The sequence below is a fragment of the Seriola aureovittata genome, chromosome 9 (assembly GCF_021018895.1).
Source record: "Seriola aureovittata isolate HTS-2021-v1 ecotype China chromosome 9, ASM2101889v1, whole genome shotgun sequence".
NCBI lineage: Eukaryota > Metazoa > Chordata > Actinopteri > Carangiformes > Carangidae > Seriola > Seriola aureovittata.
This window is the reverse complement of record NC_079372.1, coordinates 8,016,306-8,159,496: the sequence shown is the minus strand read 5'-3', so window position 1 is coordinate 8,159,496 and position 143,191 is coordinate 8,016,306. Positions and strand designations below refer to the sequence as shown.

The 143,191-nt window shown below is 40.4% G+C and overlaps 9 protein-coding genes and 1 long non-coding RNA gene across 15 annotated transcripts; 3 read left to right on the top strand and 7 right to left on the bottom strand.

Moving 5' to 3' along the window:
• The first annotated feature begins 8,452 nt into the window (after positions 1-8,452).
• On the top strand, positions 8,453-21,713 carry LOC130174885 (NACHT, LRR and PYD domains-containing protein 12-like). The gene is made up of 12 exons (XM_056385121.1): positions 8,453-8,669; positions 10,059-10,187; positions 10,869-10,997; positions 11,400-11,635; positions 12,159-13,959; positions 14,099-14,275; positions 18,039-18,215; positions 18,528-18,701; positions 19,860-20,033; positions 20,267-20,440; positions 20,693-20,866; positions 21,019-21,713. Exons 1-12 carry the CDS (start codon positions 8,656-8,658, stop codon positions 21,035-21,037), a joined length of 3,378 nt encoding a protein of 1,125 aa, XP_056241096.1. The 5' UTR covers positions 8,453-8,655; the 3' UTR covers positions 21,038-21,713.
• Positions 21,714-22,081: 368 nt separating this feature from the next.
• samhd1 (SAM domain and HD domain 1) lies at positions 22,082-32,766 on the bottom strand. The gene is made up of 16 exons (XM_056385122.1): positions 32,425-32,766; positions 32,197-32,263; positions 31,973-32,045; positions 31,224-31,384; positions 30,562-30,677; positions 30,265-30,335; positions 29,056-29,214; positions 28,189-28,289; positions 27,955-28,063; positions 27,766-27,857; positions 27,539-27,654; positions 26,783-26,922; positions 25,898-25,993; positions 25,643-25,747; positions 25,325-25,462; positions 22,082-23,167 (listed from the first exon to the last, which is right to left on the bottom strand). The coding sequence occupies exons 1-16, from the start codon at positions 32,600-32,602 to the stop codon at positions 23,012-23,014; spliced, it is 1,878 nt and encodes a 625-aa protein (XP_056241097.1). The 5' UTR covers positions 32,603-32,766; the 3' UTR covers positions 22,082-23,011.
• A 3,100-nt stretch (positions 32,767-35,866) lies between these two features.
• LOC130175457 (deoxynucleoside triphosphate triphosphohydrolase SAMHD1-like) lies at positions 35,867-60,131 on the bottom strand. 5 transcript variants are annotated; one of them, XM_056385957.1, is made up of 16 exons: positions 59,902-60,131; positions 59,625-59,691; positions 59,366-59,399; positions 58,606-58,766; positions 41,824-41,939; positions 41,630-41,700; positions 41,259-41,411; positions 41,055-41,155; positions 40,747-40,858; positions 40,541-40,632; positions 40,260-40,375; positions 39,207-39,403; positions 38,023-38,103; positions 37,804-37,908; positions 37,572-37,709; positions 35,867-37,113 (listed from the first exon to the last, which is right to left on the bottom strand). In XM_056385957.1, the coding sequence occupies exons 1-16, from the start codon at positions 60,059-60,061 to the stop codon at positions 37,072-37,074; spliced, it is 1,746 nt and encodes a 581-aa protein (XP_056241932.1). In that variant the 5' UTR covers positions 60,062-60,131; the 3' UTR covers positions 35,867-37,071. The 5 variants fall into 5 exon arrangements, with proteins under 5 accessions (XP_056241932.1, XP_056241933.1, XP_056241935.1 ...); XM_056385958.1 differs by having other exon boundaries at positions 35,867-37,107; XM_056385960.1 differs by lacking the exons at positions 58,606-58,766; positions 59,366-59,399; positions 59,625-59,691; positions 59,902-60,131 and adding exons at positions 42,255-42,415; positions 43,028-43,061; positions 43,299-43,365; positions 48,703-48,834.
• A 12,255-nt stretch (positions 60,132-72,386) lies between these two features.
• Positions 72,387-88,039, bottom strand: LOC130175127 (NUAK family SNF1-like kinase 1). The gene is made up of 7 exons (XM_056385423.1): positions 86,658-88,039; positions 81,657-81,777; positions 80,446-80,597; positions 78,803-78,868; positions 75,813-75,932; positions 74,863-74,995; positions 72,387-74,717 (listed from the first exon to the last, which is right to left on the bottom strand). The coding sequence occupies exons 1-7, from the start codon at positions 86,991-86,993 to the stop codon at positions 73,510-73,512; spliced, it is 2,136 nt and encodes a 711-aa protein (XP_056241398.1). The 5' UTR covers positions 86,994-88,039; the 3' UTR covers positions 72,387-73,509.
• Positions 88,040-88,175: 136 nt separating this feature from the next.
• LOC130175128 (kelch repeat and BTB domain-containing protein 12-like) lies at positions 88,176-97,519 on the bottom strand. The gene is made up of 10 exons (XM_056385424.1): positions 97,375-97,519; positions 96,279-96,485; positions 95,946-96,127; positions 95,608-95,740; positions 92,024-92,257; positions 91,551-91,909; positions 91,197-91,470; positions 90,282-90,429; positions 89,997-90,194; positions 88,176-89,345 (listed from the first exon to the last, which is right to left on the bottom strand). Exons 2-10 carry the CDS (start codon positions 96,447-96,449, stop codon positions 89,197-89,199), a joined length of 1,848 nt encoding a protein of 615 aa, XP_056241399.1. The 5' UTR covers positions 96,450-96,485; positions 97,375-97,519; the 3' UTR covers positions 88,176-89,196.
• A 1,654-nt stretch (positions 97,520-99,173) lies between these two features.
• On the top strand, positions 99,174-114,915 carry si:ch211-117c9.2 (solute carrier family 26 member 6). Of its 2 annotated transcripts, none has more exons than XM_056384426.1 (19): positions 99,174-102,786; positions 104,087-104,226; positions 105,457-105,567; positions 105,727-105,899; positions 106,034-106,198; positions 107,279-107,431; positions 107,671-107,753; positions 108,335-108,482; positions 110,162-110,275; positions 110,418-110,495; positions 110,656-110,751; positions 110,857-110,963; positions 111,092-111,161; positions 112,006-112,098; positions 112,248-112,358; positions 112,468-112,830; positions 112,955-113,009; positions 113,234-113,364; positions 113,489-114,915. In XM_056384426.1, the coding sequence occupies exons 1-19, from the start codon at positions 102,647-102,649 to the stop codon at positions 113,513-113,515; spliced, it is 2,358 nt and encodes a 785-aa protein (XP_056240401.1). In that variant the 5' UTR covers positions 99,174-102,646; the 3' UTR covers positions 113,516-114,915. The 2 variants fall into 2 exon arrangements, with proteins under 2 accessions (XP_056240401.1, XP_056240402.1); XM_056384427.1 differs by having other exon boundaries at positions 113,234-113,402.
• On the bottom strand, positions 104,236-110,753 carry LOC130174531 (uncharacterized). The gene is made up of 5 exons (XR_008828602.1): positions 110,720-110,753; positions 106,373-106,461; positions 106,076-106,147; positions 105,454-105,589; positions 104,236-104,796 (listed from the first exon to the last, which is right to left on the bottom strand). It is a non-coding gene; the product is annotated as an uncharacterized LOC130174531 (long non-coding RNA).
• Positions 114,916-129,433, bottom strand: si:ch211-117c9.5 (sodium- and chloride-dependent creatine transporter 1). The gene is made up of 14 exons (XM_056384428.1): positions 128,512-129,433; positions 126,669-126,971; positions 123,516-123,647; positions 123,016-123,352; positions 122,651-122,783; positions 121,183-121,317; positions 120,968-121,071; positions 118,525-118,649; positions 118,288-118,400; positions 117,181-117,321; positions 116,736-116,838; positions 116,529-116,629; positions 116,285-116,455; positions 114,916-116,063 (listed from the first exon to the last, which is right to left on the bottom strand). The coding sequence occupies exons 1-14, from the start codon at positions 128,540-128,542 to the stop codon at positions 115,935-115,937; spliced, it is 2,058 nt and encodes a 685-aa protein (XP_056240403.1). The 5' UTR covers positions 128,543-129,433; the 3' UTR covers positions 114,916-115,934.
• A 1,231-nt stretch (positions 129,434-130,664) lies between these two features.
• LOC130174506 (transmembrane prolyl 4-hydroxylase-like) lies at positions 130,665-142,984 on the bottom strand. Its single transcript, XM_056384357.1, has 9 exons — positions 140,825-142,984; positions 140,351-140,432; positions 135,258-135,454; positions 135,004-135,094; positions 133,666-133,828; positions 133,395-133,580; positions 133,019-133,109; positions 132,696-132,819; positions 130,665-131,862 (listed from the first exon to the last, which is right to left on the bottom strand). The coding sequence occupies exons 1-9, from the start codon at positions 141,194-141,196 to the stop codon at positions 131,648-131,650; spliced, it is 1,521 nt and encodes a 506-aa protein (XP_056240332.1). The 5' UTR covers positions 141,197-142,984; the 3' UTR covers positions 130,665-131,647.
• Positions 138,085-140,313, top strand: LOC130174507 (secreted frizzled-related protein 5). Its single transcript, XM_056384358.1, has 4 exons — positions 138,085-138,677; positions 139,128-139,303; positions 139,386-139,472; positions 139,640-140,313. Exons 1-4 carry the CDS (start codon positions 138,103-138,105, stop codon positions 139,957-139,959), a joined length of 1,158 nt encoding a protein of 385 aa, XP_056240333.1. The 5' UTR covers positions 138,085-138,102; the 3' UTR covers positions 139,960-140,313.
• Positions 142,985-143,191: the final 207 nt, after the last annotated feature.

The following is a 143,191-nucleotide window of genomic DNA, read 5'->3' as shown; positions in this document are numbered from 1 at the left end:
GTCGTGTCACTGTAATATGTCTCATTTGTTTTTAAAACGATGTGTAATTCCCCCACCTTCATGCTGCGTTCACATCATACAGGATGGAAGGTAAAGATAGCAAAAATCCTATGTTAATGACTCTTATCATTTATTGTTCCTTGACGATACAAATGAAAATATAAATGAAACTTGGCTCTAATGACGATGAATGAATGGACTGAATGATGGTTGATGGATGTGAGGCACCCATATTTGTTTGGCTGTCATGGACTTCTTCATTAGTAAGCGCCAAAATTCATTTCCAAATAAATCATCTCAACTGTTGCTCGGTGTGTTTGACTCCTTTCTAATGATGTCACCATGTCTTCAGATCTTCACTGAAGTTGGGTGAGTAGCATGTTAATATTACTGATAAAAATGATGGTATGGCCAGAACTATGACATAAGACCCAGGTTGTAAAGAAAATAATTTTCCTTTAGGTATTTCTGTGTGTGTGTGTGTGTGTGTGTGTGTGTGTGTGTGTATGTGTGAGAGAGAGAGAGAGAGAGAGAGTGGGAGAGAGAAAGGGAGGGAGAGGTCAAAGCAGCCTGAAGGCCATTGTAAATTCCTCGCTGGCTCAACCAAAGACATTCTTCTCTGTTGTTTTTCTTTCTAATCTCTATGCTCAGATTACCAGCTAGAGGGCCCGACCAGATGAGAGGGAGAACAGGGTGGCATGCGTGCACGCACATGTGCCCAAACACGCACAAACACACAAACACCAGGTCTACAGACACGCACCGTGTAGCGAACACACAAACACTTACAGTATGCTGCTGTGTCACTGGACGCTGCAGCACATTCATGGAAGATATCGGTTCCACCTGGTGAATCTGCAGCAACTCAAGCCGAATTTAGTGTCACACAAATGTAACAAAAACACACCAACACACTGAAGTCATTACCTGAGTGCTTGTTTTTTTTTTTTAACCTAAAGAAAACAACCCCCCCTGTGGAGAATACTGAGAGGATTCCCACATGACAGCCACCCAAGCAAACACACACACACACACACACACACACACACACACACACACACACACACACACACACACACACACAATTTGAAAGTAAAATCTTCCCATAAAGCCTTTCCAGATGTGCCTAAATAAGTTTCACCGCAATGACACTGCTCCACTGAGATTCACTGTTAGATTTGATCGCAGTCGGTTAATAAAACAAAACAAAAAATAGCTGATGGTGTTTATTTTCTTTTTTGCAGAGTTAGCAAAGTGGAGTTGCCATGGTGTAAAATGTGAGCACACAGAGGTCAACAGAAAGCCAACTTCATAATAAATAATTTAAAATTATAACACGGCATTGTGAATATACAGTAAATTAATTCATTTGATAAAATAAAGCTTGTTATAATGCATTCATTTTTCCAAACAGGTCACAGCGTAGTATATTTGATATTCAAATTGTTCCTTAATTGTTCCCAAATTGATCAGTGGATGTTTGGTACAAACTTTAATTGTCTCATGAAAATAAGTTTAGAATTAAACCTTATGTGAAGAGAACGTCAAAGATTTCTCTGTGCTCAGTTATGTACACGTACACCATCAGAGGGAATGTTTGAAAAATGAGAACCGTGGCTGTATGCCATTGCAACAGCAGCAAATGTTGGCTTTGTCATCAAATAATAGGTGGCTGTAATTAAGTTACACATCCTGACAACAGACAATGTTTACAACAAAGAGACACATTGGTAGGAAATGCATGCCGTGCCATGAGATAATATATGCCGGGTGGCGAAACAGCTATTTGTTATGAAATTGCAAGATGATATCACGTGTTACTGGGAAATCATAGATAATAAAATCATCCTTATGCATGCATATGGTTTGACGATATGTTAATATGTCAGTCAAATTCCTGTCTGTGGTTTGGAATCAATAAAAAATGTTTATTTCAGAGAGTACAGCCTTTATACAGTTTTTATTCTCACTTTGTTGGTTTGGACTTTCTCACTCACGCTAATACAAAGCCTCACTTTTTGTAGTTCAGGCTCAGGGGACAGTGTTGGCAGATGGAAGGGATGTAAAAAGACAAAAAAAAAAGGTACAGATAATAAAACAACTTTTCGGTGCTAATTGCTTCATCTGGCAAAATTTCTTATTTTATACTTAACGTGTGTGTTGAGGCTGCAGGGGAAACTTTGGTCTGCATTCGTGTGATCGCACCCCTAACTCTTTTCAACATACCACCTCACACATCTTGTGATTCATTATTTATAGATTTCATGCAGTTTACCTTTCAAAAACTGAGTGAAGACAGTAGAAAATGAATCTAAGTAAACTTTATACTTAGTCTGTCACCTTACTTATCTTAATTATCTGGTTATATTGAAGTTTTCTCCTTAAACATCGTGGGTTACCTCAGCCCATCATCTCTCTCTTGTGAAAGCCTTGAATTTGCATTTTACTAAATGCACAATTTTTGGGCAGAATGTTTTCAGCCCATAAAGGAAGATGTAATCAAAAATTAAAAATCACCAAATCTGGAGACACACGATTTGCAATGGACAGTGACGCTCTTCTGTTGGGTCAAAACTGTAGAGTAAACTTTCTCTAGTGACACATGCACCCACACCCACACCCACAGATCCCAAACAGCTGGGTAAATCTTGGTCCCTGACATGGTGACAACAGACATGGGGCTGGGGCTCATTGTGGGCCCAGTAAGGTGCTGCACCGGGGGGCAGAGACCATTTAGTTTTATCTGCCTGTTACTTTTTCTTTCTTGCATAAAAGTAATAATTACTAGGTTTCTTATTTGCACAATGTCTCTCCGTCCCTCCTCCCTTTTGGCCCAACCTGCAGTGCTAAAAGACACACGACTAATCATCCCAGAAGTAACACCTGATATTGAAAGCGGGAACTCACTAGAGGAGGGAGGGCAAAGCAGATAAAAAAAATAGCAGTTAAGTAATCACCTCAGACCCCCGCTGTCTTGGCATAGCTCAGGCTTGGCTTGCTGAACCAGCATGAGTCCTCACACTTCAACAGGTGTGGGAAGAAGAAAGAGGGAAAGGAAGTGAATGATGAAAAGAAAGGAGAAAAAAGGAGTCTGAGCACCTGTTTTGGACTCCCATGCCTTCCCTTTGCGGGCCAGGGCTTGCACTGCCCTGCCCAGAACAACACATTCACGTCTCGCTGCCTGCTCAGCTATGTGAAGGAGTGCTGGGGTCAGTTTTCAGGGGTTAGAGATAAACAGAAATGGGGAAAAGCAAAGTCAAGAAGGTCTTGTAATTATGGTAAGTTATTACCGATGGTTGCAGTAGTAAATCAAAATCAACTTAAGGTCTACAGAAATTTTCATTCAGCCTCATACAATCATATAAATGGATAAGTGATGCGAGCAGGAAGTAGGAAAACTTTATCATGGATTTTTTTTTTGTTGCAAAATTTGTGGATTTTCATTCATGATATGAAACACTTTTTGATTTAAAAGAAATAAATAGAAAGAAGAACAAAACACTGATGATCCTTTTAAACTAAATTACATTTTTATTTAACACAGGAAAAAAATCTAATTCAAAGTTTTAATTTAGTTTGAACTTTATCACTAGGCAAATTCTCATGTATAATTCATTTACCACTTGTTTTTTTTATGCCAAATTAATTTCAAATAAATAATGCCTTAGATATAAAGAAAATATTTACAGTGACAGTAACAATCAGGATAAAATTTTAATACATTTTCAAAAACCAAATTAAAACTGAAAATTATGAGCAAATTATAAAAAAGTTTACAAATTGCATTTACTGCTTAAAATCAGGGAGATGGCAAGGTTGTAATTCCACACATTTTTCCACCATTTTAACAATCATGTTGATTAATGAGCCGGACCTGACACACAGTTCACTTGCGGATGACGAATTCTACTAAATCACCTAATGTGATGCATCTTTAAAACTGTGTTTTCAAGGCTGATTCCGTTACTTTAAAGGTTAAGTCCTTTTCAATTGATGTTTTGTGTTATTTTGTTGATCTAATGTGCAGGAATGGGAGAAGCCACCATGAATATCAGGTGCTGGTTTAACTATTTCAGAGTTATTCTAACATTATTCTCCACACCCACAACAAACACAGCCTGGTCATCTGATCTGACCAGTTAAGCATATCAGAGGTCTGGATGTGCTTCTCCCTCTTCTTAATGCCCCCACCTCAAATCTAACAACACACACACACACACACACACACACACACACACACACACACACACACACACACACACACACACACAGTAACAGCATGCCTACAGAGCTCACTGAGGCTCATTAACCTCCTGGTGGTGGGGGTGGGGGTCAGGGGCATCAAAGTGGCAGGATCACTGCAGACTCACCCAGCAATCCTACCATGGGGGTCTGGAGCCGCAGCGTCTCACCCCCTAATGAGAGGCCATGACATGCACACATCCACACACACTTTGACCCCTCAGGACCAGCTGGAAAAGAGAGTCTGACATGCTTGTCGCAACCCCCCCCCCCCCCCCCCCCCCCCCACCCCTCCATTCCTCGCCCCAAACTCCACACATTCCAGCTACTACAGTGGCTCGCAGTCACCACCGGCTCGCTTACGTCTCACCTACCAAACGTAATGCAGAGAGAGAACCTGAGGGAGGGAGGGGAAGATGGAGCCGAAGAAAGTCAGGAGCACAGTGTATGACTTGATGTGGGGCTGCAAATAGAAATTATATCCACTGTCACTCCATTGGCCAATTATTGTCTCAATTAACTTTTTAATGGTGTGGTCTGTAAAATATCAGAACAAAATGAAAATGTCTGTTTCCATTCTTAAAAGCCTTTCAGGCCTGTCTTCAAGTGACTTGTTTGCTTGTCCAGCAACAGCCAACCCAAAGATTATCATTTAACTGTCACATAAGACAAGGAGAAGCAGAATATTAAAACATTTCGTCCAACAATTCATTCAAAACAGCTATTAATTGATTTTCAATCTTTTTAATTGCCTCTGTTAACCTCAATTTGGCTTTGACAATTGAGGTTAACAGTGGAGAGCGCCCCACTTTTCCTTACAGATTAGTCTCGGACCAGTTTGAAGTGTGCCAGTTGATACCAAATTTTGATGTTTACTTGACAAATCTGAAAGGGATCCTGTAGATTAAACTATTAACGACAGAAACGTGAATGCAACATGCCTGTCGAATCAGTCACTGAATGTGTCGTTAAAAGTCTTTTTTATAGCTGATTCTTTTAATGTGTTTGAGGCCTGAGATATGGACAGTGACAGTGAGCAGGAAGCTAATAGTCACGTGACTTCTTGCATCAAGATTAATTTTAGTTCCTGTGAGGTATCATAGACGAGAGACGGATGAAGAGAGAAAGAAAAAAAACAAACAAAACACACCTTTCTGTCAATCAGCACCACTGATGGGAAGTGGCATATACACTCAGAAGGCATGTGGGAAGGGGGAGGGTGTGAGTCAGGATAGAGAAGGGGGGGTGGGGGGGGGGGGGGGGTGGAATGGTTTTCTGCCAGAAAGGCAAGTGCAGCAGCAGCAGCGGGGTGAAGGAGGGGTGCAGGGTCGAGGGAAGAGGCACCTTGCAACAGCTGGTCTCAATTATCCGTGGAGGGGCTGCTGAGCGTACAGGAGCATGTATGTATGTGTGTGTGTGTGTGTGCGTGTGTGTGTGTGTGTGTGTCAGGTTGAGGCATCGCAGGGGGAGGGCTGAGACCACTGGCGCCAGGAGGGGAGCAACAGGTCAGGGAGGATGAAGATTATAAAAATACTAGCAGGCAGTTGGCCTTGGTCCTGTGCAGTGTGAGTGTGTGTGGTGGATATTCCTTGCCTGCCAGTGCCACAGGATGTGGAAGAGTGTGTGTGTGTGTGTGTGTGTGTGTGTGTGTGTGTGTGCCCACAGTGCATCAGGGCGGTGTGTTTCTGCATACATCCTGTGAGATAACCTTCCTGGTTGAATAACAACAGCTCATCCCATGTTTTTACTAATCAACTTGTCTCAGTTGTTTAGATTATTTAGATATGTAAAACCTAACTTAATTAAATCCCAGAAATTATGTTTTTAAAGAATAAAAGTGATTCATTTGAGTGTTTAACAGTAAAATAATGTTTCAGATTAAATCCTTACTTTCCCAATAGAACAAGTTCACTTTCTGCCACAGACCCACTGAGCAAATGTTTGCTTTATTCCCATGATAAGTACTTTATGTTATGGTAAATACATGTCCTATATTCTTATTGTAAGGGATATATTGTATCATAAACTAATCAGTCTATGATATAATATGTAGTATTGGTCTGTATAAATAAAATCTGGCTTGATCTTGAAAGTGTTTCAGCAGCTGTCTCAGCACCTGGACCACAGCAATGGGACAAACATTAAGTAGCTCGGGACAAATGGGTGTATGATGCCCTCTGGTGTTCAACAAGTCTCATTACATGAGGAGACAAATGAGAGAAACATTTTTCTAAATCCATGGGCATTAATATGGAGTTGGTCCCCTCTTTGCAGCTATAACAGCTTCCACTCTTCTGGGATGGATGGATGGGAAGGCTTTGTACAAGATTTTGGAGTGTCTGTGGGAATTTTTGCCCATTCATCCAGAAGAGCATTTGTGAGGTTAGACACTGATGTTGGATGAGAGGGCCTGGCTCGCAATCTCTGTTCTAGTTCAACCCAAAGGTGTTTGATGGGGTTGAGGTTAGGGCTCTGTGCGAGCCAGTCAAGTTCCTCCACACCAAACTCACCCAGCCATGCCTTTATGGACCTTGCTTTGTGCACTGGGGCACAGTCATGCTGGAACAGAAAAGGGCCGTGCCCAAACTGTTCCCACAAAGTTGGAAGCATAGAATTGTCCAAAATGTCTTGGTAAGCTGAAGCATTAAGATTTCCCTAAACTGGAACTAAGGGGCCTAGGCCGACCCCTGAAAAACAAGCCCATAGCATTATCCCTCCTTCAGTGAGCTCTTTAGAACGACCCATTCTTTCACAAATGTTTGTAAAGTCAGACTGCATGGCTAGGTGGTTGATTTCATACACCTGTGGCAATGACACTGAATGAAAGGATTAAGAGGTGTGGCCCAATACTTTTGTCTATATAGTGTACATCTACTCAAGCACTCTACTTATATTTACTTGTGCTTTCGAGTGTTCATTTGTCATGCTAACACTGAAATATGTAGCTGTAGTTACTTTGATTTTACACACAAAACATCTGATCATCTTTTAAAAAACATTATGATATTGTTACAGTAAAAGTTAAAATAAGGATATTATTTAAATTATTACTTTTGATACATCAATTATATTTTTCATTAACACTTTTGTAATTAAGTATGTGTAAGTATATGAATGGAGGAGATTTTCATTTGTTGCCTACATTTTACAGTGCACACTATGAGACTATAAAGTCCCTGAAGGGAACTAAGTCATGATAGTGAAAGAGTGACTTGACATTTTCTTGCAGCGGTCACATTTCCGCACTCAGCGGCCTCTAAAATTAGAGCGCGCCCGTACTCTCGCCTTTATGGTAAGTCTGAGTCCGTCACCTGCCAAATACAGTAGCAGTGGCAAATATCACGTGGGCATAATTTATCGAAGTTGGGCTACTGAAAACAGGCCTTTCAGCTGCTTTATTTCACCAGAATAATGCGGTCAGTATCAGCACTGCTTCCCAGGCACTGTAGGTATATGGGCTATAATACCCTGCCTTATCTGAACTCACCTCACATCTTATTAACGACACCCAGGAAGAACCCTTCTGGTCTGCAAAGCTCTTTCCTTCCAAACCATTAAGAACAAAGAGAACTTTTCAAACCTTGTGTTATTTTATTTGGTTGACATTATAGCAATAACCAGTGATGTGTTAGAAGACTATTTATAAATTGTTTGTCTTGTCTGACCTTGAATATAGTCTAGTATCCTGACATCTACTACCATTTTAGATACATGTTTTTTTATAAATAACTTCAAATATGGAACAGTCATTCTTCTAATAACCATTTCCTGTCCTGTCCCACCAGTTATAAACTGTTCTTGATACATTCTATGTTTTCACAGCACCTCAATATAGACCTTAGACTGTATATGAGCTAGACTAGTACAGGGGGCGGTTTCTTTACTTAATCCAAGAGGTTAGATGGTGTAAAAATGCTGTATAGCTATTTGTTTTAAATTACAATATCTTTTTCTGGGGGAGGACTCCCAGAGCCCCCACCAATTATGTATCTTTTCATGTTTGTTCCCCCATTTTAGTTGACAAATTCTGAAAATTTGCATTATGTTGACCCTGTTGATCCATTTATGTAGTGAACCTGGGACTTTTGGTGGCCTTGCGGGCGAGATCTCATAAATCACTTTAACCTTACCGTAAATAACAGGATACGGGTGCACTCGAAGGGGTTGTAACCGCGGAAATGCGACTTTTAAGCAACATTAAGACGTCAAGTTAAAGGAAACCTGGAAGTCAGACAGCTCGCTTTCTTTTGGAACCTAAGTTTGTTTTCCTGTAAATTTCTCTTGAACCAGGTGTCACAGGGTGGACTGTAAGAGCTGGAATTAACTCAGCAGGTTTAACTTGTGAAGTCTTAAAGCTGTTAAACTGGATTATGAATGGATGGATAAAAGCGTGTGGATAGGCCTATAAAGTCCATGGCCAGTGACAGGTAGGTAAATGGGCGACGCAGAGTTGGTTGTGTGTATGATAAGCCGTGTTGTAGAATATAGACAATTATCCAGGGATGTATGTTATTATCATTTTCTTGGAATGAAGGGTTAAATCAGCTAGTAAGATGTTATGTAGTGAATGTAACGCGAAATAAAGTACTTGGCAACTAAAACCATTTGGAGAAGTCTGAAGTAGACTCATTTTTTTTTAAAGAAGTCTTTCAGAGTTGCACTCTTGTCAGTACAAAATTCCCTCTTCCTGCTTCTGTCGCTCCATTGCACACTCAGCATGGAAACTCTATGGAAGCACAAAGAGGGAATTTTAGGTCTAATAGCCTACATTTATATTGATACAGCCACATGTAATCTATGGCTTTAGTAATTGGACTGGTCATCATCTTTATTTCATTAATTAAGCTTCCTGAAGACTCAGGCCCCCACATGCAGTGTATCTGCCAGCAGTTCACAGAGTCGTGCCAGAGTTTACTGTTGTCCGTTGACTTTTCATAGGAAATGAACTAGTACAACAAATAAATACATTTGAAAATAAACAATAAAAACATTAGAATAATGTTTAAGCCCTGATTTCAATGAGCTGGCCGTTTGAGCAGACCACAGGTATTCAGGAAGCTTGTTCCACAGGTGGGGAGCATAGAAACTAAAAGCTGCTCCATTGTGCTTGGTTTTGGTTCTGGGAACACTGAATAAACCCGTAGCTGGTGACCTGAGCGGTCTAGATGCTTCATAATGTACAAGTAAATCAGACATGTATTTAGGCCCGAGACCAATTAGTGCTTTAAAGACAAGTAATAGGAATTTAAAATATATCCTTTGACACACAGGGAGTCAATGCAGTGATTCGAGGACTGGTGTGATGTGCTCTACTATAGCTATTATTTCTATGAATTGTTTCGTCTATAAAATGTAAGCAAACTGTGAAGCTGTGTCCATCAGAGTTCCTTCTTCAAATATATTATTTGGTCCAACAGTCCAAAACACCAAACTAGTCAGTTTTCATTTGTAGAAGACTACCAGCAAATAATAACATTGGTGAAGTTGGAATCAAACAGTTCTGCCCTTTTAAAAAAAAAAAAAAAACTCAAAACAATGAATTGAATATCAAAACCGTTGTTGAATAATGTATCAAAACAAAAGAACAGATGAATATTTGAATTAACATAACATTACCTGATTTTATGCAATCTTGATATGACTTATTTAAATGTTTTTATATTTATATTCAATATATGTTTTTATTGTTTTTAAATGCCATTTTAATGTTATCTTAATGCTCTATTTTTAATGTATTTCCATGCCTATGTAAGGCACTTTGAATTGCCTTGCCTTCAGTGTATGATGTGTGCTCTTGTTACTGACTTGCCTGTTAGACCAAAGATGAGCGTCCATGGGAAGGATGAAGAGGGCAGAGCGAAGTCTCCAGCATCCGTCTGTCTGAGTGACCAGTCCAAAGACACTCCTCTGGCCTTCAGGGATGAACCTGAAATATCAAACAAAAAGTAAGAGTTCTCCTTATTGTAACCAGTCAGAGAAGTGGGCTGGAGTGTGGTTATGTAGATAGCAAATAGTAGCCAGACCTTCTAATGAACAAAAACAGATTAACAAAACAAAAACACACTTTGAATCCTCCAGCACCAAGAGCGCGATCATAAAAACCTCTTCCTCCTCCGCTGCTCTCAGCTGATTAATGATCAGAAACAGCTAACAGGTTAACACATTGTTGAAGTTGAAACCAGACAATTTGGTCTTTTTTTCCCCCCTAAAAATAACTCAAAACAATGACTTGATCAAAATCGTTGCTGAATAATGTATGAAAACAATAAAAACAGACAAATATGTGAATTAAAATAAGCTTTTGATTCAATCTTTTTCCAATTACTGGGCTTATCTACCAATAATTTTCCCAGCAGTTTTCCCTGTTTGTAATTATTAACAGTATGTCCCACTGACCTAGCTTCAGCTAACCATAAATATCATCCCATTACAACAGCATTGGGCAACATTATTATGAACACCAGAATTTTTCTTGTTTTAAGACAGCAAATCAGGTTTAATTAAAAAGCAAATGTATACAGCTAATTATTACAAAATTTTGCCAACAGGCATCTGCAGAAGCATGCCATGGTGAGTCAATGTTGTCAGTGTATGATGTGTGCTCTTGTTACTGACTTGCCTGTTAGACCAAAGATGAGTGTCCATGGGAAGGATGAAGAGGGCAGAGCGAAGTCTCCAGCATCCGTCTGTCTTAGTGACCAGTCCAAAGACACTCCTCTGGCCTTCAGGGATGAACCTGGAATATCAAACACAAAGTAAGAGTTGTCCTTATTCATTCAGTATATCAAGTAATTACTTGTATAAGTGCCCTGTTTCACACCATACCACCACAACAAAATGATAACGCACATTGAATCCTCCAGTGGATGCCCAGTTGGCGTCCCAGGATATTAACTGTTTAATTGGTAGTATTAATCTAAATAAGCAGTTTTGACAGCATTTTGTACTATTGTCTATTACCATTGTGGTTCAGACAAAAAAGAAAAGGTGGGGAACAAGGGAACAAGCCTCTTTAAACCCTCCACAGACATAACTGACTTCAAATATCCATGATAGGTGACATGGTGAAGTGTTGATTATTTAAACAAGTTCTGTGCTATTTGACACTCTACCCAGTATTGCCAAACATATTTTGATGTTCACCTTCATGTTCACAGAGAAAGGAAAAGGACTAGTGTAGTTATCGAGGAGCAGCCGTCATGTTGTGCTTTGTGCAACGAGGTCCTGAGGGATCCAGTCTCCACCAGCTGTGGACATTACGTCTGCGAGCAATGCACTGAATCATGCTGGGAGCAGTGTAATTCAACAGGAGATTTCTCTTGTCCCTGCTGTGGTAAACGATCCAGAAAAAGCCCTGAAGTGCAGACACCCACTCAAACCAGCACTGCACTCTGTAAGTTTCTACTTTTTATTAAACAGAACTTTTCTGTTGCTTTAAATACATTTTCATTATTTCTTTTGCATAACATACACCGTGTTTAGTACATTTAAAATGTTTCAGCATTTTAAGAAATAAAAAACTTATTATCAAATGTAAAAATGTTGAGTTTGTAATGACAACCATCATTTTTTTGCACTAGCTAGAAATTCAAATTCAACTGCAGCATAGTTTGAGCATAGTATGGGATTTTGCTTTGTAAATTTAGTTAAAATGTAATGATCAGAAAAATCCAAGCTCCAATGTCCAGAGCGTTCAGCATCTCAGGGCGAATCTCATCCACTCCTGGCACCTCGCTGCTGAGGAGCTTCTTGACTACCACTACCATAATAACTACACAAAATGACTAGTTGTGTGTGAAACTATCCAGTTACAATTAGTAAATACTTTACACTTGAGGTTAGAGCCAATGTGCATATTGTTTTTAGGACATACAGTATATTTCTGTAACTTTAGTTTTTTCCTGCTTGTGTTTCAGTGACTGACAGTCTGCCAGAGGTTTTAGAGAATCACAAAATCAGTCTTCGAAAGAGATGTGAATTTGCAGTAGAAGGAACCGCTGAAGTAGGATCTGGAACCCACCTGAATAGGATCTACACTGAGCTCTACATCACTGAGGGAAATTGTGAAGGAGTTAATATCCAGCATGAGGTGTGGCAACTTGAGACAGTATCCAAAATGGAGGCCGTGCATGACACTCCAATCAAATGCCATGAAATCTTTAAGGTTTTACCTGGCCAGAGGAGATTCATAAGAGTAGTTCTGACGAATGGCATTGCTGGCATTGGAAAAACTTTCTCAGTTCAGAAGTTTACTCTGGACTGGGCAGAGGGCTTGGAAAATCAAGATGTCAGCCTTGTGATTCTTCTTTCGTTTCGGGAGCTGAACTTGATCAGAGAGAAGCAGTACAGTCTTCTCAGGCTGCTTCGTGATTTTGACCCAACACTTCACCTGATGGCAGCAGAGAACCTAGCTGTGTGTAAGGTTTTGTTAATCTTCGACGGCCTGGATGAAAGCAGGCTTGTGTTGGATTTCCAGAACAATGAGGTCGTGTCAGACGTCACACAGACATCATCAATCAACATGCTGTTGATAAACCTCATCAAGGGGAATCTACTTCCCTCAGCTCTCCTTTGGATAACTTCAAGACCTGCAGCAGCCAATCAGATCCCACCTTCTTATGTTGATCGTGTAACAGAGGTACGAGGATTCACTGACACTCAGAAGGAGGAGTATTTCAGGAGGAGATTCACAGAGGAGTCGGTGTCAAGCAGAATCATCTCACACATCAAGGCATCAAGGAGCCTCCACATTATGTGTCACATCCCAGTTTTTTGTTGGATCACTGCTACGGTTCTTGAGCATATGTTGACTACAGACCAAAAACAGCTTCCCAAGACACTGACTGACATGTACTCACACTTTCTGCTGGTTCAGACCAAGAGGAAGAGACAGAAGTATAAAAACGGGCATGAAATGATCCAACAGGAGCCAAGGCAGATTAACAGGGAAGTCCTTCTGAAGTTGGGGAGACTTGCGTTTGAACATCTGGAAAAAGGGAACATCATGTTTTACCAAGAGGACTTGGAGCGATGTGGTCTTGATGTCACAGAGGCCTTAGTTTTCTCAGGACTGTGCACAGAGATCTTCAAAAGAGAGCGTGCGCTCTTTCAGAAAATGATTTACTGTTTTGTTCATTTAAGTGTTCAGGAGTTTCTTGCAGCTGTCTACATGGTCCACTGTTACTTGAACAAGGACATAGATGTATTGGCAACATTCCTGGGAGAAGACTGGGATACAAACAGCAGTGAGCCAGGGATGGATAGCTTCCTCAGCAGAGTTGTGGACAAATCTGTGAACAGTGGAAATGGCCACCTGGACCTCTTTGTTCGCTTCCTTCATGGCCTGTTATTGGAGTCCAACCATCATCTCTTAGGAGGTCTGCTGGGCTGGACAGCTAGCAGTCCAGAAAGCATCCAGACAGCAATAAACAACCTGAAGAAGATGAACGCTTACGACATCTCTCCTGACAGAAGCATCAACATCTTTCACTGTTTGATGGAGATGAATGACCACTCAGTACATCAGGAGATCCAAGAGTACCTTCAGTCAGAGAACAGAGCAGAGAAGAAACTCACGAAGACCCATTGCTCAGCTCTTGCCTACATGCTGCAGATGTCAGAGGAGGTTCTACATGTGTTGGATCCAAAGAAGTACAACACATCAGTTGATGGTAGACGGAGATTGCTCCCAGCTGCCAGAAACTGCAGAATTGCTCGGTTAGTTCAGATGTGAATATCAATACTCTAGAGTTAATGTTTTGACTATTGCCATTTTTGTTACATTGAAGATATTTAGTTTCTCATATATGTTCATTATAAAAATGTTGCTCAGTAACACTGTACATTGTATTGGCAGGCTCTCTGCTTGTGGACTCTCTGAGAAGCACTGTGAAGTTCTGTCCTCAGCTCTGATGGCCAACCCCTCCCATCTGCGAGAGATGGATCTGAGTGAAAATGACTATATTCTGGATTCAGGAGTGAAGTTGCTGTCTGTTGGACTGGAGAGTCCAAACTGCAAACTGGAGATACTAAGGTTAGACAACATTTACATAGCTGTTCATTGTTTTACTACTGTTCTCCCCCTCCTCCTCCCCTTTGTTCTGCCCATTCCTCTTCTTCTTCTATGAAAGGGAAACTCAAGTTTCTTTAGATTTTAGATTTTCATTTTAAAATTGTCACAGCGTGACTGATCTGTATGAGTTGCAGATGGAGGGTGTGTCTTTTTTTGGGTGGTTGATGTAAACGAAAAGCACCTCACTGAAGTCTGTGGTCATTAGGGGCAGGTTTTCACTGATGAAGCAAAGTATAAATTCAATCAGGAAGACTATCTTTAAGCCTCAGTCATTCACAATTTTCACTTGCTCGCTCCCTCTCTCACTGCACTTATGTAGTCAGTTGACTTCGGGTGTTTAGGGTAACCAGTCTGACTTCACCACGATCGCAACCAGCTAACTTTGTTGACAGTTTAAAACTTTAAAATCTCTTCCCCTCTCTTCTGCTGTCAGCCGCCATTTCACTCACCCTGCGTCATATTGCGTTATCGTTTAAACTGATGTTTGACACCGATCATGATCCTCTCCCAGAGGTTTTGGATCCCAGCTCAACATGCTGCAGGAGATCACATCGAATTCCACAGGTGGCTTCCTAGGAGCACTCGACTTGCTCTATGCAGCGGCTCTCCAACAGATGAGCAGATCTCCTGCAGCTCAACTCTAAGACTGTGGCATTACTCCAGCACCAGGCCTCTTTCTCAGCCCCGCAAGCTGGCGGTTCAAATTATAGCTCCTATCTGTGTGAGTTTATGCTTCTGCCTGGGAAAGACTCAGCTACTCCAGCTGGTTCCCCCACCGGGCTTCAGTTGTAAAGTAAAAGTAACAGATCACTTCACTGCAGACAACCTTTGATCACCTATAGTCTGTGGCTGACTCCATGAAAACCGTGGGGATTGCTTCAGCTTCTGCCTGATCATCAGCGACCATTGCCACCACCCAAGCATTCATGTTGCAGCCAGCCTTCCCACCCAATGACACTCGCTCTATGAAAGCTACTCAGCATTCTTGGGCCTCATCTGTCCCAGCCCCTCTAGGTAGGCATACATTGCTCACGCAGCAAAATCATCTTCAGTGTTGGGTAATCTACTTTGAAAGAATAACTTTGCAAGCTACAATTAATTTACACTGGAATAAGCTGAGTTACAACAAAGCTACCCCAGGGAGAAATCTAGTTAGGTTAACCAAAGCTACTTGAAAAAAAAAAAACTACCCCGCTATTCATGAGAAAGTTCTGGAGGTTCAGCTTTAGTTATGTAAACTGTAACTGCCTAATTATGGCCATGGTGATTCTTCCGCAGGTGAGTTTCAGGAGGTCAAGACTTTGTTGAAGCATTCAGCAATGCCCCCTTTTATTTTATTTGTTTTTTTTCCCACATGCGTGTGTGGTTTTGGACTGGCTGACAGATGTATTGCCCAAAATTGTCTCTGGTATTTATTTAACCTATCTGCTGCTACCTGTTCATTTGCACTGTTGTATGTTGTACATAGTGTATGTTTTTAATGGTGTGTTGTGTTATGCGGATTGTATGTATTTTATTGTACTTTCTTGCCAGAGATAGATTTCCACTGAGGTGGACAAGAAAGTCAATAATCAATCAATCAATCAATCAATCAATCAGTTGTTTGTGGTTAACTACACTAAAAATGGTTTAATAATAATGGCTAAGGGATAAATTCCTGCACGGTGAATATGTTAAATAGTAAGCCTCATCCCACATCTCCTAAGTTAGATAAAGATACAGCAACCAGATAAAACCATAGACAATAAATTAAAATGTGTCGCATCTGTGACATCACCAAAAGGTTTCTGGAGGGCGGTTTTGAAGCTCAGAGTGGGCTGCTATTCCGTTGTAATCTTGGCAGTGCGTGACCCAGCCGAAATCGCAACTAATCCAAAAATGGGCAAAGAGGAGTAGCGCGTGTGGAGCTGAGACTTTGCATACACTTACCCACCTGTCACTCAAAGCAGCACGCCTTTAATTATGTGTTGAACTATGTATCTGTATGTAACTTTAAGCCTTAATAAAATTTAGATGGATTAGTTATATAAAAATTCACCCCCCGTACAGATGTTATGAAGGAGGAAATTAGCTGTACAGACCAAAACCTTTATTTGTACCAGGCTGTAAACATGTTTATTTCTGCTGTAAAGTTGGGCATTTTAACTCGAGAGTCTTTGGGGACTGACTTGCTTTTGGAGCCAGCCTCTGTAGTTTTTGGTACTTCCGTGTCTGCTTCATTTCACAAATGTATCTATTAGTCAGTATCTGGTTGCCTTTGGTGTCTACATGATGTAATCTGCTCTATCCACCTGGAAGACCACAAGAACTCTTATCCTATGATTATCCTAAGCCTTCTCCAAAAAGCCGTGCTCTACATTGCCCAATTAAATTTCACCTTGACTGTTCCATGTTCAATTCTTGATCTTGTTTGCCTTCTCTGCCTCGTACAGCCTCCCACTGATACATAAAGTTGTCAGGTGCATCTTTCAATAACGTGCCAATATTACTTGACTGTATGATGTATGGCATTTAAACCTCAATGCATTCTGGAGTGGTTGCTGGATTAATTTCAACATTAGATGTTATTAGCCCTCTTGTCCTAGTTTATTTTGAATCTAGCGGTTAAATTACTGTTACGGCATCTCTAAACTTCTCATAACACTATTCTCATGACTATTGGTCAGCCCGGCACATTCAGATTAGGCTCTTTACGACCTCAATTCTTCATCATGGTCATCACAACCTCAACATGGTCTTCTAACCTCATGCAACACTTATTTTTAGTTAAGCTGCCGGGCCTTAATTTTTGATCGTCATTGCTGACTTTAATTTCTATGGGGTTGTCAGACCTTATATTTCTTTTACCATTTTATTTAAGTTGTCATACTTATCTTAATTTACATTTTGCTTTCAGTTTCGTGTTTTTCGACCTTCTATTATGTTGTACATTCTGATCTTGAATTTGTTCTGGCATTAAGCTCACATCTTTTATTTTTCACATTTATCTAGAATTGCTTCCTCCCCATTAGTTTATTTCAGGCCTATAGCAATCTTGTCTTCAACTTCATAATGAATGCAACCTCATTCATGGCATTATTTAATATACTAAAGGTAACCATAATTATACTCTTTCCAGCATGCGTTTCTCTGTATATCCTTCTCATTACCTATTTCACTAGAAGTCCTCTGCTGCAGTAAGGTAAGTTTTGATATATGTACTGTATGTAACGAGTTTGTTTGTTGTTCTTCCTTACATACTCCTTACTTCCTTCTTTTCTTTAAGGGGGGGTTTCCTATACTTCGCTTCACAACACTTTTCAAATATGATGACATCACGATGGGTTCTAACTGCCAAAGACTCTCACATCTCTCACTTTACTTCTCTTGTTTTGCACAGAAAATAAATAAAAGTTTATTCACCGACTCAAACTGAAGTCTCTCCTGATTGAACTGATGAAACAGGGGGAGGATACTCAGTTTTGATGCCTAGACAAAAGTGTGAGAGGATGCTGAACTGAACATTCCTCACATTGGCAGGCAGGTGGTGTGGAGGTGGGGGGTGGGGTGGGGGGATTGGTTATTATCTGATAACATCTTTGCAGCCCGGTAGCCCACACTGCGCTGACCAGTACTGATTGCGGCCCAATCATTGAGAGTCACTGGATTACAGCATTTCAATGTGGAGCGAAAGATTTAGATCCAAAGAGATCTGATTTAACAATTTGTTCATTGTATTTTTTAGATTGAAGAACTGCAGTTTGTCTGAAAGTTGTTGCAATTCTCTGGCATCAGCCCTGAAGTCCACCTCGTCCCATCTGAGAGAGCTGGACCTGAGTAACAACAACTATCTGAAGGATTCAGGTGTGAAAGTTCTGTCTGCTGGACTGGAGAGTCCACACTGTGGACTGGAGACTCTGAGGTCAGACAGCGTTTTGCTAACTTTGTGCAGAGATTGATTTTGAATGAATTATTACCATGGTTGTATTCAATGGGGTAGCACAGTATAAGTGCAATACATGCTACATTTTAATTTTTTTTTAAAATTAATATAGTAAAATAAGTTATCGTTTGTTTTGTATTTTGTATGAATTTTCTTCTTATTGAACCTGGCATCCTGCTGGGTTCAGTTGAGCATGCAAGTTTATACAGTTCCATGAAATATCTACAGTTCTAATTAGATAATGAAATGTTGCCTTCAATAGCTGCAGTGCATTGTTTATACTTTATGTAGATTAAGTTGCTGCAGGCTGTCAGAGAGCTGCTGTGCACATCTGGCCTCAGCTATCAAGTCCAACCCCTTCCGTATGAGAGAGTTAGACCTGAGTAAAAACAAAGTGAAGGACTTAGGCGTGAATCTTCTGTCTGCTGCACTGGGGAGTCCTGAATGTAGACTAAAGACTTTGAGGTGAGTTCACTCCTGTCGATCATCTATCTTCAATAAGGAAAATATTTGTTCTTTGATGCCAATCATTACTACAAGGTAATGTAAATAATAAAAGGAAAGCACAAGCTCTACTTTGCATAGACTTGGATTTCAAACAGGCTGTTATGTGGAGCAGTGCAATAGAATCTATAGTAGTACAACAGAGTAGTAGTAACAAACCTCTAGCTCAGTTCAGCCCATTGGAATTCCAGCAAGATATGTTTCTTCCTTCAACACCATAAACTTCCACATGTATTAGCTCTGTCATTTTGGAGCACTGTGGCATTGTTCCTCACTCTGTAAGTGGATACAATGGAGCTAAACTGCTAAATTACAAGTTTTGCTTGTCTGAAAGCATCTCTCATCATCACATAATTGCTTAATTTTAAGCACACGTGAGTTGTTCTCTCTGCCTCAAAGAGTTTTTTAGAATGTTTCAGAAATATGCATCAGGATGGCAATCAGAGTACATCCTCATTGTCTTAGGTTTCTCAATATTTCCCTTACTTGGGTTAGGGTTATTGAAATGAAAGGAAAATATGTAACCAAAGAGGATTTGATGTAACATGCAATTTGTGAAATATGAAATTCTTTTCAGTGAAGTACCATCTGAAGTGGCAACCTAGAAGGCATTTACAGCCTTGTTTACGTTTGTACAGGACTGACATGCATGTGTAGTGGGGTATATTTTCTGACTTGTCAGTGGTGGGTTGTTGAGGGGGGGCTGCTGATAGTACTGTGAGGTTAAACAGTCTCTCTGTGGTTTTGTCTGTCCCCTGCTACTTGTGATAGATTACTCAAGTGGCTGTCTACATTCCTTGTTGTCATCATGGCAGGGAGTAGAAGTATCTGTCTTTGCCCATTTATCTCGAGAGCCTGTATAAAAGGGCTTGCTCTGTGTGAGGTAGAACAAAGGATACCTTTTGCAAGCTAAGTTCTGTAGGCACAGGTGAAGCCATGTAATCTTTCACATGTCAAGTCGCAGTCTTCAAGAATGCCAGGGTATGGTGAGACAGCCATTTAAACGTGCACTGCTCCACAAGAACGGGCGTATAGAGGCTGTTAGATGATCTGAGCTCATTGAACTAGCGTTGTTATTAATACAGCATATCAGAGTTAATGTTAATTTTACAATTACAGGCTTGATAGATGTGGGCTGACGGAGAACTGCTGTGCCTCTTTGGCCTCAGCTCTCAAGTGCGACCCCTCCAGCCTGAGAGAGTTGGAACTGAGTAACAACGACCTGCAGGATTCGGGAGTGAAGCTGCTGTGTGAAGGACTGGAGAGTCCACATTGTAGACTGGAAGCTCTGAGGTCAGTCAACATGTTACCAGTTTTATAATAAACATGGATATCAAACTCACATTGCACTGACAATGATTTTGAGACAAGGTTAATAGTATTGTGATTCATGCTTTTATAATGATGAACCTGTGGTTATTTAGTGCTGTTGGATGTTTTGAACTCCCGTTACATTCTGAAGTTCGATTCTTTTTTGTTTGATTTCAATCAGCATTTCAACTACATGCTTGCTTCCTTTACTAAAGGTTGAGTTCCTGCTGGTTGTCAGAAAGCTGCTGTGCTCCTCTGGCTTCTGCTTTAATGTCAAACACCTCCAGTCTGAGAGAGCTTGACCTCGGTGAAAATGATCTACTGGATTCAGGAGTGAAGATGCTGTCTGGTGGACTGGAGAGTCCACACTGTAGACTGGAGACTTTGAGGTAAGGAATCTCTGTTTTTGTGTGTGGGGCTCTGCTTGCGCACTAACAATAGTTTAAATTTCTGTAGAACAACAGGGTTCTACTTTTGTGATAGATCAGTTGGGGCATGAAGCTGGTACCCCTTCACATCTCTGTTGTCTTACATGAACATATTTGTTAATTTGGCTACAGACAAGACAAGAAAAGAGAAGAAAGCTGGCTATGTCACAAAAATTGGGAAGCACCTCCATAATATTATTATAATCTCTGTAGGTTGATACACTGTCGGGTCACAGATGAAGGCTGTGCTTTTCTGGCATCAGCTCTGAAGTCAAACCCATCCTGTCTGAGAGAGCTGGACCTGAGTAAAAACAACCTGCAGGAATCTGGAGTGAAGCTGCTGTCTGAGGTCCTGGAGAGTCCACACTGTAGACTGGAGACTCTCAGGTCAGGTGCATGTTTGAGTAGTGTTTTGTAAAACAGAGTTAGTGGCAAACCAAATACTCTGCATGTACTCCAACTTTATAAATAGCTGCTTTCACTAATGAACATCTGAGAAACTAATGATATGTTTGATGATTTTTTGTTCATCCCTACAGAACGGAAGACGTGGTGTAAACCTAGAGTGTAGCTCATCACTGACTCTGGGGCTGCCACCATCACCACATCAAAGTTGTGCCTTAACCGCAGTCAGAGATTTGTTCAGAAGTATTTCTTCAGAAGCCACAAGACTATTTTGATTTTACACTGACTGCCCATATGTTAAGAGGAATTCTTTGTCATGCTTGCAGGAGGTATGGTTATTTCTATGCTGTGGCAAAGGGATGTAATGGCAGTGTTCCTTAAAGCAAGTTGTAACTAAATTTCAGCACTAAATGTATAATCGCTGACAAACCTGTGATAAATTGTATTTAAAATGTCTGTATATATTCAGGGTATAGAACAGTTTTTTTCAGTTAACATGTGTGGACTTGTGTGTATAGAATGTTCAACAAACATCATTTTACATTGCTAGATTTGCTAAGAGAGAGTTTGTTAAGGGAATTTGACATTTTAGGAAACATGCTTGTTCGCTCTGGTGGAGTGTTAGCTTTCTACATAAGAATATCAATACTACTCGCCAATGGTCGGTTAGCTTGGCTTTGCAAAAATGCTGGAAACAAAGGAAAACAGCTAGCCTGGCTAGCAGTAACTTCAGGCAACCATCAACGACTCAAGGAAGTTACTAGCCCCAACCAAGAAGTAGTCCTGCACATGACCCCAATAAAACAGTGAATGATTGTTGTTAACCTTCTCTTTTTGTACAGATTATTATTATTATTATTATTATTATTAGATAATTAGTGTATGAATCCTTGAATCATGGCCAGGTCACAGTGACCTTTGACCACAAGTCCAAGTGAACGCTTGTGCCAAATTTGAAGGGAGTCCGTTGCGTCCACAACAATGGGATATACGGAAGGTCAGACTGACAACCTGAAAACATAACGCCTCCAGCCACGGCTGTTCTCGGTGCAGAGGCATAAAAATGCTATAAGGAGACAAGATCCGACTTCTCATATAGCAAAGTATTTTTTGAAACAATAATATTTAGGCTAAGCTGTGTTCTCGATGCCCTCTGTTGTTCAAGTTTGCCTATATGAAGACAAAACTGACAAAGAGTTTTATTTTCAAACTTTTATCAACCCCTTTAAAAAGGAATAACCTTGACAGGATCTCCCAAACACTTGGTAGGTTTCCCTTTACATTCTTTAACAAATATTTTTAGACAATCAACACAAGTAGACCACCAGCTATGAGGCAAGTTTGATGAGGATGTGTCACATCTTGGTAAGAGGAAAACATCTTAAATGGTATCCAAAGTACCATTTAAAATGTTGCACATATCTCAAAAGGTGAAGACAACAATGGTTAAGTTGTGCTACTTCCTGTAAGTACCATAAATTAAGGGCCGCGTAACACACTCCAAAGGAAAATAAATATATTCAAGGTAAAATCAAATCAAATTTCTAAATAATTCAAATAAAAACAAATGCTCACTTCAAATGTCAGAAACTGTTTCAACCTTTGACTGCAGATTTGATATAGTGCTTAACCATTAACCACCAAAAAAAAAAAAAAAAGCCTGAGTGTATCTGAATAAAACGATATATGCTGTAAAAACAAACTGCCCTGAAATACAGTGTGCATATTCTGTTTCAGAGCAAAACATTTAATGAACCATGATTTACTGTTTATAATTCAAATACATGATAGGCTATTGCTTAGTGGATGGCATAAAACAATTCAACTTAAAAGTGAGACCTATGGCTGTAAATGAGTCTAAAATAAAAATAGCAACCAAATGTGATAAAAAATTATTAAAAAATAGCAACCAAAAAGAAACGTGTAAAAAATAGTTTTTGTAAAAGCCCTGAGTACAGACCCTCAACATGCAGTGTATCCTCTTTTGAGAACTGCTTTTTTTGTGTAAATGCTGCTTAATTTTTAGCTCTGTTCATCAACACACTCACCTTGTACAAAAATACAATTTTCACTCAACACTAGCTTGTCTACCACATGTGTAACAGAGGGGTATTAGCTCTCTTCCTTTTACTTAAAAGTAAGCTGTGTTTTGGCTTTTTTCTGCCCGTTTGCTCTAACGCAGTTTACTTCTCTGGAGCTGCCATCTTCACCGTCCTCGCCTTCATTGTTGTTCGACCAGCTGGCTTTCAGAGGGGTCAGCTCAGGTGCTATTATGTCTCCATCCTGTATATGAATAAAAATAGAAGACACTGGTATCAGCAAGGGCAATGTAGAGCGTACACAGTGTCCTTACTGATACAGGGCACAACATCGCAGTAACTCCTAATCCTAACTCCTAAGCAAGCGATTCTAGGGCTCTATAGAATAATTCTTCCTTCCCAGCCCAATAATGTATGTGGACTGGAGGGGGTATCTAACCACTATATGCAAAATTGAAATTAAAAATATATTTCTTGCCTTACAATTTTCCCTTTTTTTTTTTTTAAAAATAAAACTTCTTCTTACTGTTCTCTATCGCACACTGTCAATTTTATTTAAAAGTTTCCTGAATTTCTTAATTATTGGTTGTGTAAACTTTTTATCATTTGTGCTTCTTGGGCAGCAGCTACAACAATAAGCTCGTTCCAGAAGCTGTTTGCAAAAAATCAGATTCTGAGATTGGACAATAAAACTGCTTCCATCTCGTTCTGCCGCTTTCTTCTTTCAACTCCACACAGCGTCATTAAGATATTTTTTGCTCTTCGCTGTCATTTGGTATAAATGCTGTCAAACTGTAGTTGTTGCGGTAGTTAAATGTCTTTCCCTCTCTCTAATATGAGGAGGAGCAATCATATTACAATACTGAAATCCATACTAATGTTTGGATGTAAAACATTCTGGTACAACTTATTTCCCAACACTACTTATAACTGGATAGGTATCTTACATGTAATTTATGCTTTTACATTCTGTTCACATAAAACATCTTCAAAAGCAAATTTTTACACTTTTGAAAACCATTTGGCCCCTTGGGGGCAGTGGGAACAAGCCCAATCCTGTATTCCTGCCAGCCCGTTCCCAACCTTCAGACTGCTTTCTGGTTTTTGGATTCCCTTCATCTGCCCCTTATCAGATTTGTTTGCCTCACAGACGGAATTCCTGGTTCGACCCCTTTGCTTGTCGTTTTTTTGTCTGAGCTCCAAGTAAACTGTTACCTGAGCTCAATTGTGTTTGTTATTGTGCTTGTGGGTTCAAGCCTGTCTCCAGGCGTTACACTTGTTTCTGTCAACCTGGTGAATATACCCTGAAAAATGGTCAGGTCTTGTGGCGTGTTCCTTGTATGCAGTGGTCCATACCTACCAAAAGTGGCCCAAGTGGGTCTCCTGGTAGAGCGTGTACCACATGGGTTTAGTCCTAACCACAGGGGCCATGGGTTCAAGCCCGACCTGTGGCCCTTTGCTGCATGTCATTCTCTCTTTCCCTGACTTTCATGTCTCTCTCGCTGCACCAATCAAAAGGCTGACCCATGTGGCTCGCTTCCACAGGGGAGCTACTGTAGCACTGGAAGAGCTTACAATGGGCATGGTGGCGTCCGCCTACCTAAACATTGTGGCAGGCAAAGTATATATATATATATATATATATATATATATCTTTTGACAGGATATTGTGTGCTGCCACACTGCAAAAATTGTTCAATAATGTTTTGCAGAACATGACAAATAGTTCAAGGTGTTGACTTGGCCTCCAAATTCCCCAGCTCTCAATCTAATTGTACTGGAAAATCAAGTCCAATCCATGGAGCCCCACCTCACAACTTACTGGACTTAAAGGGTCTGACTCTCTGTGTCCGATACCACTGGACACCTTCAGAGGTCTTGACTCTATGCCTCGACAGGTCAGAGCCGTTTTGGCAGTAGCTACACAATATTAGTAGTGTATCATAGTGGCTTAATGTTGAGGGTGATTGGTGTAAGTCTAATATTCACTCTCTTATCTCTGAGGGAAATATGCCTCTTTAGCTGCTAAATTCTTCACTTGCTGCACTGTGGGTCACTTTCACTACAGTTAGTAAAATAACATAATTTATGCTTTAAATCAGTGTATGGCCACCAACTATTACTGGGCTCTTTTGTCTGTTGAAGTTTGTATCATGTGTTGTGTTCTTGGTCTACATGTGAACTTTTAAGTGTCTGATTGGACACAGGATATAAGCAACACAGTGATCTGCTCATTACATTGCTCCACAGTGCTACTTGTGCTCCACATTTACTATTCACTTTGTTTTCCAAAAGCTTTCCAGTCTGAGGTATGGGTAACATATCTATCCCATGTTTAACAACCAACATTGCCATTGCATATAATTGTACAATTCTTTACGCTGTAGCGGATAAATATTACCTGAGGCTTTGAGAAGTTCATGTCCATGCACCACTGGACAAAATGCTTCTTGGCAGCTTCCAGACTCTTATCATCCGTCTTCTTGCAGTAGACCCTGATCAGCTGCTCAACAAATTGCTCCGGAAGTAGTTTTGACACCTGACAAGAAGCAGCATGGAGTTTATTTTAACCCATAAATATAAAGTAGACGTAGTGCCAAACAGATTCTACGCATTTAGAAAAGACACATGAGAAAGATGTGAGTAACATCTGGCCATTAAAACATGTAAGCAACTCATGCAAATAAAGATTAAAGTTTGAATTCCTTGGTGTTCTGACCTGGTTCTTGCGTATCTGGATGGCTGTTGTTAGGTCATCTTTGCAATAGAAGCGCACATTGTTGATTGGGTTTTTTTCCTTCATCCCATAGTCCATAACAATGACCTATAGGAGAAGGGGAAGTTTTTATATCTACAAGTACAGTAGGCCAAAAGGGGGACAGCATTAACTTTCAAATCAACAAAACTAAAATTCACAATAAAAAGGTAATTCCCTCTTTTGGAGCTATGAGATTGAGAGTAATTAGATACTCACATTAACTATAAAGTCTTCTGGCTGCAGACTGATATCTTGGGTGCCACTCTGAGGGATGGACTCTGCCAAATCTTCTACCCAGTTGTTAATCATATCCTTATAGAGGTGAGTGAGAGAGAAGTGGAGGAGTCAAGATATGTTATTTCATCTAAAACAGTGAGATTACATGAGTTTTGACTGTTTGGTTTTTATCACAGTGGTATCATAGAATCCAAAAAAATTACAATTTTTGTTAAAGAAAAGTATAGTGTGTGTTATTGATCTTACAAAACAAGAAACTGGGAAAGCTCTAGGAAAATGTTTAATTTTCCTAGAGCTTTTAATTTTTCCCCAACTAAATGATTTTGACTGATTACAAGGTCAACTCAGTCCCCTTAACATACACTACAAGACCAGTTCGCAAAAAAACATTAACTACCTCCCGGAGAAGGCACTTAACATACATGACACAACAACACAACACAACATGACACTGCTAAATGTCTCATATCACAGCAGATAAGACCTGCATTAAATGCAGCCATCTGAACCCTTCTTTCAACAGTTAAACATTTCAGGGAGCTATCATAGTTACTTCAAATTTAAAAATCATATTCCATCCATCCATCCATCCATTATCTGTACCGCTTATCCTTGTAGGCTCGCGGGGGGCTGGGAGCTAACATTGGGCGAGGGCAGGGTACACCCTGGACAGGTCACCAGTCTCACAGGGCTGACACATAGAGACAAACAACCACTTGCACCCACATTGATGCCTATGGGCAGTTTAGAGTCGCCAATGGACCTATTGTGCATGTCTTTGGACCCACAAGTCATATTCAATAGGCAAAATAATTATTCACCAAGTTGATGTGAATACAGCCGTATAAAGACACAAGCACACACCTGGGTGACACTCAAGGGTTTGTCAGGTTGGGTTTGGCCCAGACACTTGTAGAGGCGTCGACAGACGATGTTGCGTAGAATCTGCTTCGCTTCAGCCAGCTCCACAGACGACGAATGGAGTATCTGTTCAAACACGTGATCTACAGGACAAACACAAAGGGAAGTAAATCATATTCAATGGAGACAAATGTCCCAATAAACAAGGTTTAAAAGGTAAAAAGAGTTCAATAAAAGTGGTTATTAATGTAAAATATACAGTAGTCTTGAAATAGTTTGTTCATTAAATTACTATAATTTATATAGAGTGATATAAGCCACTGGCTGATGAGTACAACACTGACACAAAATGATGTGTTTTAACATATAAGTGAATATATTTGATTAGTTTGGATGAGATATTTTGATTGAAGTTTGTGTAATTTAATAAAAGCACGGGCATTCCTTGATACAGGAACTAGTTTGTTCAGTTAGTTTAGGGTGTTAGCATTTGGCGCTACAAGCGTGAAACATTTGAAAACCACACTTTGATTGTTGTAACTGCCAGCTTATTGAAGTCCCATCCCAGCTGGGCACAAGTCACCACAGTTTCAAAACAGCAAACAGTGGGAGGGAGAATAATCAATATGTAATGCAGTGATGACAAGACACAATTCAGCATGTTTTTAGAGACGGCACAGGTGGTGCTCTGTGTATTTTCTTCCTGTTTCTTAATGCTCTTCAATCACGAGCTGACGGCACACAGTGGTATCTCGTGACCTGTGAGCTTGGTGTAGGCCTCCATGTCATCTATGGCTGTGGACAGAGTGAAGATCTTCCCCTTTGAGCCTTCAATCTTGATGTGTTTATCTGCTTTTAAAAATGCCTCTGTGATCCTGGATAAACACACCCAACATATGATCAATTTTGAGAATATCGTGCTACATACCATACAAGAGATATGACCACAAAGCAAAGCAAACAAGCTACGTCTATTATCTACTCACATGGTCTCTATGATGCTGCCCACTTTGTGCTGGTAGGCTCTTCTGTGGAGACAGTTCCTGGTGTGGAACATGTCGTACAGATTGCCCACTTCCTGTTAAAAGAATTACCTGTACTTAAATCACAATAATCGTCTTAATGGATTGCTGTTTTAAAAGGTGTTCCAAAAGGAGAAGTAACAAAGTCATCACCTTGTCTCTAGTGCAGATGTGCTTCTGCCCATCCACCTTACACACCCTGGCAAACTTTAGGAAACGGTGATAGTCAAAGTTGTTCTGGATGCCAAGGTGGTAGCAATCCCTTGGAGGAGACAGAGTGAAGAAACATATGAAGAAATTGGTCAATAAACTAAAAAGAAAAACAGGAATTTTCAATATATGATTTGGTAAATTGTTATAAAACAAACTAGCAAATCTAAGCCCCACCTGGCAAAGTAGTCCCACTTATCCACATCAATGCCATTTCTTTTGTTGGCCACGATTTCATAGAGGAAGGACTTGTCTTCTGGACGACCTTTGTATCGCCACTATGAAGATGACAGACAATAGTGACATCAGAATCTCCTTTTTTTTTTTTTTTTAGCCAAGTATGTTTAAGCACACAAGGAATTTGAATTTGTTTCCAATAGCACTTAATGTTCTTATACAGAGCCAACAACAAATGTGGAATACACACACATACATACATACATAAGTGTACAAAACTGCCAGTGCTATGGTGGCAGCTTGCAACCCTGCTCATAACACTGATTTATATAAAAAGATTTCACTTTAACAACATTTTTTGGAGAACACATAAAGTCACAAGCCTCTGCGCCAAGAAATCAATTTTACTCCATTAAAAGTCATGTTTTCAATGCAGCTGATGGAAGGATCATCCCAAAACAGCTAAATACCAAGCTTACTGCCGACACAGGCCTGATGTTGAGACACCACCCCACATATCTCTTGCTTGGTACTCTGACTCACCAGTTTCTGACATTCCACTTGTTCAATATTTTGTTTTTCTTATATTTTACTAAATTATTCATTTTTCTGATTCAAATCCAAGAAATCAAAGACTGAAAGTGATTCCTGAATCTGCCCCTTTAACTGGATCCAAACAAAATAATCCTGCTGACAAACACAAACAAGCAGACACAGGTGAAGAGTCGTACAGGAACTAAATTTAGTCTAAAATGCAGATTTAGTTCACGAGATCCTAAAAAAGGTTTTTGGTTCTGTTGTGAAGTTCCTCCAGTGGAAATCTAAATAATACCACTGACTGATTTCATAGGCAGAACTAGAAGTTACCTCCTGGCCTTGAGCTGCATTAGCGTCCAATGGTCCAGCAATCTGCTCCTTAATAAAGTCCAGGTCCTCAGGCAGCACCAGGCCATGCTGCTCCATCACTGGCTTCAAGCCATTGTCATTAATCAGGTAGTCAAACATGGCTGAAGAGGCAGTCTCATGCTGCAATATGCACAGACTCATTTATTAACATGGGAATGTGCAAAGTCACAATTTGAAAATGAAAGCAAAATGACTCATTACTCCAACAGAAAGAGTTTGTCCCAGCTAAAACATGACAGGGTATCAATGTGAATGCTTATATTATCAGTCTTTGGTCATAACTTGCATAATGACATACATAATGTGTGCTTAGTAGTTTGGTGATGCTCATCATTCTGAACCCTGCAACTGCTACCTTAAACTGCTTACAAGTCAAGCGACATGAATTGTTTTGAGCAGCAGCCTTGTTTTACAGTCAATTTTAAATGTCAATACAGAAGCTTTGATGCTTCTGTATATACAGATGCTGTTTATACTAGCTTCATGTCATCTGGTAGAACAGGTTTTATAGAACTAGTATTAATTAAGAAACCAATTCAAAGGAAATATGAAAGGAGGGCAAACTGTGTGTGTCCTTATCATTAGTGCTGAGGAGGGAGTTTAGCTGACAGATAATTTAAAGACCCGATATGTGGTGAGAGGATTTAGCTTAATCTTTCTGGCAAACTAACAGGATCTATTGGACTCACAGATTAGTTAGCATTGAGATTTATGGAAAAAAGAAACTGAACTGGTATGCATGTCTGAGCTGGGATGTTGTACTTGTGGATCAAAGCCAGTCAGTGATCAGTGCATGCTTGGTTGCCAAATAGTTTTCTGCAGAATCATCAATAGAGGTTTGAAGCCCCAGCAAAACAAGACATGTTCACAGCACATGGATTTTATTACTGAAGAAATCACACAGCCAGAAGACTAGAGGAGACTGCCTTTTCCATACAGAGAAAAAGTGGTTTTAGATCATTTGCCTCTGCAACTACTCAGAGCAAATTAACTAATTTCAGTACAATGTATAATTCATATACGTATATTTATTGACACTGGCTCTCTCTGTAGCTTTTGCCTAATGTGTTGTCTTGACAGAGCGTTATGCTGAACTGATACTGTGCTATAGGTGACCTTGTATATCTCACATGGCAAAAGACAAGAGAAGTATAAATCACAGTTTCTTACCTTCCAGGTAATTCCCGGACGTGCCTTGGGTATGAATATCCCATCAAACATATGGGAAAATGGCCCATGTCCTGACAGGAGGGAATACATAAAAAAACAAAAACAAACAAACAAACAAACAAACAAACAAAAAAAAACAGCTGATTACATTATGTGTAGTGTAGTGTATGTGAGTGACTTGTGTTCTATTCCCATCTGGATAACAAAAATGCTTTCACTTTCATTCTCACCTCATTCTCACACAAAGTAACTAAAAGGTTACAACCTGAAGCGTGTTAGGGTCTGTATACCACTCACCCAAGTCATGGCAGAGCCCAGCGATCTGCACACAAAGGATGTCTCTGCGAGAGATGAGGAGCTCTGGCTGCCTCTCGTTCAAAGCTTGTACAAGTCGTCCTGCCAAGTAGCCCACCCTGTTCCAGCCCGCAACAAATCATTTCATACAAAAATACAATGAAAATACCACAAAACATGACAAAGAGATAACTGGATATATTTGTTTATAATTCAATACTCCATGTGTTTCAGACGTGTTTTAATGGTTACTGCTTTCAATGAATTATGAATCAAAAATCTGGGAAAAATTAAAAAAAAAAAAAAAAAAAAAAAATTGTATGTGGACTTTGCCTTATAATATATATATACCCAAACGAATCGTGAGATGCTCCTACGACAGTTGCTCTTGTGGGGCCTGGCCTGCTGGATGTTAAAATAAAGTTGTGCACCTAAAGCCTTATAAATTGCAGTGTAGGCAACTTCTGAATATAATTCCAATCAAATGAATACTGAATGAAAACACTGCAGTTTTTTTTATTAGTGAGACACCTTTGGTCAGTTGGTGACTTTGTGCCCTCTGTGGTTTAACTGCTGTATATGTGTATTTAACAGCAACGTGATGTTAGCTCATGATGCCTTGTGATAAACCTTGATCACTGTATCCACAGTAACTGAGGACATACCCAATCGAGTGTTCAAACCGGTTGTGGGACGCTCCAGGGAAAACGAAGTAGGTTGCCCCAAGCTGTTTGAGATTTCGTAGTCTCTGGAACTGGGGTGTGTCTATGATTTTAATGAGAAGTGGATGTAACTCTACATGGCCGTGGATGGGATCATTAAACACCTGGCAGAAGACAGAGGCAAACAAATGGTGATGAAACACAATAGAGACTTACTTTACCATTAAAGATGATAGCATCTTTGCAGCTTAAAAATAAAATTCAGAATAAAAACAAGACAGGCTTAAAACAAGGGAGTTGCAAATGAGTGTTTGAAAGTGATTTAAAAGAGGACTTGTCTCTGAGCACTGACATAAAAGCCTCAGTCACCCCTGGTCTTCAGCATTGATTCTTGGACTGCCATGAGGCCACTGCTTGAGATTAAACTGGTAACACTGATTGTAAAGCTTCCTCGCTAAGGCACGTCTAGAAGCCTGATTAAATTCATGTGCAGGGATCTAGAAACAAGTCTTTTTTTTTCCATTTCACACAACTCAATCCTCCTTTGTAACAATGTTTTTCAGCTTTTATCCATTACTTGTCCTTTTTTGAGCCGTGGACTAAGTACAAAATAAAAAGGAGAGTGGAGAAAGAAATGCTCTTCTGTGATGCACACTTCCTTGCCGTTTATCCTACAAGTTCCTCTTCTTTGTTCTGGTACATCTTTCTTTCTCTATAGCCTGGGAAGTGCAGCCTTGTGATGCAGTTGTTACCTTGCTTGTCTCAGCTTCTATCTGCCACAGCTTACTGAGGCTGTGTAGGATCTGCAGACGGTCACCAAGGCACCTAGACAGGGTGAAACAGGAGTTTCAAATGAGTGAAAGAGCTGAAGAGACATTGAGGTGAGGTGTGAAACATCAAAGTAGTGCTCTTTAGGGGGTTATGTGGTCTTGCCATTAAATGCCACAACTTGGTTTGACAAAAAAGACGCACTTACTCTACACCAATCTTCTCCAGATCAGCATCCTTGAGATACCTCAGCCCGACGCCTGTTATCTTTTGTGCTGGATATCAGAGCAAACAACAGTTTCGATGTTAGCACGTCACAACTCACAAATAGACACATCGGATTAGCATTAATAACAGAAAACTCTCAACTAACTGCATTTTGATTAACAATGAGATGTAAGCACGTATATTTGAGCTATCAAACCCCAAAACTCACCTCTAAACTTATCCACCCATTCCCCGAGACCTTCTCTTCGTAGGTACTGACACGTTTCCCCTACTCCCCATCGTATGTAGTCCGAGTCCGGCAGCCGGACCACTGACACTCTCTTCTCCGGGGTTTTGCAGCCGTCACTGCTCGAAACTGCCTCTAACGGTCGTTTTCGATTCTCCATGTTGATCAGACTAATAGGCGGCTGTTCGGGTTGGGCAGAGAAGCAGAGATCCGGAAAACTGAAGCCGATAATGTTTCCCCAGGCCGACTGCAACAGCTGATCGGGTAGCTCTGCAGAGAAAATACTCTGCCGGGCGGTGAAAAATACCGGGGTTTTGTTTCTCCACTGGATGCGTCAAGTTACATCGAAACACAAACATATCTTTCCTGTCACTGTTTTCAAAATAAAAGTCTATTGAAACCTGATTGAAACCGTGTTCGAAACTTAGTGCCAAAACCAAGACCCATGTCTTTTCAAACGGTAAAGTACAAGCTTGGACAAAAATTCATCTTCTATTACTCTGACTCACAAACTTAAGAATAAAAACTATCACAATTTTAAATTTAAGAGAGCTTTAGGATCTCTAGTTGGTTGATGGTTAAGAATAGATCCAAGATGACTGCAGTAAAGAAACAGAGCCAAGCCTGATAATAATAATAATAATAAAAAAATTAAAAAAAGTTATAAACAATAGTAATAACAACAACAACAATAATAATAGTACTACTACTAATACCTGTTATTATTATTATTATTATTATTATTATTATTATTATATATTTTTAATAGGCTCTTAAATGAAAATGGTACCACTTTCAACGGCATAGTTTTGGTTGAGAAACGTTTTCACTGCAGTACAAATACTGTACATGAGTACAATTTTGAGGTATTTGAGATACTTACACGTCATTACATTTCAGAAAGAAATATTCTACTTTTAAGCTGCATTTATTACTATTTTATTATATATATATATATATATATATATATATATATATATAACACAATACAAATTATTATCAACACATAAATTATGGTGTATTATTATAGTTAAGACAAAATTGTATTAATGCTTGTGGGAAATTCACTATCCAGCAGTAAACTATAAGTAGTTTTAAATAAGTTTAAGCTTTTCCAGCGGTAACACTTAAGTCACACACACACACACACACACACACACACACACACACACACACACACACACACACAAATGATCATAATACAATAATATATCATAGACCTACATTATTCTGAAGTGATTCTGCATAATGAATACTTTTACTTTCAATATATTTTGATGCTAATACTTTGTACATTTATTTAAATTACATTTTGAATACATGCCTTTCACTTGGAATGCAACATTTTTATACTGTTGTGCTACTAATTTTTCTTAAGTAGAAGACCCGAGAAATTCTTCCATCATCGCTGAATAAATGAACCCATTTAATGATTTTATTTCACAAGTAAAACACACTTGTTTCCGGTGTATTATTTGATAGTCGTCGGTAGCTTGATACAGGTTGTTACCGTCAGGGTGACAGGCAGAGGGCGGAGCCTGGCTGAGCCGAGTGGAGGAAGCCTTAACGGTGACACCGGATTATGTTCAGTGAAAACGATGTGGGACGTTCAATGGCGGCGTCTTTGAAACAGTTTATTCCAATTCGCTTACTGTAATTAAAGTATGGTTAGGTAATTTAAAACCGCGCATGGTTGGGAAGACACCAGCTCTAACAATTGGCGGGAGGTCTTTTTTGCAGTGCCGGTAAATCAAACGGTAACAATAAACTTCACAACTTCAACCCGCCTACATGAAATTTCAATATTGAAGAAGTATGACATGAAAGGGAGTGATGTGACTACCTCGAGTGTGATATTGGTTTTATACAACAATTCTACGAGCGCCATATTGTTAAATAAACAACAGCAGATTATCATTTGTTTGTTTATCATTTATTTGGCTACGCCAACACAAATAGTTCAGCAACTGGACTGTTGTTGAGCAACACAAACATTTTCGTGACGCACTAGTGTGAGAAATATTAAAATGTATGTTGCATTATTAAGAGAGTGTTGTTTATTATTTGTTCTTTAGTATTATGATGATTACTGTTGCTATGCGTTGGGGGGCGCTAGGGTGAAACTCAAGGCAGTCACGCACACATAGGGAGACACCAGAAGAACAGGATGACAGGTGACCGCCTCAGATGCTTAAAGTAAGAAACAACTCCTAACATGGTGAAGAGGCGGTTACAGGAAAAGGGAGAGTAGGTTTTTTTCTCTAGGTGAGGACAGCTCAGATGAAGGAGGCACTGTGCCAAGAAGCTGGGACCAGCCTGTGCACCAACGAAGGGAGAGCTGAGTCTAAACCATGGTTTCTCCCCAACCTTTTCACCAATCAGATAGTTACAAAAATACATACAAAACTCTGTGTAACTGCTAAGATAGACACTCTTCTCTGGGACGTTGGCCACAGCTAACTGCTTGCAGACTGTGGTTTTCAGATCAGAGGAGATCCATGTACATGCTGATTTTGATTCTTTAATAGCAAATAAATATTCTTTTAAATGGATAACTTTGAGTGGAGAACTCTTATTGCAAATAAACGAATGCGCTGACACTAGCTCGCTACTTCGTCTACACCCATCACACAGTATTGAGCAAGTTCACTTTGCATTTTTCCTGTTCACTTCACAATGATAGCACTATCCTACAATTCGTAGACATCTCTACAATCCAGGTTGAATTAATGTTTTTATAAAACAGACAAAACAGGCAGCAGAAATTTGCTGTTAGGTAACCGTCATGGCCACAGCAAAGAAGCATGAGTCGACGAGGGTAGCCGCTTTCAGGCGTGATGGAAAGTTGAATACTTTTTCACTGAAAGCCAAAACTGTTGGGTTTGTCTCGTTTGCCAAGAGACAATCGCTGTTATGAAAGAGTTCAATGTGATAACACACTATGACGCTAAGCATAATTCATACCAGCGACAGTTCAGACAGACAGCACCTTGAAGCTAGCCGAGCCCCCCCGCAGCTTTCACATGGTGTGGCTCCCAGGTATTTTCACATTATCAGATCTGGCCCCAATTCAAAAAAGTTTGGACACCCCTGGTCTACATTACCTCAGGGGTGCGCTGAAGTATCCAGGCTTCTTCCATTCATCCTCTTCTGACGACCACACGTAATTTAATACAAATTTTATTTCTGGAAATATATACATCTTTGCGGAGCAAAGTTTGTTACAAGCTAAGATAGATAACGAGAGTTAATTAACTCAGAACACCTGTGAAGCGGAGTGATACATGTAGTTAAAAGTCCCATTGCTGTTATACTCTATATCCGCACTCAATGAATGCCTCTTGTCCAATCAAATTACTTGGTCAGAACTAACTGTTGTATAAAAATGCTTTAAATTGTGTGAATTATGTCTGTTAACATAAAAATCATTAACTCCCTTCTTTATATCCATACATATTTTTACATCAATGTTGCAGATGATACAAATGAATCAAGGTAAGAAAGAAAATATGGAAGTTAAGTGTTATATATACCTAAACAATTGGTGTTGGATGAGTTTAATTACACGACAAAGAGAAAACGACCTTTGTTTCAAATAGCACAGGTACAATTTGTTATCAAATCATTTCAACAGGATTACAGTTAACACTACTGACTAGCCTTTGGTATCCCTCCACAGTCCCATTACATATTACAACTATAATACATTTTCACACAATGAGCAGAACACAATACCTAACCTTCGTCTTAACCACAGATGGTTACGTAAAAGAAAACAACAAGCCAGTTCACCTATATAATAGGACTAATAAAAATGTGATATATAATATAATCATAATAGTAATAAATGACCTATCACAAATTATTCAATTATTGTTAATTACTTATTTCAGATTGATTGAGATGATTTCAAAAGGTATACTCATTCAAATGAAAAAACAAGATACAATAAAAGATGCCACCAATAAAATAGATTCAAAAACAATTTAAAAACAGTGACAATAAATGTTGGGAGGAAAGATGCAGTTAAATAAACTAAACCACCAAAACAACCTCTGATCAAAAATGATTTAAAGTCAAAATAACATCTAATCAGATTTCCACGTTAACTCACACAACTAATATAAAATACAAATATTACTAAATATTCAAAATCCTCAAACCACAAATTAAATGCTTATTAATTAAATGTCACTTTAAATAACAGACTCCATTACATGTGTTGGTAGTGCTTTACAGCTTGTCACCATCATAAAGAATACACAGTTGTACTTTTGTTTGTAGATTTGAATTTCCTCCTTTAAAAGCTCTGTAGTTATGCAAGGATAAAAAAGATTTACAGAAGGGCATGTTTTGGTAGAAACATGGTATGAAATTGTGCTTCAGTTTAAATGTGACATACAGCTGCAGATGGAGAAGGCCTAAAACAGCTGATGAAGATGATCAAAGGCAAACAAAAATATGTGTTTAATATTGAACAGGGCAGAAAACCCGACTATAGGGTTTTAGTGTAATAATTCATTCTCATTTATAGGGTCATTTTTGATTATTTTCAATTATAAAGAACCAGTGAGTATCAGAAAGTGTTTGTTTTTTTCAGGTTTGAACTTCATCTTCCACATCTTCATATTAATTGTTTTGGCTGTCTTCCTCTGGGTTTCCATCCTGTACGTAAATAAAGACAGCACAGACCACATCAGTATTAACAAGAGCAGTGCAGAGTGTACCTGGTGAGAGATGGTGGTCATGGTTACTGAAGCAGGGCACTAGACTGCACTGGAGCTGAACACTGTTTTCTTTGTGTTGTGAGATAGAAAATTGACAAGACTTTAAGAAGTCGTTAGAGACATTTTCCCTATTTTCTTACATCTATAGATCAACTGATTAGTTGATTAAACAGTATTCAGAAGAACAGATCAATGCAGCTATAGACTGCATTCACTCCAAATCCAACATCAGAGAGTAATAAAACAGTAATCGGCTCCTGGAGCTCGTAATGTTCCTACCCTGCTCATGTTCCCATCCTAATGCTCATAACTTAAAGCCTATCACTGCAATTTAACAGGAACTGCACCCGACCCTCCGTACAGTACCTATGTTATATTTAATAGACCAGGTCTAAGTATTACCTCAAGTATTGGAAAGTTCTTGTCTCTACACCACTGGACGAAGTGTTTCTTGGCAGCATCCAGACTCTTTTTATCCCTCCTCTTGCAATAAAACCGGATGAACGGCTCAGAAAAGCGCTCTGAGAGAAGCTTGTCCATCTGACAAGAAGAACAGCAGCATAAATTTGAGAATAAAAATATAGCAGCAGCTTCCTTATGAAAAAATACATAGAGTCATTGCTCAAGTTCTGACCTGGTCTTGGTCAATCTTTGAAGCTTTGTCAGGGGCAAACTTGCTGTAGAAGTACACATTACTGATGGGGTCCTTCCCCTTTATCCTGTAATCGAGAGAAGTGACCTAAAAGAAAAGGGTGAGAGATAAGATTGTTTATATAAATAGATTATCTTCCAAATCAGTGATAATCAACAAAAGCCAAAATTTTATGAAAAGTGAAGAGACTAAAAAACTTACCACAATTTCAAAGTCCTCTGCTGTCAGCCCGACATCAGGGATGGTTTGAGCTAATTCCTCTTTCCACTGCTCTATCACCTCCTGAGGGAGGGAGGAGAAAGGGTGAGAGGTGAGAGGGGTAAGAGATTAGAGATTTATTACCACTTGACAACATAGCAACATATAGCAAGAATACATCCTACACACACACATCACATACATTAAGATTTATAATTTAAAATAATTTAAAACTGCATCCTGTTTCCCCAGTTTTTGATGGAGCTTTTACAAAATGTTGACATTGGCCTGCCTAGTTATTGTTTGTGGCAGTAAAGTTAAAAAGAAACTTTCTGTCACCACTAAGTTTCTCTGTGATCTCTCAACCTGTATCTAAGGTGGTTTTGTCAGATGACATCACAAGCATTCATTAATGATTTTACTGGCACAGCAGCCTGGGAATGACATGTACATGTTTTCTATCATAATGGACAACGTGCTTTTCTGTTCACCCATTCACACAGACACATATCTATGGCAACAGAGCTGCCAAACATGCAAAGCACTGGCCTGCAAATCAGAAAAAATTTGGCATTCAGTGCTCAAGGACACGTGGACAGAAGGAGCTGGGGATCAAACTACAAACCTACAGCCAGAGCCATTTCATACTCGTTCCATTGTCTGAACATCAACAGAAAAATATGTTAATGTGATCAACTATACTTTTAAGTATTAAAACAGGTCGTCATAGGGCTGACAACGGCTGTAATTAACCGATATTTATATTTTATAAAATAAGGATTTGTCAGCCGGACTGTTTCTCACAGTCTTACCAGATGCTACTATGATGACAGAGTTTGTGACAGTTTTGACACACACACACACACACACACACACACACACACACACACACACACACACACACACACACACACATACACAAAACTGTTTTAAAAATGAGATAGCTGTGATCTTTGAATTTTGCTCAAACTGACATCACATCCTCAATACGCACACAAGCAAAGTAAAATGATAGAGACAACTGAAATAGAAACAAACACACAATTAAACAACCACACACTATAATACCAACAACAGAATGAGCATAACATTCAGGAATATTCAGTATTGTGGTACACACTCCACAGTCACATGTCACCATGTCAAGCACACAAGTAATACAGACACAAAAAGACATTAGTGCACACCTTGGTGGGTTTCTGAGTCTTAATTTTCCCCAGACACTTGTAGAAGTCTCGATCTATGATCCTTTGGAGAATCTCCCTCGCAGCTTTCACCTCTGGGCAATTTCCAGCTGTGATGAGACATTTCCTTATTTCTTCCTCCTCTGGGCAGGAAACGTAGATGTGGGAAGGAGGAGTGAGTATTATTTCAAACACCCGATCTACAGGAAAAACAGAAAAAGAGTGGAGGACAGGTGAGTTGGAACAAACCAAAGACAATTTCAAATGCATTCAAATGCATTACAGTAATAAAAACAGACACCTTTGAAACTTTAGGACATTTCTTCTATTCATAATTGACAATTTGCCAAATCCCTCCACTAAATAGTGGATGTCCTCTAGACACAGAAAGTGTGTCATGCCTTGAATTTCTCTGCATGTTGAAGTGAAGCAATACCCAGCATCTAGTTTGGAGGTTGGACGATGGTGAGTTTTATGCAAAAGCAAAAGTTAAAGAAATGTATTCAAGCAATATTATGCAACTATGTGACCTTAAAATTATTCTAAATTATTCAAAATTATTTTGATGATACCGTGACTTGTAAGAATGGTGGCTCTTTCATTCCCACAACCTGAACACCTGTTCTTGCATTATGTAACCTTGTTGAGCTGTACGATCGCCCACGAGGAGTGAGTAAGGTTTTACGGCACTACGTCACACACCATCAAGTATGGGTGTTCATAGTGAGTGGGGTTTACAGGCATCATGGCAGAGGCACAGAGACCAGCTCAGTGTGTACTGGCGTCATGCTGGGACAAATCCTGGCGGGCCGCAGCATCCACTGGACTGTCAAAAATGCTATAAAGTTTGCTGTGCTGTGTGTGTTTAGAGACTTGGCTCCCTGTGTTTACTGCCATAGTACAATGATAGAGTCTAACAGGTTCTCTTTATGTGCAGTTAAGTAAAATTAAAAGTTAAACATGGCACAGATAGTGCTTTGTGTATCCTGCCCACTCCTCCGTGTGTCTTAATGTTCCTTAGTTGTAAATTGACAGCACACTGTGGCATCTGCTGACCTGTCAGCTTGGTGTAGGCCTCTATGTCTTCTATAGCTTTAGAGAGAGTGAACGTCTTCCCTCCTGAGCCTTCAATCTGGATGCATGGATCCGCTTTTACGAAGGCATCTGTGATCCTGGATAAACACACCCAACATATTGTCTCTTATCACAATTTTATCACTGATTATATTTTGGTGCATACCATACAAAAGAGTAAAACATGAAGTAATGGAAAAACACTGCATCAGACAGAGGACCAGCTAAATGTTGTAGAGTACCAACATGGGAAGGATACTTACATAGTCTCTATGAGCTTGTTCACTTTGTGCTGATAGGCTTTCCTGTGGAGAGAACTTCTATTTTCAAACATGTCACGCAGATTGTCCTTCTCCTGTTGACAGCATTGTCTATAGGTTAGTCACAACTACTCAGATAAATGGACTGTTGTTTAAAATCTGATTTTAAACAAACAATCAAACAAAAGCAGCAGTTACATTGTCACCACCTTGTCTCGAGAGCAGATGTGCTTCCCCCCGCCCTCCACCTCACACACTCTGGCAAACTTGAAGAAGCGGTGATGGTCAAAGTGGTTCTGGATGCCCAGGTGGTGGCAGTCCCTGAGAAGAGACAGAGTGAGGAAATATGTGGAGAAACAAAAGCTTATCAAATTTAGTTAATGAAATCACCCAAGTGAATGTTGCATAATGTAAAAATAATCAGGAGAACATTGTAATGGTTCTGGGGAAATAATACAGTAGTTCATCACTCTACATCAACAAGTGAATTAAACAGTAGCTGTTCAACAAGCCCCACCTGGCAAAGTAATCAAACTTGTCCACATCAATGCCATTTGTTTTATTGGCCACGATTTCATAGAGGAAGGACTTGTCCTCGCCTCGACCTTCATATGGCCACTGTAGAGAAGACAACATAATAATGGCATTAAACACTGACTGCTGATGCAATGATGACACCGAGTCATTTCACACAATTCACACATGGAGGAGTGACAGGTACCTTCTTTTGTTTATTAGAGTCCAGAGGTCCCCCAATCATCTCCTTGATGAATTTCATGTCCTGCTCTTTCTCCAGGCCGTACTGCTCCATCACCGGCTTCAGGTCATTTTTATCAACCAGGTGATCAAGCATCTTTAGAGAAATCTCCTCATGCTGCAACATACAAAGACTCATTACAGTTAATTATTTGTATGATAATGTGCATTGTCACATTTTCAAAGTGAAAATTAAATGGCTTTTTATCTTTTCCAAAACATGGCAAGTTAACATTTGTATCCAACTGATTAACTTTATCAGTGTAGCTCCTGGCTGCTAGGTTGGTTATTAGGTCAGATTTAAAAGACAACAGAAATTATTTAACAGTTTCTTACCTTCGACTTTTTACCTGGACGTGCTTTGGGGAGGAACATTCCATCAAACAGATGGGAAAATGGCCCATGTCCTAAATATGGAGAAATCAATATGTATAAATATATATAAATGGAGACGTTTGTGATTATATATTGTCAGATGTGGACAAGCTAGTGGAAAAGAAAGAACCTTTACTTAGGTGTGTGTCACTCACCCAGGTCATGGCAAAGACCTGCAATTTGCACACAAAGGATGTCTCTGTCAGTGATGTCCAGTTCAGGCTGCTTTGTTTTTAGAGCTTGTGCAAACTCTCCTGCCAAGTACGCCACTCTGTAACACCATGTACAACACACACACACACACATACACACACACACACACACACACACACACACACACACACACACACACACACACACACACACACACACACACACACACACACACACACAAAGACTTCTTGAGTATCTTGCAGCAAAGATGAAAATATGAACTGTTATTTTATCTCTGCTAAACTTTGCAATGCGTTTACTTTGATTTTATTCTTTTATTAGGTGCTTTGCTGTAAATCGGTCTTCCCTTTAATATGAATTGTGGTTACAGTTAGACACATAGCTGTGTCTATCTAAAAACATGCAGACATACCCAATGGAGTGTTCAAAGCGGTTGTGGGACGCTCCAGGGAAAACATAGTAGGTCCCTCCAAGCTGCTTGATGTTTCGCAGTCTCTGGAACTGAGGTGTGTCTATGATTTTGATGAGTAGTGGGTGTAACTCCACATGCCCGTGGATGGGATCATTGAACACCTGGCAGAAAACAATAGAATAAAAAATTAAACATACCCAGTTCAATTATCATCCAAAAGAGAGCCAGTTGAACAGCTCCACTGTTTATCCTCTTGAGAGTTCAGTGAACTAGTCTGTCATCGCTTCATACTGCAGTCGTTCTCATTTTCATTTTTTCATGCTCCCCATGTCTCCTTTGCTGTAGACTGACAGTTGACTCAGCAACAGAGAGGAAACATGAACCATCAGGATTATGTGGTTGTGAAGTTCATTCATTGACTCTACCACCTTACACACTGTTGCTGTTCTTTATACAACTGTTGTTTATTCTTCATCTTTCCTCTGTTTAGTAAAGAGAGGCCGACGCACTAATTAGACAAAACAGAAACATATTAAGAAAACACCTTCATTGATTTGACAACACATACGCTGCAAATACACAAAACACAACCACATAGAGAAATGCAGACATGGTTCAGGGGATACAAAAAGTGATGAATGTGCATTTGCTGCTTGTTTGTCTTGTCAAATTGACGACTATTTTTTCTTAATTTGCTCGTGTTTGTCTATTTCTACGAGCTCTCTTGGCCACAGCGCTGAATATGCAGTGTGATGTTTGATCGGGTACATTACCTTGCCCTGTTCTTTGCTCTGTTCTTCAGTGATACTGTGCAGGATTTTCAGTTGGTCACCAAGTTACAAAATGATTTAAAAAAAAGAGAAAATCAGTGAGTTGAAGAGAGAGAAAAGTGATGTTAGTTAAACTTGGAAAGAAATACAGGCAGCAATTGTTTCACAGAATTAATACTACTATGTCATAAGAATTTGCTTTTTACATACTTCCTCATATCCATAATTGTTATACTGTAATTTTGTAGACATTGCAACCTGAGGAGCCACTCACCTCATGCCTAGTTCTCTCTGCTCAGCACATGTGAGATTTTTCAATGTGGCAACATTGATGTTTTCTTCTGTATAAAAGAGGAAACAGTTAATAACAGTCCTGTAATACATGGTATTTATTATGACAAGTATCCTTGATATTAGCTTTAATGCTTCACAACACAGATGCATAAGGAATGACCCGAGTTAAAGCAGCTCTCAACTGGCTAACTCTTAGGACAGCCAGGAGTAACACCAACACTAACTATTGATGTAATTTACCAAACCAGAAAACCAATCTTTAACTATTTTATTTTACTTATTGAACAACAAAAACATTTCAGAAAATCAACCAAAAAAACTTTAAATACATTAGCATTTCAATGGACAGGAAATTATATCACACAAAGAACTGAAGAACACAAACACTGTCAAGCTACTGTGTCATTTGCTTTGTCTCAATTTGTGTGGCTTCATAGCGGAAGATGAGGGACTACCAACGTATTTCCAAACGTAGGAAAACAGCCACCAAGGAAGGAGGAAGTAACAATGTTCATTTTTAAGTGAGAAAAGCATTTGACAGACGTTTGACAACCATGATCACATGTTGCATTCTTTATTTTCGGTGAGTGTACAACAGCAGTGATTGATTTGGAACAACGCCACACTGACGGAGCTTGGATGTGAAATGGTATGACAGCTCAGCAAAAGTAGCAGGCAAAGGTGTCTTAGTTACTGCCTGTAAAATTTGATTTTATATTGAAATGTCAGGTGTTGTTGCATGAACTTACTCTTTTTGAATGGCTGACCTAAATTTACATTTTCCTTTCATAGATTACCTGTAAAAATACAATGATTTGACTTCATTATCATTATTTATCCAATATTTAAAAATCAATTTCGCTGAAACATAATTTGTTCAAATTAGTAGATTGGCCACAGACTTGGTCTACACACTGAGTATAGTATACAGTTTAGCTATAGAGAGCAGAGTAGAGTAGAGTATTAAAGTTATTCAAAGTGAAGTAATCACAGGTCAACAAAGTACACCGCTCCTTGAGTCAAAGTACAGATACTCCTGGTCAAACATTACTCCAATACAAGTGAAAGTTGTTCATTCAAACTTTTGCGTGAGTTAAAGTACTGGAGTACTTGCTTTTAAAGACACTTAAGTATTCAAAAGTACATTTGTTTTTGTTGTATTGTTCCACAGAGCATTTACTGAACCTAATGACACTGAAACAACCCACTGGATACACTAACTTACTTGTAGAACTTGTAGAATGAAAAGCTTGTAGAATACGTTACAAAGCCTATAGAAATGGCCATAAGTCATTTGACCAACCATAGCACAAAAACAGCAACTACTACAAGTTTAAAAGTTTATTTGGAGTTTAACAAATGTTACATATCTGGACATGCTTTCTAAAGTTGGATGGCAAATTTTTGTCGGCAGTGATGAAGTTCAGTCGTGGTAAACACAGCAAACATTTAAAACAAAAGGAATCTGTCTTTATTTCTAAAATTTCAAACATGGACTTCAAATAAGACCATGGTGGCCTGATGAAGAATCATCAGTGTCATCTTTATCTGATGTAGCCATCGTTAGGTCACTGCCAGGTTCAAACTGAGCTGGTCAAAAATGCAGCAGCACAACATGACTGACAGCTTAGGAGTTGGCCATGATTGTTTTTTTCTCCTGTGACAAACAGAGTATGGCCTATCACATTTTTGAAAATGAAATAAGATTCATTCAGCTGACTAAAAGCTCTGCTTCACAGTAACAACTACTTCATAGAAATGTAGTGGAGTCAAAAGCACAATATTTGTCTTTTAAGGGTGGTGGAGTAAAAGTGAAAGTTTCCAAAAAAGGAATACTCAAGTGAAATTCAGATACTTGAAAAAATATATTTAAAAACAGTGCTCAAGTAAATGTACTTTGCTACTGTCCACCCCTGGAAATGGTAAAGATAACCCTGGATTGTGGTTACTACAGGGTTTGGTTGATCAATCTGCATGTATAAACCAATCAGCCACAACAGTAAAACATATAATTGGTTTGCCATGAAGCCATGAAGCCACAGAAAATAAATGAAACTATAAAATAAGTTTTAAATCACATTGCCGATGGTTCAGAATGAACTCTTCCAAAACAGGCCACAGATATATAGTGATCTACCATAACATTAAAACAGGTTAAATTTTCTTAATTGCATTTTACACACAGGAAAATATTTGGTTTCACAAATATTTGGCTGAAAGCCACTTGATCTGTTGCACTAATATTAAACAGAAACATCTGGGAAATGTACATCTCTGTCAGCAATGTTATCTGATGTCCTTATTTTTATTGTGGGTACTTACTCTTAGGTCCAGCACTGGTCTCAACCCCTGATCTCTGGTACCTGTATATTGGCTGGCCTTTAAAAACCCTCTCAAGCCCCACCCACATTAAATTGTGGGCAGGATCAGCAGCATTGTTATTAGTCACCATTGTCTGTTTACTTGTTTCATTTTTGTTTGATTTTATTGCATTGAGTTTTGTTTTGCCATTTATTAAACTCCTGTTGCTTTCCTTGAACCAGTGTCGTAACATATCAGTGCTCATCAGGGATCAATTAGATTCTGAGTAGTTTTGTTTTTTCCCCCTTGGTTGTACAGATTATAATCCTATGTTTGTTTGTTTTAGTGGTGTGCTGTTTTAAAACTGTGGCTATGGGCAGCTCTTTTTCTTTAGGCCATACTGTGTGGGGTCCTTGGAAGCTGTTGAAAGAGAAATGGCTGTCAGACAAGACTCTGTCTACTAACCTCTTAGAGTCTGTGTGTAATTTTGGGTCACTACTGGGTATGTGAACTGGCAGGAGTGGAGACTATGACAGAATGACGGACTGGGGTTGATGACTGAATACTCGGTCAACACCTCACACTGGAAACGTAAAGCGTGTGAATCTATACAAACCCTACAGTGAAAGGAACCACTCTTGGATGTGAAACTTGTTGCTGTGCTGAACAGTCCAACCTCAGTAGCTGAGAAGGACTGACATTGTAATTAGGGCATTTCTCTGGGCAGATTACCTGATTCTAAAATGCTGGCCAACTTTGATGTCCACCATTCCTATCTGGACTCCCCAGAGCGTTTTGACAGCATTGAGGTGGTTCACAAACATACTGCCACCTTGTGTGATGTGTGCACATGCAGCAATATCCTTGAGCATGACAATGTTGTGTTGTAGGTGATGCTTCTGTTAAACAACATCCTTACAGACTGAATCCTTTGCAGCCCGTGAATTAGACTAAATGGCACAACATGGCATTACTGAACCTAGTTCTACACATGGAGCTTCCCATGAATGAATGCTTGTTGACAAGTCTATCACCAAAGTAGAGGCCTTTAATTATGAACTTAGGTGTTCCCATTATTTGCTGTGGGCTCCAGCATTTTTTTAGTATGGCATATTCTCCTCCATGTCGGTTAGGTTAACCAGCGACTCTAAATAGCTGGTAGGTGTGAATGTGAGAGTGAATGGTTGCTTGTCTCTATATGTCGACCCTGTGATCGACTGCCGACCTGTCCTGGGTGTACCCTGTTGTTGCCCAGTGTTAGCTGGGAAATGGGATTGGCTCCAGCCCCTCTGCAACCGTAAAAGGGAATGGAGTATGTAAGCATATTGCTACTATCATTGCCTCCATAGCTAACCTGCTTGGCCAAAGGTCCCTTTTGTTTGGACAAATACATGTCAACATCTGAAAACGTGAAAGCACTGTCATCAGGTGTTGAGCATCATTTGTGTTATTTTTCTAAATGGTTTGACCTGAAAAATGTTTTTCCACCATAGAGAAAGAGGTTTTGGCAAATTTAAACTTTTTGCTCTGTATCTTTTTGATTTTATGTCTCTGCCAGCCAGCCTCTAGTTGACTACACAGACTATATTGTCTTGTTTCTCTCAGTGGGATAAAGAAAAAATCCAACCACTGTCTAATGCAATGGAGTTTGTTCTTGCGAGGTCTTAACATGTACTGGCATATCCATGTGAAGGGCAATGTGTTTAGAGCAGTGATTCTCACCAAGTGGGTCACGACCCACTACCAGTCTGCAGTGTTTGGGTGTTTAATAAAGTCTAAGGACTTTCTGATGACTCTAAAGGACTTATGAACCTCTTTCATCCTCATTTCATGTTTCCATGCTGTGTACTGTACAAGATGTTGATGTGCCTTTGTTATGTTCACTCGGGAACATAGTTCTTACGGCATCAGTGAGGCATAACGAAGGTGTGGAGACTTCAGAAAAACAGGACATGCCATAGTTATAAACGCCCATTTCAAAGAACCAACCCTGATGCTTATTAAAACAAAATTTGAACACACCTAGTCTATTTATCAACTACAAGAATTTCAAGAAAAATCACTCCCAATTCTCTTGAGTGATCAGTGAGCTAGTTTTTCGACATTCCATACTGAAATCTTCCTCATTGTCATTAGGGTTGGGCGATGTTTATCAAGTTAGCATATGACCATGATTACAGTAAAACATTGTGATGGACAATGACATTGTGATGACTTTTTTTTCACATTTCAAAGCCCACCAATGAGTCATAGGTTGTAATAATGGCATTGACAATCTGGTTGCCAAAAAAGATACCACTTTGCCTGTGTGCTAGTAGTTTGGATTTTGTCCTGATGAGAGAGGAGAGCCAAGAGACATTAATGAAGTGGTATTTAGGATTTGTGGTAATGTAATCTGTGCAAGAGATTGAGAGAAGACAAATTTTTCACGACCATTTGCGTATACCCCATCCCGTGGAATAGCGTGGACAGCCATCACAAGCAACTGGCCCAATAAAACAGCTAGCTACCACCAACCAACGAACAAGCATCATAATGAAAGATTGAAGCAGTGTTCTGGTGCTGTGACTTGTTACCAAGCAAAAGAAATGATTTCTGTTAATACAGTAGAAAAGAATACTCTTTAGGTCATGCTACAGACATTTGACAAACAGTATTAGCTGCCAGGTCAGAAATTTTTCTTGAAGACTGTTTTCAGAAAATTATACAATGACAATAGAGCAAACGTTTCAGGAGTGCCAGATGATGTGGAATATTTGGCCCTGTCATGTGGTCCAGCTGCAGCATGATGCCTCACTTGACTTCTAGCTTAGTGCTACTACTTCAGGGAACAGACCAGTGGAGATTCATTAACTTCAGATGAACTGTAGAAGGCATTTTTACAAAGAAAGAGGAATATGAATTTAAATCCCCACAAATTACATTGTAATCATTCTGGGAAGAGATGTTTTCAAGAGTCATGAAGGTCTCTTTCAAGGAATATATCCTTTAAATATATCCTTACGCTGATGATGTAATATTATTTATTTAGAACACGTTTACTTAATCAAGTCATTAAAGTCCATACTTTTCTGCAACCTTACCAGTGGATAGGGATGTCAGGTCTGCTGTCTCTCTGAAATCAAACAAGTTTGACAATGAGTACTGTGAGGGAATTTTCTCTTGCCCATCTAATGAATAACTGACTCAGGTCAGTGTGAAGCCCTAGGTCTCTGTGCCACAGCTACTGCATTAAATCTTACAGGCCTTGAGACACTCAGGCGTCTCCTCCAGACGCAGCTATGTTTCCTGCTGATAATACTGGTGCCAGGGCTGATAACAGCAGACCTTGGATGGTCGGTAACAAGTGGCTGGGTTTTCTGAGAATCAGCATTTGGGCGTATATAGTCATGTTCCTTGTTTATAGTTAATGAACCAATAGTGTATTCATACATCCCTTTTCTCCCTCTTCTTTTAGATATTTGACCAATTATGTAATGTAAGCTATCTATAAGTATCTCTAAGTGTATAGAAACTATCCTCAGGGGTTCCTGCTTCAGAATTGAGGTGACTTCATGCACAGAAGCCTGTATTGATGAATCCTTCTTTCTCCTTGGGCTCAAGTTTAAATAAACATCCTCAGCATAAGACATCCTGGACTCCATCCTGGACTCCAGGAGCTCTTTCCTCACCAACAATAAGAATTTCCCTAACAGGTATTAGAGTTTTCATTCTGTGCTATAGTTGCCAAAAAGGACAAACAAAATTAAATATTTAAATATTTTGTAGATATGTTCAACATGACTAGGTAGTTTTTATGCAGATACATTTAATATAAACAGTTATTTTGTTCATAAAAAATGTCAGGTAGTTTTAAGTTTCCAATAAATCCTATTAGCCAAAGCAGATCATGTGACGGTATCTTTTAGGAGGCAGGGTTGTATTTGCATTTTGCTGACATCACTCTAAGATAGGAAGTAGTTGGATGTGCTCTTTTGCCTTCTGTACAGGTGTCCATTTGACTATTATATACCATCGTGCCATTTGGGGAGCAAAGTTGTGGTCTTCGCACCTCATCGGTGTGTAAAGTGGAAGAAAAACATACACCACAGAGTTAAACATTAGGAGCCCCAACCTTGTTAGAAGTCAGTGAGTGAGATATCATACATAATTAATTGTTTTGAATTTATTTTTGGTACTTGGTTGACTTTAACATTCTTCCAATAGAGCTTATTTGTTTCTGAGAGAGCGCACAAGAGAGAGTAGGTGAGCACACAAACAAAACTACAAAGAATCCTAAAGTTAAAAATTTACTGTGGCTACTTATTACTACTACTAATACTAATTCAACAAAACACAGATGAAAGTGAAAGCAGCAGTCGGGTAGTAAACAACAATGTACCAGTGAATGTTGAAGACAGGGCTGGGCAACAGTAACAGAGAACTGGTGCCAGTCCTGTTAACTTCCTGCTTCATCATGTTTAACTACTACTGCAGGTGGGACCAACCAGTCAGACAAGAGTCAACAAATCTGTTTTGCCTCTTTTTGTGGTCATTTTTGTGTGTCTTTGTGATAGTTTTGTTTTTTGTAGTCATTTTTTGGCGGTTAAAACGAACTGCAGTATAAATACACCTTCATCTGGAAGGTTCAACTTTTGGTGACCTAGTCTGGTGGCAAAACCTACACAATAAAGATGAAGTTAAAAAACAGATTTAGGATTTGAATACAAAAAAGGTTTTATCATGAGGACCAGTGAGTCCAAGCATACATTGATGTAAATCTTGTGGAAATTTTCACCCATGAGAGCATACATTCAAAGCTACACAAGAGTGGCTTAGAAACACAGCCATAGGATTATCAAGCACCTGTTGCTTATTACAACTTTACACACTTAGTCAATTTATGAACCAACAGACTTTCAATAAAAATCACTCCCAGTTCTCTTGAGTGATCAGTGAGCTGGTTTTTCTACATTCCATACTGAAATCTTCCTCATTGTCATTAGGGTTGGGCAATGTTTATCAAATTGGCATATGACCATGTTTACAGTAAAACATTGTGATGGACAATGACATTGTGATGACTTTTTTTTCACATTTCAAAGCCCACCAATGAAATGGTGTTCAGTAGTCATATGTTGTAATAATGGCATTGACGATCTTGGTTGCTAAAAAAGATACCACTTTGCCCGTCTGGCAGTGGTTTGGATTTTGTCCTGATGAGAGAGGAGAGCCAAGAGACACTAATGAAGTGGTGTGCAGGATTTGTGGTAATGTAATCTGTGCAAGAGATGGACAGACGACGAATCTTCACAACCATTTGTGTATTTCCCATCCTGTGGAATATGCTAGACAGCCATCACGTGCAACTGGCCCTATAAAACATCTAGCTACCACCAACCAACGAACAAGCATCATAACGACAGTGTACTGGTGCTCTAACTTGTTACATAGGAAAAGAAATGATTTGTTTTAACACAGAAGAAAAGAATACTTTTAGGCCATGCTACAGACATTTGACAAACAGTATGAGCTGCCAAGTCAGATATTTATCTTGAAGACCGCTGTCCCAAAGTTATACAACGACAACAGAGCAAATGTTTCAGGAGTGCCAGATGATGTGGAATATTTGGCCCTGTCATGTGGTCCAGCTGCAGCATGATGCCTCACATGTCAGTGACCACACATCATTGTCAGCAAAGAATGGACACTGGAATTGAAATGCTTACAAACAAGCTTCATGCCAGAAAGTCACACAGCTGAGAACCTGGAAGACTGTGGGAGACCGAATATGACTGGAAAGTAAAAGACTGACCGAGTCATGAGGTTACACCACCGGAGTGTTGTAGGTTAAATGGCCATGAGATGACACGTCACTCAATTCTTTATGATTCAGGTTACTTTACAGTAAGTGATCCACTAAAACAGGTTCTCTGCTGCACGATGTGCGGCCAGAACTTTTGTGCTAAACCTGTCTGGAAATGTCATAATCAGGGAACACCAACAGAAGGAAACAAAGGACTGTACAATCATGTCAAAAACATCAATAAACAAGACAGACAATGAAATACAATCAATTGAAGACAATGTAACAACATACAAATATATTTATATGTACAATATATTTATTTTAATGTCTTTTTAATTTATTATTTCCCTGAAGATCTATTTCAATAATTTGTGTGCACAAATTAAAACTACATAAAAGTGACTGTGGCTCAAGTAAAAAAAAAAAAAAAAATTAAATTTCTGTTATTTTTATATTTGAGCGGTGTCTCCATTCATGAGCCACAGCAGAAAAATATAGTGTATTATTCCCTCTGGTGTTGGACAAGTTTAACTGCACGAGGACACACGACAAACAGTAAAAGACCTTTATTTCAAATAGAGCAGGTACAATCTGTTATTAAATCAGATCAATAGGATTATATTTAAAACGACTGACTAACCTTTGGTAGGTTTCCCTCAACAGTCCCATTACATATTAAATATATAGTATATTTTCACACAATGAGCAAAACTCAATACCCTTACCCATGCCTTAGCCATATTCATACAGATGGTTACATTGACTAAAGCAACAAGCCAGTTGACCTATGCAATGTGACTACAGAGAAAAAATTTGATAATGTAATCCATCTAATATCTATATATCTATATCTAATCTATCACAAATGATTAAATTCTCATTTCATATTGATTGAGATGATTTCAAAAGGTATAATCATTCAAATGAAAAAACAAGATGAAATAAAAGATGCCACCAATAAAATAGATTCAAAAACAATTTAAAAACAGTGACAATAAATGTTGGGAGGAAAGATGCAGTTAAATAAACTAAACCACCAAAACAACCTCTGATCAAACATAAAATCTAGTCAGATTTCCAGGTTAACTCACACCATTAATATTAAATACAAATATTACTAAATATTAAAAATCCCCAAACCACAAATTAAATGCTTATTAATTAAATATCACTTTAAATAACTGACTCTATTACATGAGTTGGTAGTGCTTTACACCTTGTCATCATCATAAAGAATACACAGTTGTACTTTTGTTTATAGATTATAATTTCCTCCTTTAAAACCTCTGTAGTTATGCAAGGATAAAAAAGATTTACAGAAGGGCATGTTTTGATAGAAACATGATACTAAACTGTGCTGTATAGGGTTTCAGTGTAATAATTAATTCTCATTTACACGGTCATTTTTAATTATATTCAATTATATAGAACCAGTGAGTATCAGAGAGTGTTTGTTTTTTTCAGGTTTGAACTTCATCTTCCGCATCTTCTTCTTCATTGTCTTGGCTGTTTACCCTAACAATCATTTCTGCTTCTGCGTCCTGTACGTAAATAAAGACAGCACAGACCACATCAGTATTAACAAGAGCAGTGCAGAGTGTACCTGGTGAGAGATGGTGGTCATGGTTACTGAAGCAGGGCACTAGACTGCACTGGAGCTGAACACTGTTTTCTTTGTGTTGTGAGATAGAGAATTGACAAGACTGTCAGGCTCTTTAGCTAATTCGTCTTCCCACTTCTGAATCACCTCCTGAGGGAGGGAGGAGAAAGGGTGTGAAGTGAGAGGAATGTGAGATTTATTACCACTTGACAACATATAGCAAGAATATGTCCACATTAAATTGTTAAATTTTTCCCAGTTTTGGCTCTCTGTCCACGCTAAAACATTTTTTCTCACCCAAAAAAGCAGCTTTTTCAAAACTTTATAAATGTGTATGTGAAAATGGAGCTTTTGCAAAATGATGACGTGGGTCTGCCCAGTTATTGTTTGGGGGCTTTGGGGCAGTGAAGTTAAAAATCAATCAAATCATAAAATAATTATTTTATTGGCACAGCAGCCTGGGAATGACATGTACATTTCATGTTTTCTACCTTAACAGACAAAGTGCTTTACTGTTCCCACAGTCACATATCTATGGCAACAGGGCTGCCGTGCAAGGCACTGGCCTGGCTGAAAGGAGCTGGGGATCAAACTGCCAACATACAGCCTGAGCCACAGCCATTTCATACTCGTTCTACTGACTGTACAGTAACAGAAAAATATGTAAATGAGAAGAACTGTACTATTAAATATTAAAACAGGTCGTTATAGGGCCAACGACAGCTATCATTAATGTGATGCACAGCTAAGAAGAAGAAGAATAACAACAACATCAACAACAACAACAACAACAACAACAACAACAGTGTTTTAAAAATGAGACAGCTGTGACATTTGACTGGTAGGAATTTGTTATATTTTATGTGAAATCCAGGTCCAATCACACACAAGCAAAGTAAAATGAGAGAGATAACTGAAGTAATAATATACATGCCATTTTTCAGTCACAGAATGAGCATAACGTTCAGCTTTGTAATAACAAAGTCAACTTTCAAAAATGTGATTGTAATGTTCAGTGTTGTCGAACACACACCAAAGTCAAATGTCACCATGTCAAGCAGAAACATAATGCAACACAGGCACACAAAGACATCAGTGCACACCTTTGTGATTTCCGCAGTCCCAGTCTCAACTTTGGCCACACACTTGTAGAGATCACGAGTGATGATCCTGTTGAGAATCTTCCTCGCATCTTCCAGCTCAGGGGAGGAGGAGTGGAGTATGTCTTCAAACACTCGATCTACAACAAAAACAGTGAAACAGAGCGGAGGACAGGTCAGTTGGAACTAACCAAAGACAATTTCATTCAGTGTTTCACCAATAAATAATTGACATTGTAATATAACTTTGTGGAAGTTATCTAAAGACATTAGAAGTCGAAATTCTTTTTTTTTTCAAAGCACCTGCATTTGGATGTGCAAGTATGTTCATTGAGAAAATATAACATTGATAAAATGACCTATACCGTATTTATTCGTAAATATAAAACAATGGTTTTTATGACTGCAACATACATTTTATTTAAACATGCCCAATTAATCACTCATCACAACTTTGTAATGTATAAGATCTTGTGTCATTTATTTATATTATATATTTATATACATTTACTGTATGTGCTAGCAGGACTGAAAATAATGTGTTTTCTGTTGCAGTACAATGATAGAGGCTGTCTGGCTCTCTTTGTGCGCACATGGTGCTTTGTGTATCCTGCGCACTCCTCTCTGTGTTCTTCAGCTGACAGCACACTGTGGTATCTGCTGACCTGTCAGCTTGGTGTAGGCCTCCATGTCATCTATGGCTGTGGAGAGAGTGAAGATCTTCCTCCCTGAGCCTTTAATCTTGATGTGTTTATCTGCTTTAACAAAGGCCTCTGAGATCCTGAGTAAACACACCCAACATATGATCGATTTTGAGAATATTTTGCTGCATGTCATTCAAAAGAGTAAACCATGAAGCGAGGAAGAGTAGCTACTTACATAGTCTCTATGAGCTTGTTCACCTTGTGCTGGTAGGCTTTTCTGTGGAAACTACACCTTGCATAGAACATGGCGTACAGATTGTGCATCTCCTGTTGAGAGATTAGCCACAACTAATCAGATAAATGGATTATTATTTAAAAAATTTAAAAACAACAACAGCAACAAACAAACAAATTAAAGCAGCAGTAACATTGTCACCACCTTGTCTCGAGAGCAGATGTGCTTCCCCCCGCCCTCCACCTCACACACTCTGGCAAACTTGAAGAAGCGGTGATGGTCAAAGTGGTTCTGGATGCCCAGGTGGTGGCAGTCCCTGACAAGAGACAGAGTGAGGAAATATGTGGAGAAACAAAAGCTTATCAAATTTAGTTAATGAAATCACCCAAGTGAATGTTGCATGATGTAAAAATAATCAGGAGAACATTGTAATTGTTCTGGGGAAATAATACAGTAGTTCATCACTCTACATCAACAAGTGAATTAAACAGTAGCTGTTCAACAAGCCCCACCTGGCAAAGTAGTCAAACTTGTCCACATCAATGCCATTTGTTTTATTGGCCACGATTTCATAGAGGAAGGACTTGTCCTTGTCTCGACCTTCATATGGCCACTGTAGAGAAGACAACATGATAATGGCATTAAACACTGACTGCTGTAGCAATGATGACACCGACTCATTTCACACAATTCACACATACAGAAGTGACAGGTACCTCCTTTTGTTTATTAGAGTCCAGACGTCCCCCAATCATCTCCTTGATGAAGAGCATGTCCTGCTCTGGCTCCAGGCCGTACTTCTTCATCTTTTCCTCCAGAGCATTACATTTAACCATGTGATCAAACATGTCTTGAGAAGCTTTTTCATGCTGCAAAATAGACAGACTCATTACATTAATATATTAGTATATTAGTAAGTGAAAATAAAATGGCTCCAGTAGAAAGAGTTTATCTTTTCCAAAACATCAAAAGATACACAGAACATGAATTTTTGTCTAATCTCTTATATTTGTTTCTCTCTGGTCATAAATTACATAATGACCATGTGAGGTAAGTCAGATTTCACAGACAACAGAAATAATTGAACAGTTTCTTACCTTCCACTTTTTACCTGCTTTGGGGATGAACATTCCATCAAACAGATGGGAAAATGGTCCATGTCCTAAATGTGGAGAAATCAATATAAAATTACCTAATCATGACTGCGTGTGAACTGTAAAGTAAGACATTTGTGATTATATGTTATTGAACAGGCTAGCAGAAGGGACGGGCCTTTACTCCTAACCTCCATTGTTTAATAATCACATTTGATCATATTTCTACAAAATGACTTTTGTAATCTGCTCCCATTTGCTTTTATTATTTTGCTTTTGAAGCAAATTCAACATTTCTTCCATCTGTTGTTTTGATATATTCAGGATGAATTAAGTTTTCTGAGAGCAACAGCATAGTGGTTGTCATGTCATTCTCACAGCTCGGCCCTGTGAGTGTTAAGAAAGAAAATAACCAACTTTCCATCCAAATGTTTCAAATTTCAACCAAATTTCCTAAAAATTTTGACTTTACACCTGTTTGTGATGATTCAAAGTGACTATGATTAATAAGTGTCCCAAATCTCAAATTACTCCACACTATAGAAGAAACTTAAGGTATGAATGGATGAGGGAGTCACTTGTTTTTCGTGTACAGACAAGTACAACACTTTAAAAGCATTCAGGGAGAAGCTGTCTGAAAATGTATACGTGCCATTATTGTATATTTAAATATTTATTGTGTCTTGATCTTCTCTCTGAAGACTGGCTTTGCACTCTGCCTTCAGGTGTGGCCGTTTGGAGCACGTGTTATATGAACAACAACAGTAGCTAAAAATATTGGCCTTTCAGAAAATACACCACTCACAGAAAATTGTTACAATAACAAATGCTTCTGTATTCACGGTTATTTTTTTGTTTGCATTGGAACAATATAAAAATCTGAAATCATTCCAAAGGGAACTCCAGAAATGGACTGGACAAAATGAATGACACTCTCAACTTAATATTTGGCTACAGACCCTTTAGAAGCAATAACTGAAATCAGTCGCTTCCTGTAACCAAGAATGAGTTTCTTTCACATCTCTCAGATTTGAAGGTGCCTTTTCACAACTGCTGTTTTGAGATCTCTCCTCTGGTGTTCTAGAGAATGAACCCGGATCTATAGGGTTTAGAACTGGACTCATTCAGATCTCTCCAGCGCTTCGCCTTAAACCATTTCTAGGTGTGTATTGAAGTATGTTTTGGGTCATTGTCCTGCTGGAAGACCCCTGACCTCTGATGAAGACCCAGCTTTTTGACACTGGGCCTTACATAGAGCAATTCTTTGGTAGTCTTCAGATTTCATGATGCCATGCACACAGTCAAGGCATCCAGTGCCAGAAGCAGCAAAGCAACCCCAAAATATATGTGAACCTCTATCATGTTTGACCGGATAAACTGTGTTCTTTTCTTTGGCCTCATTTGTCCACAGGACATTCTCCAAGAGGGATTTTGTATTGCGAACAATACATAACAAAATTTAGTTTTTATTCCTCCGCGCCGGCGACAGCGTTAGCCATAGGCATATTGATTTGAAGTAGTCTGAGGTAGACTTTGGTGGTCAGAGGTGAAGGTCCCAGTGACCTCACAAAACAGGCTTTTGGCCTTGTGAATGCAATATCTCTGTAATGCCTTGAGGGACTTCTTCAAATTTGGCACAAATTACCACTACCCACCACCACTTACGTACTCAAGGATGAACTGAACAGATTTTGGTGGTTAAAGGTCAAAGGCTAAGGTCACAGTGACCTCACAAAACATGATTTTGGCCTTGTGAATGCAACATCTCTATATACATCTATATTTAAAAAATGTTTGCCTTTAATGTGATAGAAACAGTGAGAGAGTGACCAGAGAGAGAGAGGGGATGACAGGCTGGACTGCGGCAAGGACTGAGCCTTAATGGTACACGCTCCACAAGGTGAGCCACCGGGGCACCCTGGGTGCCTATATCTTTTAGCCATGACTGTATTTCATATGGCATGTTGTCTGACCATATCAAAAGGAAAAACTGTTTAAAGGTTCTCCAAACGGCCACATGTGAAAGGTGGGTGCGAGTCCAGTCTTCAGGTAGCAGGGCAAGACACAGTAATTTTACATTTAAATGTACAATCATAATATAATAATATGGAAAGCCGATTATTCGTTAGATTTTCTCTACTGTTTGATGTTTATATATAGTGGATCAGATGTGTGTCACTCACCCAGGTCATGGCAAAGACCTGCAATTTGCACACAAAGGATGTCTCTGTCAGTGATTTTGAGTTCCGGCTGCTTTTTTTTCAGAGCTTGTGCAAGCTCTCCTGCTAAGTACGCCACTCTGTAACACCACGTACAACACACACGCATGCACGCAAACACACACACACACACACACACACACACACACACACACAACACACACACACACACACACACACACACACACACACACACACAAAATCAAAACTCAGTCCACAATTACTGCTTGAGTATTCTGCAGCAAAGTTTAAAGCATGAAGTGTTATTAGACAGAGCTGTGTCTATCTAAAAACATGCAGACACACCCAATGGAGTGTTCAAAGCGGTTGTGGGACGCTCCAGGGAAAACAAAGTAGGCCCCTCCAAGCTGCTTGATGTTTCGTAGCCTGTTGAACTGAGGTGTGTTTATAATTTTGACGAGAAGTGGGTGTAACTCCACATGCCCGTGGATGGGATCATTGAACACCTGGCAGAAAACAATAGAATAAAAAATTAAACACACCCAGTTCAATTATTATCCAAAAGAGAGCCAGTTAAACAGCTCCACTGTTCAGTGAACTAGTCTCTCATCACTTCATACTGCAGTCGTTCTCATTTTCATTTTTTCATGCTCCCCATGTCTCCTTTGCTGTAGACTGACAGTTGACTCAGCAACAGAGAGGAAACATGAACCATCAGGATTATGTGGTTGTGAGGTTCATTCATTGACCCTTCCACCTTACACACACTGTTGCTGTTCTTTATACAACTGTTGTTTATTCTTCATCTTTCCTCTGTTTAGTTAAGAGAGGCCGACGCACTAATTAGACAAAACAGAAACATATTAAGAAAACACCTTAATTGATTTGACAACACATACGCTGCAAATACACAAAACACAACCACATAGAGAAATGCAGACATGGTTCAGGGGATACAAAAAAGTGATGAATGTGCATTTGCTGCTTGTTTGTCTTGTCAAATTGACGACTATTTTTTCTTAATTTGCTTGTGTTTGTCTATTTCTACGAGCTCTCTTGGCCACAGTGCTGAATATGTAGTGTGATGTTTGATCAGGTACATTACCTTGCCCTGTTCTTTGCTCAGTTCTTCAGTGATACTGTGCAGGATTTTCAGTTGGTCACCAAGTTACAAAATGATTTTTTTTAAAAAGAAGAGAAAATCAGTGAGTTGAAGAGAGAGAAAAGTGAGGTTAGTTAAACTTGGAAAGAAATACAGGCAGCAATTGTTTCACAGAATTAATACGACTATGTCATAAGAATTTGCTTTTTAATTATTGTTATACTGTAATTTTCTAGACATTGCAACCTGAGGAGCCACTCACCTCATGCATAGTTCTCTCTGCTCAGCATATGTGAGATTTTTCAACATGGCAACAGTGATCTTTTTGTCTGTATAAAAGAGGAAACAGTTAATAACAGTCCTGTAATGCATGGTATTTATTATGACAAGTATCCTTGATATTAATTTTCATGCTTCACAACACAGATGCATAAGGAATGACCCGAGTTAAAGCAGCTCTCAACTGGCTAACTCTTAGGACAGCCAGGAGTAACACCAACACTAACTATTGATGTAATTTACCAAACCAGAAAACCAACCTTTAACTGTGTTTTGACAGTTTTGCAGGTGCTGACACAAGTGCTTTGCTTCCCATTTCTTATTGTCAGGGGGCAACTCCAGTGACAATGTTGTCTTTGGCATTTTGATGCTGTCAGAGGTCGTCTCTGCCCGCTGACGTTTTCGACTTTGTTCTGCCATGTGGTTGATAATGCAGGATCGTCACACGAATAATAGTGTTATATGATGTTGTTTAATACAGCTGATCAGGGCAGACCTGCAAAAAAGTTTGAACAATACCAAGCTTTGGTGCCTCGACCGTATACTGTATATGGCTTTTCAATGAACTCATTGTGAAGGTCTATGAGTGGACAGCAGAAATATTTCAGCCTAATTTGTTCAGAAGGAAACATAATTGTCACCTGAATTAAGTCCACTGGCATTTTTTGGTCTGACATAGAAAATGTAACATTCTTAAACTTTATGAAAAGTAGTGTAAAACAGTTAGGGGTGGATCAATGGTGTAATTACCCTTGGTGTTGCAAGTGTACCACACCAGGGCCCAGTAGCTGTCAGGGGCCCATCACACTTACTTTTGAGTCATGGTCTTTTATGTTTTTGTTGTCCTTTTGTAATTTTCCAAAACTGCATGTTTTATTAAAAATAAATATTATGTCCACCCACCACTTACTTAATCTGGTTACTTTCTTCCCCAAAGTTACCAGGTGGCTTTCTGGGAAATCCTAATCGGACCAATGAGTTCATTCCCTTTCATTTGTGATAACCTGCAAGAGTTATCACTAAGTTTTTGGCACAACCTTATAGCAAGAAGCGAGTTCTTCAGAAAATGGATGATCCACTTAGCAGCATAATGTTTAGAAAGTCAAACCAAAAAAGTGGCGCTCAAAAGAGGAAGGACAGAAGAGAAACGTTCGAGTTTATTGCTGAACTGAATAAATTAGATACGTTTTTACTCAGCATGCTTCAAGTTCTTTGAATGCTAGCAATGTTGACGTGCAGCTGGAGGCTAACGTGAGCTGGATTGGCTATACTCTCAATAGAGAACAGCAAAGCCAGGATCTGGAGGTTAATGACATTGCAGAGAAAAACTATAAAAAACTATAACAATTTTGCAACAGTGACAAACAGCGGAACATGACCTGCTGAAAGCCTTCAATAAGAAGCTGGATTCAATGGCTAACACCACTTCAACTGGCTGCATCAAGCCAAAGACTTCAGCATCCTCAAGGAGAGTTATGAATGTTAAAATTTCTTCTCGGAGAACAAACTCAGCAATGAAATCCAAGCCTTACATTTTGGTGACAGCCACAAGCAAGCTACGATATACTGTAGACATGCAGTGTATGCAGCAATTTCATCAATGATCATCTTTGATGAAAACTAAATAACAAGCAACCTTTGAAAAAGAGAACTATGATGAAACATATTACATTTTTCGTCAATGAATAACAACGACAAGAAACAATGTGAAAGACAGCCAAGTGTACATGTTTTAATGCTAAATCTTATTCAACAACCTGCATGTATCTGTGGAATCACACACTGAAGCTCCTGATTATTAACAGTTCCTTCCACCATCCAAAATATTTCTTGTTCAGAAAATGACTTAGAGACTTGACCTGTTGCATTGTGTTAATAAGAAACACTTTGCGAAGTTATGTCTCAAAGTAAAGTTATGTCAGTAATATTATCTGATGTTGTAATTTCATTGTTGGTACTTACGGTTTTGTCCAGCGCTGCTCTCATCCCCTGATCCCTGGCACCTGTATGTTGGCTCTTTAAAACCCTCTCAAGCTCCACCCACTTTCACATAACAGGCAGCATCAGCAGCATCATTGTCAGTCAACATTTTCTCTTTCCTTGTTAAGTTGCCATACTTTGTCTTGCAAATTTTCACTTTGAAATTTTTACATCTCATAAGAGTCCAAGGTCAAAAATGCAAAGGTTTTTGCCTAACAAATTGCTATTCATCAGCTCCAACTCTTCCTCATTCACTCCATATTCAGGATCCTCTTGTAGTATATTATCCACTTCATTTCTTTTTACTTAAACATTCTAAACTGTTGTATGTTCTTCTTTTATGTAAGTTTTATTGATAAGTTCAAGAAGGGTGTCAACTAAGACTTTTAGTTTTAGGTTTAGTCAAGGTTTCCTTGAACTATCCATTATAAGTTGAAGTTAAGGAATGTGCATTAAGGGGCAAAACTGTTCACACATCAGTTTTCTGTTAACCATGATACGGGAGACTCAGGATGTGGGGGTCTTTGCTGGCCCGAAAGGTTAAAGGTCAAAGACCAGAGGCCTGAGACCAGATGTGGTCAACCTCTGGGTAAAGGCTCCTCTATTGAAAGAAGGGCAAACCCCAAAGGAGGGTTGAGACGGATAAATAGAGGGGTTTGTGAGACAGTAAGGAGGAGATCTCACATTGGCAGAGATGCTCCAGGATTCTGCATTTTTGACACTGTTTCTTTCTTGTAAATAAACTTCTTTTTGATTGCAAGTAAAGACGTGTCGGCGGTGATCACTTCTTCACATCAGCACCTCAAGATACCACACTCTGTGGATGGCTCGACAGCTTAGCCTGCATGGTACTTGGGTCAAGGTAGGCAAAATCAGAGCAAAGTTTTCCACTGGAAGCAAACCGCTGGTGAATGCCATCTATAACAGTGTTTATTGACCTCAAAGTCTGTCTCAGCTGCTGCTAATGATTCCTCTTCTACCAGCTCATTTGGGATGGTCTTCTATTTTTCTCACCTGTTTTTCAGGTAGGGCAACCCATCCCTCCATCTCACAGTCCTTCGGTACCTTCTCATTAAAGTCCCTCACACGTTCAAGTCGTTCCCACAACCAGACGTCGTGCTATGAGGACATCCATGCCACTTGTCTGCGAATACTTTGACAAGGGTGATGTGTGCTCAAAACAAGGGGCCTCTGTGTATCCTTTACCCCTTGATCCTAACAGTTGGCTTCATGGTTCTGTCGTTTCCTCAGCACACAAACACCTTAGTCAGGGCTCCATCCTTTGCCCACCACCGTGTTTGCACTATTGGACAAAGTTTTCTGTGACGCTTGTCTGACCTGTCCGACTGTGCTTATATGATTCATGTACCAAAACGGCAAAGTGGTTCAGCAATCCAAAAAGTGATGCACTCTGTAGAACACTGCCTGTTGTGTCGGCCAACATCTGATTCAGAATATATGTATAGCGCCAGACTTGAATTTGGTTGGGAGACTGTTGTGATAGGAAAAGTAGAAAACCCTTTATCTTGTCCCTGCATGTTAGCTGCACCATCTGTCATGCTGCTTACAGAGGATGCAGCATCTAGGTTGACATTTTGTAGAATGTCTTTTAGGAGTTCCAGAAAATACTGACCTGTAGATGCCTCACATGATGCCTTTACACCGGCTCGTGCATGCCCAGTGTATGCGATTGCCAATGTATGTATGCATTTTTGGGTGTGATAGTCTGGATGGAGATCGTTTTTGTTTGAAAACGCCGTTTTAAAATGAAAACATAGTAGTGTGGACGTAGCCTCTGACTTTACTTGCAATGGTTTGTTTAATTAATCGGCTGATGACATCTACAACTTTGTTGATGGTGTCTATTGAAAACAGAGTTTTCCACTCTGTAGGTTACCGATATCTCTTTTGCTGGCCTTAAGGAAATAAGCCTCTGCACAGTCTCTAGTCTGCTTTTGTCATGCTCCTCAACCCTCTGATGAACATGCTTCTAGGCTTCATTCCCCCTCTAATAAATGGATTGTCACTAACAAAGGTCTTTGCAAATGCTAAGCAAACAGTGCTAGTGCAGTACAGTGAATGAGCTTCTTCACACTATGTAAGCCACTTACGGCTGATTCCATCCGTACTGTGAAGGATATATGGTAAGGCTTTTCTTGAGGTTTGTTGGGGTGCTGGCGGAAAAAACAAAATCAAGATCTTTGGAATGGGGGTTGCCAATGTAATCCAAGCTTTCAGTATTCTCTGCATTCACTTCATCTAACCTTCTCCTCAGCTGTTGCTGTCTCCATTTCCACAGGATCAGCCTCACCTATTTCTGTTAACAGCTACTACCACATAGATTAATTGAACTTGATCACCTTATTAGATAAAAAATTACTTAGATTGTTTGATAATTATATATAACTATGTTTATTACATTATACAATACGAATGTCTGCACATATTATAGCATATCTTGTTCAAGATTTCTACATATTGCAAACATAACAATTGTCCTGCAATTTTCTGCAACATAAGTCTGCAATATTACATCTTGCCCCTAGAAACTACATCCTGTCCTTAGCACTGTCAATGCATCCACCTGTAGCTGTGTTTTCTCTGCTACCTTCTCCTAGCCCTGTCTTATCTGCATCACTGGGCTGACTCAGTTCTCAGGCTGCAAAGGAAGAACAGCAAACCTCCCAAAGCTAACTCATTATTGTTTATTCATTACCATATAGTATGTTGTATCTATTTACACACATGTGCCTTCCAGGTCTATGTTGCTCCTTATGCTTAATAAATAATAAATGATTCAATAATAAAAAAATGTTTGAAAAGATAAACAGATTTAGGATTTGAATACAAAAATGTTCTTGCATGAGGCCCAGTGATCCAAGCATGGGATCATTAAGCACCTGTTAGAACAAAAAAACAAATTGGACATACTTAGTTTAGTTATAAAAATTTTCCAGCCTGCCACATGTTTTGTTTCTCAATGGACCTCACAACAGAGAGGTTGTGTGAGGTCGCTGTGACCACTGACCCTGGCATCTTTCATATTCCCATTGTCTTTATTCTAAACACTCATTATCTTTCCTGTTTTCATCTGGTTTAATCTTTGATGTACAGTTAGGTACATGTTACATTTCCTTCCTTTGTTCTATTATCTGGCACATCTTCCTGGATTTTCATATGATCAAGATAAAGAGACAACCTGACAGGGTGTGGTACCTGTGGCTGAGCTGCAACAGTGTGGCCAGCCCTTTACACGCAAATGTGCGCAAGTGAGTGACCGAGTGAGTGATTGTGACGGTCCTCTGGCCGTCTTTAGGTTTTGACCTTTATTTTCCATGTAGTTTATTCTTCCGTTTTTCTTTTGTACAGCAGGTACCTGGAGCGTGGAGTCCTGGCTTTAGATCAATCTAGTTGGCAGCACCAGGGCCCAGTGTTTCAGGTCACCTCTGTCACTATCTCTCACTCTCAGTTTGGACTTTTGTTTTCATGCAGTCATTATCTCATCACACCTCCCACATCAAACATGCACCCACACCACTGATTGTACTGATGACAACACCTCATGGTGTTTTTTCAGTTGCATTATTTATTGTAAATTAATGTATTATTTACATCAACCTGTGTTTTCCCTTGCTTTTTGTCACAGCCTTAGGTCCAAGTCATGGCAGTGCCCAAGTAACATCACTGGTCAGCTCAATGCTGTGTGACTGAGTCATGAAGTCACAACCACTAGTCAGTCAGCTGAGTGGTTTCCCATTGGCTGATGCCTATTCAAAACAGTACAAATAAGCAGTGTTGCAAAATTAGTGTATTTGTTGTTCGATTTACTAACGCACCTCACGACAAATCTAGCGACTTTTTGAACAACTTTAGCTACTTACTGTAGAAGAAAGTCGTCAGTATTGTCCTGCAAGTGAGAGGCTGGGTTTTCCCACCGCAGATACAGCTCTTTATGCTGACTGCACAGCAGCTGATGTGAATGAGCTTCCAACTTTCTCTCAGGGTGATCATTTTACAATTAGATATAGCCAAACTCACGGCACAGTCTTTGTCTTTAACATGTGTTTTGGTGATTTTGTCAGATTGATGTGATTTTAATCAGCAGAGCAGTCGCTTGGAAATGGCTTGAAAGTTAACATTTAAGTTCAGTCACTTCAAGTCTTTTAAAACTTGTTTCGTTGTCTGACAACAGAAACACATGTATGAGAACCACTTCATAGGAAATTCTGCTGTATTAAAATACTAAATGTATGTGAGGTCAGAGAGTAGGAGATAAGCAAACAGATAAAGGGCTGAAACCAGCTGACACTAGGCAGAGTGCAAATATGACATGATGACATCATTTGTTTATAGTGGTTCCACAACAGTTTCCAACTATGTCCTCATCAACCATACACTTCATATTCTAGGTTTTTACCTATTGTTAATCTCTAGCTTAACGCTAACATTTCAGGGGGACAGACTGTTGGAGCCTCATTATCTTCAGGTGAACTTAATGCATTTACATACAACTGAATTTTAATTCAATCAAGTCAATAAACTCTTCAGCTCCCTCTCAGCCATTTTTAATCTTACTAGTGGATGGGGACAGTTTTTACATTTCATCCTGCAATTTGCCTAATTTTTTCCCCCCAGCCTCGCACATCTCTTTTATAATAGGCTAACAAGGGACTTCACAACAGAAAGGTAAACAGACACAATCCTGATTATGTGTCTGCAAAGGATCATTCAATGACCCTGGCATCTTTCACTCTTTCACTGTTCTGACTGTATCATATGTGAGAGAATTTAAACTCTGGAATACGAACCTACTTAATTGGTTTATTGTAAATGATTAATGAACAGACCTCCATTTGTCCATTATCACACTATCAATAATTTCCTCAATACAGGATTTTTTTTTACTGCAACTTGAAGGCCTTACCGTGCCTCATTAGTATTTCCAGACTGTTTTATGGCTACTTTTACTTGAGTAAAAGATCTGAATACTTCTTCCAACTGTCTCACTGCAGGGTGGATACAAGGTGCTGCCAGTACATTATAAAAGGTGAGCTTGAGTCCTTTTATCAACACACTGCCACTTTGGGATCAGTGTTTCACAGTGACAGTTTTTTGTTTAATAAATTGAGAGAGCCCATGAAGCCTACAACTTGTTATCTGTGACAGCTGATGACAAAAACGTCGTTATGCAGGCTCTGTCTACATTGTGTTTGTAACTACTCGTCACAGAGATATTAAAGTTTTATGACAATAGGGATGTGCTACAGATCTGATAGTTCCCTCTCATTGTTTACACACTGTCTGCAATGATTAATGTGTAATAATATTTACTCACCAAGTTTACTTTTGTACCTGTTAAGTGGGTACTTTGGGCCAATTACATCAAATGGTCACAAGATGACACTGTTGCTCAATTCTTTTAACATTCAGTTCATTTTACAGTAAGTGAAAACCAAAACAGACTAAAAACAAAACAGACTAGACTAACCATGTCCTCAATTAAGTACTGATCTATGTTCTGTTATAACTTGGAGCTAAACCTGGATGGAAATTTCAAAATCAGAGATGAACACCAACATAAGGAAACAAAAGGACTGTACAATCATGTCAAAGATGTTCTCTATGATGATAAAGTTTTCCATCTGTATAATCAAGCTTGTCAGCACGTCAACAGGAGTTTATGATGCAAATTGTAGCAATACATTTGTCCGGTCTTCAGATAAAAGATAAGTCTGTCTCTAGAAGTCATGTGTGATATTCTCAAGTCAGTAATTAATAAAGGAAACCAAACTTACTCAGGCAGATCAGAAGTCAGAAACAGAATCCAGGTAAAACTCAGGAAGAAAAAAACCGAAGCTCTAGGAGACACAGGGGAAACCTGACTGGAGCAAAAACACAAACTGACAAAGACAGATTTAAATACACAAGGGAGGCAACAGTAATAAAACAGGTGTAACACATTAGGGCGGGGCAGGTAATCAACAAGGAGGTAAACAGGATAAAGAAAGTAAAATAACTATGAGATACACAAGGAACTCTACTTCAAAATAAAGACTCCAAAAGTGCCCAAACATAAAGCGTCCTCTTACGGCAGATCATGACAGACACAGTTCTTCCTTTGTGTCATGAGAAAATATTTAGCTGGTTTTGAGGTCACGGATAAGGTTTTAAGATGCTTTCTGTGCAGACGTACATCACTTTGTTGCATTGTAGTTCCTGTACGGTGAGATAACCTCAAAATTAATTATCTGACCAGGCCGAGGGGTTGGTTTTTCATCAACATGATGTGACAGGTGAACTGCCATATTTATGATGATAAAGTTGTCCCCCATCTGTATAATCAAGCTTGTCAGCACGTCAACAGGAGTTTATGATGCAAATTGTAGCAATACATTTGTCCGGTCTTCAGATAAAAGATAAGTTTGTCTCTAGAAGTCATGTGAGATATTCTCAAGTTAAGGTCAGTTCAGTTTGTCACATGCACATTTGGCAGAAAATGGCAGTGAGATGCTTTCAATTGTAGCTCTGATAATGAGACTGAATAAAACTTAGATTAGAGACATCCAAAATGAGGACATATTCCTCTTTCAACTATGATGACACTGTCAGGTATAAGAAACATAGGACCCAGAATACAGACAGACAAAAGAGGGGTTTGGAGGGGGGAAAGATGGTAATTAATAAAGAAAACCAAACTTACTCAGGCAGATTAGAACTCAGAAACAGAATCCAGGTAAAACTCAGGAAGAAAAAACCAGAAGCTCTAGGAGACACAGGGGAAACTTGACTGGAGCAAAAACAAACTGATGAAGACAGAGACTTAAATACACAAGGGAGGCAACGGGAATAAAACACAGGTGTAACACATTAGGGCGAGGCAGGCAATCAACAGGAGGGAAATCTGACCAGGCTGCGTGGTTGGTTTTTCATCAACATGATGTGACAGATGAACCGCCATATTTAATATGATATGATTTAATGACTGTTGTAGTCTATATTTTCATAAGGACTGATGGAATTAATGATTAACATGTACAGCCAATAGACATTTACACACAGCTAATATACCCTTCTATGAACCAAGCTTTCAATATTATACTGTATCTTATAGTGTACTGTATTTATTTCACCTTCAGTGTAGAACTAAACTAAACTAGTCAGTTAATGTTTGATTACCTACAACATGTAAATAGCTCTTGGGGGTTAAAGTACAACATTACTATAATGCAACTGTGGCGAGCGGAGGGGTCTCTAAATAAATTGAGCAGTTACACTTCAAGGGTTTAGGGTAATAAGGTTAAATGGGCGTTACACCCTAAGAGCCCAACAGGTTGCCAGACAACGCTACTTTGGGAATTTCACCCAAAGGATTATTTACCTTTTATATATATATATATATATATAATATATATATATATATATATATATATAATATATATATATATATATATATATATATATATTATATATATATATATCACCATTAAGACACACAGGTTCGGTTACTCAAGAGGCAAGAGACGTTGTTACAAAAAGGGTGCACTTTATTACAAATATATTAAATAAATAGAAATAAATAAATCAGACACCGGAGGAGACAAAGCCAGAGAAAGCAGTAGACAAAGCAGCAGCGGTCCCAATCAGCTGGTGGTGACGTCACGTGATACACAACCGGTGAACTCAGTCAGCTGATGAGCATTACCTGTTTACAGAGTCGGAAACACGCACAGGCAGAGGGAGGGAGAGAGAAACCCACACGGCTGCCGGCATCTACCTGTGACCACACTAGCATTAGCCACTAGCCAGAGGCATCACACTGCAGCACGGCGCACTCTGTCGCTGCTCTGCAGTGAAACACAAATGCTTTAAGCATGACGAGACCACATAACAGGTGAAGTGAAGCAGCAGCGCATGGCTTTACCTGTGAGGGCAAACACCTCCGACCCAGAAGTGACGCGTCAGGGGGAAGCGCAAAGGAAGACGGGGGGGAGGACTGCCGCATTTATATCCAGCCGCCCCAATGATTAGTTTCCAGCTGTGCTCAATTAAATGCAGCAACAACGCAAAGAAAATAACCACATTTCTGTGCTGCTACATAACGGTGTAAAAGAGGTGATTTTTTCACAATCAGTACTTCCAGCGGAGTACATTTCCCTGCAAATAATGTCTATATCTTACTTCTTCCAACTATGGGGCCTGCATACCCTATAAAAACCAAATTCAAGGATTCGTAGCCACAGCATGTGGGTAATGAAGGCTTCCTCCTTCGTAAAGCTACTGTTCCCTAACTGCCTGAGCCCCAGTAAGCAGCCTAAAAACCAGTAAAGTCTGGCTGCTTTTGTTCACTCAGTAGTACTTTTATCCACACGTGATGGAACAGAAAGAAAAGCCTCTTGGCCAGCAAGACTTAGCTGTGAACCCCCTTCCCCCTGGTTTGCATCAGTAATTATTGCAGATATTTGGAATACCTCAACATCTTTAAAGTTCTTGTGCATTGGGTCCATGCTGCTTAGGGACACTGTCAATGTGATTGACATGAAGCCCACACACAACTTAGATGCTTTGAGCTGCTGTTACTCTACAGTTATCCTCCTCTGACTGTTAAAGCCAAGTCTTTGTTAAGTTTCTTGAGCTCCTCAGTGATGGAGACCATTACTGGGATCATACAGCTTAATGGTCAAAACAGCTCACAGTTCAAATTTCAATAAGAAAAAAAACATAACCTTATAACATGACACGAAATGGTGTAAAAGGGAGAATTATTCAAAGTTGCTCAACACTTGGGAATCATGTGGCCTGCAGTTTCTGAAGCAGTGTCTTTCCACCAGTAGTGGTATTCAGATCTATTACTCAAATATGGGCTCATAAGATAATTATGACTGAGGTAAAAGCTTAAACTGAAAAGTAATTTGTAATTATGACTGTAAAACAAATGTTGTGGACTAAATAGTACAATATTTGTCTCTGGATCATGGTGGAGTAAACGTGTGGAGTAGGATGGATTAGAAAAAGTAAAATAGCCTAAAATACAAATGCCTCAATACCACACTTTCCACATTTCTCCTGTTGAAGCGTTGGCCTTGTGAATTCTAGCAGTAGACAGTTGCATCATCACTATCACTATCAATATCCTGAAAAAGCCACTGTGCACCAGGATCATGATATTTCCTCCATTAGCCCACCTGTCACTTCTGTCCAGAAAGTGTAGCTAGCAGGACAGACCCACACCATATGACTTTAAGTACCAAAGTTCTTTGACAACACAAATCCCGATTTTGACTTCAAAGTAACTTTATTTTGTATCTCAAATTTAGGGATCAATGGTTTCTGTGGCAAAATTTGAGGTGAATTAATTGGTGATTTGGATGTTCGACAGAGTTCAACATATTTCTTCAAATGTTCTCCAATGACCTGATGTCGTTCTAAAATGAATTCACTATAAGTTGTTGTTTTTACCAAAGAAAAAAAAAACATAATGATGCAAAATCTAGGGGGAGATTTTAAAGTACATTGTATAACTAAGGCACGCCTTTAATGCTGGTCCCTATCAGGTCCCTATCACAAAGTCGAGATAGTGATTAACCTTGTATGTGGAGTACTTTGACATCTTAAAGCAATCCAGTACATAACAATGACTGTGTTTATTCCACCTGTTAAGTAATGTTGACAAGTAATGATCACAGAAAATGTCTTGGGACAAAAACAACATGATCACATACTGCAGCCTGGATCACAAATCACAAATTACTTTTTCTTTTCTTTTTAACACCAGCTCTCCGTCATCTGCATGCAGTGTAAATGTTATAGCTAAACAAAGATAAATGGCAGACGTTATATAACTGATTGGTCCCAGTGTGACTGACGGGAGATAACGACTGTTTTTGTCGCCGTCAGACCTCGGCTCTGGACTTCATCCACAACTGGCCAAATGAACAGAGTGCTTTCTTGCCATCAATCAACCATTAACATTAAAGTCATTCGACTATGTATTGCAACAGGAAGAACAGTTAAATGAGTGAAAACCATACAAGTGGGTGGTATAAAGTAATCCCTATGTTTATGTCAGCCATACCAGACTTCTCCACATCTAAACATGACCTGCTAGTGAGCTTTGCTTTGTTTCATACTAACACTGGGAAAACTTGTATGTCCATAGTGGCAGCTTTTCAAGAAAGAAGGACCACATGCATTTTTTGACAATATCTAATAACTTGAAGGTATTAAATACGTCAGAGGTTTGAGAATTGCGTCAATCCATAGAGGAAAATGTAATCCTGAAATATGTCTTAAAGCATTAAAATCTTCAAACCTGGAGATATGAGGTTTTCACCTGACAACAATGATGAACTCTCTCCATTAGACAGAGGAGAGGCCTGCAAAACACAAGGACTGTGTTTAGAAAAGTATTTAGTGAAAGCCGATAAAGGATACAGAAGGGAAAGCACGTAGTCAGTGCCACATAGCTTACTTTTTTCCAAGATGTAGTTTCGCACTGTTGATATATTAATCCTTCTCTTTATACAAAATGATCAAATAAAATGTAAATTTAACCTGAAGTGAATTCATGAAATATATATATAAAATCTTTTTTCAAATGCACTTTTTATTTAAGTACATGGTCCATAATGAAAACAGTCTGTAAGGCAAACACAGCGCTGTGTTTATGGAGACACGGGACTCTGGAAGTTAATTAAATGGAGATCATAAGCAATGTTTCTCAAATTCTCTGTATCGTGTCAAAAGAAAAGGAAACAACTGGGAAGTATTCAGATTCACATAATTTATTTATTTAAAAAAAAAAAAAAGAAACTTGAACAAAATGAACAGAATTCTCTTCTCACAGTATGAAAATGACAGATTTAAAATTGCATACAACAACGTCCACAGCAGCGTTGGTGGTGTCACGATAAAAATGTTGTTCACAATGTGTGTGTTGGTGCAAAGGAGCAAATTGTGCACAGTGTAATACTGTGTAGTACAAATATACTCAGTAACATAGTGAAAACAGAACACTGTACTTTAACCCCCCATATTAAACATTTATAGTATACAAACATTTGATGACTGGTTTATGACACACTATAATGTAGTTGTGTGCAGATGTACGTGTTTGTTGACAGCGCTTGTAACTCGTCCTGCGGAGACGGGTGTCTAAACACATGATGAATAGAGTGAAACACAATTCTAATAATATAAAATTTGTCTTCATAGGAGAAGTTATAATTGTTGACAAATATTGTACATTTATAAACACTTAAATATGTCCTCATATCTGCTTACAACTACATTTTAGTGAGTTAAGAACTGTTTATGAAATGTTTATATAGTGTGTATAAATGCTAGATAGGGTAAAGTGGTTTTTAGAGATCACAACAGTTTAGTTTAGCAGAATTTATCCTCAGAATAGAGCTGTCAATGTGTTGTCAGTTTATTGTCAGTATGGACACCACTTATACGTGGCTTACATATCCACAGTCTACAGCATCCAGACTCAGATTTTTAAAGCTCATCTGAACAGAAATCTGTTGTAAAGTCTGAAAGAGGATTTTATTGTGCAGGTGAGGTTAGAGGAAGTTCATTAAACAGAGTGTCCATTCTGCCACATCCAGGTGCTATGTCTGCAGTTTGGCAGATATTTAGGTGCCACTTAACGTCTCGTCGCTCTCTGTATTGCCTCACATCCAGAATACAGTTAAATTGTCAAAGAGTACAGTTATCGTTCAATACAGACGAATACGCCAAGAAATGGTGCTTTACACTGGCAGTACAATGCTCAGGAGAGTCCACGTACTCGAGATGCAACCTTTCCAGAGCTCAGTAAGTCTTTTCAAGATGGCGGGCACTGATTATCATTTTCACCACAACAATGTCTCCATCATTCCCTCGGCTCATGTTAGTATTTCTTTCTGTCCTTCTCTGCCTTCGCCAACCCTGACCGTCTCAGCTCTCAGCTGCTCCAGGTCGTCCTCAGAGCTGCAGCCGCTGTGCTGCATCCCCCGGGAGAAAATCCTGCGACGGGACTGGGCGCTGAGGTCCAGCAAGTCAAAGGAATCGGACGAGAAGAGGCTATCCTCGCTCACCACACTGGAGGGCCGGCTGCGGCGTCCCTCGGCGCCCCCCGTGGCCTGGAGGAGCTGTTGCAGAGCCTCGGGGAACATCGCGGGGGCTGAAGGGGGAGTCAGGTGGTGGTCGTCGGGGAGATCCAGGCTGCGAGAAAACTTGCCATTGCGTTTCAGAATACCCTTCCTTCTTCTGACTGCCTCCGTGCACATGGTGGGACTCTCTGCTGCTGCTGGGAGACAGCTGTGCTGTTTGTGGGAGCACAAATCACCTGCGTCACTCTCTTTAACTCCTGCTCCAGAGCCCCTTCTATCTGAGGATGAGCCATAACCTGACTCCCCTTCATACAAGTTCTTTAGTATCCCCTTCTTGGGCATTTTGGATGAGGGCTGGCTGAATGTAGAGGCAGACGGCAGACTGGTGGACAGGACCTCAGCATGTGCGTGGGCAAGTGTGTGTGTTCGATAAGGTTGGGGAGAATTGTTACATGGATGGGAGGGAGAGTTTTCTTTAGGAGGGCTGTGAAAGACTGAGTCAAAACTCCTCTGGGGTTTCAGAATACCTTTAGGTTTCTTCCTCTCAATAGTGGAAGTGGTGGAGGAAAGCACAGCAGAGGAGGCAGCTGTTGCACAAACACCACCACATGCTCCCTGTGCAGTCTGGGGAATCGCATTCTCCTTGCGTGACTTCCTGACGCTTCCACGTACCCTTCCTCCTCCTCCTCCTCCTCCTCCACGATCGCTCTTCAGAGGTAAGCTGAAGTAAAAGGAGTGGTGAGAGCGCTGAGTTGGACAGGAGGAGTCTGAGGACAGGCACCCTGAGTCAACAGTCATGTTGCTGGCAGCAGCGACCCGATTCTGCCAGTCGATGTAGCGAGCCAGCAGGGGGGAGGGGCATTCTTGGTGTGGAGATGAAGGGCAGTCACACACACTCTCTTCATAACCCCAGTTCACCCACCAGTGGTTGGCTACATCCTCTATCGTGGCTCTCTCATCCACACGCACCGTCAACAACCAGTCGATAAGAGCGCAGGCGTCTGGAAGAACAGAGTCAACCGTTATTTATGCGGCTGAACACAATGCAATTAACTGGACACTGGTAAGAGCAATGCACAAAGACACCTGAGACTCTGGTGAAAGGAAGTGTAAATATAATGTCGACAGACATTGACAAAGGTTTACCTGAGGGGGGGTTGGGTCTGTGGTAGCGACCTTGGCTGATCTGCTCAGTGAGCGTGCTGTGACTCGCCCCGTCAAATGGCATGCTGCTGTACACCAGGGCATAGAGCAACACCCCCAGCGCCCAGCAATCCACCTAGCACACACACGCACACACATAATGACGAACATGCCACGCATGTAACTCAGGTTTTGATTTATACAAGACAATGAGCTGGTACATGATTTGATGTAATTTCAAGCGTGACAAAAATTAAAATAGGAGTATCTGAATGTTCAAGTTTTGCCTGACCCATTTACTATGGTTCATCTACAGCATATGCAAGACAAAATCAGTGCTTTAAAGCCCCAGTTATAAATATGTGTTTATTTAAAAACACCATACAAACACCATGTGTTTCACTATATGATAACTTTCTATGTCTCCGCGCTGTTGTGTTGTGAACGCAATAACTCTGTAACGCCTTGAAAGAACTTCTTCAAACATGGAACAAACATTCACTTGGACTCAAGGATGCACCGATAAAATTTTGGGGGGTCAAAGGTCAAAGGTCAAGGGTGCGGTGACCTCAAAACCACTTTTTAGTTCCTAATATTTTTTTGTTGCAATATGCTTTATTAATGTGGAGAGGTGCCGTCAAAGGCTTCTGTGACCCAGTCTCATTAAACAGGAAACAGAGCAGAGATATTCCCCTCTAAAATTTCTGAGCGAGCCTCGTCCCTTTAACCAATCAGAGAAGGCTGAAGACAGGGGTGGGAGCTTACAGTTGTAGTAAGTACACACCTCTGGCCTACTACTCTTCTCATACTGAGGCTTCAGGCTAGTATTATCAGCTGGAAGAAGACGCTGTGACTTCATGCTCGCACTAGTTTCATTTCCAGAACTTGCATGCTGTAGCTTTAATGAAAGACCCGTACTGTTTGAGAAGCAGAGACGGCAGCGTGTAACTCACCTCTGGCCCCTGGTATGGCAGTCCTTTCACTATCTCTGGGGCAGCATAGAGTGGACTTCCACAGTAGGTCTGCAGCAGAGTGCCCCTCTGGAAATGATTGGAAAGGCCAAAGTCGGCCAGCTGCAGAACAAAGAAGAGAAACCAATTAATACATTTTGATTTCATTTATTTTGTGTCCTGTCCCTGAGCTATTATAAGACTAGATCATTTTATTAATAGAACATTAGTAGTAACACTGACACATATTCCAAGAGGATATGAAGCTACTAAATCAAAACACAAAGTATTCAACACAACTGATCTATTAATAAATAAAGGCGGACCAAAACTGATGCAGAGAAAAAAAACAAGGAAAACATAATAAACAAAACCTTAAAAAAAAAAAAATATGAAATTAAAAACCTTTGTATCATCAGTTTTACAGCTGTGAGCTCAAAAGAAAAAAAGAAAAAGTCCAAAAGTAGCCCAGTAGAGTAACCAGTTCTTAAGACTCATCAAGCTCATTCCACACGTGTGGGCCTCTGCACACCACACTAAAACTTGTGCATTTAAGTTTAATACATATGTTTGTGTCAAGTGAAAAAAAATTATTTATATGACTGTGAGTCTCAGTCACGGATGACAGAACTACCTAACAGCTGTCACAGACACAACACTGAATCCTTAATCAATTAACTCATTCACTCACTTCAACACTCACATTCATCCTCACGCAATCAGGATTCCTTTTCACTGAGTACGCACTGCAAACTTTTAGTCATATGGCAAAAAAAAAAACACAATAACTCAAAGCAATTCCTTTTAAAGGAGCCAAAAATAGGTCTGCTGTGCTTTCGCCAGAGTAAGTGTGAGTGTGGAAAGACAAGAGCGCCAAAAACATCAGGCTGCTTACGCTCAACGCAACGGAACAATCACTCACTCGAGGCCATACGCAAACACACCGAGGCTCCTCTCTATCTGAAGAGATTATTAACATGCGCACCAGCCCACTATCAGCCCCTCCGGTGTTAAAAATACTCAACGTGACAGCTTTAATTCCATGGAAGAGAGGCACAGGAAAACAGAGACCTCACAGATGGAAGAAGACACAGTGTGTATATATAAATCATCTCACTGTTGATATAATACCTGTACATGTAGTGGCAATAAGAATGCAGAGACGGAGCACGTGCGTTGTTCTGTTTATACAGCTTTACCTTCAACATGCTTTTGTGTGTGTGTGTGTGTGTGTGTGTGTGTGTGTGTGTGTGTGTGTGTGCTCCCTTCATTGTAAATTCTCTTTCACCACCAGAGATACATCTGTGTGAAGGTCCTGTATTCATTTCAGCGCTCCGGCAAAGACATTCAGTCTTCACTGCTTGTATAAGACACTCTTTCCTCTGAACATACAAATGACTCCTGTACACGTGCCTTGGAAGTAAATGGACTACTGTAAGAGGCCACTGCCCCTACAGACTCTTGGTCACGTCTTGTGGGGGTCAAAAATTCAAGTTGCCTTTTGAGATCCTTGTGATATTATCATGAGAGAAGAGAGTAACATTTGGTATGAAGGGCACGATTATCTGGTCCTGCTGATCTAGGATCAAGTAAACAGTCAGTAAACTGCGCTGTTGTCTAATAAATAAACAAGCTCATTCACTCTGGTCAAATGTTCCATTTCAGTATCTGTATTTTACTCAGGGATTCACTGATGCGCTAACATTATTGGCTTCGCAGCTGTGTGTCGGGCGGATTTGTTTGCTTATTGAAGCTATGCTTCATACTTTGACCTACGAATAAAGATAAAAGCAGGAAGCTACATTTCAATTTGATGTTATTATTATCATTATGACTTTGGTGCTCACCCACCTCTGAATGGTTGATTCTTGTTTTTGTCCCCCCAGTATGTAAATACGTTACTCACTACACAAAAAACTCTGTATGAGAGGCGTCAGTGTCTGTTAACAGTTGAAATATGTAGCGAATGCATTATGAAAACACTCAGTTCAGAAAAACAAGTCACCCACTGTTCAGATTTCTGAAATAAAAACAGTCAGAGCGAATTCATATTAGTATTTTCCTAATTTATATCTAATATTATTATCTAATTATTATCTGTGGCGTCAAATTTTGATCAAAACTGAATGTTTTACCTAACATGTCTGGCAGCGGCTGCCTCTCACACACTGATCAGCTATTGTGCGGACATAACATGCCCATGCATTACACAGAGCCTCGGTCATTTCCTGGAGCGGACGCTGTGAAAGGCCGATGTGGTGAACCTGAGGTTTGCAATGAATGAAGAGCCGCTGAGAGGTCTGCACGTAGTGTTTTCTTTTGACGGACGGACAGAGCATACTTAAATTAAAACCCTCTGATTGGCGCGATTGCCACTGGATTCCCTGCATTCCCCTTTGGCCGTGCAAAGATCCCATATAAGGAGAGGAACATCCAAATAAGGCAAAAAATGACCCCTGGGTTCTTTTATAAGACCTGGCACTATGTTTGTGCTGGTTCAGTGTGCACGGCTTAACGACACATTGAAATTACTGTGGGCAGAAAGTGCTCCAATGTATGTTCTGAATGTGCACTTTGTTGGTATTTTATTGTGGAGCTGGAAAAATAATCCAATTACCATTACCAAAAGATTCCTACTACCATTACCATGGTAAATTTCCCATCACGAGCTGCACTATGTGAAGCTTCATTCCAGAATGCTAAATACAGCAGCAGTGGAAAAAGATGGTTTCCTGAAACGTTTCAGCCAATGTGTCATTAAGATGTATGTCTTCATGTTCAAAAACAAAAGTGAAATCTTCGGGTGAGTCATAATAACCCATGATGTATTTAACACCAGGCCAACAATGATTTTCGCCAGAGGACATATCCATTTTTTATTCAGGGATAAATATCTTGTCCTTGGAAGGAATTTTTTGATTTTCCACAGCATGCACGACCGCGCTTTCTTTGTCCGGAAAGTGACATGAAGGCGTATGTTTGTTCGATCTTACCTTTACATTAAAATCTTGATCTAAAAGGATGTTCTCCAGTTTGAGGTCTCGATGCACAACACCATTCTGCAAGAGAGCAGAGATACACATGAGATCCTGCACTGCTGCTTCCTCCTGTTTACACTCATATGTTTTCTCTCTACATGCAAACGTAAGACTGAAGGGTCTGAAGTTTACAATATAAACCCAGCCTGCGGTGCACAGAGCGTTTGTCTTTCATTTATAATTTTAATAACCCTTACCCTCCACTCGGGCCTCATGCTGCAGGGCCATGTGCCTAACGTATCAAGGAGCCTTGAGAAAGGTTCTCCGACTGTTTAATCATCATCAGGAATGAGGAAGTGCCTTGTTTGGGTTAATTAATCTGATAGGATGTGATTTGATCCCCTGATGGCATTAGGCACCTGGGAACCAATGTGAAGCCACAGAGCGCAGACAGATGTGGACCCTGGCGAGGAAGAGCTGTGGAACAGTCTGTTGCAGGATTAAGTGTTTCAACGATACTGAGTAGGTAGTAAATCATAAGAAGAGACAATGCTTCTATAGATAACTGTGGCCACCCAGGAAGCCGTGTGACGCACAGAAACGCTGCTGTTGGTTTCTCTTAAAGCCACTGGCTAATGAGCCAGACTAGCCTCCTTTCTGCCATTAATGACTTCCTCTTCAGAGCACTTAAGTGGAGGAAATGACCCATGACCCTTAGACAATATTTTGTGAACAGTATGTAAGCCTGTATGTGCGTGCGTGTGTGTGTGTGTGTGTGTGTGTGTGTGTGTGTGTGTGTTGGTATGTATGTGCAAGGCAGAAGACGAGGATGAAAGAAATCTATGTGCTTGACCGGATTTCATTCTTGCTATTTTTAAATAACTATGAAGTGATTTGGAGAATAGTGAGAGAGAGAAAAAAAACCCCAAAAAGAAACAAGAAGAAAAGAAGCAAATGACTGAATTGTTTTCATTCTTCTCTTGAAGCCTTAATAATCTATCCACGTGTCCTGCATACCTCAGAGGCACATTCAATAATTCATTCATGCTGGAACATTCATATCTATTTTGGGACAATATTCAAGGGCACGAGGAGCAGAAAATCCACCTCCCTGCCTACTACAAAGCTACAGGGGCCCAACGTTAATTAATTCATGCAGAAACCAACCTGCTAAAATAAGAATGATACAAAAACAAAACCCCTTCCTGTCATATCCAGCTCAGCTGACTGTAAGGCACAGATCCTCACTCCTCTATTAATAGGATTTACGTATTGCCTTGATAATTCCTGTTGGTTTTATGTACACAACAATAAAAACAAAGGAACAAAGAAGAACTTGTGCGGAGGGAGGACGGAAGCTCATTTAAGCGACGTGTTTGTTAAATGTGTCAGTGTGTGACTGTAAAAAACAATCACGCCTTAATGCGCTCTTAACCCAGAGAGATCTAAAAACTCAAGTCAAGTTTTTCTGCAGTATTAGGATTAGGATTTAGTGGATTTAGCTGAACAGTATTTGCTTGTGCACCGCTGAATACCGCAGCATGCATGCAATTCAGCACGTGCCTATTTATACTGTATTCCTGCGATGCATTTGCAGAAAGTATGAGTGTGTGTGTGTGTGTGTATGTGTGTGTGTGTGTGTCAGTGTGTGCGTGAACCTTGTGGCAGTAGTGGACAGCAGATGTGATTTGTCTGAAGATGCTTCTGGCTTCTGCTTCGGGCAGTCTCCTCCTCTCCTGGATGAAGTCGTAGAGCTCTCCTCTGCTGGCATACTCCATCACTATCACGATCTTATCCCGGCTCTCAAACACTGCACAGGACACATTTACAATACGAGATTATGCAGATGCGTTTACATGAGTGTTAGGGGATACCTCAAATTTTCACGACACAACATTCTGCATCTTTAGAGACGGAGACAGGAATAATTAAGAGGCTGGAAGCTTGACATGTGTGGATCAATGTCTCCCTGGATCGCTGTAGCATTTGTTTGATGAGGGATTTTCTATTGCTTCACATTGTGTACTCAGATATTTACTGCTTTTTTTCTCTAATCACTACAGTCCTTTCATCACAATCTATTTAAACCGAGAAGGAACCAGAAATCGTGCACGCTGTCGGCCATTTGTTTCATGAGGTAAGACTCTTACCTGATTAAGGTTTACTGCCCAAAACAATGTAATTAAGTAAAGAGAGTTCAAGTGACCAACGAGTCTGCTAGACTGCTGGTTCCCTGGTTTTACCTCTGAATTGATTTGATATATGCTCATATGGATCCAATAAATCATTTCATCCACACTTAAGTATTTAAAGACATGAAATCCAGCAATGGATACAGAATATTTCAGAGAATAAGGCTGGTAATATCCCAGAATTAACAATCAATCAAAATACACAGTTTCATTTTTTAAAGGCTAAATGATTTCCTAAAATAGCTGATCACTGCAGCTAATATAAAACATTACTCACACAGGAGTTAAGTAGTGCACTTGTTAGGGCCTATTTTCAGATGCAGATTTGCTGCTTCAGTGAATGTATTCGGTTGTTCGCATGAGATCAACCCAGAATAAACTGCTTCATGGTAATGAATTAGTTTTTGAACAACACTGTGGGTTTATGGAACAGAGGAAGAAGCTGTATCAGGATTTGGACACATTGGGAATACTGGGATCGATTCGTTGTTGGTTGTGGTCTTCAAATGGGATTTGTTGACAGTAAAATTTCCTCTTATATGCATTGTATGACATCCACTTTAATTTCACAGAATCTGCGTTCATTTAGTCTCATGTAATTTTCTTTGAAGCATTCAGTCTAAAAATCACCCTTATATTTAGGACTTGTGTGTGTGTGTGTGTGTTTGCAGTCTTACCCTCATGGAAGCGTATGATGTTGGAGTGGCTGAGCGAGGAGGTGATCTCGATCTCTCTCTGGATGTGAATTTTGTCCAGGTCGTCAGTGATGCGCTCCTTGCGGATCGACTTGATCGCCACCTGAGAAAGAAGACACTGAGTCAATACATGTTTACATGAAGCTCAGAGCTGAAACCTCACATCATTTGATCACTGTTGTGATAAAGTGTGGATTGTTAACAACAGCATTGGGGACAGTAATGATGATGGTTTATGCAACACTTGTTGTTGTTGCCCATCTTCACAGAAGAGTCTAGCCGTCGAACACAGATTCGTCTTTGATCAACACTGATAAATGCACAGTTCGTGTATCACTTGCATAGACAAAGAAACAAAGACATACATAGTGTTGATATGGTTACACTCACGCTCACACACACACAAATAAAATCTCTGGGTATTAGAGATGATTATGTGGGTTTTAAAGGCTGGATGGTGAGAGCAGGTCTTCTGTGATCTGAGCCCGCTCAGAGGCAGAAGGTTGACAGCTGCACTGTTCACACTCTGCTTCCTTAATCCCAGGCACTCACTGTACCCCGATGTAACCCCCATCCACCGAACACACACACACGCACACACACACACGAAAGCAGGCACCCGAGCATGAGCCCCTAAATCTCTTTGGATAGAGTAACTGTCACCAAAATGGCATTGTACAAAGAGAAGACAGACCAGGATGTTCTTTTTAGAAATACTAAATAGTTACAAAAAAAAAAAAGGACAACAAAAGAGTAACAGATGTGAGGTTGACATCCGAACATAGCCCTGATCACACCGCTTTATAATTCTGTCAACCCATACAGAGTCCCCACGAGTGAGCAGCCCTCTCCCTCGGGTCGCAGCTCCTGAATTCTCAGCTGCCGGAAAAAAGAAAAAACGTCTACGAGACATTGGAAGACACAATTCACACGCTCCATCAACCGCAACAGTTATGCAAGACAACACAAACGCACTCCAGGGAACACCCGGGACTGACCTGACCTTCTACTACTGATGTGGCGCAATCCAGTGAAGGAGAGTATTTGTTGTTGTTTTTTCTATGTTTGTATCTTTACTATAATCAAGTGCTGTCTGAGGATGTTTCTCTCACATCACCAGAGTCACCAGAGTCATGCAGGGCCAGGTTTAGGGATTAGGCTAGATGGAGTACATCCAAGCTTGGGGAGCCATTAACATGTGGTCGCTTGCATGCATGCGAATCTTTTCTGACCCAAATACCTGCTGGCTCGTGGGACAGCAATGTGAGGAAGGTAAGGGAGAATGTGAAATAAGCTGCAGGGGTGAGGAGGGAGGATGTGAGAGGCGGCTAACAGAACAGGTGAAAGGAATGGATAAAGTACGTCAAAGTATCTGGACTCAGGGTAAAAATGTATTTTACTGTCACTCTCAGCTCTGAGTTACTGAGACATTAGAGAGTGTGAGAGAGTCTGAGAGCACAGAGAAGAGAGGGACGCACTCTGGGGATTGTTCAGCCTTCGGGGCATGAAGAGCATTTTTTAAAGGGGCATGTGTGTGAGGAGGAAGTGTGGGTATGTGTGTGTGTTTGTGTGATTTCACCCTTGTGTATGCAAATATTGCTTGCTGCGTCATGTCTAAGTACGACCTCTAAAGTATCCTCCTCACCAACATTGTCTCATTGTTCATGTTCGTGCGAGATATCATCCAAAAACACCAAACTGTAACACATGTAGGAAACATAAGTGGCAATGTGTGTGATGTAATCATTTATTCTTTAGTGCAGGAGAGGAACATACTGTGGATGTGATAATGTTACAGCCAATACAAATGTACAATATGTACCGTCATAAAACTTCATTTAATCCAGTCACAGTAGAACTTTTTCTTCGCTTCCTCCCCCTAATCGTCTTTCTTTAATATTTATGGCCTTAGTTATGACTCTCCTCAGTGCACAAATCTTGAGGCTGCTGACTTTTTGCAGGTGTTTTTTGTGTGTGTGTGTGAAGTCACGATGGAATTTGGAGTGGCGGGCGGCCGCTCACCGACTTCCTCCTGTCCCATTATTCCCACAGACAAATTCACATACACACACACACACACACACACACACACACACACACACACACACACACACACACACACACACACACACACACACACACACACACACACACACACACACACACACACACACACACACACACACACACACACACACACACACACACACACACACACACAGAGCCCTAGGCTGTCCCTTGCCATAACAAGGGACTTCTGAACTGTGCAAGTGTGTTGATGTTGGTGGACTGCAAATTGGACAAATACACAAACTCAATGCGAAACGACAAGTAGGGCTGATGTCCACCCATGCACCACAGAGAAGATTTAACTGCTTGCTAGAAAAACAAAAAAACTCTTCAGGACTAATCTTCAAGTCAAACTGCCAATTTAAAGCGATAGTTTGATAGTTTGAAACTTAGTATGCTTTCTTGCCAATATTTAGATGAGAAGATTAATATTATTCTCATATCTGTCAGTTTAATATGGAGCCAGCAGCTGGTTAGCTTAGCTTAAGAGTAGAAACAGGGGGAAACAGCTAGCCTGGCTCTGTCTAAAAGTTAAACAAAATCTGACTACCAGCACCTTTAAATCTGATAATGAACACATTATATCTCAAATCCGGACTAAAACCGTAAATGCTAAAATGTCAATCTGCGTTTTTTTATGGTGGTTTATGTTTTTGGCTGAGCACAATGAGTAGTTGGGAGTCGCTGCTGGTGCTGACAAGACTTCAGGAAGTCACTGCTCCTTGCCAAGATATAGTCCAGTACATGTACATCTGTAAAACATAACTTTGTTTTTACACTTTTGTCCAGATTAGGCAAAAAATTAGTGATTAGTAAACTAATTAAGGGGCCAGAATACTCCGTCAGAACTGCTTTGGAGCCCCCTCCATGCACACCCCAAATCAGGGCAGTGTCCAACCAATAGTGTTACTTTCCGAATCCAACCGGTGAGAAAAACTTCAACCCATTCTTCTCTAGTGTAACCCAGCCCTTAGTGTTGCTGGTAGTCCCGTTCTGTTACCTTGGACCAGAGCCAGGCTTGCTCTTTCCCCAGTCTTTATGCTAAGCTCAGCTATCCAGCTGTGGTCTCCAACTTCATAATCAGCCAGATGTAAGAGTGATATCAATCTCCATGTTTAACTCTCAGCACATAAGCAAACAAGTGAACTTCCCAGATTGCAATTTTTCTCAGAGCAGACTGATTTATTTAGCACACAACAGCAGGACATGCAGCTGGTGTGTGCTTTTGCGTCTAAGAAGATAAAGGAAACTGTCAGAAACAAGAACTGCTACATCTGCAGACTGGAAGTATTTTCATCTTGGCAAAAATAGTCGCACTCTCTCTTTCCAAATGGTGCAACACAAGTTAAAAGCTGCACACAGCTGTAACATTTAAAAGAAAAAAAACATCAGAATGTACATTGCACAAAACCAAAAACATTTTAAAGTTATCCTTTTTCTAACATGCTTCAGTGTTAGAGACGAGTCAGGCTCCCGGCCACTGTAAGTGACCTACAGCACAGATTAGTGACCCAGCATTCATCATCTGTTCCTCTTTTCCTTCCATTTCATCCTGTGCATTAGTCATGTTCACCTCCTGCAGAACAAGCACTCGGGAACATTTACAGGAACAATCTCAAGTCGGGTCTTTAATCTAAAATATTTCCTCTTCCTCCTTCTTGCTCTAAAACCGTCTCCTCCTCTGCCTCCTCCCCGCACTCAAACAACAGCCCCCTGGTCTTGTTTCCAAAAATAATGTCCGTTTTGTTTCAAAGAATCCTTGGTATGTGCTGGCTACTGGCTCAAGGAATCCAGCATTTTCCCCTTGTGTCCCACACACTCACACACACACACTCACTCACTATCACACACACACACACACACACACACAGTACATAGCTAATTCTCTCTGCTCATATCCCTTCATCAGTCTCCTGCCCGTCTTCTGTCTTTCACTCCCTCTCTCAGTCCTTTCTTTCTCGCAGATGGAGGTCTCGGAGTTACAGTGAAAGCTGCCAGAGGAATGGTGCCAGTCACACTTCCACAATCTGAAGATTATCCTTATTACTGTGTGTTTGTTTACAAAAAAAAAGCAGAAGGGGAATTTGAGGCTGACGGGGTCTCTGTCTCTTTGTGCTCAGATCACAGCAGAGTGAGGGATTAAAGCCCGACTGTGGGCATAAACCCACAATTATTCAAACTAATCTGGCACCACGTTCTGTTTTTAACCTGGATACTCAGTTAAACACACATTATATTATTATGTCTGTCTGAGTGTGGCTATGTGTGTGTGCTCACTGGGTTGCTAATAAAGGGGGTCAGGCTCCTATTGGAGGAGACCTATTGTAGTAATTTTATCCCCTTGTTCAAGTGCTGAGTGAGTCAGACCAAAGGCATCTCAGCCTGGCAGCACTGGAAGCAAGAACTGGGTTCAGCATCAGCCCATGAGCTCACCCGCAAACACACAAACACAGACACACAGACACACACACACATGCCCCCCAGGAGCTCAACTCCACCTCCAAATTAATATTTAATAACTAATGAGCAACATTCTTGGAACAGCCACGTCCCAACAAACACACACACACACACACACACACACACACACACACACACACACACACACACACACACACACACACACACACACACACACACACACACTGCTGAAGACAAAAGCATTGGCAACATATCACATAACTCTATCAGGCTTTTGTATGGGTCAGCTGAGGAGGTTCAGAGGTCAGACATTTTCAGAAACAGGTTGATCATGATGTAGGCAACATTCACCCATAAACAGAACAATTGTTCTGCATTTCATCCTGCGTGATAAATATTTAAGATGAGGACAGACAGCATCCTTGAGGCACAAAGCTTAGTGGAAAGGCTTAAAATCAAATTTTGCTTCATATTCACCAGCACATTACTCACCGTCCTCAGACTTGCTCTCTCCACCGCCTTCTTCACTTTGCCGTAGGTGCCTTTCCCCAGAGTCTCCATCACCTCGTAGCGGTGTTTCAAGTTGTGTTTGTGCTGGTGCTTCTTCACTTCCATCGGCGCTGTGGCTGCCGGTGACCGCCCCGCCGCCGCCTCCATTTCTGGGTTTCTCTGCTGCCGCCTGTCCGCGCTGCAGGGACGGCGGCTGTCCAGCCTCGGGGACTCCTCACCGGCTCGGTGGCCGCTGGATGCCGCGTCCTGCAGACAACCGAGCTCGGAGCGGTCGCTGGTGTTCATTGCGCCTCTGCTGTCCGCCTCACGTCTGCCCATCCTCTCTGCGCACTGCGCGCACCTGTCAGGAAAAGGCTTCACTGGGGACTGGATCCCCAAATATCTATAAACTCTGAACACAAGCAGCTGAAGTCAGTGACAGAGCAGTTCCCCATAAAGAGCCGCAAACTTGTCTAATGTGCTAATTTCAGAAAACTCATCCGACCCATCTGAGCAGCAGCAGCACCAGCAGTAACGCAGACTACTTCTCTCCCTGTCTTCAGAATCACAGCAACAGGAGCGATGAGAACCACATGGTTCGGAGCGGTGGGTGGAGCCTCCTTATTCCTGTGCCAGCTCTCATAGCAACATCCCGGCGAGTCACACTAGACTTGGGATCACTGTGGGTTTTTTCCGACTGCACATACTTGACCTGCCCAGCAGCAGGAGAGAGGATATGAAGGCATGTATGGAATGTCGTGCGGGTCAGACACTCATCCTAAATCCACCGCTTCAGTCAGACATGTTTGTTGGTGCTTTGCCATGCGGTGAGCTGAGAAAAAATAAACCCTGGAGAAGACTTTGAAGAAACTGGGAGGAGGTAGAGACTTTGAAGTCAGAGAGAAGGAATAATAGTTGTTGGAAAGACTACAGGATTAAATTCTCATTCTTTTTTAAACTTTTGAAATTCACATATAAATAATCAAGACACACTAAAGGCAACTCATTTGGGAAAATGCAACTGTATCCATTTATTATCTTAGCCTATAAAAACCTTGAAAAAAGTGATCACAGGAATTCAACTACACAATAAGACTTGATGTGGCTGTAATGTCTTGGAACAGTTAATGAATCATAATGCTTAACCAACAAGTAACAAGCCATTATAAAGGCAAAAACACCTTATAATAACCCCTTCCACTGATTCTAACTGCAGGGAACCCTGATGGCTTACAAATTTGTTTTTGCTTTCCAACAAGAAAACGATCCTACTCCAACAAATGTTAGTTAAATAATGACCTCTCTGCATCCTTCATCCAGAGGTCAGGGGGTCACAAAGTCCACAACACGAGTCCTTACTGATCCAAATATATACAAATTGTAAAGGACAGAGAAAGCTAATCTGGATGGCTCTTCACCTTAAATTTAGGTTCACCACCTTTCCTGTGAAAAAGTCCAATTACTAATACAGTGTGACAAGTTATTATTGATCATTAAAGCATTCACACAGACCATTAACTATTAGTAAAGACATTAATAACCATTTATTAACTCTTTCTAAGTATATTATCTCGTAAAGTGCCAATATAGCTACAAGACCACCAAGAAGACCAGAAAAACAACAGGCCTAAAGGACCAGTGTGTAGGATGTAGCGACATCTAGTGGTGAGGTTGCAGACTGCAACTAAATGAATACTGTGTCCAAAGGTTAAAATCCTTGAAAAATGTAAAAAAAAAAAAAAAAAAAGACCCCCTACTGGTTCTCTGGCGACCTCATGGTGAGGACAAGAGTGCATTAACTGAATGAGCTATAACATGTTCTGTTAATGAGTCAGCCTTAAAGGTGCTGCTAGGTGGATTTTGTTTCTTTAACCTTTGGACAGAGCCAGACTTGCTGCTTTCAGTCTTTATGCAAGGCTAAACTAATTATCTGCTGGGTATGAGTTGAGTTTGGTATCATAATTCTCATCCAACCCTTAGCAAAAGAAAAGTAAATGAGCATAAATTAAACTATAATATTAAAAACTAAATATGTTTTCAACCCTAATAACTGTCGTCTCTCAGAGGAAACTGGAGGAAGTAGACATTTTACAGAAGGACACATCAGAGACTACAATTTGCGTCTTGTTTCCCACTAGCAGAAGACACTGGTTTCTTTAAACCATTCTCTCCCTGCTCTTAATCAAGTAGTTTAAGAACATTCATATGAATAACTTTCGGAAAGGTCATATGAGTCATTTCCAAAGAAACTAACCCATCTTTGTTGTTTATGAGGATTTCCTAATTGTTCATAAAGATTAGAAATTGAAAAGGAAAACACTTCTCACAGACTTTTACACCTAAGTTTAAAAGAACACAGAGTATTCTGTTTTTTAGGAAGGCAACCAACTAGACATCCAGATTTCACTCTTGCTGTCGATACATGTGAAATCCTGGCGTTAAGCCAGGTTTAGATACATTTGTATGAGGTTTAGAAGGCAGAAGCTGATTTCCCACACATCATGGCCCCTATCATTGTTGCTCAGAGCCAGGAGGAGATGCATCAGGGTGCGAAGAGGTTTCGAGGATTGAGGTTGGCCACCAGACAGACGTCATAGCTGTCGTGCATGGCTGCTCGTCTTTCCACCACCGTCCACACATTGTCCGCGGGGTCCAGTAACAGAATCTCCTTGGTGATGATCTCATGACGGCCTGCAGTCATGAGAGAAAAGTATGTGAGTTACGGCTGACCAAAATCTAATTTCCAGAGAAACTGCCTCATCAGTGAGCTGGCATTCCCTAACTCTGATGCCTTGTGTTTGTGCAACAAGAGGCATTTCAGCCTGCAAAGGCTGATTCACCACAATGTTAAAGACATGGAAATTTTCTTGGTGACTAGGAGCGGGGCCAGATGGGTGCACTGACCCCCCCCCCACCCTCTGGAATCCGATTGCCCGCCCCTCTGGTGCCCCCCTACCAGAGCCAGAGATGCCAGAGAGGATTGGTAGTTTGCTTGTTGGTATCATTCGTGGATTACCAAACAAGAGCCAGAGCCTCTGCAGTGAAGGGACTGTTAAATAAAATCAATCAAACGACTACAAAGACACACAAAACAGTGCAACACCTAAGGACCACAAAGAGACACAAAATCACCACAAAAAGATGCAAAATGTCAAAACGGAGATGCAGAACACCCACAAAGAGATGTAAAACAACAACAGATGTGAAAAGACAACAAAGACTTGCAAAATATGCAAATCAACCACAAAGAGACACAAAATGACTACAAATGATGCTGCCGCTTGTCTCTGGTACCACACAAAGAAGCTGCTTGAAATAACTGACAGGCATTCAGTGACTGACCAGCCCCCTTGTAGTATCCACAGAGGTAGAGCTTTCCCTCCAATACTCCTACATTGGAGGCGTTGGTTCGGAGGGAGAGCAGGGACATGGGCAAGGTCGGTCCCGCCCTCCAGGTGTCTGTATCTGGGTTATAGATCTCCACAGAGCTCAAACAGCGACGCGACTGTCCACGGTCCTCTCCATCACATCCAATACCACCTGAAGAAAACACACACACATTGTCTGACTCCGCTCCTTCTCATACACAGTGAATACGTAGGGATACAGTTGTAGCTTGTCTTAGACCTAATATGTAGATTTCTCCGTTGAGGACAGCCGTGCTGCAGCGGTACCTGGAGTACTTCATCCTGGAACACTCTGTCCACCTGTCCCTACCAGGGTCAAACTGGAACACACGGTTACTCAGCTTGTCAGGCTCATCATCCGGATGATCCTGTGGTAGGAGAGGAGGAGGGTGCGATTTAGGCAGAGGGAGGAAGAAAAGGACAAAGGTGTGAGAACTGAGAACTGAGAAGCAGCAGAAACAGAAAAGAAAAAAAAGGGAACTGCTCCTCTGAGTCTTTCACCAAGTCACTGAGTTGCCTTAAAGCTGCTACTTGTAGGATTTTATTTTAGGCTTTTCAGCTAATTCTGTTGGCTTAAGGTTTTGTTGCAGATAACTGAATTGTTACAGCTTCTTTCAGCCCATTCGTCTCACCACCTCTGGGAATTTTGTAATTCTACTCAGCGGATTTACTGCCGCTGAAAACTTCCCTGCAGGATCGCAGCGAGCCGCTGACGTCGTGAGACATTGATATTTGGTTGAATTTAGGTTGAAGAAATCAGTTGACAGTGGACCTTGATATTTGTATTTCTCTGATACATTAAATATGTATCAATAAATATGCAACAATCAAAGTCAAAAGTCAGTAATAACTTTGTTGAGTTTAACAATCAAAAACTGCAAAATCTGCTTCATCTGGACTATGTGGTTTGATCAGGATTTATAGACCAAAACACTCACCAACTATCATCACATGTGATTCAGAAAATTGCGACGCCGCCTTTTTCCAGCTTCAAACCAATGAGAAAAATACAAATGACAGAAATCTGAAATTTCAGAAACTGTATCCTCTTTCTTGCTCAGGGACACACTTCAGTACACCCTGCGCTGCACATTCATTATTGACTGCAAAACTATTTGTATTTACAGGTCTGTACCTGTGGTGTCCAGCCACCCAGCACATAGAGATGCTCCTTCAGGCTCACGGCGCAGTGGCAGGCTAGAGGGAGAGGCAGAGGAGCGAAGCTGAGCCAGCTGCCTCCTCTCTTCAGCGACCATCTCTCCACACTGTCTGTGATGATGTAGTGATTCCGCACTTTCATCTGACCCCCTATCAAATACAGGGCATCGCCTACCAGCCCTAAAGCATACATGTCCCTGTATGCTGCTGAGCATACCTCCACCCAGGTTTTCTCCTCTGAATTATCATACCTGGAAGACAGACAGACAGTTCAGATCTGGTTCTGAATGCAGTGCCAATCAAAAATGGGGGTTTTTCAATTATGACACACCTGTAGATATCCACCCTCTTCATCCTGTGTTGGTCGACTGCCTCTATGGCCACCACTATGTTGTTGTCTCGTGTCACTGCCCCTGCTGTGATCTGGCCCGTACCTCCACAGCCCCTCAGCGGAGAGGGGATGTAGTAAGTCTTTCTAGCATTGGGGGCAAAGCAAAAGCTGAGGTCGGCAAGTCCTCCACGGCGGGCAGGCACTCCCTCTTTATTAACCCCGCCCAAACAGAGCAGCAGGTCAGTGGTCTCCATGCCATAGCGAAGAGCCGGGCGAGGTGGAGCTGACATCTCACAGAGACCCGAGGTCTGGAGAGCAGCATCAATCATCCCAAAGCACTCAGCATCCCGCAGCAACACCTGGAAGATTCATTCACAGGTATTATATTCTGTTAATCTACTAATCCCTTGATGAATGTGGATAAAAGAGTCTTGACTTGTATTACTTGGCCATTCCCTCCTATCCCTTCTCACCGGGTTTCTCCTCCTGGCTTTGCGGAGGAATCCGGGGTCCACAAGCTCTAGCCGGACACGCCTGAGTAACTGCACAGCCTGGGCTTCGCTCTGCGAGTCCCCTCTTCGCCTCTCCACCCAACGCAGCACCAGCTCCAGCACAACCTCCTCCTGCGATACGTTGAGGTCATCTGAACCCAACAGATTCCCAAGACTTTGGGCATCCAGGTCCAGCACTTCTTCTTCTACACAAACCTGATGAGAGCAGGATGAAGAAGGGGGCAAACAAATGGCAATGTCTGAAAAACACAAGAGACAGGATTGTAGCCAAAAGTGCTGAAGTGAAAATCTATACCAAAGCATCCCAACACCTGTGTCTGATTGTGCAAAACAGTGCAAGGGATTTCTGCCACCTAGTGGCAGCAATAAGTAACTGAAAAACAAAAGTCAGAGAATGGTGATTGCTGGTAAAGTGTTCTTCAGCTTAACAGTGACAATCATCATAGAGTTCATCGGCTCTGAGCCTTTGAAGTTGGCTGATCTTAAGGGGCCAATACACTGAAAAAAAATGTGGAGTGTGATTTACTTTAAAAAAACCTCGGTAACGATTTCCACACACAAATTCCTAGTAAATTTAACTTAGGATATTCTCAAGTAAAGTCTACATACCAATAAGTATTAAGTTTAACCAAAAACACTTGTAAAGTTTACTAGCAAATTTCTGTTTTCATGAGTAAATTTTACTCATTCCCCTTCTGTAAAATTTACTCAGACTACCACTGCATTTATTTACAAATTTCTGTAAAAAATACTTGCTTTTTCCTAAGCTTTTAAATGGCTGGACCTAGTTCTTAATTTAGCATAATTTCAGTAACATTTACTTGAAAAAGACTCTGTAACAATTTCCACACAGAAATTCTTTGTAATTTTTACTCTGGAAATTCTAATAAGAAACACATAACATGAAATAACCTTTTTAACAGTACCTTTATTTTCCAACACTGGTGAAAGAGGTCACTGCTTACAGTATTCCAACATACTGACTCTGGCGCTCGCATTACCAGATACATTTCAAAACAGTGTTGACAGTTAGAATTTAAGAACAACTTTCACCAAAAGCCATCAGTGTGTGGCTGTTTATTGTGTGCTCTGACACATTTTTAAATGGGACATTTGACCTCTGATGCTTTGTATGTCAGAGAGCCTTGACAAGAACATTTACAAAGAAAATGTCCAATGAAATGCCTAAAGGTATCACTTTAAAGTGAAACAACTGCAAGTACCATAAAGTGCAAACACTGCAAGGAACATGAAAGTGCAGTTAGAAATATGTTACTTTCTTTAAAAGGTAACTCCAACAATTGTATGTAACCATTCACAATGTGTTCTACCTGCAATACAATTCCAGATGCCAGTTACCATAACAGAAAACACAAACTGGGCTCAGGCTCAACATTTACAACAGGACATTTCTTTAACTAGTTTTTCTTACTAGCCACCAAGTATTTCCTCTGAACCACAAGTTAAACAATGCAGTTGGTTCAGAAACTTGCATGAAAACAGTCATCTCATGATATGAGTTTGTTGTGCAAAGCCCGGACTTGGGGAGACATCTTCAGGATGTCAAGCTCAAGAAAGAGCTTCTGAAACACTGCAAATGTGTATTTCAACTTTGGTGGGTAATTCAGGTCCATTGCATAGATAAAGCCCATCAGCAGCAGGCAAGCCTTTGCCACACTTTTACAATCATCAAGAACCTCTTTTCCCTCGATGATGATCGACACATGTTCAGGGCTGTGGTCTTCCTGTGCAGTATTTCCATGGACGACAACGATCTTCAAGACGTGATGAGCATGGTCATCTCTGATGGTTTCTTTGCTTACATCCTGTCAAAAACATGTGAATCAGTGCTCAGAAGTCAATATACTATAGATATTTTCTTTAAAGTTCCTGAATATACAAGAGGTGATTCACAGGGTTGGCTAATTAAAGTGGCCATTTAATACTTATACAATAATGCAACAGAAATAAGATATTCAGAACAAGACATTGGTTAAAGTATTTACACAAGTACTGATTTGAATCAATTTACTTTTACATAGATAAAGACTCAACTAAAGTTATCAAATGTCTTTTCACATCTTTCTCAGTTCAAGTTAACCCTACTTTGTGCCTTTCATGTATTAGTGTACATTTGGGTCAGAGGTAACAATCGTATTTTCTCAGAGATGATAAACTGGCATTGTTTCAAAAACCCAGAAGGTTGTTAAAAACACTTGATATTTTCAGAATCCTCAAAGACTCTTGGAGAAAACAATCCTTTTGCATCACTGTTTTGTTTTGACTTAGAAACCCAGATGCAACTTATACTCTTATAAATACTCTTATAACACACTGACTCCTAAGTCAACTGTGCCATCACTGCTTCACTAACAAACTGCATTTAATGTTACTGCAGTGATAGCAACTTAGCTTGGCTAGCCTCAATGTTAGACAATGCCTGGGTTAGCATAGCGGCTAGCGCCGTTTGCGATTAGCGTTAGCTTCGCGGCTAACACCCATAACGACCTTTTAAACATTTTAAACCAATAACAGTGATACAGTCTCTGCCACAGCAGTGTTAAAAGCTCAATAGCTCCTACTGGTGTTAAGAGAAGTATCTGAACAAAGCAGGCATTGTGTTGTCAGTTCACCCAACAGGCTAATATCAACAAGCAAAATGGTGCCTCCATTCTGTGTAAACGTTAACATTACCGGACCTCAAAACACCTCAAAACACAACAGGAACGCCCTACGTTTGACGAAAGTGGCACCTCACGTTCAGTGTAACACACACACTGGACAGTTATCACACTGTAGCCATGTTTACCTGTGCTCAGAAGCGTGTCTGTGTCCGCTGACCTCAGAAAAAGTACGTTATGACTCAAGTCCAAAGCGGTCCGCGGACGCGGGGAGAGCGGGGGACCCCTTAGCTAGCTAGCTAGCAGGCTAAAATATTCAAACACTGACCAGCCAACATAAAAATAAAAAGTTAATTAATCATATACATACCCCAAGGGTCCACGTCCATCAATTGTCTCATCAAATGAGCACCCAAACGACCCCCTAGTCGAGGTGTGTTGTCCAGGAACCCTGTTCTTGCTGCTGCCTCAGAAGTCAAAAGTACACGCACTCTGACCTCACCTGCTGAGCATGCGCAATATTGCAAGCTGACCTCCAATTACCCAAGTAAATTTTACTTGCTTATGTCAGGTTGCACAGTCAATACAGTTGTTAAGTTAATATTACTTGGAGTGATGGATAATATTTACTTATCAAAATGAGGATACATAATTACAAACAAACATCAAGTAACACATTAAATAAAAGGTGACATTTTAAAGTAAAAGCACTGAAATAATATTTCCTTGTAAAATTTAAACAAATAATCAAGGTTATAATTACAAGACCAAAAAATCATTTTTTTCAGTGTATATGTTATAAAGCAGTTATTTTTCTGAATCATTTTCAGGACAAATATATTTTTGTTTTATCTTGGATGTTGGGTAATTGTTTATGGCCCTAATTGAGAGAGTATTTGGAACTTTTTCTACTGAATGCTTCACCTGTGCAAAGTGTTGGCAGAGGTATCTTAAGGCGCAGTCAGCCAGACCAGTGGCCCCCAGGTCTCTGGCCCAGTGGTACAGACCGACACAGTTGGAGGCGTCCATACTGGCCTCCATGTGGCTCTGACACAACCTCAAGCGGTAACAACAAGGAAGCAACATATTGTCAGTATTTCTAACATGGGTCACTGTCTTCTAAGATGCTCCACCTACATATCTTACTACTGTTCTTGACATAGGCTACAAGCAGGATAACAGGTAGGATGAATGGTAGTTGGCCCTAATATCCCAACCTCTTACTATATAAGAACAGGTCCAGTTAATGTTATTTTTTCCACCTGAAGGCTCCGTCCACATGGAGCAGGAAGGCCACAGCAGCCACTCCCTGGATGTTGTCATTGGAAAGGGGGAGTTCAGCACGGTACATGTAGTCCAGTAGCAGCTCCAGGCTCTGAGCAGGAGTGTCTCTGAGAGATACCTCTCCTCCCCGGGTCTCCTTCAGACCACATGTAAACATGGCCTGGACACAGCAATTCACCAAAATAATGGAGCATGAAACAATTACAGTCTCAATGCGTCATCAACAGCTCTGCAAAACGCAGGTTGCATCATCTTGTATTTTCATATATCAGCACGATACATTTCAACAAATCTGTGCATGGTCACTTCACCTGGAAGTAGGGGCTGAATGCAGACAGCACAACCTTGTGGCAAGGAAAGGGAATCCCCTCTGCCAGCAGCACCACATCGGTGAGCTCCTCAGACGCTCTCATCCTCTCCAGCTTCCTGAGCAGAAGTGAGCCATGCTCTGCCTGAGCAGAGTCTGGTACCTCAGGGTCCATGCACTCTCGTTCTGGATGTCAGCATAGAGAGAAAAGCTTGGGGCAGAGCAGTGTTGAAAAAACATGAGGGGAAAATAATTAGAGAGAACATCAAGGAGGGATTTGGTTCATACATATACTTAACATGAACAAAACTCCAGATTGTGAAGATTCATTTTATCATCTGATCTTACCAAACAAAAAGAGAGTCAGAATAGGCTGACAGCTTTTTGACCTCAAACCACAGCTGTGATCTGATTACAAATGTGACTGAACTGGGTTACTTGAAATGCAAAAAAAAAAATTCCAAAATGAAAATTAAAGGCTGAATTTACTTTGTAATTATGTTCAGTGAACTGCATGTACAGACCACACATTCACAAATAGCTCTTTCTCTTTTTTCCAGCAGAGCTAATGTATCACTTTAGACTATTTTGTTTAGTGCTACTGATCACTGGACACTTGTTTTTTCACTTGTTTTTTCACTTGTACACAGTTAGGTCACTGCTGGTAAAATCCACAGTCTCTCTCATTGATTTCACATAATAAATCTTCTCCAATCACAGAATGATCATTGACAAAATGCTGCAGATGAGACAGATTTTTTAGATTATTTGGTCGCCATACCATGCAAAATGAAAACTAATATAAGCACAAACAGCAGAAGAGGAGCCTCTCAGACTGTGTATTTGTTAATTAATGGCTTTGCTCCATTCTCAAAGGCCTTTCTTTTCCATGTTGACCAGTATATCAAACTAGTTCCACCCCTGAGCAGCTGGCCCACCGACTCATGCACTTTTGGAGACAATAATGACACTATCAGTGAGCGTGCCAGACACACACAGGTCACCTCACTCCAAGCAGACATGCACAGGCAGTTCACAGTGTGAGCCGGCGCATGTTAGCATGACTTTAGCTTAGCACATGCAGAAAACAGCTATCATACCAGTGGGGTCCCGAGGCAATCCTGGGCCAGGACTTAGAAGTTTCTGAATTGAATTGACGTCACCTTTGATATCTTCAACTGCTCTTTGCAGGCTGTTGTATTGTGTTTTGTTTAGTTTTTGCTGGCAGGTCTGTGCTGTGTTCACTGTGCTATCTGCTGCCTGTGAGTGGGGGCAATAGCATGCTCACTGTTTAAAAGGTTTAAAATAGACCAGTAAGTTCTGTGGTGTGTTCAGGTTTCCAGAAGCTGCTGTGCAGACAGTCTTTATGGTTAGTCAGTGTTTCACTTTTATTAATTTTGGGATTTAAAAGACATGCAGTTTTCTCTGTACCATGTTTAAAATAAAAATGTTGCGAGGATCAAAGGTATAAGGTTAACAGGTTGTTGACATGTGCGGAACACTCCTGTCATACGGAAGGAAGACTCATTCAGTGAAAAGCCTTAAATGGTAAGATGTAAATTGTGGTGGTGAAAAAAAAACAAAACCAAAAACTGAAAAATCATAGAAAACAGGCCTTTTTCAGGGATTAGGAAATTTTAAACAATAAGTGCTTGAAGCTAACGTTTTGAGGAACATTTTACAAGACAAGTGATGAGAACTACCAGTGAACACACACAGTCAAACATTCACAAAGATGAAGACACACACAATGCACATGATCATTGTTTTATAGCGAGGGTGTGTCTGCCTACTGGACAGGCTACAGGAGGTGACATAAATCTCATTACAGGGTTATTTCAGGCTGTTTCTTTTCTAATAGTGTTTCCACGTACAGTTGAGTGTGCTGCATTGCACAACAGCAGCAGGAAAACAACATGGTCCTTACAGTTTATAGACAGTGCAGATTAATCAGTGACACCTGTGCCCAGGATGTGTGTATGGGAACATGTGAATCATGCTCACTTACATGTGTCAGTAAGAGTACTGTCACACTGCCAGTTCTTCATTGGGACCTTTGGCCAAAAGGAAGGCTTCAGTTTACAGAGCATGAGTGTCAATCTACTGATGAAGTGAAAGTGGCAAAAAAAAAAGAGGCTAGTTTTCCACTATAGCACATTTTAAAACATTTTATAGCATTTTTAATTTATGACTTAAAACGCTAATTGTTTTTAGTATTTCTAGGAGCAAAACTCTAAGAATGGCAACGTTGGGCTGTTGGTTGGTACCACTTTGGTCCAGACTGAAATATCGCACAAATTATTGGATGGATTACCGTGAAAGTTCGCACCAACATTTGTGTCCCCCTCAGGATAAATTGTAATAGCTTTGATGATCTCCTGACTTTTCATTAAGTGCCACCATCATGTTAAAAAAATTTAACTTGTTCAAGACTTAGATTTATGACGAAATACCTGATACCTGACCTTAGCATTTAGCTACAAACACAGCTTCATAGGCTGCTAGCATGGCTAGAAAATAATTTTTTTCTCTATATACTATTTTCTTTCTCCATAGAAATTTGTAACTTCTGTTTTGAAAAGTGCAACATGAATAAGTTTTGCTTGCTCTATTATTCATATAATGTCAATTATATATATATTTCTATTATTCCTATTCCTAAATGAGACCATTATTAAAAACTAGGTCAGGAAACAATCTAACTATGCCTTACGGGCATGAGAAAACGTATAGCGCTTCACAGGTTATCAAACACTTCACCTCTTCATGCAGGCAGTTAAATGATTTATCTTGCTATTTACCTATTGATAAGGGTTTGCCTAATACAAGAGAGGAGGTGCTTGGCAGCATCCTATATTCAGAGGTCTCACAGAGAGTTAATGCCACATCAATCAAAAAATAACAGCAACTTTATTATTTCTTTTATCCCATGCTGCACACATTGTGAATTTCTTTCATATTACCTTTGTGCTGCTCAGTTTCAGCAAGTTTCGCCCTGCATTCAGATCAACAGATATTTTGAGGATACAGAGAAAATTGAATTTATGTTTAAAAATCCACTAAATTAAACTAAAATTACCACTTGAAGCTGAAGAAACAAACACTATGGTTTAGCTATGAGCAGGAAACACTCAATAATGATAAACCTGCAGTGAGATTTAAAATTTCCACTCTCCTCTGACGGGAACAATCACAGCCACAGTTTCACACTGTGCCCTCTCTTTTCCCTTTCGTCCCTCTCTGTCTTTATCTTTTTCTACCTCACTGTAAGAATGTTTGGTTTGGTTTTATTAGGTCTTAAATCAATACATACGTAACAAAAATATGCAGAAAATGTAAGAACAGAGATTCGACATAGTGGGGTTACAGACACACAAAGATAAAATACAAAATTGAAAAATGCATGAAGCAAAGCCAGTTGGCCTTGCGTTTAACTTGCAGTGTGAAAACACAAAACGTTTAAATAACTAGCATCTTATTGTCCTGTGTTTTTTTATTGTGTGATTTGTTTATGTATTCTTAATATGTCACATTTTTTGCCAAAGGACTGCAGTGGGAAATTAACACTGGCACATTTGCAGAAATGTTTATTAATGTACATTGTGCTTATATATAAAGAAAATGAAATTAAAATGAATAGGAAAAGTTATAATAAGCATTTTTTTGGATACCAAACTACAAAAGTGAATTCTGACCCCAGGGGACAATGTGCAGAACAAGATAATTGAAAAATACTTGACAAAATACCAGCTTTGGTATAGGCTGAGTGCACAGGACACATCGCAGTTTTCAGGCATCAGTTATAAGCAGTTAAAATAGATGACTGAAAGTAATGGGAAACTGGTTGTGACATCCAGCCTTTGCCACTCGAAATGGTTGTATTACCAGTGCAAACTTGACCAAAGAGTACATGCTTAACCCTGTTATCCCTTTTTTAAAGATGGTTTACTCTGCAGAAAGTTTAATCTTTAATTAAAATTAAACAAATGATTCTGTTTTGTGTGATTTGTAAGTGAGCTGAGATGGAGAGTGTGGCAGGTTCACTTTGTTCACATTAGTTGTCCTTTCAGCCGTGCTTGCTCATCAAAAATGTTCCTGAGTTTGACCAGCATACATTTACATACACCTGCAACACGGACCAGGGTTAATAAGCAAGAATGTTCACTGTTAATGTCCAACACTCATCCATTACTGTTAGTCATTTCAGTCGTGTCAAGGAACCTCATCCTGGGAGCCAGTTGTTCCTTTACTTAAATACTGGGAACCTGTGACAGCGAGTGCTTTGCCAGTCATTAACAGTGAAATCTGAAACCACAACAAACATATAGTCTCAAGCATTTAAAGCACAGACAAAGGCATTGTGAAGCATGTAGCATGGATATTGTAATTAATATCTAAAACAAAAATTGGTGTTTATCCAAGACTAAAATAAAATACAATAAAATGCAACCATACAACTTTATTTTCCATTGACATGAACTTAAACCATCCCTTGTCTGTAAAAACACCATTAAACATAAACCACTAAAGACAACAACAGACCATATGAAACATTAATGATATCACAAAGATGTGAAGAACATCTACTATACATGTACAGTATGTATTGTGTGTGTCCTGTCACACAAATTACTGAGTGCAGGCTACAGTTTGTTCCCTAACAATTTTTTAATACACCCGACTAATTCAGTTCTAATAAAAATTCAAAACTTCAGCTCATTCTGAGGTTTTACAGCAATTTGACTGGTTATGTTAACCACTTTACCATTAATTATTTTCATTTTTAAATCGCTCATGTCAAAACAGATAATGGTTCCAACAGGACTCTGACTCTGATCAGATTTTTTTTGTTTTAATTTTCACTCATTATCAGTTTTTTCATGTCTCTTTCATCGGTTCTTTTCACACAATCTGAATAACAAGATAAACCTCAATCAATAATGAAAACCATTTTGACAAAGACCCTTTTAAAATTTAACCAGCTTAACATCAACATCAAATAAATGATTTGAAGGAGCCCTGTCAGGAGTGTGACTAATGGATTTGTGTTATAAGGTTACCTTGTTCAAAGGTAAATGGGCTTTTATTTACCAAGTTTTAAAATGAAAGTGATATATTAGACCCTACATAGAATGTATACAGAGAGACATATATACTTATTGTGTATGATACTCCATCTGTAAGGCCTGGGTTTATTTTTTATTTGTTAATCAGCTCATATCACCTCTCGCTCTTTTTTGATTTTTCAACTATACATTGATTCTGTTAATGTTTTTATTTCATTTTAGTCAATCGTCACAAACAACGTAGTATACGTGAGAGAAAATAACCTGATGTGTTATAAGTTTAGAGTGTCCTGGTGCATGAACCTTATCATGTAGACTCATGCTGTTAGGAGATACCTGCATTTTCTCTGTCTTTATTCACAGGCTGTACAGATGCCACTTTAATAGTAAGGGCATGTATGAAACAAATTGAACCATTTGATTTAGTGAAGTAAAATGTTTTAATTAAATTGAATAAAAAACTTGACTACTCAAACAGATTTCTGATACAAAGCCAAATCAGCTGATCTCTCTTTATTGATCAGGAAGGAGACTTATTTTAGGCTAGTTATCAACCTTTTTTTTTTTTTTTTTTTTTGGATCATCCAAAAAACATCCCATAAAAGATATCGGGCAATGCCAATAGCACAATGTGTAGCGGTTTTCCTGCTGACACTGAAAACATTGTCACTTTATCTCCTGAATGAGGAAGGTTTGGCAGCCATAAAGATAAGATGTTTCAATCTGGTTCATACACACACACCTATCTAGCAAACTGTTGTTGTTCCAAAAGTGAGAGATGAGTGCGCTTTTTCCAAAAGAAAAGCTGCAAACTAATCTGTAACACAGAGCTAAGTAACTATCAGTGGGTGTTTGTGTGTGTTTTTGTATAGGCACTGCTGTATGGATGAAACAGTGTTTGTCAGTTGCAGCGTTTCAATGTGTCTCTAAGTGTCAAGATTTACCAGTTTTCACAGTTTGGAGTGTTTACCAAAGTCTGGCCTTTCCCACCAAGTTAATCACTATAGGAACACGCACACGAACACACATACCCTCAGGTGTGTGTATGCAGAACAGGCACATGTGGGGAGGTGGTTGTTCTCTTATAAGGGCAGGAAAGCACCGGTCACTCCCACACTCCAAAAACAGCCGAAGAAATAACCACTGTCAATCAGTACAGATTGAGGTTGCTTAACTCCCACTTCACAGAGTCTGGCTTTTGTTGTGCAACAGACACCTGTAGCTGACCTTTCCATCGAGAGGACCCTCAAGCAGAAAGGAGGAGCTCAAAGACTCACTGGCCGAATTTGCTCAGACAGACGTGGACATGGAGGAGAGGGACTATCCATCCAGGGACTATTTTGTACAGAGGGAGGTTCTGGATGAGTTCCGTCTGGATGAAGTGGCACAAAAAGGGACGTGGTCCACCAAACCACCCTTTGGGGAACGGGTGAAAGAGTCCCTGAGGTAAAAATAGACAGGAGAGGACACAGGGGAGGGAGATATGACAGACATACACAATGACACAATGTATGTTTGTGTTTGGCTGTGAGCTTATTTTATTGTGCTTTGTAACTGTCTGTGTGTGACTGTATGTGTGGCTCTAACTGCTCACTCAGCCTCAGGAATGAATGAATGAGCCATCACAGTGTGTGTGTGTGTGTGTGAGCACGCAAATGGCTGTGTGTTTACTTTGTTAACTGTTTTGCTATCTCAAAGCATCATCATTTAATGGCAACCAATGAGCAAAGTTCATAGTTTTACTTAGTTGGAAGCATCAATAATAATTGTTAAGACTTATCAACCAATCATAATTACATACACAACACATATTTTCGGAGCAAATATTTCCTGTGAATGGATGATAATCATGTAAAGTTTCAGCAGACAAGGAATAAAATTTGTGTAACTAAATTAACAAGTTGCTTGACTTCTTCTAGGTAAAACAGAAGTAATATTTGTTTATGCAGGCATTCCCGCTATTTGTTTATTTAAAGGATCCCTGTTAGCTGATGCCATGGCAATCAGCTCATCTCCGTGGGGTATTAGAAGTGAACAGTAGCACATTAACCTGCCGCTCTTATCCAGTGTATCACTATTTTACAAGGCCAGCTGATAAAAACTGTAGCGGCTGTTACAATTCACAAGTTTCATTTTGTTTTTACAAGAAATGAGCTAGGAGGACACTTACCACAACACTCCCACAAAAAACTTTGGTTACCGAATTAAAATAAAATCTCCTCTTTCTCTCTCAATGAAAAATCCAAAAACTATAAATATACAAATATTGCTCATTTCAAAAGTTTAACTACTGGACGTGCTTCACTGAAAAGTCCATTCTCAGTGTGTGTGTGCACTGGAAGTTTCCACATCAGACTTGTGTAACTTGCACATTGGACTTGATTGGCCTCCAAACTATTTGTGAAGCCACAAAATCATCTCAATCACGTATGTTTTAAACTCAGATTTAAGGTGAGAACATCGATCAAATGAACATGAAAACCTCCATCTAGTATCAAGCCCTACATTATTCTGCACAGTGAAGCTCAAACATCCAAGTGACTTAGCAATAACCAAAAGTGATAAACAAGTGCAGGAGGACTTTAATCATCACCACAAAATTGTTCTTTTCTTAACCCTGCGCATGAACTAGCTAGGTGACTTTGCATGTAGACATACAGTTTAACATTCAGTGGATTATTTGAAGGTGAAATTGTGTACCTCATGTGAGCCCAGTAGGTCATACTCAGTAATATGACTGTTGCAGGTGTTCTGTGCCCAGGCTGAAGCACACAGTGCAGAGCTGGGTGCCCGTTCTTGGCTGGTTGCCTCACTACTCCATCAGAGAAAATGCTATAGGGGACCTGATCTCGGGCTGCAGCGTGGGCATCATGCATCTGCCGCAGGGTTTGTATGCATGAATGTGTAGAGTGGAGGGAGCGCACAGTTTATCCACATCACACCTCACAAACTTAGCAAACTTGTCACTTTAAAGGTTGAGTTTGACATGTTGGGAAATATGTGTATTCTCTTTCTGTCTTGGAGTTAAGTGAAAAAAACTTCCTCAATCAAGTTTCCAAAATCAGCAAAAAGACAGTGGTCATGAAAGGTTTAGTTGTATATTCAACATTAATGAAAACTGTTTCAGCTGTTTACACCTTATAAATCTTACTGATATTGGACATTTTGTGAAAATGTAGTCCAGATCTGTGACTTCAAGCCACCCACTGCAGCAATTATTATTACTAGTCTTATTATTATTATTACATCCACAAAGGAGGTTAAGATTTCACCCATGTCTGTTTATTTGCAAAAAGTGCTGAACCGATTTGCACCAAACTTGGTGGAGGGATGTGGCATGGGCAAGGGAAGAATCTTGCCCCTGAAGGATTGGGTGTTGGCTCTGGGTCCGTAGCAGGGAGGCCGGTGCAGGCGAGGCTGATGACAAAGGATACGCAGGGTGAGCACAGGGAATTACTGGAGAAAAATCACAAGGAAAAGAAAAATCACTTGAAGGTTAGAGTCGATAGCTACCACACAGGAGTTGCTATAATCTGGATGATGGATGATCTGCTGCGGTTCAAATACTGAGGTTGATGAAGGTTCTAGTTTCTAGTTATTACTGTACATCTCTAGGTGGGACCTGCATTGCATTGTGCTACAGGATGTTCTCTTTCCTCCGGCAGTCCAAATATTAGCATTTTTGGACTTAGCCCCTCCCCATGAGAGCTGGGTTGGGGGCATCACTCTAGAAATCACCCAATCATGTCCCAAAACAAACTGTAATTTATCTAAAAAAAAAATAATTTAGCAAAGTGTAAATGTGTAATAAAAAAAAGAGTCAAGTCCATGAGTCATCTGTCTCAATATGTCAAGTCTCAAGTCATGAATACCAAGTCAAAGATAGAATCTTCTATCCGTGTAAGTCAAGTCAAGCAAGTCCACAAATTTGTGAGAGTGGTATCAGTCCTCTCATCTAACTCTCAGCAAGAGAGCAAATAGCAAGACAGCAAATAAACACCTTTCCCAACATGTCAAACAATTCCTCTAACAGTCAAAATGTGAAGAACTCAACTGACATCAAATTTGAATAAAGGACACAGTTTCTTCCTTCATTTTTTTTGGTTTGTTTACCAGGCATGGCATATGCTCTTCTGGCTTCCTTACGGCCTGTGTTCGGCCTGTACACGTCCCTCTACCCGGTGCTGATCTACTTCATCTTTGGTACTTCCAGACACATCTCCATAGGTGAGAAAGTGTGTGGATGTGGCTGAGTTTAAAAAGGAAAGAAATTCAAATTATAAAAAAAAAAAAAAAAAAAAATAGATGTCAACATGGATAAAGTGATCCTTGTTTATGTCTTTGTGCATAAATGTTAATCTACAAGCTCGTGTTTTGTTTGTCCAGGTACGTTTGCTGTGATCAGCATCATGATTGGGAGTGTGACAGAGAGGATTGCACCCGACAGTAACTTTATTGTAAATGGCACCAATGGGACAGACATTGTGGACATCGATGATCGGGATGCCTTCAGAGTACAGATAGCATGTTCCCTCACAGTCTTGGCAGGAATCTTTCAGGTGTGTGTTTCTATTCGTGTGTCCATTTTGACCAAACTGAAAACTTTTAGTGGCTGTACTGAGGTACTGAATAACTCAACAGGTCATATTTCACTACGTTTAACCGACCCTCTCCGTTTTCTTCCATCCTTAAGATCCTGTTAGGTGTGGTGAGGTTTGGGTTCGTGGTCACGTACCTGTCTGAGCCGCTGGTTCGAGGCTACACCACAGGATCAGCATGTCATGTATGTGTCTCACAGCTCAAGTACCTGTTTGGAGTCACACCATTGCGATTCACTGGTCCTCTCTCCCTTATCTATGTGAGTATGTCATGCATTATGCAACCAACAAATCTCACAGTGTTTAGTTTTAGCTTTGACTGCAAACAAGTGTTTACTGGATTAGGGTTCTGAGACACATTTTAAAAATTGGCTGGCAGGTCATAAAAACAGTCTATCACAGATTTTAGGGCAGAATACGTGGCTCAAACAAACCGGGTGCAGCACAGCAATCCAGCAGGGACTGGATGTCAGGGTTGGCTTTATATACTGCAGAGTTGAGTGGTGGATGGAGGTCAGGTGTGCTGATTACAGATGATAGTCAAGTGTGAGAGCCAGGCCAGGAACCAGGAAGGCGCCGCCCATGGATAAAAAAAGAGAGAGACAGACAAAACCAAAACGCACCAAGCACACCACATCCACACTAAGTTTGAAAATAAAGAAAAGCACACCCGCTCCAAACAATCAGGTGTCACTGGGCAGAGGTCCTGACATTTTACCATGTGGTATTGCAGCTTTTACTTCTCTGATGGATTTGAATGTTTTTGTCATAGGGAAGCACATTACATTAACAAAAGAAAGACATTTTTGAACCTCATCACGCATTTTTTTATTATGACTCCCACATCTCATGCTTATGACTTACTATCTCATAATTAAGAGAAAAAGATCTCATATGTCTCGTAAATAAGAAAATATGAGAAAAATATCTCATGATTTCGGGATAATGTTGTCTAAAGGGGGAGGAATCCTTCAGAGAATCACCAGATTTCTTCACTATCAACGTTACAACAGTACATCCAATGATACATAGAAGAAAGTAATTGTTAACAGCTAATTCAGGGATGATGATTTTTCCAAAATGTAAATCAATACAGGCTAAAATTCGGGACTCAACTTGTTAACCAAAATGTAACTGAATCTGTGGCAACATTAAACTTCATGTTTCTTGATGTTACATCTGTTCACACAAGTGAAAACTTGATATTTAAACTCATATTCATTTAAACAAATTAATTAATCACCATTAAAACTGTTTACATTTTATAGCTTTCTCTGTGAGAAATGCATTAATTTGATTTCCAATGTTCTCCATCTGTTCCTTCCTTCTCTCTTCCACAGACTCTGGTGGACATTTGCCGACTGCTGCCTCAGACCAAGGTGCCGGAGCTGGTGGTCAGCCTGGTGGCGCTCTCTGTTCTCATTGTGGTCAAAGAACTCAATGCCTGCTACAGACAGAAGCTGCCTCTGCCCATCCCTATAGAGCTCATAGTTGTGAGTCCTCCCTTTGCTGTTTCCTCTGTGTTTCCTCTCTCACTCATGCAGCAGGTGTGTTCACCTAATATTCCAGCAGGGGGCATCTTTACCACAGAGATCCGACTAGACTGAAGGACCGGTGACCTTGTTTTACAGTTGCCAAAAAAGGGGTTACACTGTATGTGCTCAAAGTAATGATTTCCTCCACTTACTGAACTAACATTGTTTTTTGTTTTTTTTTACCCCTTTTTCAACAGATCATAGCAGCAACAATCATCACCCACTATTGTGGACTTACAAGTAAATACAGCATTGATGTGGTTGGAGAGATACCCAGTGGGTAAGTTTATTTCTGTGTGAATGAAATGTGTGTGTATGTGTGTGTGGACAAAAAAGAAAGAGAAAGTGAGGGGGGAGGAGGTGAAACTGAGGACAAACTGTTTTCAAGACAGAAAAGCCCCCTACTTCCTGGTTGTCTGATATGCAGAGGTGTTATGACGCATCCTACAAAGAAACTGGGTCACAGGGTGTTAGTTTGCTCTTAATGTGATATTCGTGGAATTCTGGTTAGGCCATTTTTTTGTTTTGTTTTGCTTTTTTTTTTTTTTGCAAAAACAAAGGTTGAAAGATGGGTGTGTTTCTAAATTATTGAAAAGGTTAATATGTCTGCCAGCTGCAGAGAGTGCTTCCAAAAAATCTATAACAATAACAAAGAAGCTACAGCATGTGCAAAGTGCAAGAGGCTGCTGGAGTTTAAAAGTTTCACTCTGGCAAGAAGCCTGTTACTTAAATATCTTTTAATGTCAAGAGGTTTTAACAGCTTCAGGGGAACTGTGAGCTGTCCTGTGTCAGGACTCTTTGTGCTGTACGTAGTAACAGTGATAAAAGCCTGAACCATTCATCTTTTTCCTCCTGCTGCAGGCTCAAGGCCCCTCGAGCTCCAGATACCACTTTGTTCTCACAGGTAATAGGTGATGCTTTTGCCGTGGCCATTGTGGGCTACGCCATCAACATTTCCCTCGGCAAAACATTTGCCCTCAAACATGGCTACAAGGTGGATAGCAACCAGGTGAGGCACAGACACAGAGACACACTGTGCTTCTCACAAAAAGCTGTGAGAGTTATACTTGGAGTCCCTCTTCCTGTCTGACTCACTGCTAACAGGCCAAACTTTGTCCTCATATTAGACTTTACTCTCTGCTCGCAGTTAGTCATAACGGTCACATCAGTGGAAAAATTATTCTGTAAAAAACAACCTGGTTCAAGCCGCACCCCAGTAGCATAGCCATGAATAATTTAACAGAGCTATGTTTTTTTGTTTTTTTTGTGCATATCTGTTTCTGGTGCTTAGTTCATTTCAAATAAATTCAATCCAGGTATTTTATTGGCATGAATTACAAAAGCAGGAGATTCTTTCATCTCAGACTGAGACTGCACAAGTATGACAGAAGCAACAACAAAAATACTTTCATGTCATACCAATCAGAAGATCGGCACATTTTTCAGTTGCTACTGTCTCTTGTTTTTAAAGTATAAAGAACAGATATTTATTTTACTGTAAGTTTGTGACTGTTTCTCAACAGCATTGTTTACAAACAGCAACTTTCCTTTTGTGAATTGATTTTCCATTATTTCAAACAGAATATATGAATGATTTAGGAAAAAAAGGGTTTCTCTTATTCCATAGTCCCCCATCTACAAGTCATTTAATGCATCATTGATGTCTGGATTATATCCTAATAGTAATGACTGACTGAAACTAGATTGCCCAAACCTCTCAAGGAGTTGGGCAAAGATGCATTTATGCCAGTAATTACACAAATGCATTTCTAAATGTTATACAGCCTCAAACTTCTCTTCTTAGTGCATAACACTATGTGACAAAGCAATAGAAGATTCACCTCACCGTGAAATAGCAACTGAAATTCCCTCTGGGTTACTTGGTTTATGTATATGACAAAGGATAATGAGATGTTGTTAAACGTTAGAAGGAAATGAAGAGACATTTCTATGAAAACAAGTGGGTATAAATGGGATCACAGATATTACAGAAATTTTGTCATCATTCCCCTCTGTCATGGAGATGCAAATATGTTCTTGTTTGCTTATGCAATCTCCTCTGATTATTCAGTCTTTATGCCAAACCACAGCCTGAGATTAAACTGCGCTGTTTCCCCTTTTGCTGGTACAGCAGGTCATGCCATCATGTTATTGGAAAAAAAACTGATTAATGCTCTCCTGAAAATAGAAACACACAAAGGCAAAACTCGTACTTTCTCCACAGTTCTGTTTTTACATTGCACATGTGTATGCACAGATTTTTTTTTTTTTTTCAGCTCTTACTTTTGTCTGCAACACACACACACTTACAGCATTCACACATACACACACACTTGCGGAGGCATGTGACTGGGATCATTCTGCTCCGGAGAGAGATGGGCTTGGAGCACTCACAGCCTCTCAGAGCTGGCCTGCTAAATCATTAATGCCCAACAAGCTTTATGCAATCAAGTGTGTCTTAAATATGCTTGGCACTGCTCTCAGAGTGGCAGTGATGTGTTGACATTGCCATAAAAAAACACTACACTGATGTTATTCACCTGAAGGTCACAGACTCCTGACACTAAAGGCCATGGTATTAATAGCCATCAAATGTCAGGATTAATGTCAAAGGTCATCTGTTTTTCAGCCTAAATGTACACGTTGTTCCTTCAAACTGTGCCTGTCTTGCTTTTTCTCTTTTTCCAGGAGCTGGTTGCTCTGGGTCTGAGTAACACTGTCGGTGGATTTTTCCAGTGTTACTCAGTGACCTCCTCCTTGTCTCGCAGCCTCGTTCAGGAGAGCACAGGGGGAAAGACACAAGTAAACAAATACAACGCAAATGTGCACAAACAGCACAAATACCAGCATCTGATTACATCTAATTCATATGTTCAACTAGAGACCATTTACTGTACAATCACTGTGTATGTGTGTGTGTGTGTGTGTGTGTGTGTCTTATCAGGTTGCAGGAGTGATTTCCTCCGTCATTGTGCTGATCACGGTTTTGAAAATAGGTGCTCTGTTTGAAGATCTCCCAAAGGTAACACCCTCCTCCCTGTACCAATTCTTGCTAATGACCAGTATCTCTCCTGGCAGACAATTTAATAACCAATAAGGCTGTGGGTATATCTGAATACATCTGTGTGTGTGTGTGTGTGTGTGTGTGTGTGTGTGTGTGTGTGTGTGTGTGTGCTCCACAGGCTGTCTTATCTACCATAGTGTTTGTGAATCTGAAAGGAATGTTTAAGCAGTTCATGGACATACCTGAGCTGTGGAGGACCAACAAGGTTGATCTGGTACGACTAAATCCTCTTTAAGAATCATTCTGCTCAGTTAAATACTGTGTGAACCGTTCATCACTGATGACCTCATTGACTGTTAGTGTTTATGCTGCCCTCTAGCTGGTGTGGCTGGTGACATTCACAAGCACCATCCTGCTCAATCTGGACCTGGGTCTGGCCGTCTCCATTGGCTTTTCCATGCTCACGTTCATCTTCAGGACACAACTGTAACTACATATTACGACTAATTATTAATCATCGATATATATGCAAACATAATGAAAGATTGTGATGAGATGTTCCCAGAGGCGCAGGGCAGTTATTGCTGTAATTTTGTCATTTTAATACCTTTCAGACCCCGTTACGCTATCTTGGGCCACGTGTCAGGCACTGACTTGTATCTGGACACGGAGTCCTACAGGGAGGTAAGAAACTTTTAGTGATATTCATTCACAGAAAGTTAAAGGGACGGGTCACTCAAATTATAAAAATACTTCTTTTCTCACTTACCTCTTGTGTTATTTAGCCATGTAGATGTCATTAGGTTTCATTTTTTCAGTTTAAGAGTTATCGTCCTGTAAGACTTCTACTGCCACTTTATAAAATGATGGTGAATGTAACTCAGATGTCCCAGTTAATAATCTACAGAGCTCCCTGACAACAGTTTTCATTTCTCTTTAGAAAGTAATTTGATATTGCCGTTGAATTTTTTTTCTCCATGCTAGTGTCATGTCTCTAGCGACGGCAGGTTTGGTCCACACGGCTGAAAAATCTTAACAACTACTGGATGGATTGGAATGAAATTTAGTGCAGACATTCATGATCCACAAAGGGTGAATCCTAATGACTGTCATAGTGATCTCCTCACCTTTCCTCTAAGTGCACCATTGTAGTTGTAGTTTTAAGTGAAATGTCTCAACTAATAGACAGATTGTCAGATTGGTTTAGCACAGACATTCATGTCCGGTTCTGGGTGAGTTGTAATAACGCTGGTGATCCCTTAACTTTTCATCAAACTCCATCAAAATTTAAATTTGTGCTTTTGTTTATGACAAAATACCTGCTAAACTATTGACATTCCCATCAGCCTCCACTGTAATTTGGGTGAGCCGACCCTTTTAGAGGAACACTCTGTGGATATAGTAAGATCATCAGTGGTGGGAAAGCTCCATTCAGTTGAACAATACATGCGGGAGATAGAAAGTGCAAACGAGAGCAGAGCTGGGTGTGAGTTCCTGACCTCTTCTACTTCATGATGTGTCCCTGCAGGCTAAAGAGATTCCAGGAATTAAAATCTTCCGTTCCTCTACAACTATCTACTACACAAATGCTGAGATGTACTTGGAGGCCCTGCAAGAGAAGGTGTGTGTGTTTGTGTGCTGGCTTGCATTTGATTACAGGATGTAATCTCTGTCTGCCGTCTACAGCAGCCTTAATTGCTTTCATTATCTCTCCCGCTCGTCTCACTTTCTCTTTACTCTCTTTAATGTGATGCTCGGCTTTTTGTGCAGAGTGGAATTGAAATCGGGAAGCTGCTGACGGCAAAGAAGAAACGAGACGCCGAGCTGAAGCGTAAACAAGAGAAACAGAAAAAGAAAGAGAAAAAGGAGGCAAAGAAACAAGTATGATATCCTAAATGACACATTCAGAGACACCTTAAATGAAACCAGTCACTTAAAAATTTCAACTCGTAAGTTTCTAATAGTTGTTTCCACTTTTTCAACCTAAAAGAAAAAAGCAGTCAGCCACCTGTCCAATGGCACACTCTCTTTGAAGGAGTTAGAGATGAATGAGGGGAAAGTCTCTCCAGGATTGAGCGGACAGATTCAAGGGAATGGTCCAGCCTTAAGCCTGACAGAGACCTCTACAAATAGCCTCAGTAAAGGACAAGTGAACTGGGCTTACCAACATGACAAAACCATGCTGGACTCGGATTCGGACACTGGTTGCCCCGGCGATGGCAGCATCAACCAGGAATCCCGACATGGTGATGACAAGATAGGATGGGCCTGCGGATCAGGCACACACAGCATCATCTTGGACATTTCAACAACCAGCTTTGTGGACACAGTCACTGTGAATACACTGAAAAATGTAAGTGTTTTGACATCGTTAACATGTAATCGCCTGATATTTTGCTAAGCATACAGGTTCATCTTTAATTATTTTCTTAAAGAAAGAAGACAAAGACAAAGTGATGTCTATCTTTTTCTGCCAGATTTTCAGGGACTTTGAGGAGATTGATTTGGACATCTATCTAGCAGGCTGCCAAGGTGAGTGGCACTCCAGACAAAAACAGAGACAAAGTTAACGTCCTTAATGTAGAGTCAAGGCGGTGAAACTTCAGATAGTGAATGCATCAAGGTCCCAGCCTCAGCGGCGCCACATCGTTCCCTGTCCGACATGTCAGTCAAACATAAATATTTATTTCTATAATCACAAAATGCTTTTCCTCTCATGGTCTCTCATTGTCATGCATGCTTTTCTGTCTGTTTAGCCTGCGTCGTGGAGCAGCTGGAAACTGCAGGTTTCTTCTCAGAGTCCATCCCAAAAAGCCGGTTGTTTGTCACAGTTCATGATGCAGTGCTTCATATTCTCAAGAAACGGGGGCAGACAGACTTCATACTTGTACGTTCATCAATATGACTATTCATGACACTTCTAAGGTCCTCCACCTTTATTCACTTATCATTACTGGTATATATTCTGAAATTTTCCTCCATTTATCCCATAACCTTCCTCATTTTTTTAGGATGTTTCCTGCAACACCCAGATGTAACCATTAGGGGTCAGACTGTTCCAACTCTCGCCATCTTCCTCCTCCTCCTCCCTTTCTTGGGCTACTGGCTGCTCCATTGCTCACTACTGGTCGTCATTGTCTCTGAATGCACCACCTTGACATGGCGGCTGGTTGCCATGGAAATACAGGGAGCCGTTGCTGTGGCAACAGGCTTTTTATGATATCGCCTAATGAGATAGCCAGCAATACGTCATTGCAGCTCTCTCGCTCTGTGGTGAGTGTGTGAGAGACAGAGAAGGGGCGGGGGTTGAGTAGGAGAATGTAACATTGGACTAATAGGAGTCTGTATTTATAGCCTGTGTGAGAGAGCAGAGAATGACTGAAAGGTTGACTGTAAGGGGAAACTCACATATATTGAGGTGTTGCTGTAAACAGACGGAAAATGATGTGTGTGTGTATGTGTCTGTCAATCTATATCCTTGAATCAATGCAATTGGCCCTCCTGTTCCTTTAGAAAAGGAAAGCCAGACGTCTTCCATAATAAATCAATAGAATGTAAATATTTGTCATTGATATGGCCAGGCCATTCCCTCTGGGAGGGGTTCTTAGTTCTTACATTACAACCCATTTGCTCCAAAATCCTTCATCAATGAGCTGAATTGCAGATGTGGTATAATAGGTGTTATGTTTTCACAGAGCAGCAGCTTTTAAACACAGTCCCGGTGTATTTATAGTCAGTATTCACACATCTGATTCCTCTGACATCTGAAGCTCTGCTATTTTTGGGATCCAGTCGCGTGTTGCATCTATCATAACTCTCTAGCATTTGCCAAGCACTGTGTTGTAACGTATGCTACATGTTTCACATATATGTAATTGATTTGGATAGCCCACCCATTTATATTTGCTCCCCAGCCATATATATATATATTTTTTTTTTTACTTTCAGAAATGTATGTGAAAGCAATAAACATTTAGAAGGTCTGCAAGACAGATGCATTTATGTGCAATTTTGTAGATTGGAAAAATGAGTGCGGAGCTATTTTTCAGCGGACTAAGTGGGATGTCAGGGCTTCCTGACACAGTGGCTGACCACCATAAATAAATGATCTACCTGCAATATGTAAGGGGTCCTTCCATTATTAGTTTGTTGGATTAACCACTCCAATGTAAACAATGTCAAGTGTTAAAAAAAAAACACATTTCCTTGAGAGTGCCTATTGCACAACAATGTGTTCACTGACTGATAACACTTCTAGTTAGCTACTTTATAAATGTTTAACTATCAAATATCTCTTGGGAGTTTATTTTTATACAGGTAAAGGTGTAACATATTTAATGAGATTGAAGCAGGATACTTTCTGTACATATCCACAGTGTGTTTTATGAATAAAAATGAATGAGACCATGTAAATAAAGAGTCACAAAAACACATAGCATCCATCCTTATCTGGTCATTTATTGCTTCTTTCCTTTCATGGCATCAGGTCTCTTCCCCCTCCCCACAAGCCCGTCTCCTGCTCTTTGCACAGTTCAATCTAAAGTTTCTCTCCTTCTCTTAAGGTGGAAATACTGATCGTCATCCCCTCCAAATATTGTTAACACTGATTCACAGACCCTACAATACACTGGATACTTAAGTTAGTTCATAACACACAGCTGGAAGTGGTGATGCATCGTCTCTTTTTGATTATTATTATTATTTTTTTTTTACAAATGGAAGTTATTTTTGTACAGTTAATTAAGAGAATACAGTTGGCAGAAAACAATGGTCAAATGCAATGCTACATGTAAATGAAGACACCACTGCCATGGTCCAACACACACTCCTTTTTGCAAACACATGCACACACACATACACAATCTCACACTCACACACACACACACACACACACACACACACACACACACACATATACCCAGCATCCACACTCCCATTCAGACCATGGCATATCAGCAGCAGATATGAGGTCTTTCATTTTGAAAGTTTCACCAGAATATTTTGAGGTTCTGCTCACTCACAACAAAATAGCATGACATGTTGGGACTGATGAAGCTGTTGAAACCCTAACAGAGAGGCGTAGAAAGGGAAGATACTGCAACTACACTGGACACATCACACTTACAGAACAAGACGGGACGGGACAGCACAAAGGCGGGGAGCGGAAAGAGAGGGGAGAGTCAGCGAGGTAGAGTCAGAAAGCAGAGCAGAGGGAATATCAGCCTGTGATGACTGTATAGATGTTGGTGTGTTTCAGTTTTTCTCCCATCTAATCTTTGGTCCATTTGTCCAGGGCTTTTCCATAGCTTTAAAACTGTGGGGTGTGTAACTAATCTGCACTTTGCTCTTATCGGGCCAATGTGGTTTGCATGTATTTTGAGTAGTTTGTGTGTTTGTGTATTTGTGTGCTGATGTCAAGGGCGACCTTGGGTCTGTGTTCTGTTGGGCTCAGCTTTATCAGATGACACTCTCAAAGAGAAGCGTATTCTTGGTTCCTGCAGGGGGCAGCAGTTTGGCCTCACTCTCTGGGGCCAGGTACTCCAGGTGATGTCTGCCCCAGACTGGGGTGGTTAGGTGCTGCCACCGCTACATAGACAAAGACAGGGACATGATGAGCTGTTTACTGGACTCATGCTTCAGCCTTCTCTAATGAGTAATGATGAAATCAGCAAACCAAATGACGAACAGCAGAGGGAGGTCGGTATCCAAGGAGACACATTCCTACTGATTTATCGACAATTACAAACAGACACACAAGCACAAGAGAATGTGTGCAAACACGCACATTTGCACCCAGGCATACTGACCTCCCGCAAAGATCCTTTGCAGCGCAGCAGTTTGTAGAGAACAGTGACGGGGATACAGAGCATGGAGGACAGAGCCAATGCCCAGCCAAGTGCTTCACCCCACAAGGGGTATGTGTACACTGTGTTGTAGGTCAGGGGCTTGTAGTTCACCACGTGGAACAGGAACACTCCCTATTTGCACACAAATACGTCAGCTAATTTCAACTATTTGAACTTATAAAAAAACATACAGAGCAACACTTACCACACAGACAAAAGGTGTGATGTAGGACCAGCACCACTTCATGCAGGGTAGGGGCTGATAGCCGATCATACGAGCTACGTCATCCATGAAACGGTCTGCGCCTGGCGGGGATGAAATAAAAATGATGAGATAATGAATGAATGAATGAATGAATGAATTGTGCGTGGGTTGTGTTGTTTGCATTGTAATTATGCAGTGTTGTCTCACCATAGACCCATGCAATCACCACACACTCCCAGAAGGCCTGCCACAGCAGAGTGATGCCACTGGCAGAGTAGTAGTCAAACAGCTGGAAGACATACATCCCTCCCTGACAGAGCCAGAGAGAGCAGTCAACATCAAGAATATGCTGTTAATACTTTATGTGTGACCTATTTACAGCCTCGTCTCCACTGTTTAAGCTTTCATCTGAGTTCAGTCATGGCAATGGTTTCCAGAGCCCAATTAAGATTTACACAATCAAAGAATCATTAAAATAATTTGGAAACAATCTCAAACTCAGGTAAGAAACTGTGGCCTTTCATCTAGTTTCTGAATGGCGTCATATTCTGCCCCAAAGTTTGTTGTGTTATAATCTGCCTGCCTAAAAATGACTTGTTTGTGAAGAATTCAACCACATGAGGTTGGAAACTCTGGGAAATCCTCACTGTACCTCAGTGACCATGGACATGTCGATGAGGAAGCAGATGACACAGCAGATGGCCGCTACCACCTCTCGGCGCAGGGAGCCCAGGACAGATGTAGGCGGTAGCATGTCCATGATTCCCGTTATCAACCCCTCTACCCCTACAAACTGAAGAAGAGAGTGGAGAGATAGCAGAGAGGAAAAGAGAAGGGAAAAGTGAATGACAGACCAAGAGTGGACTGAAGTCTGAGTGTGTGAACATGCATGGATGTTGTGCACAGATATTTGCATTGTGACCTACTAACATACTATACTTGCAAATAACATCACTGTGTTCAATAGAGGATAATGTTGGATATAGCAAACAAAAATATCCAGGAAGAATATGTGAACTTAAAACAAGGAAATCAAAATAAATGGTTAAGAATCATACACAGAATTTCACTGTTGCTGACTCCCCACTAACCGTCCCTTTCAACCAGTCAACATACTGTATGTCAGATGCACTGAACTGCAGATGCACCTGACATAACACTGAGATTTTGCAGGTTAGCATGTCTCCTCAGACTCCGCTCCTCAGTCTCCCAACACAAGAACACTATGTGTTTCTTTGCAGAAACATATTTCAACCTCCAAAATGAGTTCAGCTGTGGAGCTATTTTTACATAATTTACTAGAAATGGCAGCACATGCATGAGCAATGTGGCTATGGCAGGAAAAAGAGGGAGATGGATGGAGAAGAAATGAGGCAGAGAATGGAAAGTGAGAGTAAATGAATGGATTGGAGAGCAGACAGACGCTCTCTGTGTGAATCAGACAGAAGCTCATTGACAAATCCCTGGGCTGTAAAACAATGGATGTAGGCACTGGCTCAAACAGACACACAACAAACAGGCTGCTAAGAAATGCAATGTTAAAACTGGACGTGATGTGTCTAGACTGTTTGTGAGAGGAAGTGAGAGGGAAAATAGAGATAGAAATGTAGATTGGCTATTATAGCTACTCTACATTAAGTGCTACAGGATCAAAAAGACAGCAAAATATAGAAACAGGTACTACCTTAAATTAGCATACAGTTCCTTTATGTTAAAGCTAAAGTGAATATATAGTATATGGTATAGATTAAAGTATTACCTGACTGTCTAAGCCCAGTATGAGCAACATGAAGAAGAAAAGAGCTGCCCAGAGCGGCGCCAGAGGCATCAGAGTCACAGCCTTGGGGTAGGCTATAAAGGCAAGGCCTGGACCTGCACATTAAGACACAGAGTGAGAAGCAAGTATCAAGGGCATACAGTATAGCTCTCACTGTCAACACTCAGCTCATTACACTGGCCTTTAGGTGGCTAAATCATGGGGAATCTGTATTCTTACCACTCTCAGCTACCTTACTGATGTCCACGCCTTGCTCTGCAGCCATGAAGCCCAGCACAGAAAACACTACAAAGCCTGCAAAGAAACTGGTTCCGCTGTTAATGATGGCCAGCACGAATGCATCCCTGCAAGGAAATATAGAGAAGAAGGAAAGAGTAATTTATATATATATATATAGAGAGAGAGAGAGAGGGAGGAAACAGAACAACAAGAATGACATTGTTAGGAAAAGATGCATTATAATATGCTGTAACATGAGGCTCACATTAGATACTCAAGACAGACACTCGCAGCCAAAGAGATGGGCTGGGATGGTAAATATGGGATCAATAGCAATTTCTCTGGAAGCTGCTGTTGTCTTTGAACTTGGCAGGAGGAGAAGAAAAACCAAAGGGAAGTCTGTTTCAAGGTCGGAGAGGGTAAAGAGTGAAAGGAAAACCCCTACTGACTAATTGCTACATACAGTATATACAGTGTATAGCTGTATAGCTAACATTATAATAATGCCTGAATTTATAAATAAATTATGTTGGAGATCTAATTCCCATTTAGGATTGAAGTCAACAACATCCCTGTTATCTGGTTTGCACAGTGAGGAATGACCTTCTGTTTATTCTGATAAGTCAAGTCTAGTTGGCAACACTAGCCAAGAATCCTTTCTGTATAAACAACAGTGGCACCAGGACAGTTATTATAACACTGTTGCAGCTGCGCTCAGGAGCAACCTTTTCTCCATCAACCTCAATAAGCTCTATCAATCTGAAGCAGTTCTTAGAGGAACACTTATGGATGTGGATAATCAAAACAAGTGAGACTGGGCGTTTCAATAAAGAAAGCAGTCCACATCAAGACCACAATTATTACACAAGACTAAAAGACTATAGCCACACTAGTGGCACTGTGAAGCTGTGATGCTCATTACCTACTAGACAACAAAGTTGCTGGATGGAGACAGCTTACTCCAGAACATTACTTCTGGTGCTGCAAAATATTACATTTTGCATCCAGGTGGTGGGAGTGCTGCTGTACACATATCACAAATGTTCATCCACTCTACAATCTACATTTCAACACATGGCTCAGCTTTCATTAGTGTGTACTTCAGCCTCAAGTGTACTTTGGTTTGCCTAAGCTTTGAGCTGAATGCTGACATTATTACACAAAAAATAGCATATTAACAACTATTGTTTTAGCATGTAACATCTTGGATTTTGGCAAGCAACATTTTAAAGTTTAGCCCGTAAAGACTAGCTAAACATGGGCTAAATGTTAACACATTAGCATGCAATGTTAGCAATAGTTTCTGCCATTATTCACATGAAGACTGCTAATATATCAAATTTCATGACAATCTATCCAATGGTTCAAGATATTTCACTCTGGACCAAAGTCTTGGTGACTGACACTGTCATCTCTAACATCTAACATCTAGCATGGATAAAAAAAGACATAAATTAAGCTAAGCAATGTGGTTTGAAAGCAAATGAACAAGACCCCAAAACTGGGTCCTGAGTCCCAAATGTACTATACATTGGTATCTGAGAGTGGTTTATATACACATCTCCCAAGATATTCCTGGGCTACTTTAAGTGTGTGTGAGAAACAGAGCTGACCTAACATACCTCAGAATCTAAACTCATCTTTCAACTTCCAATTAAGGTCAAGGCAGAGAAAAAGTAAGATGGCAGGATATTCATGAAACTCCTACTATAAGAGACATTCCAGATATTCAAGCAGCAAGTGATAAGATTTTTTTTTTTCTCAATTATCCCTACTACTGCTGTGGAGCTAACTACCTCATAAGGGTTTTAATATGTTTACATATCCCTGTCTGTTTAGGGTTAACACATTTAAGATCATCAACCTGCCTACAAAACAGAAACAGAGAGGCCAGCTGTGACTAAAAACAGACAATGGAACTCAGGTCTACAGTACACTCCCTTCTTCATTAAGGGCCTGATTGACCTTCTACTGTACCAGTTCATTTGTATAATAAAATTAAATAAATGAAAGCTTGTAGGGTTACGGATACTGTTATGATTCCTCCTGGATACGGATTCACTTCTATGTTTATCTGGGGGAAAACGACTTTACATTTGAAATGTGAATAATGTGCATTCACCAAGTCTAATGGTTGTTCTGGTGGCCAGAGAACAGCACAGTCATTACAATTCAACATTCATTCAACACAAAAATGAAATAGAACTGATCTTTTGGTCATGCCATTTTTAGTAAAGACAGACTGAGGTTGCTTTCTTTCTGAGTATGAGTAGTGAAAGAAAACCTAATTCTATTTGAAATGCTCTTTTTTTCTGGTTTGTTTGGTAGTACTCAAGTCTACAGTCACATGCAGCAGAATGCAGTCTGGCTGATAGTGTTTGTGTTGATGTTGGCCTCCTTCCAATGACAGTGGTGTCTGATTTTATGTTGTGTATAAACTCACTGGTAACAGTTGTTATGGAAGCGGTTGTAGCTGCCCAGTGCAGTCAGGGCACCCAGTCCGATGGCATAGGAGAAGAAAATCTGAGTGCCTGCATCAATCCACACCTTTCACAAAGGGAAATGTGTGAGTAATGTTTTGCAATCTTCCTGTTTCTTGAATGATGATATGACATATGTGTATTGGTACCCAAATGCAAACCTATGCAAAAGTTATACCTGTGCTTCACCAAGTTTGGACCAGTCTGGTTTCAGGTAGTAAACAATCCCATCTAAAGCTCCAGGTAAAGTGACTCCATGGGCCAGAAGAACAATCAGAACCAGGTAGGGGAAGAGAGCTGTGAAGTACACAACCTACAGAACAATGGAAAAAGACAGATGTGAAGTACATTTCTAGACACTGGAGGATTAATTTGTAGGATATACTAGGGGGTGGGGAGGTGAAGTTGAGTGCTATGCATTAACTTGTATTAAGTGAAAGTAAAAAACTCCAAAGTAAACATTTAAACCCCTCACATTACATGAAGTAAGTACATAAAAAAGATGTGGTTACATGATGAATTTAACAGGCTAGCTGGAAAAGTTTAGTGCTTATCAACATGGTCCATCAGCTATGGTCAAATGTTTCAATGCAACTGCACCTAAGTATGTTTTTATCACTTTGATTAAGCAATTACCTGCTTTGCAAATACTCAAGTCTTAAGTAGAAGCCCATTAGGTCCCTCCTGTAGTAGATGTGTAATGGGCCCTGTCATGTTACTTTGAAGAAAAGGTAGCCTGTAAATGGAAAGCCAGACAATTTGTAAACCTCCTGCAATAGCAGGGGTTTTTGGCAGACCTTTTCAGAAGGTAGTCTTTTGACAAGTTATGCTCAAAAAGCTTCCCCATGCTACCTAATAGAAGCATCAAGTCCCAGTTAAATCAGTATGGTAAGAGCAAAGTAGTGAGAAAGCACATATTTGCCTTGATCTAGGGCGAACATGGGCAGAAAAGCCCCCTTCCAGCTCTAAAACATCTACATGGTGGAAAGTTACTAATCGGCTTACAGCTGGCTGGCTGGCTCAATCTCCTTCATTATTTTTTCCCCCTTTCTCTATGAGCTGTAGCTACTCTGGAGACACAAGTATGCAAACACAGACAGCTCCATATGCTACAAAATAAGGATGCATCCATTATGTCAGTGTATCAGAGCAGACACATTTAAAATAATGAGAAGTGGACATCTTTTTTATACTACTAAATGGAAGTCACTCAGAACAATGTGTATGTAGAGTATAACATAACAGGGATCAGTGGAAGATTATAGCCTGACTGAAAAATTAAGCTGCACACGTATATACTGTAAATACACGTGAGAAAACAGGAATGAAAGCATCTACGCAACTTAGTAGACATTTAAAGAATACACGTGTGTGCTTATATTTGTGTTCATATGTGTATCAGTCTAGACACTGATCCTTTCACTATACCAAAGCTGATTTGGGGTCAAGGGGCAAAATGCTGCACTTGTTTAAATCTGTCACACGAAGCCATGCAAATAATAGTCTGCACTCCATGAACCCTGATAGTGACAAGTAGCATTTTATGTACAGTGTACATATGAAACCATAATATATGCACTCATTAACCCCAAACACTAACACGTGACATTAAGCACAATGAATTGGACAGCCAGGAAATGCTTTACCTTGCCAGTAGATTTAACTCCTTTCCACATACAGAAGTAAACAATGATCCAAGTGGCTACGAGACATAGCACCATCTCATAGCTGATGTCACCAGGCTCGTGCAGCCCACCAGACAGACGGAGCACTTTACGCCTGGGAGAGAGAACAGAGAGATGTGTCCATTAGAAAAGATGACGGGTTCCAAACACACCAATGGCATATTTGAAGACAAAGTAAAAGTGAATAACTTTAGCAGGGAGACTGCAAGTTCAATTACAGCTTGCAGGTCAAATTAGACAAAAATGTGTATAAAATGTATTTTTTTAAGACTGCTGACTCGCTGCTCTAGTCCTCCATGACAATTCCCAGTCAAGTTAAGACATACTCCCAGAACTCGATGACTGGGGAGCGCATGCCCTCAGCCTCTGCGCAGCTGGCGTTGAGGAGGAGCTGGGCTGAGGACAGGTTCAATGGGGACGTAGAGGACAGGAGGTTGGAGGGGGTGGCCACAGATGAAGGCAAAGCCAGCTGTGCAGCACTGCGGTTGTGGCAGGAGCGCCGAAAGTCCTGTGTACAGTTGGGGGTGTTCCAGGGATGTCCACAGGTGGCCCAGGGCAGCGGGTTGGTGAAGGAGTGGAAGAGAAAGTAGAGGCCCCACACCAGAATCATGATGTAGTAGGTGTTACAGAAGAACACAATCACCATTGAGGCCAAGCCCAGACCTGACAGAGAGGGAGAGAGAAAGGCAGAGGAGTTGTGCAAGGATGTCATTTGCAAATATGTGGCGATGAACAATATCAAAAAACCTTACTCAGATAAATATAAATGTGTTGTATGTGTGTCAGACACCTTAGCATGAACAGGTTATTAAATAGGGATAGGTACCTTTGAAGAGGGGTGCGATGTTCCAGGCAGAGACCCCTCCTTGCTTCATGAACTGTCCCAGTGCAATTTCCAGGAAAAAGACTGGGATGCCCCCGATGAAGACAATCAGCAAGTAGGGGATCAGGAAAACCCCTGGAACACACAACACACAGAATCATCACTTAGTACCTAAGTAACAGGCAGCCAGATACATTGTCTCATTGTGGGAAATACCTAAGTACCCAATGTAACTCAAAAACAATGATTACCTCTGTTCCAAAGGGAAGCATTGGTGAGGTTTGGATACTTAATTGGAAACATATTACTGCAGTGTCTGAGTGATTTATGGTCCTTTTAATGGCATAATAATGCCTATAGCTAATAATGGTATCAAATCAATAAATTCCTTGTTATGACAGTTAACTACATCACATTGTGGCTTCTTTCACTTCAAACATCAATTGTTTCAGAAAGATGTAATGGAGAGAAAACATACCATTATTACCATACCATATTTCAGTAAAGTTTACCTGACATTTATGAGACTTCATTGTCAAGTACCAATAAAGGTGTATTTGTCGAACAAGTGTTTTTTTTGTGTGTATGTATGTTAATAATATGCTAATAATGTTTTTTTTGCTCTTCTTGTTTGTTTGTTTGTTAGTGAGGTGACATGCAACAACAAAGGCTGTTGCAATTACATGGTCACACACTTAATTAAATCCCTGACATCCACAACACCCCACAGTAAAGTTATATGAATTTGAAAATATGAAGAAATCATATCAACATTTTTATTTTTTGGTTGGTAACTGATCACTGAATGTTGATCTTGTCTTCAGGTTTTATGTCTGCGACAGAGAGGACGAAGGATTTGAAAGTGCTAAACATACACCAATTTGTCAATTACCCTTTATATACAGAGTGGGATCCAAAAGTCTGAGACCACATTCCCACATGGTCTCACCCCCCAGTGTATAAATCTTGGAAAATGAAAGGAGACAGACAGAGAATGCCAGTGTTTCCTATAAATAATCTCCTTTTGGACTCTCATGCTGTAGCAGAAGCTTGCTGTGATCAGGAATAGACAGTAGAAAAACACATGAAAAAAGGCGGCATGAGACTTTTAATTCACAAAATTAAATTGCACCGATTTGGTATGAATAACAATATAACTGTGTGATGCCACCACAGTGCGCAGATGGGAGGGAGTCACATGACCAGCAGTGACGCAGAGCAGAGAGAGGCTGAGAAGAAAGGAGGGAAAGATGGATAGATCACAGGAAAGGGACGCAGAGAAACTGGGACAACGCTGTGGTAGAGGAGGTACAACAAATACAAAAAATTGCACATCAAGGCATTGGCCTTGTTGTCTCTGCAGCTGTGCTATTGATTGACAATTTGTGCCTCATTCAGTCCATCATTCTTTATGTCATTCTCAGAGAGCTGAGGGCTGTAGCCTTATAAGGAAACATTCGTGAGCAAGAGTCTAAGAGAGAAAGGGGTGGGAGATCAAGAGAGACACAGAGAGAGTGAGCGAGAGAATGAAAGGGAGAGAGATGCAATAGGAGGCGTGAATGGAATGACTGTAGAAAATTCTTGTGCTGACATACCCCAATATATTGGCCAAATCATTGAGGAACTGAATCCTTAATAGGCTTAAGTAAATCCTCTCTAATCATAACTAGACCAGACACATCAGGCCTAGCAGCTGAGTTACAAATAAATAAATAAATGAATACATTTCCTCGCATTTACAGTACACTTATCTATCTACTTTCTCCAATGGAGCCTGTCCTTGATTCAGTAACAAAAAGGTCAGACTCAGAGCCCCAGCCCTTATCAGATACAGTTGTTGTGTTACAAGGTGTACCCTGGGTTGGTCAAGGACGTAAAATGAAGTACTGTAGCGTACGTGGCTGTGCTGACACTGAGGGGAGGAGAGGACGGGTACAGTCACAGGACAGTTATTGTGTGACATATCCATATGCCTCCTTATCAGGAGCAGAGCGGGAGAGAGCACCTTTGTATGCTACATGGGTGCTGGGCAGGAGCACAGGGGGTGGACTGTGTGAGGCAGGCCATTGTTATATGATACCAGAAGGTGGGTATCAGAGCCATGGGTCACAAGACACACACACACATGAGGGAGAGGGAGGGCTGGACTAAGAAACACCCAAATACACACACAGAGTCGCCCATTCAGTTTCATTCTTACTAAACACCTCATAAAAAAATAGAAAACTGGGTAGGGCAGAGATAAGACAAGTCAAGGCTGAGAGCTGCATTCAGGGCAGGTTACTATTGGACAAGCTGGCACAGATATAATAGGAGAGGATACAGGAAAAGACATAAAACCTGCCAAATAAACTCATATACCGGTGAGAGAGCAGCAGGACTACTGTGGGGCTACTGGTACTAAGTCCGTCTGTTAAGCAACGGGTGGCTATAACAAATAAAATGAAACCACGTGGGTGGGCACAGCTTTTCAGCTACGTGCTCCCAGCCACGCAAGCCCTGCTTTGTCTACCTACTTCGTCTGTTACAGTATTATGCCTGTACCATTCTGCTTTTCACTGTTGTCCCACCAACTGTCAGGAGTATCTGAGTTTATCTAAACTCTTACAAACTGTCTATAGTAAAATACCAGGAAGACTCTTCAATTAGGGGAACTACTTTTTCCCCTGAAGATTTTCTACAATGCATTTCTTTGTGTTGTATTCTAATACCAAGGTAATGGTAGCTCTAAACCTTTTAATTTGTATCCATTTGTTCACTCTGCACAGACAATACTAGATCTCCCAATATGTAGGAAACTGAATCATTAAGTTTAGAGACACTATCATTGGCTTGATTTCAAACAACGGTGATGGATCATACAGGGAGGAAGCTAAGGACCATGCACACTGGTGTGCCCATGCACAAAAGAAACTTAATGCAAAATAAACACACAATTCATTGTAGCTGAAAATCCCAAGGAGTCTATGAAATGTGCTTGCACATTCCCATTTTGTACTCATTTGTAGTTTTTTTTGTTGTTGAAAATATCAGGCTTGAATATCAATCAGACCTGCTTTTCTAAAATTGATCAATGGGTCATTTTAAGTGCAACTTCTCATATGTTTATAGTAACACAGATAACTATATTAATTACACAGTGCTCCTGAAGCTCACCTCCTCCATTCTTGTAGCAGAGATAAGGGAACCGCCACACATTGCCCAAGCCAACAGCAAAACCCACGCAGGACATGATGAAGTCCATCTGTCTGGTCCAGGTTTCTCTCTCCACCACTGGTACTGCTACAGCCCCATTTCCAGTCCCGGCTGCAGCCCCGTCCTGGGTCAGCGGTGGGCCAGCTCCTCCACCCTCACCACACCCTGGGCCCCCTCCAGGCACAGGCACCAGGGGGCGGGCTGACCCCCCTCCCTCCTCCTCGGACAGGGTCCCTGCCTCCAACTGGGGGAGACTGATTTCACCTGGACAGGAAAAGATGTACAAGGGCCAGATGAGATAGAAGAAGAGATTGCGAGAGGAAGTAAAGAGACAAGAAGAAGGACAAATGGATGCAGATAAGACAGCAATAATCAGTATGTCTGAACAACTAATAAAATATCTACACTCTTATCAGAGAGGACAGCAGACAATATTTTAACAACAGTCATATCTAAAATATTCACATTCACAACTTCACATCACACGTCAGCACTGGAGACTGATGAACACAGCCTCCTGGGCCAGACTTGCTATGAATGGAAGAGAGAGTGTGGTGCATATTCTGGTGAAACACCGGACACAAACAAAGAAATGAAAACATAGACACTGACTGACTGAAGATTAATAAAACAGTAGTAGGGGACAGTACAGCATCAGTACAACCTTTGCCAGTTTTTACAAACCTCCACTAAGCCATAACACAGCGGAAATATATCTCACTGTATACATTCACTGGATTTTTGTGTGTATAGTGCTCTAATACAATTATCATTTTTCGGCAAAAATCATGTTGCTGTTGTACTGCCATCACTGAGCCCTCCTCCGACATTCATTCTCTCTGTCTCTGTCTCACAGACAGAGTGATTAGTGTGCTGCGGTACAGCATAGCAGAGAGCTGGGTCTAGGTATATCTCAAGCTCCTCTGTCACTTACACAGCTTTCTGCTGTGTCTATTTCGCCTACACACCACTGAATAGATGCACGCACATGCTCTAACGCAAATAAACGCAATGTGTCACTTCATTATTGCCATTCCATGATATCAGTGTCAGCCGCTCAGTGCTGGATGCAAAGCAAAGCAGCTGAATCCAGATCAGAGCAGTTTGAGGGGGCGTGTGAACAGAGGAGGGGATCAGAGTGGGGAAGGTAAGGGATGTCAGCGTCTATGGAGCAACTTAATGAGAAGGATACCTGTAAGTTCAAGATCATTTGTATGAGGGATAGTTACACACTGTACGTGATAATTTAATGTGTATCAAAATAGACCACTTGATAGGTTAAGACAATAAAGACAAAATCTATTGTTCTTGGACATGAATGGGTTCTATGTCAAGAATACAACTCCAATTACTCACGTCAGAGGGAAACATGCTGGAGTATGTATGAGTCATCTAATTTTGTAAGCAGGATAAACCATAGAAAGCTAAATGATGATGCTCTCATGACACTGACGTAAAAACCTGACAATGATTTATTAAAGGAATAAATACCTTCTATATTCGTCAGGAGTGACACGTGTTCGGCACCACATTTAGCTTTGAAATGACTTCTAAGCTCTGGTGTAAAGTGTGTATTTAGATATCCTTAGGCGTATTTATGATGTGATGAGAAATATAGACTGAGGCAGGTTAAGTGCAGCTGGTGTGGGGCTGCTGCTCTTCTCCCCGAAGAATAATGTCCAAGCATTGAGTGAGGCACGGCTGCTCTAATTCATCAGCATGTGGTTATGTTTCAGCTAGTGGTTGAATCATATGGTAAATAATAAGCCATTATTAAGCAGTGGCGGTCATTCAGCATACTCACCTTGGCTGTTCTCTTCCAACTCAGGTGACATATTGTTGGGTAGCGGCAGAAAAATGTTTTTTATTTTTATTTTTATTTTTTTAAAAAGCAAGCTGGCTGTTGGTTTAGCCAGAGGCTGCTGAAGTTTAATAAATGTGCCTGGCTAACAAGGCACCCGGCGGGCTCAGAGAGCAGCGAGACACAGAGACGTAGCCACAGTAACAGCTATGCAGTGCTCCAGTTGTCTGTTTGGTTTTCCGAGTTTGTTATTTCGCCTTCTTGAAATAAAAAAAATCGCAGTTTTTGTGATTATCACACGATGGAAACCCTCAGCTCAGCCAAGAGATGGAAATTTTCACAAAGCGCCGCGGTCAGTTCAGCCGTTGACAGAGGAGATTCAAAAGCAGTCGACGAAGCACTTGAAGGTAAGCCTGAAGAATCTCATGGATAACAGTTAAATGAAAATGATACTGCGCCTTAGGGTGAAGATATTTTTTTTCTTTAAACAGCCCAGTCAGAAGTCCATGAACCTGTACGTGATGCCGCGGTTCGACAGACGAAGAATGTGATCTGCTGCTCCACGGTCCGTTAGCTGTGACGGACGCTCCCCCCGCCTCCTCCCGCTGCCGGCTGACGTGATTGGCTGAGGCCGGCTCAGTGCGGTGCGCACAGCATCAGCAGCACCACTCAGTCAAAATGAGAGGAGTCACAACAAGGATGGGTTTATTTCACTTGCATACGTCCTTGACCTGAAATCACACAAATAACTGCAGATAAAAGCCCAAAGCGGCGTCTGATGGCGTTTTGCTCTGCTTATTTGGTCTATATTTCGAGGACTGTAGGAAGGGCTCTCAACTTGGGTTCTAGGACTAGTGCTTTCACAGGCATGGCTGGATTAAGCTCCTAGAGATCCCCAGGGCAAAAACATTTGCTCTTGTGCCCCTATTGACCCATACATGGCAGTTTCATTATTTCAACCAGCTGGAAATGATTACGTTGATCACTTAGCTGATTGACAGAAAGTTAACTGGTATCAATTTTAATAAATGATTACTTGCAAAAATGACAAAGTTTGACTGGTGCAGTTTTTTTTGTCAGTATTTAGTCAGCATATTTGTATTTTTGACTGCTGGTCAGACAAAACAAGAGTTTGGAGAATGATAACTTGAGTTGCAGGGAAAAATGACTTTTCACTTTTCTCTGACATTTCATTGAGGAAACAATCAAGTTATTATTAAAGAAAAATAATTATCAGGCCTATTGATAATGAAAATAATTGTTGGTTGCAGCTTACAGTTCTCCCATGATGGAATCATACACCCTTGACACAAAAAAATGAATGCAATTTGATAAACCACAACTTCAAAACAATTTAGGGCTTAAAACTAGATTTTGATACAGAATCCCCCCACAAAACCATACTACAAGATGCCAGATGGAGGAGCTGTCATTGCTAACGTTTTACTTAAGTGGTGACAATCCCTTACAAATTAATTATTAAGTAAACCAGGGAGTTTTGGGGTCAACTTTGCTCACAGGGATGTAGCTAGGAACTGTGGTACGCATATAATTAAGCTCTTTGGACTTGTGTTTTGTACTTTTTACTCCACTACATTTATTTAACAGCTGTATTTAACTGATGCAACAGGAAAATGCTGGTAACATGTTTAATATATAGTAGCACGATGACAGGTGCCATTCACTTTTAATGCTTTTTTACTTTGAGTACATTCTGTTGATTATTCTTTGTTTTACTTTTAAATACTTAAGTAATATTTTTACCTCAGGACTTTCACTTGTAATAGTGTTTTTTTCAAGTTTTGTTTCAAGTGTGTTTGCATTGGGTGTCCTTCACAGAAACAAGTGACTGAGGTTAAAGAGGCATGCTGGTTATAGTAAGTGTCCATCCAGAATGTGCAGGTGCCATCACCAATATTTCAGTCACACATATGCACTGACATGTTGGTGGCTGATCCACGATGGAACCAGCACTGACAGGATGCTAGTACAGCAGTTGTAAATTATACCACAATTAACACAATTTCTGAACTGACCCTGCTCCTTGCTCATGTTCAACAGCCCAGAGATTATGGTGCTATATTAGATATTGGGTGACATCTAGTGGACATTGTCTATATCAGCAGGTGTGTATAAATGATCCCACTTACACCACCACTAGTAAACCATTGCTTTATATATTTCATAACACAGAACAAATACAGTGACAAATTCAGTGCAACATCAAGCTGTAATAAATATGTTTTCCTTTAATTTAAATCACCAAATGGTAGTAATAAATAACACTCAAATAAATACTCTCATACAATTAAATAATTTTGAGTTGTGAGGATAAGAAACACATAATTGGAATATCAAAGACCTAAGTTTGAATTACACCTGAAGAACTGGGCTCCCACAGCCAGTGTGACAAGCAATCTTTTCGTCCAGTTTAGAAGTCCTGCATTTGCAGTAGCCATTTAAATAACATTCAATGATCAAAGCTCATTAACTCAGGGAACAAAACCTGAAGAACAGAAAAGACATACATGACCTCATGAAAATATCTCCCAGGAACACATTCACAGATGAATATTGTAATATGGCTTCTAACAACAGGCGTTAATTCTATAACAATAAATAACAGTGACCCGCAAGAGGGGCAGATAGATGCCTAGTTAATCAAAATGGAAGGCAGGTAAGCAGGCTTATCTGTTACATATGACTGCAACTTCTCCAACTCACATCACAGTATCCGTAGGTATGTTATTCTGAATAACTTATATTTTTTAAGGCGCAATTTAATAAAGAATGGCATTCACTTCATATACATGTTACATTTGTATTATAAATTAATTGTGAGGAAACTAATGCATCTGCCCATCATAATTCTGTATTCTGTAAATCTATATTGAACTCACCAAACCTTCCCAATAGGATTGACTTAAAGTCAAAGTAAATGTGGAGCAGTGGCTTAAGAGACATAATGTAATGTAAGACAGTTACTGAAAGGAGAAAATATCTGGGATGCTATTTTGTGCAATGTTCATCTCAAATCTGACGTAGCGGAAAGGTCTGTCCGGCCTCACTGGCTTCATAGATGCAAGACTAACTCAGTTTAAAATGATGGTCGCTTTGTCATTTCATTAAAAAAGCCCAGCTATAAATCCTGGTGGAGGTCACTGTGTGAAAGAGGTTGGTAATGCTCCTCCATGGTTGACTTAGCTCGATGCCTCTGAGCGACTAGTCTCTGGTAGCGGGCCTGCATCTGATAGTCTGGGTCCACATTTACCCAGCTGTTGGCCACCCACTTCACCCCACGCCTGACTGGGCAGTCGCCGTGCAGGGAATACTCATCTAGCTCTCCCATCCAACCTAGGGAAGGCATGGGAGAACAGCATTTTTGAGGGAATAATGAGTGCAGTAACTTCTGGAGAGAGGTGAACAAGATAAACAAATTCAGATAAAAGCCAACAACAACTCCCCATAAAATTTCAAAGATAATTTCAGATTAATCCCTAATGTTGTCGTTGTGCTAGTGAATGAGATACAGGCGCTTTTTAGCATCAGGTGCTTCAATAACCTAGATTTTGATTGTGGAAATAGGTTATCCCCTGGCATAGGAGTCACCCAGTCTTGTATAAAGATGCCCTTGCTCTCCCTGAACCTAATCAGATAATCATTTCAGTCAAAGAAGTTATGATGGTCATAAAAGATTCTAACAGAGATGAGTTACAGAAAACCAAGAGTAAAGAGAGGAAATGAAAATGAAAGTTGAGAAGACAGAAGATGTAGACAAAGGAGAGAAAATAGGCAGAAAAAAGTAAAAACTACACTTCGTCCATCTGCCTATCAGCTGATACTGGAAAACAGTTTCTTTTCCAAATCCTGAAACAGGTCCTCCTTTTTCTCAAGTCACTTTCTCACTCAGTGCACATACTTGTTGCGGATGACATATTTTGGGATTCAAAATGGAGCACAAAACTTAAATGTGTTAAGTTTTCACTTCTGCAAGGTGAGAATCCACAGAGAAGCTGGGATTAAAGAAAGTACCTTTGCATGTTGTATCTTTTTGGATTCGGGCCTAAAGGCTAGTGATATGGGGTTTGATTTACATTGCATCCTACAACAGAACTCAAATCAACATAATAGAGTGCTCATTAGATTATGTTTGTGCAAATGAAAAAGCTAAAGCCTTCTGTTCTTACCTCTACCATCAGATAAATGGTTGTACCAGAGGAGTGCCATCCCAGGAGTAGGTTTTATTCTCAGGTTTCCTCTGCCACATGTCTCCTGGGTGTCAGTCAAATCAGTTCCATCCTGGACCAGTGCCTAGGGCACATAAAACTGTAAACAGCTCGTGTCTAATCATTTGTTTTGGCACACTGTGTTGACTCAGGTGTCAGATTCTTTCTCAGAGGTCAGCATCATCTGCGTCTTATCAGCGGTATTCAGGTCATGCACACTTGTCATTTCACAGCGGCAAAAAGAAATGCAGGTTCATGATTGTGGGTTGTGAAAGCACACTCACTTGCTCTTCATAGGTACGATTGTCTGCCACAGGAAAGGTGGTCTCACCACCTTCCTCTGCAGAGCTGAGGTAGAACGACACAGTAAGATACCTGGGATAAAACAAGAGAAAGGGACAAATTAATTAAGAAATTTCACCTAATACTGATCAGAAAACAAATCACTGTAAGAGGTGTTTTGATAAACCACAGGAATTATCCAACAATTACACCAAAATCTGAGTAAATCTAAAAATTAATAAAGAAAAATACATGTCTACATACTGTATTATTAACATGTATAGTCATTCAAGGTGATGAAATGAAAGATTTAACTAGAAAACCTGCAAAGCAACTGAATATAAACAAAATATAAAATACCGTACATGTCATAGATACCTGCAAGAGACCTCTGTAAGAGCAGATGTGTTTCCTGCCAGTCGTGTGTGTGCACAGATAGTCTCTGACTGAGAAGGGCTGCTGTCATGGTGGGCATTACTGAAGTCTCCGTGCTCATAGCGAATCACCTGCAGCGGCTCACTCAGTTGAACCAATGCAGAGGGCAGACGTGTCAGACTGATTACTCTGAATAAAAGAAATATGGAGGTAAATTAGTATATATCAAATGTATTGGCTAAGAGTATTTCAAAGTGCGTGCATGTGTGGTTACCTGTTCCTGAGGGTTTGCAGCACATGGTGAGATCCCAGGCCTTGGAAAAGCCATGTGTGTTTGCTTCTCTGTCTGAATTGACTCCAGAGCTTCCCACTTCGCTGTTGTCCTGGGCGTTGGGACACATCATAAACACGCCTAAAGTCCTCCAAGTTCAGCATCTCTGCCAAGCACATACACATTAAAATAAAATTCTTTATAGGACTATTTCTTTCTTTCATATGGCTCAACACACAAAAGTAGAGTTACAATACCACCTCATAACTACAAATATAAATGGAGCCCTGTGAAATTATTAAACTTTTCACAATTCTGACTCAATTTAATTTAATCTTGAATTGTGGCAGTGACAATGTAGTGACCAGTAGGTTATGACAGCTCCCTTCTCTCTTTTCCTCCATTCCTTCCCTCTTTGTCCAACCGTATGCTGTTACTCTCAGCTGAATGAATGTCTGGCCCCCATCACTTCCCCTGGGAGACCGCGCCCCAGCCGTAACAATAGCTCTGGGGTGCCAGAGAAGAGGTGACCGGGGAGGGGGTGGGGGGTGGTGGTGGTGGGGGTGTTGGTGGGGTGGGTTAACGAAAGAGTGTGGAAGTGGGAGTTGGAGGGATACAGGAGATCCGGGGGAAAATTAAGAAAAGGGGTTGGAGAATAATCAGTTTTTAATGAGATAGGACGAGGGACATCCGGACTGGGATGTGTACAACGCCTGGCACAATGGCATCAGGTCAAAACGGTGTCACCCCTCTTCCGGCCTTGCCACTCACAAAGACTTGCACGCAATCAGAACCACCGGTCAGCCACTTACTGTGCTCTTACAAGTACACAACTACTGCAGACACACTCATACATATAACAGCAAGTGATTAATCCAGTCGATTTATTATTTACACATTTAAATCTGACATGCTCATCTTGAACCACTGAGTTAGCTAATTGTAAGGAACACTGAAACTGAAAGTCTCTGAAGTTGTCTTTTGCAAGCACAGAAATCAGATGATGACAAACTTCAAATAGCTGTTAGAATTAATAGTAGCATCGGTATATGCGTTTGGACTAAAACTTCCTGCATTTCCGGATATGTGTCTCAGCTTAATCAGAATTCAGAAAATGTCCTTTTAATTGAGAAAGTTACATTTAAAATCATGGTTAAAAGCTAAATTCATTAACCTATTCCATTACAAGTTGAAGTCAGTTTCTACTAGTGTCTCACAAATTTATTGCAAACTTGTACTTTATGTGCTCCAGATGGGAACTTAACTGATGCTCTTTTCTAAATGAAATCATTCAGAAGAGCTTGAAATGTACTGACACACACAAACCACATGAGCACAAACCTGTTGGGCGACCTTCCAGACCAGTGAGTATCTGCCGTAAGTTATCTGGGCTCAACCAAGTTCCATCTCGAGAACGTGAGTGACTCACAATCTGGAGGAGAGACCAAAATGTACTTTCTCATATCAATGAAAGAACTTAACATGCTCTGACAGTTCAATTTCTAATTACTTGCAACTGATTTTCCTGGAAATCTATTTTCCTAATCTCCTACAGCTGCATGGCATATGGATAAAAGATGTTTCTATCTTTTCACCTCCTGCTTCTGCAGCAGCCCATCCTGGTTTAGGTCCAAAAGACTGAAGACCTCCTCTGTGCTGAGAGAAAGTAGAGGCTGGTTTGACTCTTCTTGTCCCTGGCTGGGTGCTGGTGCCTGGCTCTCCATCAGACCCTTGAGCTGAGCCAGCTGCACCACCACACGGCACTCCTCCTCTGACAGGAAGCCAGGGATCTCTGACAGGAACAGGAAAAAATGGCAAATGTTAGGACACAGTTTTGCCTTGGACATACATGATTAGATGATTCCAATAACTTTAAAAGATCCCAATTTGAAAAAAAGATTTATTTCACATACCCACCCTTATCACGTGATGCACAAAATTAGTTTTTCCATTGAATTTAAGTGGAGTCTACATTTTCCCAGGAGAGACTGAAAAGAGTATCAGTCAACTTATTTTAATCTCTGATAAAAGCACGAATGAACTGCCAAACTAAGTGACTTTTCCAAATGCACAATTATGGAAATGAAAGTCCATATTATCATAATATGCGCCAACCCCCAGTCTCCCCACGATTAGATTGAGGATCAAGGGTATATACAATCTATCAAAGAGATTGTCTTGGAGATTAGGCAAGGCTAATCAAAAACATGCAAAGTGTGGCTGAGATTCTGGGCTTGTTCATAAATTAACTGTTGTGCATAATAACACATTCACAAGATTACACATGATGATTAGGTAATGGTGATGTCTCTACTTGATAAAAAGCAAATAATTTGAAACTTCTTTCCAAGAAACTGGTGTCTTATGGACATCATTAACAGAGTTACTAATCTCTGTCACATTTATTTAAATCAATTCTCAAGTTTCTCAAGTCTTCTCACAACCTCTCCACACACACACACACACACACACACACACACACACACACACACACACCTACACACCTACACACCTACACACACACACCTACACACACACACACACCTACACACACACACACACACACACATTACAGTGTAATGGAACTCTATTACTCCTGAAATGGTGAGTGAGTGATCGACCTTTAAGTGGATTAAAAGATGTCTGTTAACAGTGCTGGTTTGATCTGTCAGACTACTAAATGGATTACTTTAGATTGCCTAACAAAACCTTTCAGAGTCAAGGGGCAAATTTAAGATACTTTGATCAGTGTCCGCAAACAATCATATGATTAGGCCCTAAAAGGCAAGATGTGTCCCCACAAAAGTCTTCATACACTGAATAAGTAAAATAGGTTTTTATTGAACATGGACACAAACTGAGCAACTTTTTAGCACCTCATATTCCTGAAAAAAAAAATCATAGGGACATAACTGGTTTTTAAATATTAACCTCTCTTCCTTGCATGTTTTAGTAGGTGTTTAAGCACAGGAACTCTGGTAACAATATACTACATAGACTGTGCATTAATTGAGTACAAGCTATTCCCCTCCGTCACTCCCCAGTGAGTCATTTGTGGTATAGCCTATCCTACAAGGAGGTTTAATGAGTGACGATGTTGGACTTCTCCCAGAGGAAGGTAGAAGCAGTGCAGGCTTATGGGACTCAGTAATTGCTGATATCAATTACTGCAAAGTAGTTACAGAATCAGAATTTGGCGTGCTTTTTTTACACCTACGTATTAGTAGATAAATATACCACTTACCAGTAAAACAGTCAGTTTCTTATTTCTACTTTGGTCTCCCAAGTTTGAGATCTGTCCCTTTACTATTTCTTTTGGTTGAAAATTTGTTTTATGTATTCTATCAGATAGATTCATTGATTTATTAAGACCCTAAGTGTGAAGGCCATAGTGTTTCATGGTTCCCTCGCAGCAATCCATCCATGTCTGTCAGTCATTACCCCTCTTAATAAAAGGCTTCCGGCAGGTTGCCTGCCTGTACAGTAGAGGCCTTGTTTGTCACCCGTGTCTTTTACACTGTACCCACTTGGTTAATCCCTATTGTCCAGTCTAGCCTCATTAATCTGGATAACTGATATGAATGAAGGGGGACTGAGCCTCTCTCTCTTCTCCCTCCCACCACTGTCTCTCTTTCTCCCCCGGAAAGGAAGTGACCTGCTTGTCTGAACAGGAATCAGGCCATGGCTACACAGCAGGACAACACCAATTTTATTTGTGTTGTAAGCACAAGTCCACACACATACAATTGAGCATACAGTGTGTGCTTCGATTTATGTGAGCGTCGGCACGCAGGTCTCACATGTTCTGTCACTTTGAGAGACTATCTGTATGTTGATTATCTTATCTTCAGTGGATATAGTTCTGCAATGACCTCACCTTGGGAGCAGCTTAATTGTCTCCTTAATATTATGAGCATCTTCAGTCTGTCATGAGCAGTGAATATTCATAAAAAGTCCAATTTTTCCCTCTTTAGCAGCAGGGGTGGATGAGAAAAGAAGTGCAAAAAGCAAAGAGGTCAGGGCGGGACAGGGTAGTTAAGTGTGGGTTGGAAGAAAATGTGGGATGAAAGGGGTGGAGGAGTTTCACCACATGAGGGCCAGTCTCTTCCTCAGTTCAAGCTGTGGGGATGGAAATGGCAGAAATCCAAAAGTATCCAAATGCCAAATCATCCACATTACTAATCTTAAGCTCTGTCAAAAACACTTAAATCTGCTCATGAATGAAAGTGGATCCGCATCTCTTAATAACGTTTTAATGTGTGCCCCACCCCTTCTCTCTGCTGTTCTCTACACCTCCCCTTATCCCCTTCGTATGCAAATGTCATCACTGCCCACTATAAATACACCTATTCTGCCATCCTCTCCTGCACTGTCACACAAGGGTCTTTTTCACTCAAGAGACACACTACAGGATTTCGCCTTTTCAACTTCAGTCCCAGGATGACTTCAGTGCTCTGTCCTCATTTTAGCTCCAGAAAGTCCTCCCATTTAGCCTCTTTACTATTTCTCCTTCTGCTTGCTGGGCCAAGCAGCACAGTAGTACTTGGTCCTAGTGCTGGTGGAGTAAAGGCAGGGCTGGAGGGACGAGCAAGAGCTGAGGGTAGGATTAGATCTGGGGTGAAGGACAAGAGCTGGGACAGGGCAAGTACTGAGGGCAATACTGAAACTGGATATGGAAATACTCGTGTTTCTAGACCAGGAGCTGCAGCAGGAGAGGACGATGATGTGTGGGGGGACCCTGGTACTACTACAGGCTTCAGGTCCATGCTTTCTATAGGAGAAGGTGGACTGTGGGAGCCCCGCAGCTCCTCTCGATGTGTGCGCATCCCGTCCGGCATGGCCTTGTGCCAAAACATCGGTTATGACACGATGAGGATGCCCAACCTGCTGGGCCATGAGTCTCCGGCTGAGGCTGTACAACAGAGTGCCAGCTGGTTGCCACTACTTGCCAGAGAGTGCCACCCTGATGCCCGCATCTTTCTCTGCTCTCTCTTTGCACCCATCTGCCTTGACAGGTAAGTTTTACTTATGTAGTTTACTCACTGTATTAACTCATAACAGCTTATTTTCTGATAACATATATTGAGAACCTTTTCAAGTCACAATTTCACCCTGGTAGGAATTGCAATTTTCAGAGTAAAGCGTTTCACAATTTTTCATTTTGAAATGTCAGCTTAATTACAAAGTTACACAGCAGCAGGGTCGTCAAGGGTTAACACCCTTTTGAAAGCTATGTAAATTGTCGCTAGTCTCTGAGGAAAGGTCTCGGTTTCACACTGAAATCAAGCCATTTAAGTACTATTATCTCCTTTTAGTCACATTAGCACTTCTCAGTCGAGAAAAAGAAAAAAAAGCAACTAAATGGCATCTAATCAAGTGTTGTTTGTTCCCTGCCACTTAACTATCAATTCAAATCCTTTCATCTCAGTGCTGCCCATGTTTCCTCTCTATCCCTTCTTTATTAGGTTTATATCACCTTGCAGGAGTTTGTGCGAATCTGTACGGGACAGCTGTGCTCCAATCATGAGTTGCTATGGCTACCCGTGGCCAGAAATTCTGCGCTGTGACCAGTATCCTGCAGACCATCTCATGTGTATCTCCTCCATCACCAACACTAGTGTTCACACTGGGGGGCGTAGAGGTAAGAAATTGACTACATGGACACATATAATTGAGCTGACTTAATTTAACAACTGATTTAATTAGTCGTTTGACTATTTCAGTGCCTCTGGCAAGCTGTCGGGACTGTGAGCTGGAAGAGGCTTCCTCTACTAAAGATACACTGGAGACCTTTTGTAGGAGTGATTTTGGTGAGTGTCAGTATTCTTCCACCTCTTTGCCCCTGTCTGGTCCTATCCTTGATTATATATTTTATAAGTTTTTCATTAATTCTGTACAATAAATAATAGACAAGAGGACACTGCTCCATAAATAGGTGATATGAATCATGCTTTGTGTTTATCTGCTTGCTTCCCAGTTGTGAAACTGCGTCTTACACAGCTCAAGTATACTCCGGTAAGCCTGTCGCAGTTCTCGTTGGCTGCCAAACTGGATGTTCTGAAGCATGGACCCCTGTTAGGTGGGCAGATCCGCTCCCACATCGAGCTGTGGCTAGAGAGGGATGCCACCTGTGTACGGAACATGACACGGAACCACCCACGAGGCGGCACCTTCCTCGTGACAGGAACAGTGCAGGGGGGGCGCGTGGTGGTCAATAAGGCTTATGCCTGGCAAAGACGGGACAAGAACCTGATGGCAGCTGCGCGCAAATGGAAGCATCACAGATGCAGGAGCTAAGATTATGTCGAATATGTAACAAGCATTAAACAACTATGATTAGGGGAAGCTTAGGGATAGCATACAGAATTTAACCATAAGCAACAAACTGTCAATAATGCTTTTTCTAGTCTTTACAAATCATGTTCAAACTTCTGTGATAATGGAAGAGATAATATGCAATACGCTGGTCACACAGGAACTCATCAAGTATCAACACTGCCTCTCAGGCAGTGGAGGTAACAGAAATATGTAAAGAAATAGCAAATGTACATATCTGTGAATTTTAAGTAAATATTGCTGGTCTATATTTGTATGACTTTGAGAGTAATTAAACTTTGTGCTCTACAGTAAATCCTGAAAAATGAATTCATAAATAGCAGATCACACCAAAAGACTACACTGTACTTACCAAATAGCAGAGGTTTCAAGCTTAGTGTCTTCATCTCATGTGTTCGCTCTGGCACAAGGGACACCTGCTGAACATGTCCCACCTGCACACAAGAGACATTATCAACACACTCACTACATGGGGGTTAAGATGTAGGAACACTGCTATAGCAGCTCTAAGTCACATTAAATTCTTTAGGTTGGGGCCTCTGCATCGGGAATAAAACTGTAGTTAAGCAGCAGAAAAATTTGATTAATGGATTTATAGCATGTAGTGGAGGTGGTGGTGAGCAATAAATCCAGATACACTGAATGAGAAGTTTAATTTTCCTATACTTGTACATTTATAGTATTTTATAAGATTGATTAACGTTACTTGTTTGTTTAATATCAATAACCATACTTTTAGTTGGGTAACACATTGCACTGTAGTACTCTTCCCATCAGTGAGTTAAAATGGCACTCTTCATCTTACTGAAATGATGAGTTTTCTTACCCGTATCCCCTCAATGCGAGGGAGACTGAAACTTTGACTGTAGTCCTCCACATGTAGCTCTCTTGAAGCTGGGGCAGGATGGGGCAAAGAGCTCCCACCCTCGCTGACCAATGCTGATGAGGAGGCCCCGTCGCTACTGACAAGGTCCCCGGGTCCGTTGTTGTAGTGCACGTAGAGCAACAGGGCGATAACATTCAGGATGTACACATGGAAGAAGACCATGACCACAACGAAGTAAGCCCGAGAGCAGACATTACTTCTCTGGATGTGCATTCGAGTGGAGCGAAAAGGGGAATTGTAGGGCGACGACGATGGTTTGTCGCTTCCATCGGACTCTTCTTGCTCCATAAAATGTTCTTGAGCGGCTTCCATTTTCGCACCAAACGACAGCAAATCAACCGTGATGGAAACACGGAGATATGTATTCAGTGTGTAACGTTAATGTATATCACTTTACGTCTGCCTGATAACGTTAGCAAACCTAGCTAGTTACGAGGTAAAGCCCACTCCAAAACTCTGCCTGTTTCGATAAAAATCGACGTTGTCGTCTTTGCTGCTTTTACCCAAAGACACAGGGCAACTCCGAGAGAAAAAGCAGGTATGCCGCCAGTCGTTTTCTTTGATAAATAAATATACCATCATTAACTAAGTCCCTTAATCCCTTGCAAGCTAACTAGGCTGGTGCGCTGCCCCTGACAACCTGCCTAACAACAAGAAGGACAAGCTAACGACTGCAGAGGGCTCGGTGTTTCGGGTCCAACAAACCGTTAGCGGCCTCTAACGGTCAACGCCAAAGAGAAGCTGGTCTGGACGACTGACATGACTTTTAACATACGAGAAGTGGAAGAAGTAGGTTACTCATATACTATCCTTTAATGAAGCTACCAATCCTGCATTAACATTTAGTTTAGTTAAAGTACGTAAGTATAAACTAAGCTAGCGACTGTTCTGATGTGGTTAACTACATTATATGGCTATATTAGATTTAACACTGGTGCATTAATAAGCAAGCATCATCTTGCTTTTGTTTGTCGTCGGCGGGGCTAGTTTTACGTTGCTGCATACCGTACACACAGTTGGTAGTTTATTAGGTTTGGGTTTAAATTGTTTTAGAGAGATGCTGATTGAACTTGGTCAATCGTACTGTAATTTTGGAGGATGTAGTTTGTTTGTGCCCTTGAATTGTATAATAAGGTGTTTCTATTATTTTTTCCACCTCAATTATATCAGTGAGGGTAGGCTGAATATAAACCCCTCTCTGTATAATGCAATACAGCTCAACAGCACCACCAACTAGGCTACATCCTCCAAAATGATCATACAGTTCAATCAACACCTCTCTAAAACATAAAAAAGTGGGATTTATTGTAATACTGTTGTATTAGATTGCATCAGTACATTGTTTTTTTTTTGTACAGGGTCATATGCTTAAAAGGAGCCATAGTTATCTTACAAATGTAGTGGGGTAAAAAATATATTTCTCTCTGAAATATAGCGGAATAGAATATGAAGATGTAAATAAAGAAATTCATATTCTCAAGTAAAGTTACAAGTATTACAAGTAATTTGTACAGCATTTGAGTAAATAGTTACTTTCCAGCACTGCATAACATACAGGAGGGTGACCGATTTTCATTTGATTTTTGAAATACTACAGGTCATATATTCCAGTCTTACTAGTGCCATCTCAAACTCCACAGAATTTTTTGACTAGTCACGAAAACATTTTTGTGATTAATGTTTTTTTTCATTATTTTGTCATTATATTATCTCAGTTAATTGTTTAGAGTAAAGGCATCTTCCTCATTTTGTGGAAAAACAGCATTGTTGTGTGTGTGTGACTCAAAGTGAAGCTAAAAGAAAGAACGGAGAACAAGAGCTATGTGTGTATAAGTATGTGTGTACCTAGATGCAGTGTTATCACTTGTGTTGCCATCAACATGTTGACTAATTCTATGAACACAGTGACCAAAGTTGGGTGATTGCAAATGCATATATCAACACTAGACAGCGTAAAGATGATGTGCACCAAAGACCTTTGTCCTATCTTTATGTTAACATACTTTACTAACCTTTTTTCAGAGCTTTGACACAGCCATTCTCTTCTCATGATGCAACCAGGAACAGCTCTGGTCATGTGATCATTTATACTAAACATGTGAGACTGCACATATTTCATCAAGACCCTTTATTATTTCAATATTTATTATTGAAATGTATTGATAGAACATTGAGTAACATTTTTAGAGCGTTATAACTGAAAACTATTCACTCACTATTGTGACGGGAAATTACAAGATACAGAGGTTAAAATTAATGGTCAAAACTGAAATATCAAAGGCCTAGATATCATGATTTTTAGATTCT

Excerpts from the sequence above, each read along its gene's own strand:
- LOC130174885 (XM_056385121.1), top strand. Across the intron at positions 10,188-10,868 it reads CCTGAAATATCAAACAAAAA|ACCAAAGATGAGTGTCCATG; the intron begins GTAAGAGTTCTC and ends CTTGCCTGTTAG. Across the intron at positions 10,998-11,399 it reads CCTGGAATATCAAACACAAA|AGAAAGGAAAAGGACTAGTG; the intron begins GTAAGAGTTGTC and ends TCATGTTCACAG.
- samhd1 (XM_056385122.1), bottom strand. The coding sequence starts at position 32,602 with ATGGAGAATCGAAAACGACCGTTAGAGGCAGTTTCGAGCAGTGACGGC. Across the intron at positions 28,290-29,055 it reads ATGCAGCTCAAGGCCAGGAG|TGGCGATACAAAGGTCGTCC; the intron begins GTAACTTCTAGT and ends TCATCTTCATAG. Across the intron at positions 27,655-27,765 it reads GGCAGCATCATAGAGACCAT|GATCACAGAGGCATTTTTAA; the intron begins GTGAGTAGATAA and ends GTGTTTATCCAG.
- LOC130175457 (XM_056385957.1), bottom strand. The coding sequence starts at position 60,061 with ATGGCAGAACAAAGTCGAAAACGTCAGCGGGCAGAGACGACCTCTGAC. Across the intron at positions 59,400-59,624 it reads CAGAGAGAACTATGCATGAG|TATCACTGAAGAACTGAGCA; the intron begins GTGAGTGGCTCC and ends AATCCTGCACAG. Across the intron at positions 39,404-40,259 it reads GGCCTACACCAAGCTGACAG|ATCGGGTGTTTGAAATAATA; the intron begins GTCAGCAGATGC and ends TTTTTCCTGTAG.
- LOC130175127 (XM_056385423.1), bottom strand. The coding sequence starts at position 86,993 with ATGGGCAGACGTGAGGCGGACAGCAGAGGCGCAATGAACACCAGCGAC. Across the intron at positions 74,996-75,812 it reads TGCCATACCAGGGGCCAGAG|GTGGATTGCTGGGCGCTGGG; the intron begins GTGAGTTACACG and ends TGTGTGTGCTAG. Across the intron at positions 74,718-74,862 it reads CAGACCCAACCCCCCCTCAG|ACGCCTGCGCTCTTATCGAC; the intron begins GTAAACCTTTGT and ends CTGTTCTTCCAG.
- LOC130175128 (XM_056385424.1), bottom strand. The coding sequence starts at position 96,449 with ATGGACCCTGAGGTACCAGACTCTGCTCAGGCAGAGCATGGCTCACTT. Across the intron at positions 96,128-96,278 it reads CATTCAGCCCCTACTTCCAG|GCCATGTTTACATGTGGTCT; the intron begins GTGAAGTGACCA and ends TGCTGTGTCCAG. Across the intron at positions 91,910-92,023 it reads AAGCCAGGAGGAGAAACCCG|GTGTTGCTGCGGGATGCTGA; the intron begins GTGAGAAGGGAT and ends TGAATCTTCCAG.
- si:ch211-117c9.2 (XM_056384426.1), top strand. The coding sequence starts at position 102,647 with ATGGAGGAGAGGGACTATCCATCCAGGGACTATTTTGTACAGAGGGAG. Across the intron at positions 107,754-108,334 it reads GTTGGAGAGATACCCAGTGG|GCTCAAGGCCCCTCGAGCTC; the intron begins GTAAGTTTATTT and ends CTCCTGCTGCAG. Across the intron at positions 113,365-113,488 it reads GGCAGACAGACTTCATACTT|GATGTTTCCTGCAACACCCA; the intron begins GTACGTTCATCA and ends TCATTTTTTTAG.
- si:ch211-117c9.5 (XM_056384428.1), bottom strand. The coding sequence starts at position 128,542 with ATGTCACCTGAGTTGGAAGAGAACAGCCAAG. Across the intron at positions 116,630-116,735 it reads GGTGATTGCATGGGTCTATG|GCGCAGACCGTTTCATGGAT; the intron begins GTGAGACAACAC and ends CATCCCCGCCAG. Across the intron at positions 116,064-116,284 it reads GCAAAGGATCTTTGCGGGAG|CGGTGGCAGCACCTAACCAC; the intron begins GTCAGTATGCCT and ends TTGTCTATGTAG.
- LOC130174507 (XM_056384358.1), top strand. The coding sequence starts at position 138,103 with ATGACTTCAGTGCTCTGTCCTCATTTTAGCTCCAGAAAGTCCTCCCAT. Across the intron at positions 138,678-139,127 it reads GCACCCATCTGCCTTGACAG|GTTTATATCACCTTGCAGGA; the intron begins GTAAGTTTTACT and ends CTTCTTTATTAG. Across the intron at positions 139,473-139,639 it reads CTTTTGTAGGAGTGATTTTG|TTGTGAAACTGCGTCTTACA; the intron begins GTGAGTGTCAGT and ends CTTGCTTCCCAG.
- LOC130174506 (XM_056384357.1), bottom strand. The coding sequence starts at position 141,196 with ATGGAAGCCGCTCAAGAACATTTTATGGAGCAAGAAGAGTCCGATGGA. Across the intron at positions 140,433-140,824 it reads CTCGCATTGAGGGGATACGG|GTGGGACATGTTCAGCAGGT; the intron begins GTAAGAAAACTC and ends TCTTGTGTGCAG. Across the intron at positions 135,095-135,257 it reads GGCTGCTGCAGAAGCAGGAG|ATTGTGAGTCACTCACGTTC; the intron begins GTGAAAAGATAG and ends TCTCTCCTCCAG.